General features: G+C 37.6%; 1 protein-coding gene and 2 long non-coding RNA genes across 3 annotated transcripts; 1 reads left to right on the top strand and 2 right to left on the bottom strand.

Moving 5' to 3' along the window:
* Positions 1-27,738: 27,738 nt before the first annotated feature.
* LOC139827370 (uncharacterized) lies at positions 27,739-67,757 on the bottom strand. The gene is made up of 3 exons (XR_011737899.1): positions 67,603-67,757; positions 28,829-28,871; positions 27,739-27,856 (listed from the first exon to the last, which is right to left on the bottom strand). It is a non-coding gene; the product is annotated as an uncharacterized lncRNA (long non-coding RNA).
* An 18,733-nt stretch (positions 67,758-86,490) lies between these two features.
* LOC139827167 (uncharacterized) lies at positions 86,491-95,034 on the bottom strand. Its single transcript, XR_011737447.1, has 4 exons — positions 94,934-95,034; positions 93,934-94,108; positions 88,514-88,590; positions 86,491-86,957 (listed from the first exon to the last, which is right to left on the bottom strand). It is a non-coding gene; the product is annotated as an uncharacterized lncRNA (long non-coding RNA).
* Positions 89,009-113,711, top strand: LOC136098484 (desmoglein-4-like). Its single transcript, XM_065831949.2, has 16 exons — positions 89,009-89,189; positions 95,878-95,913; positions 96,289-96,417; positions 97,091-97,246; positions 97,390-97,537; positions 98,432-98,595; positions 98,843-98,977; positions 99,512-99,697; positions 99,879-100,138; positions 101,019-101,161; positions 101,305-101,523; positions 103,350-103,916; positions 105,795-105,943; positions 106,460-106,520; positions 108,166-108,374; positions 109,387-113,711. Exons 1-16 carry the CDS (start codon positions 89,142-89,144, stop codon positions 110,356-110,358), a joined length of 3,582 nt encoding a protein of 1,193 aa, XP_065688021.1. The 5' UTR covers positions 89,009-89,141; the 3' UTR covers positions 110,359-113,711.
* The last annotated feature ends 11,871 nt before the right edge of the window (positions 113,712-125,582 follow it).

Genomic DNA, 125,582 nt, shown 5'->3' with positions numbered 1-125,582 from the left:
CTTTAATTTAGAGAATAAGTATTATCAGTGCTCTGAAGCTTTATACATTACTCATTCCCGCACGAGGGTTGGATTGAATAAGGCTCTGGAGCCTGTAGCCTCATGCTTTTGCACTGCTTTTTTTCTCAGCATAAAAGGCAAGCGTATTCTGAAATTTAAGATGAAATCTCAGATTTTTAAATTGCTTTAAATTAAATGTTTGTCTAAATTTTAAGTTCTATCATTTTTGCATCACAGAATCATAAAATGCACCTTCTATACTTAAGCCAGCTTTTCTTGCTTGCTTTGCCTTTTGCCTAGCAACAAGGTGCACTTTTCACGATCCAAGTGTACCTGTTGTCACAGCAGATATTGATTTTCATGAGCTTTTTTGGAACCAGGAAATAATCAGCTATTTCATGTGCTATTTCAGACAAATGCTAGATAATTTCTTTCTTTGCCATTTAAAAATATATACCTCCAGATATTTATATAAAAATATCTTTTTAGAAATTGATACGTTTTATTAAATATTTTTTTATTAAATAAAATAAATTTTAATACTGATGATTAATGTTTAAATTAAATGGAAATCATTTATTTAATATTGTATGGGCACATTTAATACTTGGATTTTAAAAAAGTATCTTTAGATGAAATGCCAGGAAAATAGTGGCTCCTGTGTCAGTTTATTTGGTTTGTTTACTTGTAAATGAGGAAGTAGAATATTCTACCTCTAAGAAGTGGCAATGAAGGAAACATTAGGGTTTTTCCTGCCATGTTCAGGCCAAACCCAAAAACAAAAGGAAACAAAGATCTCACATTAAAAGTGGCTTCTTCAAAAATAGAACAAAAACTTGGTCCAAAACAAAAGAATTTAGAAGGACGTGGCTGGTGATGAAGTATCATAAACTAACCTAATGCAGAAAATACAGTGGTAGGAGTTAAAATATGTCTTGTCAATAAGAAATTCAGTGCAGGTTTTTTGTGTGTTTAACAAGTTCCTCTAAATGCTGCTTTGTCCTCTTTTCTTTTGATATGAGAAATGACAAAGCTCTACCATAGGTGATATGATCTAGATAGTCAAATGGTAGCTATGATAAGAGCTAATGGTATTTATAAGCAACTAGTCTTCACTATTACCCAAGTGTAAGTATTTGCTTTCTAGACTACACACACTTGGTCTTGAATTACAGGAAAAAGCATAAATAGCTTGCAGTGCAGAAACCCCTCACAGTAAAGGTCAATGTTGTTTCTCAGAAAATCTAAAGTCATTACTCAGGGGCATTCGAAAAGCAAGAGGATTCTTAAAAATTATTAGGAGAGGAAGAGAGGATGCAAAATTGAAAACGTAATCATGCCACGGTGTAAATCCACAGACTTATACTTTAAATACTGCGTGCTGGTCCAGTCATCTCAGAAAACACCTATGGGAAGCAGAGAAGCTATCAAGAATGGAAATTAAAATGAGTGGGTTTTGTATAATGAAACTAAATGTAGTATCGGCAATGGAAGACAGTAGGTGGAAGGACAAAAGTGTGAGGAAAAGGACCACGACAGGGATTTGCAATGTGACAAGTGACATATAGAGAAAAATTGGGAATATTCAGTCAGTTTCTTGCAAGCTGAGAACTTAGAATGTATCAAAGGAAATGGTCTGGTGGTAGAGATGAAACAAATAAAAGCAGGCACTTGTATTTGTACAGTAAATCAAATGGTACCACTCAGTTCTGTCACGTTATGAAGGGTAAAAGCATAAATATGTCAGAAAAAGGACAAGAGAAAAATAAGACAGGATGTTTTTATCATTGGTTGCTAGAGACGCAGGTCTGAACCCTTGACTTTGGGAGTCCCTAAATACTGATTGGTAGAGTTGGACTGTATACAGGAAAAAGGCCACACTACACATGCTTTACTTCTTATACTTTCTCTCTAAACATCAGTTACTATTTGCTGCGAGAGATGGGATTAATTTAACAGACCTTCAATAAGATGTGGTAAAGCAGTTGCATTTTTTTCTCCTCTCATAAAGTCTGTCTATTGAATTTTCCTAGAGATCTGACAAAGGTGAGGGTGTTAAGCGATATGAGACAAATGTGATTTCCTGCTTTTTAAAAAGCTCATAAGGCACATTTAAAGTCTGAATTTAGTTCTGCATCATGCTTTTTTCTTTATTTTCCTAGTTACATTTAAAGAAAATTATTTAAGAAAGTAATGTATCTAAATGGAAAAAAATTAACTGAATGAAAATGACTTGTTGAATATCTTTAAACAGGAAGTATTTGTTCTGCACAGCTTTATTTTTCTTACATCAAAGACAGGTAATAAAATTGCATAAGAGAGGCTGATATGGGAGTTGCTCGAGTATTATTCATCAAACATCTTTTTCATGTACTATCTTTACTAATCCTATGACTCCTTTTTCCTCATGTGAAGTATCAAAACTGAAACTTTTTACATCCATATTCCTGGTGTTAAAGAGAACAATAGGTAGAGATCATTCAAAGAAGAGGTTATTTTAAAAGAACAAGAGCACTCCTCTACGCATTGGAGGGTTTTTATAGTCTGCAAAACAGAGTTGGGTATGGGCTAGAAAACTCTTTGAAACTGTGAGAAAAACACATACTAGTCAGAGTTACAGAAAACTTTATATTTTCTAGACACGGTTTCGACAAGAAATGCTTACAGGTTACAGCAGTAATCAATACCATGATAGCGGCTCAAGTATTCTTGGAGACTGTACCAGATAGATTTCATTACTAAGGTATCACTGAACTATAAATAACTCCCATGTTATATTTACTTCAAAAACAATGAATCTTAATTTAAGAGTGGGGACTGAGCAGTGAGAAAAGTTGTTTGAGAAAGTAATCTTGGAATGAGTGAGCACAGATAGATTTAAAACTGCCACGTTAGGTTCAAGTGCAGGGTAGACAAACAGGTTGGTAATAATCAAAGCTTTCAGTTTCTGGAGACCAAATGTTGAGGCTATAAAGCAACCAGGAGGCACTCATGGACTGAAATGTGAAAGATACATGGAATCACATGAAGATAAAATTCCAACAGTCTGCGCTTGAGTTTTGAGCAGGAGAAATGCGTAGAGAGGAAGAATTATGGACCTGTGTGGACCACTAAACAGCTAACATGGGACATTGTAAGTAATCAGGGAATTTACTGAAATGAGAAGCTTATCGATTTATAGGTCAGGAAGTGCAAAAATATAGTGAGAATAGCAAAATATGCATCTGAGCTGGATCCTTCAAAGAAACTAAGGGAAATTATAAGAAGGTTTCTACCTACAGTACCATAGAGATAATATAAAGGGGACAAGTAGGACCATGTCCTGAGGACCAGGTGCTGAATAAGAAACATCAAATGTCAAAAATCTTGATACTTTGCCCCAATATTAATAGAAGAAATTATGTATGCAATTAAGGAAAGATTATCAAACTAGGATAAGAAATGGAAATGATCACATCCATCGTGGATACAAAAATAAGCATGTATCATGTGAAATCTGAACAGGCTGGATAATGTCCAGTAACACTGATTTTAAAAGAACCTGCAGTTTTGGGAGTGGTACGTTATTTATTACCATGTGTGATAGATGTGATAGATAATAAGTCTGATAGATGTATCTGAAAAGGCAAAGTAGGTTATCCAAAAGAATTTTGCATTTATCCATAATACAATATGCTATTACACATTTTGAAACAAAGAGTAACCAAGAATGTGGAATTTAAATAAGATAAATTCAAAATGATCTTGTTAAAGTTAGATTCTGTCATGTTATAGTATAACTTTCTTTGATATTGCTATAGATGGGATCAGTACAGTCAATTTAATAATCTAGATTTAAGTAAAGCATTGATTCAAATGAATTAAAATTAATATCAAAGGAAATTAACTGAAAGTGTGAATTAAAACCAGGACTATGGAATTATTAATGTGCTACTTGAAGGGAAGACTACATTGATAAGAGAGTTGTCCAGATGGATAGAAGCTAGAAATCATGTTTTCCACAAACCAGTCTTGGAACAAGTTCTGCTTAATATCATTATTCATGATACTGCTTAAAAAAATAGATTAAAGTTTATATTAATAATCCATGAAAAATCTTGCCAGTGTTGGTAGGAACAGGTGGGTCAGACATTGTGAACTGTAATTACAGGAGTAGGATAAAATAGCATAGTAGAAAGGAATGGGACTAAGTCCAGAAATTTTACTCTGAATTGAAAGCTTATCAACTGGACTTGGCACTTCAAGAGAAGGAGTTAGATTTACTGGCAAATCGCATGAGGACTGTCCAGAGTGATGGAGAATCATTTCAAGAACACACAAAATAAAGTCAGTAAAATCTAAGGAATTTTAGTGTTACAGCACATAATGTTAGCAAGGTGTTCTTTAAAATGTCACTTCAAGTTTTTATCATGCTTATAAAATTATATAAATTTGAACAGAGATAGAGAAAGGCTAGTATAAAAATAGGAAAAGGTATTTTAGAAAGTTAAAAGTTCTATTTAAGCTCCCAAAGTTCAAGTTTTAGAGGAGGTATGATTATTCTTTAAAATTCATCTGGATAAACATCAGTGCTGGAGAGATTTTCAGGCAAAATAGTCTTAGAAAAGGCATTGGATCTATACAGTCTGTGACTATTAACCACCTACCTCTGTAGGTGGTTTTCAAATGAAACAAAATAGGCAGGAGTATCTCATTGTTTAAATATGATGCTTGTTAAATTTATGAAGTGTTTTACAGACTCATACATGCTTTTAATACACTGGTAATATTTGTTACAGAGTCTTTTATTGGATTCAGTTTATCCCATGGATCACAGATTCACTTAACTTGTACATGAGATGGTAAAGAATTTTTACAAGTTTTGGTGCACAGCTTAGACTCCAGGGGAATCTTTATTCCCTTACTTTAAAGTCTAGAAGATATCAGAGACTGGCAAAAGTCAGGGATGAGATGCCATCAGTCATTAGACTTAGAAACAGAAAGCAATTTTTCCTCAGTTTCCAGTATCGGAAGCCCTTCTTTTAGAAGTCATGCTTTATTTTTACATCACTTTTCTAGAAAGCTTGATACTTTATTTCTTTGGATCAGATCAGTTACGAATATTTCATGCTCCAAATCTTTCTTGTATAAGAGGCCAAAGCAACATTTCTTCTCTCTTCTGGTAGAGAGAACATGTCCCAAGACATAGATTTTACTAAAAACCTAAACATCTTATAACAAATATCAGGAAGTCTCTGTGATGTCCTTCAGTGGATGTGCAAGGAAGGGTAAGTGAACTACAGTTTTTGGTAGATTCTTTTGGAATTAACATTGATTACAGACTGTAATACCATTCTCCAGTGTGGTACTGGAGAGCTAGGTAGAGTTTACAACACAAATGAGTCTCTGCAATGCTATACTGCAACCTTCTAATGAATACTGTTTTCAAAAGTCCTCTTAACTTGAACAGAAGTAATTTTGGGATGCCCAGACACTTGCTAAGGAATTTTTACTGTGGTGCTGTGGCAGTGTCTAAGAACATGTAGTTACATTTCATTCATAATAATTAAAAAAAAAAAAAAAATCCTCTTAGGTAACTGAACAAAGATCAAAACAAATGTGCTGCAACTTTCAAACAAAGTCAAGCAAGAAATAAACCAGCACACGTGAGCACAGAAAAAAAATAAAAAAACAAGAAAAAAAAAAAAAGCAAATGCTGACCTTGCTGGTTTCCGATACTGAAATTTTTTGGCATGTGAGAACAGTGACAGCAAGGAAAGCCACCTTGCTATTAAAATAAAGGACTTCATTGACACCAACTGCTTCCTTCAGTTGTGAAGAGGCGAACCACATCTGAAGGTTTACACACAGAGAATAAAACAACTTTGAAGAATACACTGCTTTACTTTGGACACCAAAGAGAGATTTTGGGTAATTTTGATTACTTTCATATTGAGTTGGCCAAGTACGTGTGATGTAGATCAGATAACTGTAACTATGTTTTATCCATATAACATCTGATACTGACATTTTTCCAGTTTAATGTGTAGGCACCTATTTCTATTTATTGTTGAAGTTTCAGGTTCTTGGAAATGTTGTCATCCACATGGAGGAGTGGATGATATGTCAGAGGGCCATTCTGCCATCCAGAGAGATCTTGACAGGCTAGAGAAATGAGCCAAAAGGAACCTCATGAAGTTCAACAAGGAGGAGTGCAAAGTCCTACTATGTCCAGTCCTGAGCTCCCCAGTACAAGAGAGACATGGACACACTGGAGAGAGCTCAACAAAGGTTTGCAAGGGTAGCACTTCACATATAAGGAAAAGCTGAGAGACCTGGAACTGTTCGGCCTGGAGAAGAGAGGGTTTGGGGGAGCCTCGTCAATGTGTATAAATATTTAGAGGGAAGGTGCAAGGAGGACAGAGCCAGGCTCCTTTCAGTGGTGCCCAGTGACACAAGTCAAAGGGATGGCTCCCTAAGGTCTCTGCACTCTGAAGCCTGGCTGTGGAAGTCTCAATAGTTAGGACTCTGCATGGCTTGAGGTATGAAAACCCGTCCCTGCTGAAGTCATTGGCAAAAATCCCATGATTTCACTCACAGACTTTAACTGTAGCATTTGTTTGGTAAAACACAGTAATATGGTGGAGCAACCCTGAGAGTTTCCTTAGCTCCCAACACCACAGAAAGTCAAGCTCTAGCAGGATGGATTTAGAAGGCAACTGAAACGGGACTGGAACGGTGTGAATGTAATACTACTGCTGTGATAGAAGTAATACTATACTATTCTGTGAAATTATACTGCTGATTGTCCTTAAGCAAATATTCTATAATGACTAAGTCTTACTCTTGCCTTCTTTCTTTCTCTCTGACTCTTTCCCCTTCCATTTTGCCTTCATATTCTTGCTGATTTACTATATGCACACCTGCATATGAATATTAACAATTTCTTTTATGCTTGGCAAATATTGGGCAACTATTTAGACAGAGATTATATAATTAACAGTGTGTTATTAAGGATGCTTTTAGAATGTGTATTACTGTAGCATAATTTCCAATTGAAGCGTGACAGAAAATATTAGGACATCATTTTTAAAAGGAAATATTGATCAACCAAGAAACTTTTTCTTATAATGCTTTTGCTTTGATTATACTCTGTGTAGCAACGTAGTAACTGGTGCAGTGGTGATGAAAGGAAGATAATAGAATAGCAAGATTGTGATGTGGACAAGGTAGAACAAAGGGTAAGAAGATTTAATACCAAGAACCTAAATCTAAACATCCATTTTAATGATACAGAGTTCTGATCATAATATAAAATCACAGAATCATAGAATCATACAATAATTTGATTTGGAAAGGACTTTCAAAGGTCATCTAGCCCAACCCCCCCTGCAATAAGCAGGGACATCTTCAACTAGATCAGGTTGCTCAGGGCCCCATTCAGCCTGGCCTGGAATGTCTCCAGGGATGGGGCATCTACCACCTCTCTGGGAAACCTCTTCCAGTATTTTGTGACCCTCATTGTAAAAAATTTCTTCCTCATTTCTAGTCTGAATCTCCTCTCCTTTAGCTTAAAACCATTACCCCTTTTCCTGTCTTAACAGGCCCTTCTAAAAATGCTGTCCCCATCTTTCTTATAGGCCCATTTTAAGTACTGAAGGGCCACAATATGGTCTCCCCAGAACCTTGGAGCCTTCTCTAGGCTGAACAACCCCAGCTCTGCCAGCCTGTCCTCATAGGAGGGGTGTTCCAGTCCTCTGATCATCTTGGTGGCCTCCTCTGGACCCTCTCCAACAGGTTCATGTCTTTCTTGTGCTGAGAACTCCAGAGCTGGATGCAGAACTCCAGGTGGGGTCTCAGCAGAGCAGAGGGGCAGAATCACCTCCTTTGACCTGCTGGCCATGCTCCTTTTGGTGCAACCCAAGACATGATTTGCCTTCTGGGCTGCAAGCGCACATTGCTGGCTCATGTCCAGTTTTTCATCCACCAGTACCCCCAAGTCCTTCTCCGCAGGCTGCTCCAAATCCCTTCATCTCCCAGCCTGTATTGATACCTGGGGTTGCCCTGGCCCAGGTGCAGGACCTTGTACTTGTCCTTGTTGAACCTCATGAGGTTCAACAGTAATAGTTGTGATACAACTACTATAAAAGTAATGAAAGAACCTTGCTGCAACACAGCAAAAGGCAGAAGTGGCAGTTTGAGATTGAAAGCTTGCCAGAACAACTATTGTTTACATCCACTTAAAGAATCAAACACAATTTGTTCAGGCAAATGAGGGACTCTAGTTCGAAGTAGCATGTTATTATTTTTCTGGTAAAAGATTTGGCTAAGTTCCTAATATGTTAGTCCATCATCCAGACTGGTTTCTGTTGAAGACAGGACTATAATCTTTGTGCATATCATTGAACTGTAGACATGTTCCCCTGTTCTCTTTCCTACAGCATCAGATGAAAACTTTTTCTAGACGATAAACTTTCCTGGAAGGGGAACAGTCTAAGAGAAATTTCAGTATTTATATATATATATAAGTAATATCACGAAAAACTCAGAAATTGCCAAGGAGAACAAAAGCCAGAAAGAAAGTGAGGCACAACCATTTGGGATTTTATGTGCAAATGCAGAATTACCCTAGAATGTTTTTCTGTCTTTTCTTGTTCTGTGTAAATTGGTTATTCAGGTCATCTGATACTTTGAACAAAATCACAGTTTATTTACCAAATGGAAGTATGAATTTAACAAAACCAAGTATGTCTTCAAACCTTAATTTTCTTATAATCAAGAAGAAAAACTGTTAACACTGTCGAGAAATAGTCATTTTGTGGCATTTATATACCATGGCATGTCAGAAAAATAAAACAATATTACAGGCACAACAAAGAAACTAGAATGGCTAAACAGGTTTTGAAAATATTACTACATCTGGTGCTAGTTTTGTAGCTGTATTGTTTTGTAATTCTATTACTACATCTTGTACTGCTACATCTAGTCTATTTCCTTGTCTTGCTGGATACAAGTGTCCTAGGAAAGGGTATCTATAGGTGTGTTAGAGAGAGTTATGCAAATAGTGTGAAGAAAATGAAAAATATGCTACAGAAATGTGATGCTTCAGCTAATGAACTACATGCATTAAGCTAGCCTTCAGAGTCTAAAAATAGTCATTTACATTGGTAACAAAAAGAAAAAGGCCTTTCCTTTGGCAGCTGTGCATAGACGTTTTAATTCTATCTTCATGCTATTTTATTAATTGGTGAGTTTTGCTTTGTCATCTATAGGTGAAGGTATCAAATGGCGATGTTGGCAGCGAAATGTTTTACAGCATTTCCGAGTATATTAAAAGAAAATAAGCAAGTCCCAAGGTTTCTGTGGCTTCTCTTGACTGGTGCTTGGAAATCTGTACAAATCTAACATACTTCTTCATTTTTCTCTCACATAAATATTTAAAACAGTTTCCGAGGACATGTTTCCTGAGTATCCTTGAATATGCACTCCTGTTGGAACAACATAGACCCCAAGGGCTTACTTTTTTTTTTGTCTTTTTCCCCTGAAGATTAGTAAAATACGCAGATACAAAGAATTTCTGAGATGTACAACCTTAGGAAAGGTCTCTGTGCAAGGGATTGGGAAAGGCCAGCAGTATTTCTTGTGACTGAGGAAACAGAAAACTGTTGAGCTCAAGGAGAAGAAGAAGGAGGGAACAGAAAATTTTTAAACCCAAATTCCAATGTTGCTATACTGAAACCCAAAATAAAGCTTCTGTGAGTACAACTAAATGACAGAATGGCACCAATGCAGGCAGCACCTTGAAATACTGCCAGTATTTTGGCTGTCTTACTGTTACTATTCTGTATGTATGTAGAATTGCTACGAAAAAAATATGGAAAAAGTTTGCAAAAGAGACACTGTTTCAGTGAATATGGGATGAAATGATTCGGGCTTTCCTAGAATGTTAATTAGATGGTGACTGAGATGAGCACTCTCTTTATCTCTGTTCAAAAGTGTACACTAGTGATCAAACAAACTTATGTATCAGTGTGACAAGTTTTAGAGGAAAGTGTTTCAGAAAGTTCTAGATTTAATTCCATGAAATTAAAAGCAAACAAACAAACAAAAAAACCCTTTATTTAATCTGTACTATGTATACGTACTCTGTTTCATTCTGTGCTGTGAAATTAGCATTTTAAGAGAAAGTCTGTTCTCTGTGATATCGTTAGGGCTAGTACATTATCCACAACATACACAGAAATTGTATACCTGATCAGCCCATGTTTCTAAATGAAAACTTCCTACTTAGATTGTTTACATTTGGATTCCTCTCAGTTTTCTGTGGCCAGTACAAAATATGTGGAATTAAAATATTTAGAGAGATTACTTCATTTCAAAATAAACTGTTTCCATTGTTGATTTAGAAAAGCCAGTAGATAACATATCCTTTTGGAAGTCTTAATTTTGACTGAATGCTTGGCTGTTGGGTATAACCAGTAAAATCTGTGCTTTTAGATCTAGTACAAGTCTTTAAGATTATTTCTTTGTATGTTTACCTGACTCTTTAGTTGGCTTCAGCACTACAAAATAGGGTTTGCCTGAATTGAACCTAGTCATATATATGTGATCAACACTAGTCCAAAAAGGGGTGCAGTCTGAAAACATAAGATGGAATCCTTCTATATACCATCCATTCTTCAAGGCCAGATATGACCATTAAAGTATCATCCAACAGGAACACAGGGGAGATGAAAGCTGCTTAGTTGAATTGTATTGAAATCTGAAATTCTTTATTCTCATACATATCTCTGAAACATTATTCAAGGAAATGTAGAAATAATTCAGAAGCTAAGCCAGTGTTGGCATAGATATTCAGAGTCAATCAAATGGAGTCTTGAGACATGCATACCTTCTTAGAGAAGTATGTAAAGATGTATTATGTTGTGTAGCTTACATTGAAAGCCATGTAATATCCTAACTGGCATACATGTAACTGTATGGATGACTTCGCTGGTGTTTAGGGCATATTGATCTACCAAATTTTGCTACATAGAGGAATAGATGTAGGATATTTCTTATTCAACTGATTTTCTTTTTAAATTGCACCTATTCCTAAGTTTTCAAAATGCTCATTGCACATCTAGCCTTTGGAAAGAGCAAAGTAAGTACATATATAGGGTGACAAACCACTGGGACAGTATAAAACAGCCTTTGTAAGAGGCAGAGGAAACAAATGACTCTACAACCCTGTGTACTCACAGTGAACTTGGTGGCTGCATGGTTGCCTCCAAAGAACCAGTCCAAATCACTGGTCAGCAGCTGGCTTTGGTTCCTTCTTGTAAGAGCATCTTGCTCTGCTTATCTCAGGCTTTGCCCGAAGGTCAGCAGCCCAGTTCTGTCCCTGACCTGCCAACCCAGCCTCACCCTTTCTTCTTTCCCATGGCAGGAACAGCCCCATACTGCGCACACCACAGCACCCAGTATGGGAAGATAATTCATATAACCCTCCCACAAAACTCCATATGGGAGGTTGAGTTGACTACTCTATGAGAGGCAGGTGCTCCAGATTTTTAAATCCAATCAGCTGGTATGTAAGTGAAAGAGTTTTCAAGGGCAGAAGTTGACACACAGAAGACACACAGTTGTCTCTTGAATCCCTCTGAGTCTTCTTACCTCACCAGATCTCCAGTGTCTGACCAAACTCCCAGGTTCCCCCATCCTAACCCACTCACATGTTAAATGCCCTTTGCCACCACCTAGTTTTGCCTACGTTGTTAAGGTGCCTCAAGCCAGTTTTGAGATTAATTTTCAGATATACACGCCCTGAAACATGTTAATGCCCAATCTTTATCGTACCATAGTTTAGATAAATCGTTGTCTCAAAACAGCATTCACAGAACTATGAACCATCCATTTTGTTCCCAGTCACCTGAACTTACTAGAAGCTTTTAACTCTGGTGCATGTCAGTTTGAAAGGCTGCCCAAGAGTCTTTCTTCTGCACTTTAGATACTAAAGTCACATTAAGTTGTGTTAAGTTCCCTCACTACTTTGTAGGGTGAGGTGGGCCCCCTGCAAAAACGTTTTATGGTGAGGGGATTTACCCATGGGAGATGCTCTTCTTTGCTCTCAGTCGCTACTGGCCTTACCTAGGGATTACAGCTTATTGTCCTCTATTAGATGGTATAAAACCAGGCAATTCTATCTTTGCTTACTTGGGGGAAAACGGTACATAAAATGATATTTTGACTTCTATTTTTGATTTTTAGTAACTTATCACTCTTACTTTCCCTGTCATTTTGCATAGAAGCGTCTTGTACCCAGCTTTAAAGCTTTTTCAAACTTCTACTTCTGTCTTTATTGCTGTCCTACCATTTGTTCTGGCCCTAATATGACCTTTTTCCACTGTTCCATGCATGTCTATAACAATTTCTTCCAGGGCTGGAATACTATTGTAATATTAGTTGTGATATCTGAAAAGAATTGACAATTAATAAAGGCTAGGGAAATTACCCCTGGAGACTTTTAAAGTTTTTGTCAACTTGTACCATATTTTGATTATAAGAAAATAAATTACATTAAAATAAAAGATGCCTATTTGTTGAAAAACCATGCATAAGCTGTAGCTAATAGTGTGATACTGTATCCTGTCATGTGATGATTTACAGATTCACAAAATCACACGATGACTGAGGTTGGAAGAAATCTCTGGAGATTGTTTTATCCAACCCCTCTATTCAGAGTAGGATCAGCTTGAACAGGTTGCTCAGGACTGTGTCAAGCTGGATTTTGACTGTATCCAAAGATGGAGACCCCACAAACTCTCTGGGCAACCTGTGCCAGTGCTTGACCACTCTCATAACAAAAAAGTTTTTTCTTTTGTTTTAGTAAAATTTCCTGTGTTTCAGTTTCTCATTGCCTGTTGTCATATTGCTGAGAACAGCCTGGTTCCACTTCCTTTCTTCCTGCCATCAAGTATTTATAAACATTGAAAAGATCCCACCTGAAACTTCTCCAGGCTCAATAGTCACAGCTCACTCACTCTCTGATTGCATGTCAGATACTGCAGCCATTAATCATCTTTTTGTCTCTTGTGCCTGTCATGGTCCCTCTGGATGGTGGAATGACCCTCCTATGTATCAGCTACTCCTCCCAGTTTTGTGTCATCTGCAAACTTTCTGAGGGTACACACTCAGTCCCACCATCCAGGTCAGTAATGAAGATGCTTAGCAGCATCAGACTTAGTGTTGACCCCTGAGGTACTCCAGCAGTGCCTGGCCTTCAGCTGGACTTGGTGCATCTGGCTGCAGCCTTTTAAGCCCAGCAGTTAAGCCAGTTTTCAGTCTACCTCATTGTCTACTTATCTAGCCAATACTTCAATATTTTGTCTGAGGATGTTATGGGAAACAGTGTCAAAAGCCTTACTAAACTCAATGCAAACAACATCCATGGTCATTTTTTCCTTGTCCAGAGAACTACTCACTTCATCAGGTTGGTCAGACAGAATGTCTCTCATAAATCCACGCTGACTACTCCCAGTCACCTTATCCTTAGTATATTTGTAAATGGCTTCCACGATTACATGGTCCATCACCTTCCATGCGACTGAGTCTAAACAGCCTGTAGTTCCCTGGATCCTCCTTCTTGGCTTTCTTGAAGATAGGAGTAACATTTGCTTGCTTCCAAGCCTCAGGAACCTCCCACAATAGCCACAACTTTTCAAAGATAATCAACAGTGGCTTTGCAGTGTCATCAGCTAGCTCCCTCAACACTCGGTCCCATGGATCAGTGTATGTTCAGTGTGTTTAAATGCTCCCTGATCTGATCCTCCTCCACTGTCTTTCCTTCTGGTCTCAGGGATGTGGGATCACTGAAAGCAGGTCTTACCAATAAAGACAATGGCAAAGAAGATATTGAGTACCTTGGCCTTTTTCATGTCCCAGTATAGGAATTATACCAAAAGTAGCACTTAAACACTTGTTTCCAATGCAAGTAGTTAACAAACCAAGGTTAATGTGATCCTCTAATATGCAGAGACTGGGGGAAAAAAAAATAAAAATAATTCATATCCAGTACTGATGAGAACAGTACTAGAAGAAAGTACCTGATTCTTATGCTAAAGAATTTAAAGGCAACAGATAAAAAGCCACAATTATTATTTGAAAAGTGGTAGATACTCTACACTGTGAGACATTTTAAAATCTCAGCAATTTAGAAAAAGGGATGAGGAGTTGGAGACTCATGCTTCAGAAGATCTTAAATCAAGACCAGAGACTTTTCAGAATAATTACTTCTTAAAACCAAAAGGATGTTTAAGCATTAATCAAGCACAGATTACTGGCCTACTGGTAGAGGAGCTGACCTATGATGTACAAAAAGGTCAAAAGATCAGATACTGTAGCAGTGCTTTCTGTTTAAGTTCTTGGAATATTGAATGGAGATTGACCGTTACTTTCTGTATACAAAACGACGCAGAAGAAACTAACCTCAACCAAAACTTTTAATGGCAACTGAAGAAAGAAGAAACAGCTTTATGCATTGCATAATTTTAGTAATATACATAAGACAGCACATTCTCCATGTTGTTGAATAAAACACCTCATGCAAGTCCATAGGCATCAATAACACAGCTGCATTTAACTGATGAGCTTGAATATTCCCAGCGCTTCCTGCTGCCTTGGCCATGTGCTTGCCCAAATAGAGTAATATATAGCAGCATAATGACATACAAAGGGTTGTCAGCGTGCACAAGTTCCCATCCAGTGGAAATCAGGACACAGAAATGATAGGAAGGTGGAATGATTTTGATTTCCATAAGGATGTGGTCGGGGTTCTCTGATGTTGGTGCATTCTCAAGTCTCACTGTATGTGCTGGAATATCTGCAGAATTGTTATACTACTGAAAGGTGTTTTCAAATTACAAAATAAATATTTACTTATTGACAGAGAGTGAAGGATATTTTAAATAATCTCACATATTTAAATTTGCATATTACTTCCAGATTGCTTACATTTGCTCATTTTTTTCCCATTTACTTTATCATGCTCATGAAAAAAATCTGCAAATATGTCCCCAACCTGTAAAAAAAATAGCCTTGTTTTACTAGGGGAAAACTTTGAATTTGGAATTAGGTGTCTCTGTTCCGAGTCGATGTTTTCACACTGGTGAAGATGCACTGTTCCTGCTGAGATCAGTTTCAAATTCTGTAGAATTTTGTTACGATGGTCTGGTTTGGTGGCTAGAGAAACTATAGAGGAAGACCCTTTGTGATTTCTACAATGTGTACAGTACATTTCGGATAAAATCATAATCCCAGAAATATTAATTTAAAATGTCTTCATCCTGACAGCACCCCACATTAAAATATTTAAATTTTAGTAGTTTAATGCCATGAGGATTTTTCCTGTAAAATCTCTGTGTTATGGCTTGTGTTCACAAGAAATGTTAAAACTCTGACAATAATAGAGAAATTAACAGATGAAACGCTTATTTAATTATTGTGTTAGTCAGATCTTATTCTGTCATGGGAAGAGGAAGCTGACCAGGTCCACCTCATCCACTTTGCGTTAGTGATACATTCATTTAATATCACCACCTTAAGTAGTGTATACACATGCACATACAATTTTCTTTCACTCACTCGTGCTCTTTCATGTTATTCAGTTTTACATGCTTTACAAGGATAGGTGTGGTTGTTTCTTTATTTTTCTAATACCTATGCCATGTTCTGTTTAAATTATTCCATTTGTAAGCATAGACAAGTTGATACACGTACGTTAGTTTCGGCACACGTTTAACATTCATTAGTTTAGATGTTTTTTTGAGATTATAAAGGAAGATAGCTGCAAAACCAAAATACTTTCCAGTCTAATTAATTTATACCCTTTCTTGTAATCAGTTTGTTTTATGTATCTTTTCTTTTCTGTCTTTCATTTGATCTGTATTTTTGTCTGATAGGCAGAAGAATGAAAAACTTATTTAAAAAATAAAGTAAAACAGTTCTAATTTCCATCTTCATTGTGTTGCTATGAGCAAATGACATTAAGAAGTTTTTATCTTTGATATATTATTGCATTGTTGAGTACCACAGAAAAAAACACAGCTTTAGCTAATTATATGTAGATTAAGCAGACTTCAGTTCACATTATATCAGAAGATTGTATGCTATCCATAATATTACCAGCATATATACCTATCATTGGCATACACAGATTCAGCAGACAGAGACCTGCATTATGAGGATGCACAACTGTAAAGGCGGCTTCACAGAACAAAACTTCCTGGGTTTTCCTCCACCTTGAAATTTGTTCTTGTGCGAAGAATTAAACTAGACATTAAAACAAAGAGTTATTCCTTTAGATTTCAAACTGTATCATAAACCACCATTCTTGGTGCAACTCAGACCAGAAATATGGTCATGACAGTCCTGCTTATGGGCCTGACTCTGCTTCTTGGAGCTTTTTGTAGAAATTTAAATTTTTGCAAAGTAAATGGAAATTAGACTTTGATCTTGTTTTATGACTTTGTGCTCACTTTTTAGCAGAATAAATAATAATAATAATTAAAAAAAAAAAAATATATAGACAGTTGCAGAAGAATACAATCCTGTCACACATGTTCTTTCTAATGAGAAAATGAGAAAATGGCTTCCAGGGAGACACATTTTCATAATTTTCCATTACAGAGAGCTGAAATGAAAATATGCCAATCAGAATGCATAGAGGAAGAACAGAAAGAAAATATGGGTGAGTAATCAATAATATGCAGCTGTTTTATTAAACCACTGAAAGAATCGGTATTAGAAAACAGAAAAAGAAAGAAAAATGTCAAATACAGAAGTCAGACATTATTGGCATAGATGGTGATGTACAAACACTCAAGTAGAGATGTCTGAAGCAAGTTACCAATTTTACTAAGGTATTTTATACAGTATTTAGAAAATACATGTAATCACTTATCCACCTGTAAAAACTAAGCCTGTATCTGCAGTAAAGTTTATAACACAGATATTTAAGAATAAAAAAGTCCTTTTTCCAGTTAAATTTACATGAACTGTGTTTTTAGTATACACGTTTGAACTGGCTATTGTATAATGATTTATATGTTCTGTATGAAAATAGCCTCCATAAAATGTGCTGAAGCACCTGTACTGACATCAAAATTGAAACTGTATTGCCAGTACCTTTAAAAAGAGTAGTAATTCTTTCTAACCTCTGAATTAAATTAATTTATGAATCATTTAAAATGTCGTTAAATACTTTGAAACTGGCACCTATTCATAGCATTGGACTTATTCAGACTCACTGAAGCACAACAATGGACTCCACCAGCTTCACCAGCTGATGGTCAGTGGAGGCCAAATGTCAACGTATTCAGTTGTTGATATTCATGGTGCTTGAATTCCTCATCTTTATCTGTCATGATCTTTACTCTCCAGCCCTCCAGTCTTTCCACATCCTTTGTGCTCCACCCAATGGCTTTGGGGAAGTCCTCTTTCATGTTTTCATTCTTCAGGGAACCACCATCCCTCCAAGGCTCTCATTATCCTTGAAAATGAGGTTGCTACTCAGTATGGTGTAGAGTGAGTCAGTCAAACTGTGTTTATGGACTTTGCAAAGATAGCATTTTTTTTCCTGTAGGACAACTATGTGTTCAAGTCAGCCTCCTTCTTCATTTTCTCTCCTCCCAGTCCTCTCCATTCCCACCACCAGGACTTGAAAGGCTGAGCAAGCCATAAAGAACACTGCCTGAAAATTATGAAAAAATAACTGTTGAGGAATTAGAGAAGGGAAAACAAGAGTAAAGAGGAAGGTGAGGGAAGAACTGAATGGACAGATGGGAAAGAAAATCAGAGGAGAGAAAATGAATGAATGACTAGAGGAAAAGAAAAGTAACAAGATTGGGCAAGAAGTAAAATAAAATAATGAAATAAAAAAATACAGCAAAGAATATGGAAATATGAAAATAATTAGGAAGCACAAAAAATGAACCAAAGAAAACTAAAGCTACATCGAAAAGGCATCTTTTAAAAAAATTCTTCTCAAAGCTGAAGAAGAAATAAATACTACTTTATGAAAGGTCACAGCATAAGTTAAGGGCAAGATTCACAAAAGCAGTGATATGAAAACAAGGAGGAAAGTTGTAAAGCGTATGGGAAAAAAAAAAAAAAAGGCAAAATGGAAGGTAAAGGAGGAGTAGCTTAGGCCTTTTAAATGTTTGTTCTTGCCTCCTTTCCTTACAATGAGCTGTCGGTCCCTGAGCAGGGAGTGTTTGGCTGATGGAGTCTCAGCCGCGGGGCAGACAGGAGTGCCTCACCTCACCCAGCAGCCAGCACCTCTCCCCGTTTCGGGAGTGGTATTCACAGGCTGGAAGGAGGCTCTAGGAGAACCCCAGTGTGTGTCCAGCAAAGAAAAGGGGTGGAAAACTCCATACCAAAACTCACGCCCCTTTTCCAAACAAGGAAAAAAAATGTGGCTTAGTGCTGGTGGTACAGCTCAAAAAGCTCTCAGCACTTCTGTGTGTGTTTAATATAAGCTCCTCAAGCTTTGTTATAGCTGGCATGAAGAGGCCAAGTTTTCTTAATCAGCTGTGCTGTTTCAGCTGGTGTAAAACTCATGGCCTTGTGGCAGTAGCTGTTTGAAAATTACAAGTGAATTGAATTCCTCTTTTGGCTAACGGGGCACCATGAAATTATATTGGTTGTACATTATTCAGCCAACCGACTGATTTAGACTTATGTAGTTTCCAGTCTGTAAGCACAGACCCTGAGGAAAACAAAGTTCGGGTTAGACTTGTTGGGTTGTCTACAGAAGGCAAATTCAAGGGTCTGTACCCTGAAGCGCACACACATACACACACAAAAGACACAATGACACAATGTTAGATGGGTTTTCTTGTGTTTTCTGCTTGATCTTATGTGAACATGTTTAGTCACATGACAGCACCAAAGTCCTTGTGTACCTCAGGCATATGGATGCAAGTGAAACTGTTGTCTCACACTACAACCGAGCAAATATATATTGGTGATTCCTATAAGCTTACCTTCTTTTTGAATGTGCTATACCACATCTGAGTAGTCCGCTTTATAACAGCAGGACACCATTACAAAATTGTGTAAGTGTACAGTATCATTTGTTGAAATGAATTACAAAATATGCAATTTTAAAAGTCCAGGATATATTGTGTAGAAATACATTTAATTGGTGAAGAGATGTTGTGAACCAGCTTAAGAAAGTTGCAGTGAGTGATATCATTTCTGATGAGTTCAGCAAGGCGAGCTCAGTCATGCCAGTTTGGTGAGAAAGCTGAACCTCACCCAGCTGTGAGATTTTTCACTGGAACCTCAAAGCACCATGAGCAATTACGGTTGAATGTGTGCAATGATTATAGCTAAAACAGCAAAATACTTGGTATGGGTGAAGAATAATCTACATAAAGTTAGCTCAAGTGTCGTTGTTTGTTTTTATTTTTTTTGCCAAGTAATTTCTGTGTATGTGAAACATGCCCACCTGTGCAGGGGTGTACAAGAGGGGATGGGTTTGCTCTCCCACTTGAGAGCTATCCTGGCCTTCCCCGCCTGGGAGGCAGCGGAGGACCAGCACAGCTTGCGGCAATGGAGGCAAATGCAACGGTGGTGCAAGAACAGCACGGACTGCTTTCAGGAGATCCTGCTTTCATGTAAACACAGCCTGCACCACTAACAGGTTTAAGAGCTGGCCTTCTACAAAAGCATTAACAAGGCGGAGCCACCAAGTTTTCCTGTTTTCAGGGCTGATTCTGACGTGATATGGCGGTAAAGTATTCCTCCAGCAAAATATGAAACTTCCAGTTATGGTGTTTACAGCACTTAGAAGTAACATTTAGAAGAAAGTTCCAGCAAATGCAGAGCAATGTGACAAAAGCACATCTTTGAGGCCTGCCACATTTCCAGTGATTAATGATTTCAATTGAGGGATTACCTACCACGACCAGTTAAGTCCTTCCTTCAAGGTGCAGCTAGAATATTTGTGGGAAATTCCCAAACACCCATAATGGACTTGCCTCTCTGCTAGGGCAATCATGTAGGTACATAAGAGAAGTGTTTACAGGTCAGTATCACCAACGTAATCAAAGAATAGTAATACGGGAAAAAAAATATCAAAGTAGTTATGATTTTGACCCCCACAGGTAGGAAGAGTGGACAGAAATAGAAAAGCTGGCTCAACGTCTACTTCATTTACAAAACTCTCCTAACTTTCACTTTTTTGTGTCATCTTTCGCATCTTTGGGTCATGACATTTTCTTTTTTGTTTTCTGTGTCAAAACCAAATATTCAGGTATATTTGTCTGAAAATAAGCTCCATATATTTTTGTAACAAAAACATTCATTGAGACAAAGTAAATTGTATTCCTATGAAATATGGAACTGGTCAGTTTAGGTTCATTTCAATGCCTTACTAACGTGAGTAGTATCAACTATCGTAGTATTCTCACAAGCCTGAGGTAAAAACACAACTGGTAGACTCCAGTTATACATAAAAATCTCAAATGTTGGTTCAAAATAATGTATCATGTCCATAGTTTTTGTTGTAGGAAGAAGGCGAACACAAATGCTTGAATATCAAAAAGCCCCATTTTAAAACAATTCCGTTTTTATTGCAGTATTTACTTTTTTTTTTTCCACTAGTGCCATTATTTTAAAGTGCTGCTGTTACGCAATATTACTTGACAGTAATAAGCTTCAGTGCACAAGCCAGACTTCATAGTACAGATTTTTGGATGAAGTCTTCTATGTTTAGTATGTATATGTGTCCCATTAGGTATCATGTGGGGGACTATGGTGGGTCCGTGGATTCCCTGACACAGGGCATGGGAACAGAAATTAGCCTTGAAGATATTAAGGCCTACCTGTGAGAAAGATGGGAGTAAAGGAGTATTCGGAGATGTTAAGGATGTACCCGTAAGAGAGGAGGGAGTAAAAGAGTAAAATTGATGATAGCAAAAATAGCCAATGAGATGTTATTGCTGTAACTTATAACCAATAGTGAAGAGACACATGAACTGGTAACTGTATAAAAACGCACTTGTGGCAATAAATGGCATCTACTACTTTCATTCTGGAAGAACTTGGTCTATGTCGTTTGTCCGTCTCAACCACGACAGTATCATTATAGTATTCAAACATCTTTTCACACTTTTTCTTAAATATGGATAGTTTCTTCTTCAGTGAAAGGAAAAATCACATATCCATTTTAGCATATGTATAGAAAGAGAAGAGTGTAAAATCTGACATTGAATAGAAAATATACTGATTCATATTCTTATCAGATATACCACAACCACTTGCCTTACAACCACGATCTCTTCATCATCTTCTTTCCTGTCTACTCTTCATCACTGAGTAGCCTTCCATTGCAACAAAAGTTTAAAAAAGATTTATCCTAACTGACAAAATAAATAAACTTTACATTCCCCCAAAAATAACTCTGCAGTCTTCACATGTATGAGAAAAATGTAGTCATTTGGAAGTGTTCAATATTAAAAGAGTGTATTTATACTGTAGATAGAGTAATAAAGCAGAAAAGCAGATTAAATACATTTGGTAAGTCTTTTCACAAAATATAAAGGTCAATATTATTATTCTTGCTATTGTCTATTATGATATCTGCATACTTTTGATGTTTTTAATGCTGTAATTGTGGTAGTAAGGACTATACCAACACAGAAATCTGTGTGCTATAAGACTAAGATAAGACTATAAGACTATAAGAATATAAGATTAAGGGGGTAGTGAGAAAAAGTAAATGAGTTTCTCTATATTATTTGAACACATAATGCAAACTTCTGATTTATTTTTATTTTTTATTATAATAATAGGTAATTCGGTATCGACTTTCTGCAAATATCTTTTGTTTGCTCCTGTGAATTAAGCAACTTAACTCTAATATTCTGAAAATGTTAGTGTCTTGAAAACAATGTATATGGTACTCAGTTATTTTTGCCTGCCCTTAAGAGACATTTCTATTTACACAGAACAAAAGAAATCCAACCAAACCTATTTCTTATATTCATTTTTTTCTGAGAACAAAATTATGAATAATTATTATTATTATTATTATTATTATTATTATTATTATTATTATTATTAGACACTCAAGCACCAGTTTAAAACATTTGTAACAAGCCATAGCTAAAGTTGCTGATTATGTAATAAATTTCAAGAAATCTGCACATTCTGAAGTTACACTTTGGCTTTCAAACACGATTTACAACTTCAATTTGCACAAGGCAATGTTTGTCTATCTCCTATCAAAGATATTAAAAGAATTTGCCACAGAGTGTTTGAAGCATTAATATTGAGTTATAACATATCTAAAGACGAATATCTTGGAAAATACCAATCTTTGCTAGTTTCTAACAAGTCTGAATTTGGTAGATGAACATTGAGCTTGTTCTTTTCCAGAGTGGCCCAAGCCCACCACCAGGCTGAACTTTGGAGCTGGCACATCATTAACTGCTCCATGGAAGACACAAGCACAGTGCCCACAGCAGAAGACGAAGGCAAGCAAGCATGTGGTTAACTAAAATAGTAACAGGGAATTCTAGATCAATACCTTGCCTGGCCTCGCTGCCATTTTTATTATTAATATTCTTATTTCCTCTGCAACTGCTCTAAATATCAGGTTAATTGGGGTCAAGTCACCTTTCCTTTTGAGGCTGCGCCTACTTATGCAGGAATAGGCAATGTAAGAAAGCACGGAGATTAGAGGTTAAAGCACTCAGAGTGCCCTAATCCTAATAACCAGAACCTTCTGTTCTTTTAATTTAAGGCTATTCAATACTCACATATTTCCAATAGTAGTTAAGGTCTTGATGCAGATTACAGAGCTTGACCTTTGTGAGATAACTGTCCCTTCTGACCCTAAAATCTGTGATAGGTTGATGCCTTTGAATGAAAGTCATACTCCTAAATTTGTAAAACTTTTTTTTAGTTATTATTTAATAAGCAAAATGAAACTGTAGTGTAGTAATTTATGTTTTAATCTAACAACCCATGTTGCTGGGTTATGGTTATACTTTTAATGTAATACTAGGAAGAGTATTTGATCCATAATCTGCATGCCTTATTGGATAGGCAAGAGATTTATTTTTAGAAAACTAGTATCACATCATCTGAGTTTTGTAAATTAAGCAGATAGTTTTGCTGTTAATGTAAACCAGGTCAATGGAGACATTTTCACAGCACAAAACTCAGAACTTCCTTCTAACTAAGGATAAATGGGAAAATTTGTAATGGGAAAATTATCTCTTCCTACCCTACTAACCCGCACTTGCATTGTATTTAGTTGAAAGACTGGAATTCAGAATCTGAACTCAGATTACAGTTATATTCTTGCTCTTTATAACATTTATCTGCTTATATCCTTGGTTGTAAGTAAGCAGGTTTTAGTGTACTTAATGTGTACCTTTTTCCAAAGAAGACATGTATCCTTATACAAAAGTAGTCACATACACTCACTGGTGTCTGCATGATGGGAAGTAAAAATGGCCTTTACGTTCTCCACTCACCAAGGGAAGGGAAGAAATGCATGTATCCAGTACTGAAATAAGGGGACTATACATCATACATTAAAAGTACATCATACATTAAAAGTTTTGAGGATAACGATTTTTGGGACATGGTTATTCCAGCATGAGATAAAGCCACACAGGAATATCTACCCTGTTCCCCAGGAAAAATGTCAATTACATGCTGTCTTTGAAACAATGTTGAAGAAGTAATTTCTTATGAATCAATGCTACATATTAAACATTTAAATATATGTCATCATATGGTATAGCTCTATTTCAGAGTCAGATTATTGTCCATCTCAGCAGGTAAACGGAAATTGGCTATGTTTAAAAAGAACACCTTTGAGAACAGTGTCCTGTACTTGAAAAGGACAGCCTTCCAGATGACAGAAATCTCCACCTATGACCCTCATGAAAATAAGTATTTTTATTATATGTTACCAATACAACTGTTTATTTTGACAAGTAAAAAAGTATTGCAACAGTAGTCTACACTAGTCCATTTATACTAAAACTCACACATGCACATCAACATACCCATGCACACTGAACTGACTTGCACATGTGCAACAGAGTGGTTAGATATTGGTATGTGAATGTATGCTTATTATACATCAACATGTATATTAGGACTTTGCAAAATACAGGTGTATTTTGTGGCATATTCACCAGGATTTCTAAATGTCCATTTTATCCAAAGTGTTACAAAACCTTATGAGAAGCGCACCATAGTTTTAAATACGTTTGGGGTAGTAATTAACCCAGGTTGCCAGAAGAATGATTTTTTGAATTTTGAATCTTAAGGATAATAAATATAGATTTTTCTTTCACTTTTCTTCTATGGGCCAAGTCTGACAAATATTCAATAATAATTTTTACTATGAAAGGGATAAAAGTAACTTTTTTTATTTGCCTTGTTTCTTGACTTTGTGGTAAGTGGTTGGTTTTCATGTAAGTTTCCCTAGTCATACATTAAACTGTAGTTAAATGTGAAAATCTTCTCTTTCATCTGAAACCATGATTTTTCAGAATAAATAGGATTGTGACATGAAATTCAGATAGTGCAGTCCATTCTTTCAGTCATACTAAAATTGACTGTTACAGTTTTAGATCATCTCACCTACTTGAAAGTGTAAAATTTTGTCTCCTTTCTCTCACTTGTCTCTCATTCCCCATTTCCACACTGATTTTGTTACACTTTTTACTTCAGGTGAGTTCTAGTATGCTTGGTGCTTGGTGCTTTTGGAGGTATAAGTATGTAAGCAGTAGACTTGTAGCCATTCTCTCTTGTAATAAATTTAACATGGCACCAATGGAAAGAAGATAAAAGACCAAGACAATTTAAAGGATAAACTATTCTAGCAAACACTTTATGCCTCTAAATTGGTGAGGAACAGTTGCTTTTGATGGTGCTCAGTCTGTCAGCAGACTTGTGCTTTGTCCAGGAGATGCTCTATGCAGGTCTCTTGGAGGCTTTCAGAGAGCCAGTCCTCTCTTCCTTGACATTTATTGGTGTTCTCTTTGAAGTCAGAAAGAGTTTGGCCATCTTTGTCAGGAGAATTAGTATTCGAGTGCTCTTTCTGTGTAATAGCAGGTGTGAAAAACTGGGATGCCACTTCTGCAGCTGTTCTGTCCCCAGCTGCCTCCCCTAGTGCAGGACCAGAGCTGTGCACCAGCTCAGAGTAATCATGTCACATATTTCAGTAAAACTAATTATAACTCAAATAAGCTGTTGGGAAACGTTCTTGTGGTATCTCAGAATACAATTCTGTACCATTCCCCAAAGGGAATTTTGTACCAGAGATCTGATCTAGTTCTAAGCAAGCTCATTAATTAAATCAGACCACATCAATAATTTTATTTAGTGAAAAAATGAAGGCAGCAGCCACACCTTCCTCTGGGTAGCAGTGCATCTCCTAAAGCCTCCATCCCAGGGAACAGGCAGTCAGGTGAAATCTTAACATGACTCATGTGTTCTTGCAATTGGATTATTCATTGTAGGAGTAGTCACTGTACAGAAGCTTACCTTGCCTCTCACTTCTGCAAGACCAGATTTTGAAATGGTAACAGTAGTATGTACATCCCAGAAATATTTTATCAGATATTTCAGATTTGTGAGGAAATATCATCTTGTAGTATTTCCTAATTCTGCTTAATACTTTAAAGCTTGTGATCTTTTTATTTCATATAAAGGTTCAGAAAAATAATTAATAAACTCCTGTATGATTTCAAATATTAGATCTGCAAACTCTCACATATCTCTCCTAAAAGGGACAACAGACAAAGCAGGATCAGTGACTCATGTATTACACGGATCCAATTGTATTCACACATCGGTAGGGTCTACCTAGACCTACTTACATAGAACTACCAATATATGTTTTCCTGTTAATTATGACCAACAATTTTGGACCTATTGCAAACCTTTTACAATATATGCATCAGATCAAGATAGATACATGCTTTGAAATAGATACCATGAAATTCCCATTTAAATAGCAATCTTATTTCCCAGTTGCTAACTAAGTCACTACTCACTAATAAGTAGAAGTGAACAGCCTGGTAAGCAGTCTGTATAAGCAAGTTCTTTGCAAGAATACGTAACTTTTGGCAACAGCATCTTCAAGATAATTTTTGAAAATCTTGATTATACGTTTTCTTACTAAAGTAAGGCTTTTAAGGCATCTTTAAGTCTTGCACAGTGAAGTACAATAGTTTGAAAATAGCAGGTGAGTTTTCTTCCAAGTCATATGGTTGTAGCCGTTTTCAAGGGAAGGTGAAGGAGTATTTTCTAAGTAGTAAAATATTAACTTTTAAGATGTTTACTAGCTTCTATCTCCCATTGTCATATTACTTTTGACATCAGATCTTACACTCTTAATCCCACATCTATCAGGCATAGAGGCATGCCTTTATTGCTTTGGCTTTGTGAAGACGCCTCAAGAGATGGAAGTTAAATGCATTTCATAGGTATCCTTAAGAAGACATCGGACAATTTTCCTTTAAAAGGCTTCTAATATATGTTATGTTGTTGCCATATTATTCTAGGCATAGATTGCTTTTCAAATTTTTCATTCACAGACACACACACATCTTCCCAGCTTTCCCACGTTGTTACAAAATCACACAGAGAAAAGATCAGTAACAGAAATCTCAGAGTTTCTTCATGTAACACTGGCAACATTCCACTGTCTCTCTGTCCTTCACCTTCCTCCCAGCTTGCACGGTTTTGTGTTCACCTGCTGCTTCAGCCCCCTGTGCCCCCAGCTCCCCTGGAAGTCCACCTTGAGATCCATGTTTTGGCTGGAATCAGACTCCCCTCTAGTGAACCAGAAAAGAGGTGAAAAAAAGTGATGCCATCTCCTGGCTTTCTCCTACAGCAATTATCCCTGTTCGCTGGGTCACTGTGATGGAAATTGTGCATCTCTCTCCCTGCTTATTGAATGTGTTAAAATAAAAGGGCTCAGTGTGGGAAAAACAAAGAGAGCAATATAGGTATAAGGGAAAGTCCTGGTAATGTGGGGAATCACCATGTTCAGCTTTTTGGTTTACCAGAGGGAGCCCAGCCTTGCAGGATTTATTCAGGCCTGCAGGGATGAACCCCGACCATAGCAACTGTTGTCAGAGAAACAGACCCATTTCCAGCCTTGCATAATTACAGAAGAGTCTTTGCAGGATTACATGGAGCACATTATTTAAACATAAGTGTAAAATCAGAGTTCAGGCTGGGTTGGAAATTCACTGGAAGAAACTGAACATGCAGGCAAGTGTTTCTTGGTACAGGAGCTTAGCTCAGTGTAGAAGGTGATGCTTCCATCGGTGGTTTTTATTTTTATTAATTACATAAATGGGAAATAGGTTTGAGCACATTTACCATTGTTTTAAAAACAGTGTGATTCAACTAAATATAGATAATGCTTGATTATCTGCCTTTATGGCTACTTTGTCAATGAGAGAGTGATTTATTAGTGCATTTGGTCTTGCTTTTCTACTACAAACTTGCAGAAACAAGTTCTCCCTTCAGTTCTGAAGGGAGAGACCCAGGCTGGGTCAGAGTGCAGTAAGGATGTTTAAGGCCACCTGTCAGAACTGGGGTGTGTGCTGCAGCTGTGCTTGCTCCTCCTTAGCCCTGTGTTTGAAGCACCGTCTCTGCCAAGTCCATAGCTTTGTAGGATTATGCTCTAGGGCTGTCTTGGCTTGTTTCGTTTTGCTCAGGGGAAGAGACTGTACTTGTTATTTGGCAATGTGGGTATTGTTTGTCTTCATTTCCAGAGCCATTAATGGAATCCTGTATTTTTTTAATAATTTCTTCTTTACTTTTCATCCTCTTTTGATGGTTTTCTAACCTGATTTGAAACACAAACACAGTTACTTTGAAAAACTCAAAAAAAAAAGAAATTCTACTCCACAATTCATTCATATATATGGGATATGCAAATGTTTACTAGCTTAAATTCCCTTCCTTTCACTGGCTGCAGTGTGAAATAAACACATTTCATATGTGTCTTTGTGTATCCTCTGAAGTACATAGACTGAGTGATGTGCTGTTGGCCATTCTAAATTATTTCTTTGTTGTTATGTTTTTCAGATGAATGTCAAACTATAACAAAGAATAAATCTCTATAATTATTAGCTGAAATATCAGCTTTCCAACCATGGTCTGAGTGGCACCAGAGAAGTGCAATTTATAAAGCATCTTTGTAGTTTTTTCTCTGTTTTTTTCTTCTGTTTTCACAGTTTACTTTTTGTATCCTTTACATCCGTGTCCTTTTGAAGACAACTGTGTTAAAATGCAGGTTCATACTTGCTTTTATGATACTAACTGTATTTCAGTCATGACAGCTTTTTGTAAGGGTTAAGCTTTATATTGATGTGCGGCTATGATTTACAGTTATGCTATTTCATAATGTATTTCTTTCAAAGTACTCAAAGAAAGAAATAAAATACTGAAAATCAAAAGTAAGGACTGTAAGTGCATCTTGTAATCTAGTATACTGTACAGCATTGCACACCCTTCACCCAACTTGTAAATGTAACACGTTAACAAGACAGGTACATGCTTCTGCATGCATTTGTTCCATTTCTCATGTTCCCAACAAAATACACTTCAGGAGATTGATTATTATAGTTCAGTATCTCTCTTAACTAGATTTCCTTTCTTAGTATCTCTGTATACCTTTAAAATTAACCTAAATGTCTCAATTCATAATGTAAAATTAGTTTGCTAATAAAAAACTTTAAAGTGAAATGATACTGTCAAGCTAACAACTTATGTATTTTCTTTCTGAGGTTACACAACCCTTTTGGCACTGACTTACCTGACGTGTTCATTGCTGCTACTGCACATATCTTGCAGAATATCTAAAGAAAAAAAAAATCAATTGCTAATGCTGAGAAAGTAACCAGAAAACAAACAAACAAAAAACCCACAGTTTGCTATTTCTTAAAATGGATTCCTTATATGGGCTTATAAAGTAAAGCTCTAAAACAATTCATTAAATTAAATTAAATTGTTAAGATGCAAAAAATCAAGAATTGTGATCAGCATTATGTTTTGAGGTGAAAAAGCAATTTATAGATGTATAAACTAGCAGTGCTTTAAATGTTCTAGCTGCCACAGCAGACAACACATGGCTGTGCATATCCCACTTGCATCTGGGTGGTCTTAGGAGCACGTGCAGGTTTGCAGAGCCCCATGTCTGAGCTGTTCAGCAGATCCTCTCTGATGAAACACATCAAGGCTTGAAGGATCACCTGGCCCTTGGGAAGAGGATGTATTCAGTGTGCCCTCCTGGCACTAGACACAGCTGCCCCTACTAAGTAGGGATGGAGAATGAACTCATTAAGAGAGCTAAGACAAAGGCTGGGGAGTGTGCAAGCCCCATTACACACTTGTTGAGGAAAGAGCTGGTTTGGGACTGCCCTGCAATTTTAGTCTTTCATTTCTGAGAGAAAGGGGTAGAAAAGTGTGGTTTCTCTGCAATTACCCCAATTTGGCCTTCAGGCTGTAAATGAAAATGGTTAGATTAGAGCAAATTAAAACTTTAATCATGCAATCCTTATTAGTTTGTAGCATGGCAAAAGCTATAAACTCAGGAACTAATTTGCCAGCCTAGTTGTGAGCAAAAAGGAAAGACATTTAGGTCACAGGAAATAATTTGGTTTAGATATGAACTTCTCACTTGCACATCAATCCTAATCTCTCATGTTTTGTGAAGGTCAATGGGTTTGGACTCCCCAAACCTCCTAAACATTCAGAATTTAAAGTTCTTTCAGAATAAGATTTTGAAGAAATTTTACATGACAGTATTTTTTCTTGGAACAAGTTCGTTCTACCTGTGAAACAAGTGAGCTTTAAATCTCCTACTAAATCCCACCTCCTTCAGCTAACCTTTTTGACCTCTGTCTCTTTGCATCTATTCCTGTGCCTAATCCTTAAATTGTTAGTGTTGTGGTTGTTCAAAATAGTCTGCAAATATTTCAGGGCGGGAACCTTGTCTAAATTTGTATTTGCAAAGCACCATCCACACACTCTGCACCTGGGGCACTATATGGACAGTAAATTATCATGAAACTTCTTAGTGAATAACATGTGTCTAAAACTCTTTTTCTAAAAGTTATGATTGGAACATAAACATTACTGACACTGAAGATATTTAAATGTTATTTCTTTTATCAATAATAAAAGGAACTTGAATTTAATAACGGCAAAGAGACTGCACTATAATTACCATTTATCTCTGAAAAGTATTTATTTTTCTAATTGTGTTACTACTATCATAAAGTAAGGAGGTACTGTAATCAAAATGCCATTTTTTAAATATAATTTGAACTTCACAAGGACAAAAAAAATATTTAAATCAAGTGTTTTGTCTGGGTCTACAAGAAAAAAAAAATGCACCTACTACTGTTCGTTTTATACCCTTATAACTCCACAAAATTTCAATGCAATTACTCTTGATTTGCACTCTGCTGTAAGAAACAAGCATGTCACGTTTCTCCTCAGGAAATCACTGCACCAAAGTTTGCTGTAGGCTGAATGAGCTCGCTAGGAACATGCCATCAGATACCTGCCTTGTTCATATAAGCTTTCCTGGAATCTATTATTGGCCGCTATCAAAGAGAATGAACTGGGCCAGCTCTGGTTTGATTTGATATGTTTGCTTTTACAGCCTTAGATACATGTGGAGAACTTAAGCTCATCCTATAAGATGCAGACCAAACAAGTAAAATGAAGGCAATTGTTGTTTACTAATCATTTCTGACACTTTTGCAAGAACCAACATGATTTAGAAGACTCGTTTCCATAGACAAAAGCCTGGAGATATGCTTTCAGTCTTATCTGACCTTCTGCAGGAAACCTCATGGGATTTGATTCTAATCTCACTTTGCAAATGAGAAGCAAACTTCAGGGAAATGAATGGAATGTCATAAAACTGGATTTTAAATTAGGATTGGGCCAATAATGCTGTTTTAGAGGATTGTAACACAATTGACTTCAAAGAGCTCCCTGTGTCCTAAATGTGAAGATAAGGGTAACTTGGTTTACTGACTTCAATATTTTAGCTTGAAATTACTATAAAGAGTACTTATTTCTAATGTAGACTTTAATGCAACCTGACTATAGTGCTATAAAGATGTGCAAAATATGATGAAAAGCACAAAGGTGAGTTGAACATGCAAACACAGAGGGAAAGTCAAGTTTCTCCAGCACTGTTAAAAGGCTCAGATCTCATATTTTATGGGATTTACCAGATTGTACAGAATTTGGCAAAGATTAGGTAGTTTTGGTGACCACCTGCTGTGAGCTGTAGTCTGAGGACAATGTGACCGTCAGAGCTCTATTTCCAACTTGTCCTGAGGCCTTTTTGTGCTTATATATGCCCCACCTACAAATGTGCTTAACTAAAGGGCTAGTACTTATGAGTGACATTCAGTCAGCATTTTCACACGATTAACTTGCCAATTAAAAATGGGCTTGGTACTGAGTTTAGAAGTTAACTTAGATACTCCTAGCTTGGGCGAAGAGTTGCTTTCAGGCAGGGTGAGGCCAAGTCTGATTTTGCAGGAGATGTCACGCCTACTTGGAGGAGAGAAGCTGTGACTCGCTGGGGAGCTGGTGTGGCCTCGACCTGCGCACTGGCTCCCGTCATTGGCCCTTTTCCCTGGATCACAGCCAGAGGCAAAAGCACCTCTGTGAGATGGGAGCATGGCTTCCATCCAGCAAGAGGCTGTAACTTTGCCCAGTGCCTCTTCTTTGTTTGCTGTGGTTTCTTTCACATCCTCGGCACTGCTCTAGTTGAAGGTGTCCCTGCTCTTTGCAGGGTGGTTGAACTAGATGACCTTCCAACCCAAACTATTCTATGATTGTATGATTACTGCCATAATTTGGCATACTCTACTCCATACAACGGCTTCAGAAAAAAAAAAAAATAATAAAAAAAAAAAAATAATAAAAAAAAAACTTCTGTCATCAGTTTAAATTCTTTGCAGTAATTACCTTGGGCATAGCCTAATTATGCGTTGCTTCCACTCTAAGAGGAAAACCATATGTTTCTGGAACTTGATGACTGCAGACTTCAAGAAAGGAGATTTACAGTGTTTTAAGTATAATCATTATATATATTTTATACCAAGAGAGAAGACAGAAGATACCACAAATATGCCTTTCCCCTAAGTGATGTACAAACAGAACATAACAACAGCTGTTTGTCTTTGGAAATGTACTTCTGGGGGTTTTTTAGAGGAAAATGCTTATCTTGGAGATCAAAACCATGAAAGTATCTGGAAAATAATAAGTTGTTCAGATGTGGTGTTGCACCTGGAAACTGCACACTGGAAACAAATTGATTATTGGATGTATCTAGTTATACATATGTATGTGACATTATTCAATTTGTGCAAATAATTGTGATCACTGTGAATACAAATTAGATGTCTGTCATTTGCACATATTGTGTTTGATATTGGGCTTATGTATTTACACATTAACATGTGAGATGTTGCAACATAAGGGGTTACCTTCTTCTTGGCTTCCTCATGTCATAAACATGAAAATGTTTGGATAATCAGAAAACAGAGCTTGATTATTTTAAACAATTGCAACAATTACTTTTGGTCTGCACTAATATTCTGAATTAGTCTGAATAATAATGAAGAAAATTATAGTTCCCTATCACTGTACAAATCAAATAGCAATACAAGTTCTCCCAGTGGCACTCATGTAGATATTGCTTGTCAACACCTCCTACTCTTTGTGATCACTTCAAGGGCCTTATCTTTTGTACAAGATGAAACTTGATTCATTTACATTTTTTCTTTTCAAAACAACAAGTAGTAAAAGCCAGAAACTCCCTCAGACCTACATTTTTCACATCTTCCCTGTCACTGTCATTCATGCCCTCTTACTTAAGTAAGACATAAGTTAGACTTAAGAAGCATGTTTTCCAAAGGAAATAAATAACATTCTAAAGAAAATCCTTGGAAATTTCTCTCTGACCATCTCACCTTTGCTTTGTTTGGTAACATGAGCTATTCAGTGGAGGTATTAAGTTTTTTATGGTGTTACAGCATTTTCTGCATTATTGGTGCTTCTATAGGACAAAAATCCAATAATGTTAACGAGATTCAAATGTCAGCAGATATATTCCAGTAGCCATTCCAAATGGCAATTCTATTACTCTCATCAGCTTCTTTATTTTTCTCCAAAGATTACATGTTGTTTTTCTTACTCAAACTGTGGAAAAGGTTCATACCATTGAGGCTTAAAGTATCTCTTTGGCTCCTGGGGGAAATTATTGATTTTTTTTTCTTTTTTAACAGCATTTTCATCTTGCATATCCTGCCTGAAAGTTTTGCTGTATTTGCCATTTTGAAATAATGCAGGTAATTCATAGAGACAGAAAGCTAATCACAGCAAATAGCATTCAGTGCTAATTCATTCGAATTAGCTCGCATAGACAGAGACAAAAATGTAAAAGTATACATGAACCTGCTATGGTGATGCAGGCTCCCTGCATACCAGACTTCTCAGATCTGAAGTTCATATGATGGTTTAAGGAAAGTCAAGGTCCTGTAGATTTTTCTTCATTGACAATGAAATTTGGGAGCTAAATTCTGTCTATTCATTACATTGTCTGTTCACCAGTGAACTACAGAAGGCAAACGCACCCCATAAGTTCTTCAACTGGCATCTATTGGCAGGTGTCTCTGAACTGAGTGGTGCTGTGCCTGGGGTGTCACTCAGCATAAACACTTTACCAGCCTTCTTCAGCACAACAGGGTTTTTAAATTAATCATAGAAGGCTGCATTAACCAGCCCTTCTTGCAGCACCTTTCTCCTTCTGTCAATATTTGTGATGCTATTATATCTTTCTTCAGTCAGTCTCACTCCGCCAAAACACAGTCACTGGCCAATGTAAATCACAGAAGTCTGATTTGTGTATCCGATGATGTATCCAAATCTGTGCTATGCTGAATATTTTATGGGTTTGCAGGACTATGTAATGGTGTCTCAGAGACATAGCCTGATTAGTAATGATGCTTAAATTGCCTCAAACATCAATGTTTTTAGTTTTAAAACACTTAAAATAGGAACCTTAGTCTCGTAAACCATCCTACACTAGATACAGACCATTGATTCACTCCAAAGGAGCACCAGTTTTACTCCTTCCATGTATAACAAATGTGGGTTTAAAATCATACAAACTTGACTACTAACTTTTGTTTTGAAAATGGATTAATAGACCTGGAAATGAACAATAACAGCTGATGAGCAGATGACAATGAATTTAAGGTAATACAGGATAACAGTGATATATTTTCAGCTATTAAATAGCCAGATAAAACTATTGAATTCTTTTTGCAAGAGCCAAAGAGTGCCAGGGATTTAATAAGCACTTAGGATCCATTGGACATTCAAAAGGCTGACACATTCAAGCAAATCTTTGTCCTCATTGTTTCAAGTCTGACTAAATGGTGATAAAATGATCAGTCCAGAGTTGACTTTCATAATATAAGGCTATAAAGGACCTTCACAGTGTCAAAGAGTCCACCTACTTGTTGTTGTAAGCAAAACGTCAGAGATGTCCTTTTCCCAAAGTTATCAAGTAGCCATCTCCTAATAATTAGATGTGCTGTTCTCCGTCCTTCAATTATAACCTCAGTGACACTGCAGAAAACTGATCCCTTCTTTGTTTATACCGCTTTAATTCATTGAAAAGTAGTACACCTTTGGGTGGAACACACACAGGTTCCTCTCCTTCAGTTACTGTAATAAATGTCTCCTATTATTTAATATAAGATGTAGTTAAAGTGTCTAACACAAGACCAGAGGATTTCTGCTATAATTTGTGGGAATGGTGTACGTTCAGCAATTAGAATATTTTTGTAATATAGCTTTGCAAAGAAATACAAACAAGAAAATAAAAGAATTATTTTTTATTCTAAATAATAAATGTTTTCTTCACAAATCACTAAAGCTTTTTAAAAGACAATGCCAGAAAAATGTCCTTCACCCCAGATATAAAATAGTCCTCTTTCAAGAGAGACTGTCTTTCCAGGTGAGAGGAAGGTGTTGCTCCAAGGCTCTCTGTCACACAGATAGGCATGACAGTTCTCAAAGAACTTCAGTCCTACTGGGCTAATGTTAGGAAAAAAGCAAGATTTAGGGCATATGACCAGTTTTTGTTTGTCTATATGATTTTCCTCTAAAACTGTGGTTTCCGACTGCGAGGGCAAATAGAAGTTTGAATGTAAGAAAACGGAAATTCGTAAGAAAACAAATGTTTTTTATTTCAATGAGGCTGGTTTGGTAAGACTGTTATATCCTGAGGACATGTCTGGCCTGGCGTAGCAAACTTGCAGACAGAAATGACATAAAGCTTGGATAACTGTGTGGTGCCTCGAAGTGACCAGAAGGGGACAGAGGCAAAAAACTACTTCTAAATTAAAAATTCAATTATTTGGCTTGTCCTTCAATCACTAGCACTTTGGTTTGAATTTCCCTCTTTCTTTTCTCTTTACTTAATCTTAGCTGAATCTGAGAGTGAGAAGTTTAAACCGCAGTATTAGCTTTTTATACAATCAACCACATTTATTACTTATTTCAAACTTTCAGGCAGGTTTGGTCACCTATTTCCCTACTTTCCAAAGTCTTCATCTGAATCATTCTTGTTGTTTTCCTTTCCCTCAACATTATTCTATGACTCCCTTTTCCATAGCATGGTAAACTCAGACTCCTTGAGTGCTAATATGACTTACCCATCCACTTGAAAATTCAGTTCCCTTCACCGCACTTACGTACATGTCCTCTCTTTCACTTAGTCATCTGTCTCCTAGTTGATCACTTCATCTCTTCATGCAAACTGTTACTGGAAAGATCTCTTACTTTTTTCCATCAAACTTATGCAGAAAGCAGGGCACTTCTTTGACTTCAGGTGATTCTTTCACCTTCACTTTTCCCCCTATCCCAAAACTCAATAATTTCTCATAATGTAGTGCTTTCACTGGTCACTGTCTTGTGACTTTTTTAGAACAATATAACATCCTTCTTGATTGAAAAAAAGAGCCTTTGTTGTTATGACTATTGGCAGGAGATTTCTTTTATGAGCAACATATTTACAAAAAATAAGAGTTCACTTCGTTGCTGGAGTTTATTTTGACGACAGCAATTTTTTCTCCTTGACATTTTGAGGCACTGTGCTGTATTACAGCTAGTACATTGCTTCACTTCCTTCATTTTTGACATGATGAAAGACCACAGAAAACACTGAGTTCATATAGAAAAAAATATTTTATTAGAAAATAGTATTTATTAGATTTTTTTGTGTTTAGACATTCCTTTTTCCCAGAGAGCAGAATATCACCATCAGGGAGAACTGTGCACTAATCAATCACACTGTGCTGATTATAAAGTATCACTGGCGAGACTAAAACAAAGGTTATTTTCTGAGCTGCACAGACAGTCTGGGATTAAAATCATAAAGTAAAACTATTGTTGGATACATGTATTAATAGTAAAGCAAGCGACCTATATCTCAGAGATTCTTTAATGCATTTTTGGTTTTTTATGCCATCATGGGAGTTGCTGGTGCACAAGTGCATGTAAGCTGAAGTAGGTTACAACCTTCAAAATAAAGATACTCAGAAGCTAGCTTTTTACTTTCTGATTCTCTTTCCCATTAATTTATGTAATTCTATTGCAAATGGGTTTTTTTATGATTTATGCTTTATGTTTTCTTTAGAGTTGAACAGTATGGGCAAACTACTAGAAAAGAAAAGTTGCATTAGGGGAGTGACTCTGTAACAAAGTGTGGTTTCTTTGGGCATTGAACAGTCCTTTACCTCCAGCACCTCCCCAAGGGCTTGATACACGGTCTTATCCCACTTATTGCCCTCTGGAGCAGTCAGGAGTCTCTAATTAGTCCAGTCAGATTTCTTTTATATTTCCTAGTGGGTCATTCTGGATCCCGTGCTATGTGGCCCAACAACAAAAGCACCAGGAAAGGAACTGCTGTTGGTTGTGCAGCAAAATGTTGGAAAGCCCAACCAACACCTAGTTTCATGTACTCCGCTACTGTTGAACAGATGTTCTTGTCTGTTTGCTACTCTTGATTTTTAGTCACTGTAACTGACAGAAATATTTCTTCCTCAAAGAAAGTAAGAAGCAAAGGAGTCATCAGCCCTTTGCTTTTGTTTATGCACAAACGTCATTACTTTCCCATTGACACCTATGTATTTTGCTAGTTGGATTCACACGTCCTTTACAAACCTGCTCAGTGTGGCAGTGACCCCACACCAAAAACCCACTAACATTGCTCAGAAAATGTCCACATTGTCTGTCCCCTTTTCCATCCCAAACCTCCTGAAAAAAAAAAATAGGAAATCATCAGATCATAAAGATGACATCAACTATGAGTTTAAAACTACTATTGATTTTGAAGCCTGTCTGAGCACTCCGGTTTTCAGTTTACAAGTGAAGGGTTTTTTCACCTGCCAGATAAGCAAAGGAGATCCCCCCGAACCAAATACATATTTCTTCATAGAGTGTTTCATTGAGGTCTGTCAATGGTATACCCAAATTTTGAATTTTTTATCATAAAATTGTCAAGTAAAACACACATTTAACTATCATATTTTATGATCCAGACCCTACTCAATTACAGAGCATATTTCACTACATTTTCAAGCAGCCTTAAAATGTAAAAGAGCTCCACACAAAAATTAACAATGCTACCTGTAATACAGGTCAAAATCTTCAACCTGTAATTGTCTGCCTTCCCAAACCTTATTACATACTTTATACATTCCCTTTCACTTTTAAATAAATAAGTGTGTGATTATAAGCAGATAATGGTTTTTAAAATTATATTTTAGCACTTAATTTTATTGATAGGGAAAGATAATCCTGTAATGTATTCTCATAGCAATGTTAAAATCTCTTAAATGCTTTATACCATAATGGAAGACTTGGTAAAAATATAAGTGTGCATTTAGACTACAAATATTTGGACTAGTATTTTATGTTTTCTTTCATTTTTAAATGTAGACTATACTGTATTAATTCATATTATATTTATACTGTGACAGATCTCCTGCAATGTTTTTTCAGTACTAATCTTGAGACACAAGCTTACAGTTACTGGATATGTACGCAAAAAGTACAGATGCACTAAATAAATATTCAGGATAGTCAGTTAAAATAGACAAAGAACATGAGAATAACAGTGCTAGATCAGACCAAGATAATGGATAACACATGATAACAAATTAAAAATTATAAAAACAAGGTAAGTGAGTACTGGTACTTCTCCCAAGCATTGCAACAGACTGGTTATTTGCAAGTTGGGGAGTTCATGAACACTGGGTATTCTGTGTATTCTATAGATTTTTCTTCCATTAACTTCTCCAGTTTGTCCTTCAACCTGTGCAAACTTTAACTTTCACAAAACCCTTTAGCAAGCAGTGCTTGGATGTTATATATGCTGCATGAAAACAAAACAAAACAAAAACCAAACAACACAACCTTTTGTTTGTTTTGAACCAACCACCTATAGGTTCACTTGATGTCACTACTTCTGCTATTAGGAGACACAATGAAGAAGTGATGCCTATTCACCCTTCCCACACCACTCCCCATTTTCTATGACTTTTTCACATATACCCTCAACTGTCTCTTATCCAAGTTGAAGTCTTCTAGCCTGTGTAATTGCTCCTCCCATGGAAGTCATTCATACCTTTGATCATCTTTATTGTTCTTCTCTAGATCTGCCACAGCTCTTCCATATCTTTTTCTAGAAGTGGGAAAATCGGGACTGCAAAGAACTTTCATTATGTAGGGACAAAGCAGCACCCTGATAATCAGAATAAATATTTCTTGAATAATTATAGTGTTTACATTTATTAAAACATTTAATTCTCTCAATTTCCTATTACAAGTCAGGATTTGAAATTCAAAATTGACTAATGAATACTACTTTTGACATAGCAAATTCAAGTTTGTTTTTATGTGATACAGCTCCAGGCAAGCATATGTTTGCAAGCTGAGTTTGACTATGCTGAAACCAGACAACATAGATCCAGTTCTACCTTTGAATGTTTAGATAATAATGAGTCATGCTAATAGAGACTGTCTAGAAAAATTCAACTCCAGCTCACTGAAGAATTTATTATAAAATATATTAAACAGAGGCATAGTCACAAGTGAGTCATGGATGTTAATAGACCAGACTAGTCCAATGTACTAACAAGCAATGGAAACTAAATGTATCTTCCTAAAAGTGTCCATGCTCTGGTGATAGCCCAGATAGGACCACTTGTCATATGGTATAAAAGAGCAAGGCAAAATAGCTCACCCTGGAGTAGGACACTAGCCCTGTTCCTTTCCCATATTCAAAAAATGATTCAGTGGAATTTCATCCCAGACATCTAACAGGTAATTTATGAATGTAGACAGGAGATAAACTAGCCCACAGCAGCTCTTTCTGTATTTTTTATTGCATTTGCTATAATTATATTAGAGTTGCAACTTACAGGCATAATTTATCCCTTTTTTTGTCTTGTTTTGTTGTGTTGTTTGTTTGTTTGTTTTTATTTAAGGAATAGAGGTTTCTCCTGTAAGTTTCAATATTCTTTTAAAATCAAATATTTCATCAGGTTATTTTAAATATGATATTTTAATCAATTTAATCAATTCATTCCTGATCATAGCATTACCTATTCAGCAGTACAGAGAAGTTTCAACAGATAGACATGTCTTTCTTCAATAAAACAAATTTCTGCTTATATTTTACTTCAGGTATTATCGTGTTTCTTTGGTGTCTTACTGGATTGTTTTGCAAAAGAAAAGCTATGCAAGTATTATTTTACTATTTTCCCTTAATTATACATAAATTGTATTTCCATAACAAGCTTAAAAATTATTTCAGGGAGTCCAAAGGGAATACATATTTTAATAAGCATTCATTTATTTCTATGCATTACTTAGAAAGTGAAAGCAATGAGAAAAAATGTTGTCAATCCAACTTTATGTCTGAAAATTTGAATAACACAATGTAAAGATGCTTGAGGTTCACATTTCCCATCATATGAATGATCTGGAGTATTTGTGTCTTATTACATTGCTGTGACAGCTAAAATATTTCTCTCAGTCTTTGCATTCATCAAGGAATAAATTAATCAAACAATACAACAAAAGCTTGAATTTTCTTATTTTGGACCTTTGAAATAACCAGACACAACATTCTCACTAAAAGAGACCATATCCTGTGCCTAAGAAAATGTTACCAGAATGGCACATTTATTCGAAAATATCTAACATCAACTAACAAGTTTTCTCTGAATAGAAGTTTAATGAAAAATTACCAAGACTCTTGAAATCACGTTGAAACTCCAGAATACATTGTCACTTGCAATTTTTAAATGTGTAATGGAGATTTATACATCTCCTCTGAAGTAGTTTCTTTCTTGCTGAACAGGTTTGAGTTGCCATGAGTACTCCACCCATGCATGTATGAAAGATTAGCACTGAAAAGAATAGTTGGAAAATGTCAGCTAGGAATGAATTAGTAAGTGTATGTCATACAAGTCTATTTTGCTTTGGAAGAAAACAATGGAAAATACTCTGTGTTGAATCCGCAAAAAACTACTGAATTTTTCCCATGCACTTTGAGGATGGGATTGATGGTGTAGAAGGTTCAGTAGTCACATTATACTCCTCTCAGGCATGTCTGGCCTTCCAAGACAGACATAAATTCAAGTAAATGGACTCAGGGTTACATTTACTTCCCAAGTCGCATAGAAGTTGCATCTGTTTAGAGGAATGTAAATAACACGGCAGCAAGAGGAGCTGCTGAATGTGTTGCAAGCAGATTTTACATGATGCAGGAATCATGTTGGACAAGCTTGTGATAAGACAGGACCTATACAGAGGGTTGTTCCTGGGGAAGAGCTGATAACAGTTGCCAGCTGCATGTGACACATAAGGTCAAAAAAGAGAGATGTTGCCTTGACATGTGGCTAAACCTGAGACATCACCATGAGGGGACAGGCCAAGAGGGGAGCAAAAGGGTGAGCAAGCCTTTACTCAGCACATGTAACTTGACAGGTCTGGACAGGCTATAGATGAAACCTTCAAAACTGTAACTTCCTTGTTAATGAATGAACAAGTGATAATGAATGTATGGGAGGTAACATGTTGAAATCACCTATCTTTTCCTTGCAATCAATTTGCTGCAGTCTGACCCAGGAAAGGGCTAACCACAGTCCAGTTTTATCTAGTGAATGACTAGACATCATCTCTTGAATTTACCCAGCTGTGTAGAGTGTGACAGCCATGAGGATATTTGCAATTAAATATGCAGCACAGAAGCACAGTGATAATTATATTTATACTGATATTGCACATAGAGCCCAATGCCAAAGTTATGTTTCACACAGTCCAGCTATGATCATCCAATAGCAGGAATATGAGTGGTGCCAACAACTTAACAGAATAATAGAATAGATGAGCTGTAGTGGGGTAACAAAAAAGCTTCTTTAAAGGCCTGTAGCCTGCAGTACAGCCCTCCCCTCTCCACCCCCCCCTCTTCCCCCCCGTTTACATATCCCTGTTCTGTGTCACAACTGAGGTGACAGCACTGTGATGTCTACTGGAAGTAAACAAGAGCTGATTAGGCGTTTGAACTGTTACACTCCATGAAGCTGGCTTGCGGGAAACTGATATTTTTATCAAGAGGTAATGATTTAATGATGCCTTTTAATTATGAAATTTAAATGCTGCTCCATAAAATATTTAACTTTATTGTGCCATTTTTGTTTTCCTGTAGCTATTACACTAGATTGATGACCACCCATCTTACTCTGCTATTACTTCCTCAAGAAGGGATCATTTTAGGTAACAGCAAAGATTCCTATAGTCAGCAATCACAGCAATTCATATGAAACTAAATAGAAGACCTTTTCTGCCTTCTGACTGATACAGCTAGTGCACAATCTGTAATAAAGCTTTTAGTCAAATGAGGCTCAACTAGACCTCTCATCAGAAAGGAGCACTTGATGAGTGAAGTGCATTTGCTCTTTCTTTACTTTGTGATCTGCATTGTTTAAACCCTTGATAATCCATGGGCCCTGAGCCCTCTGTTCCGTTCTTCTACTCATAATCTCCATGAAAGTACTTCCCACCTCAGGACATGCTCCATCATTGAAGAGCTCTGGCCAACATGACACTGGGACTTGACTCTGGAGCACTGCAGCCAGTGTGGCTTCAGCTACTGATTTCATCAGGGTTAGAAACAGTTCCTAACTACCAGAAGTACGTTCATGTAACATAGGTTGTGCAACAGGTGCTAATGTCAATTTTAAGCTGTTTCACCAGCAATAGACCACACAGTCCTTAAGTTCAATGGTGAATTTTCCTGTAGCATGTAGGGACAAAGCTTAAAAATCTTGTGTGAGGATCCTGAAGAACCATGGAGCAACCTAAGCTGACTACTCAGCGGTATTCGGGAGTGATCTTAGCAGTTAATCCATGACTGTAAAGAGGATTAAGAAGTCATCTATTTGTTCTTTGCATCTCCTGATCAAGTCAGATGTTTAAATCAGTCCTTTTTCATAAAGGATAGGAAGATAGAGTTTAATCCAGGCATCTGTAGTACTCAGGCTGTAGTACTTAGTCCATTTATGAGGCATATGTATTTAAATTCATCTTTGGCCTCATTTCTGCACTGTTTGTGGGAGTGCCCAAGGTTATTAGGTATTGACAGTCTGCAGAGAGATGGTTCCAGGAGACTGTTGGTTTTCCCACTAGGGTGGGAGTTGGGAGGCTTAGCTTTGAATCCTCGTTCCAAAGTACACAAGGTAACATATTTAATGTTTACTGGTAAATTGAGACTACCCAGTCCTCCTCCAAACATGTGTTTTGTATGCAAAGAACTCTTATATAGGGACCTCAGATAGGACCTCAGAGAGCTGACTAAGGGTTTCTCAGGGCTGGATCTTGTCCTAATAACTTGCTTTTCCATATCTAGCCTCACTTTCCTCAAATCCCAGTGACAATTGTGGGGGTTTAAACAGCTTTTCATCACATATATTGTTAGATTTGAAAGGCTGTAGACTGAATACTTTAAAAATATTGACTTATACATGATCATTTGTTTTTACTAAGTGATCTCCAGCACCCTGTGGCTATCAAGGCTCTTGTGCTCTTGCTGCTCCTTCACAAATTGCTGGATAAACACAGACATCAGCAGGAGTGCTGAACTATGGTGTGGTAAACAATCTGGAGAAACGAAAGCAATAGTACAGCTATGCTGTTTCTGCTGTTCAGGTTAGTGCATTGGGCCTGGTGGAAGGCAATGAACAAGACAAGAGAAAGGGAAGGACAATGACAACAATAAAAATGTGCTCTTATTGTCGTTTTGCTAACTATCACACAGCTCAGCATGGCCCAACGTTCTGTAGATATTTGAAATATCTGAATCTTCTCTTGTTTTCTATTCCATCATGTCTTTACAGGCACGTAGATCTGTCCCTAGAGGAAAGACTGCACTGATTACAGCCTATATGTCAGCTGAGACATCATCCAGGACTTCTGAAATTACTGTCTAAACCCTAGGGAGCTTTCATTGGAGAGAAGATTCTTCCATTTTGTCCTTCCCATACCTCCAGGAGAACTCAGACCTGACTTTAGCAATTCATATAAACAGGACACATGGAAATGCATGCCTTTTTAACCTTTTGCCCTGCAGTGCATGATGTAATGAATGCTGTGAGAAGAATGGATTTGTCTACATTGAAACTGGGAACTGACCCCGAAGGGCAGGTTTCACTTGGGCCAAGCCACATGAACTACCTTTCCCTGTCTCTATCTTATTGAAAAAACAGTCTTATCTCCTCTTCTCAACTTTTCTCCTTATGGAAAATAGAAATAGAATGTGTAGAAGGGAAGGGAGTGAAGAAGTCTGGGAGAGAAAGTGATGGATTGCTGAGGGTGGATTTCCTGTGATTTAGGTGTGTCCTTGCAGTGATTTCTATGAGCCCTGCAGGATACAGCTGAGCAAGGACAACAGACACTAAAATTCATTGGTGCTTCTAAGCTTAGACTGTATGGTTATCAGAGTGAGAGGGAGGAAAACAAGCTAATGCTTTTTAGCAATACAGATATATATAACAAGTCTCTACTTGGGAATTTATCAGAAGGGTCAGTAACACTTTTTTTTTTGGTCATATAAAAGGTGGGATTTCATATTCCTTAGGAAGAACTTATTTTCTGTTGTCTTTCTGTCTATTGATCAATTATTTATCAATTATTTTCAAACATCTACAAACGTTCAGTACTATTTAGTATGTTTTCATGGTCAGTTTTCATTCAGCTGAATCTGGAATCAGTATGCTCAGTATTAATGCTTTTAGATAAAGAAAGCTTCATCCTAGATACACTAGCAACTTACTTTGAGCTACAGCCAGAAAAGGATGTAGGGAAATAATTGACACTGTAGGTATATACGCAGGATCTCCAAAGCCTCCGTCACTTGCTGTCTCCTCTGGCAGCAGCTGCATTCCTCCATCATTACATTACCACCAGTAAAGACCCATCGGCACCTAGAAGTCTGACGCGAGGACTGTCTGTAATGCCACTGAGCTTTTGTAATACCTGTGCCTCCTCATTTGCTGAACTGGGAATGTGGATCCAAGGGTGGCTTTAGGCTTAGGCAAAACAGGAAACCGTCTGGGTCATTTGGCTGGCAAGTAATCACAGCTCTGGTGGAGGCACTACTGCCAACAGCTGCTTTGTGTGGGCATCAGGGAAGGGCATCAGCTTTTCCAGCAGTTGGTATGGCTCGATAGGGAATATTTCGTATTGCTGTTCCAGCTGACAGGATGAGAGCTCAAAAGGAGAGCAATCACTTCTCTTTTTCCCCCAGGAGCCATTAAGCTTTAACTCTTGAATTCCAGGATCCTTTTCCAGCTTTTCTGTGGGAAAGAGAGAGAAGACTCCAATAACATACATTAATCACGGGTATATCAGAAACATCAAGAAGTCAAAAAACTCAGTCTTTATAGGGAAGTATCAGATAGCAATTAACAGCCAGTTAAAAAATCATGTGGCATTAATGGAGAGTGTCGTCAATGAGCAAAAGGCCTGTAAAGGAATGGTAAGAAGAACTGCAGAAGAGACTTTGCAACTAACTCAGTGGATGAAGAATATAGCAGAAAACTGTTTTCATTGTGTGGTAGGATCTTTTTACCTTTAGAGTACTTTGTATATTGTTAATCAAACAGGAGGCCAAGAATCTGGTAATGTCCACCATGACTTGGTAGAGAAGATGGAACAGATAGAAATATGCATTGATATATGAGACAACAAACAGTGCCCTAAGCATGCAACTGAGATGACAAAAGAAAGAGACCAGATAAATTATTTCAGTGGATTTCAAGCTCATTGCCACATGGAAAGAAGACTGGGGGTAATATTGAGATCAAAGGCCTTTTTGATTATTACTAGTGTTGAATAAAATTTGTCCTCCACAGAAAGAGGTCTGGGGGGAGGTAAGGTGGAAAGCAACCAATGTCTGATATTTGCAGACCAAGGAATATACTGCCAGAAATAACCTTTGTTTTTAATTTCTCACAAATCTTAACAGTAGGAAAGTCAGACTCTATGTATTTAGTACCAAATTATTTACCTTATATCATAGAGACTATATTGTACATTTTTTACTTGCAATATTCTACATCTAATGAAACAAAAAGTTTTCACATGTTCTAAATGTCTAGTGTTAAATATGTTTGTTCTCCAGACCCTTTTCTTCTTTGTACTTCAAATAAATATAACTCTGAACAAATAGCATTGCTATAGAATAAGCAACAGTGTGGTCATTTAAAAAAAAATAAATAATACTGCTATTTTTTAGCAAAAAATACTTATTCTAGAATTACTGAGCTATTTAATTTTGAATAATAGAACATTTGTCTTTTTTTTCACCCCTTTTATGGCCAATACATATATCTGAATGCATGTACATGTACAAAGGTTTAGAAGGACATATTACAAAACTAACTGAAGGTAAAAAAATCACACTGCAAGCAAAAAAAAAAAAAGTGGAAAAAGCAAGAAGAATTTTGATATTAATATGGAGACATAAGTTTAATAAAGGTTCTTCTAACAGAGAATGAACTTTTATTTTTTCTTACATGGAAATGTGGTAGTAGGATGGATTAAAGCAACACTTAAAATGCGAAGTGAGAACTCACTAAACTTATTAAAAAATTGAAATAAAATATTAAAATAAGTTAAATTAAAATGAATAGTTGAGGTTGTTATGTTAAATAAATTATGTCACTGACTTAGAGATAATAGTCAAATTTGCAATTAACTCTCCTTGGGCCAGTCTGCTTGATAGTCAAAACCACATATACCTATGAATGTATTTATGCGAAAACAATGTGTTCGTCCCAATATTATCTTTAAATGAAGCAAGCGCAATTACTTTCATTGCACATAGCTGATTTTTACACTTTTTTGGTTCCCTTCACTGCTGCTGCTTTCAATGCGAGATCAGTTTTGAAGATTGCTGTGTGCCCATCAGTGAAATGTTTACTTCAAGTGTTTCTCTGGGCAGAGCATACTTTTTAGTATTTTTCTGGTGTCTTTATGGTTACTAATACACCCTCTAAAATGTCTCTTCCAATTTAATGTTTTGCATTTGTTTAACAGGCTAAGTTTTCTAATTTTTCCCAGCAACTGTATTTCTTAAAAGGCTTTGAAGCATATGGAACAGTTTTCTAGCTCGTTTGAAGGGACATAAACACGCAAAACTGTCAGTGCTTTTGCATGGTCAAGGTTATACATCTTTATGAGATGACCTTGTTATTTCTGTTCTTTCCATGGCTTATTTGAGTTTCCTGGTGATTTATAGGCAAATTGAAAGACTAGTGCCATGTCTCTTGTTTTGGACCCTATCTGCCCAGCTTCGGTGATCACAGTGGCATCATCACTGCCATAGGAGTAGCTATAGGATCATGGGAATATATGAGTTTTTCCACCACATTAAGGTCAAACACTCTCTAAATATTTGTGTTTTCTTCTTTTGGGAGAGTTTTGTTGTTGCTTCAAATATTAGTAAGTTACTTTGGAACTTGAACAGCTTACTATTAAAGCTCATGGGTAGATCACAGAAAAGTCACTAAGTCATAGGTATTTATACAACAAATGTGTATGTAGGAGGGGCGGATAGGCACAGAATAGCATAAGCAAATGAAACGGTGTGCAGACACAGTGAGATGCGTGCATAACACAGTGGATTTTATTGGAAAAGAGGCAGAGGGCCCAGTGGGGATAAACATCAAGCAACATTGTATGTTTTCTCACTTGTGTGTTCCTGGGCCACAAATGAGTCATCACTAGATCAGGTTCATTTGTTTGTTTCATTTTTATGGTCAAGCAGACAAAATAAAGAGGAAAAACATTTTGAACAACAACAAAAAAAAAAGTATGGTTAAAAATGCCATGTTAATGTGTTGTTCATGAAACTAGAGTGAAAACAGTCCTGAAGACAGACACTACTGGGTCTACTGCACATAGTCACACAGATAATTGTGATACTGATTGATGGACAGCCATTAAACTCGATATGAGGTTACTTACTGTTTTGTGGCTGTTTATTCATGAATAGCATCCTTCTCCTGGAACTTCCTTGACACATTTCACAGGGCAGGAATGTCTGCAGTCAGTTCTACAGGGAGGGAAACTAAAGTGCAGAGCTTTGAAGTGGCTTGTCCAAGGATGTGGACTCTGCTGGAAGGGCTCAGAAAAAGATTCAGATGAGCTGAGTCCCAGTACAACCCTCAATCTTTGGCTGATTTGTTTTTCTTAAAATATTGGATCAAGATTAACTCAAGCCAAATAATTTGACAGTGTTTTTATGTTGCAGTCATCATGAAAGATTATTTTTTTGAGAGTGCCACAGAGAGAAGCCCCACCGTGGAGTTTACCGAGGAACTGGAGCATTAGTTGGGTTACTGAGGAAAGTATTTTAAAAAGTAGCATCAAGGAAATAGTGATGTGGTTTTATAGTCAGCATCCCTTTCATGTCTTACTTCTCCGGGGACAGCCAGGCATGTCCCTTTTGTGGTTGTATTGCAGTTCAGTTGTTGGGGTTGCTCTACCAAAAGACTGACAGCAAAGTCATGTTCTGTGGCAGTTGCTGCGTGCCCAAAGCCCTGGTAAGGGAAAAAAGCAAAGGAGTTGCTGCTGGGGCAGCTTGCCCTTGGGCCCAGTTGCACATTGGGACCTGCCTTGTCTGATGATGGGGTAAAGTGGCTCGCAGGAAAACACCATGCTCTCCATCAAGAGCTAGTCAGAGCAGCCTGATCCTTCACTTCCATCACGTGTGTGTTCAAGGCAGTGTGGGTTTGGCACGGTTTGCAGGGCCAGGAAAACTGTCTAATAGAGCTTCAGTCCCTTCTGAGTATTGAAGTAACCTCTGGTGAGGGAGCCAAATGGGAAAGAAAAGCTTGATGTTTAGGACCCTGCTTCAGGGTGCAACAACTGCACTCAAACCATGGACAGTAACAGGGAAAGTACTTTCTTTTATTCCTTCTATCTCCCAGTCCAACCTCAATGAGGGAGGAAGGAAAGGGTAAAAAATTTTAATTATCTGGGGTTATGACACCAATCCTAAAACTTAGTGTCGGCAAGCAACCTTGCGTAGTCCAAGGAACAAATCTTGAATTAACCGATTTATTTTACACAAAGCCTATTTTTTACATTTATTAAACATGAATCTGCTTGAGATATATGAAATTGTATACACAACCAGGAAACTTGTATCTAAATAATGTAACATGAATAACATTACAGGGAAGTCTGTATCGTGCAAAGGAGAATTCCCTGGACTAGTACTGAGCTAGCACTGTTAACTGCATCAGTGGCACTTTGCATTCGAATTAATAAATTGAAAAGCTGCTATGGCTTTTTAAAACCCTATCTTGTATTTCTTCATGGTGCTATTGTGTGCCTAAGAACACACATACTAGCTCAGGTATCAATACATACACTGTAAGATGGAGTCTGTAATGTAATGGCTATGCGGTTTCACAGTCTGACCCACAAATACAAAGACCGAATCCATAAAATATATAAATAACAGTTATCTTAGTCTTCTAGCTAAGTGTGAATAATAAGGCTATGTGTGCATACATTATTCTCTTCCTCTGTTGAAATGTGACCTTTGATCATTGGTAACTACTCCCACATGAACAGCACAATGCAAATATATCATGGAGGATGGCATCAAGTTCTTCCCTCCTATTGCTTTGATGCCTCTAAAGCCCCTTATTTGCCTGCACAAATGTTTTTTTTCATGTTTCATGTATTTGTTCTGGCATGTGGTCTGCATATTTTCGATAGCAATTTGGCTTCTTGTCCTTATGCTTTAGCAAGGATATCCAGAGCTTATTTAGGGCATACAAACAGGTGTAAAACAACTAATCTCACAACATTTTATACCAAATCACTGTGCATAGTCCTAGGGGGTCCACTGGGCTCCTCAGCATCTGATCAGCTGAGCAGACCTCAGGACCTTACTGTGTTCACCTGCTCAGCACAAAATCCTGCCTGCTGCAGACTTAAGGATATGAGTTTGCCCCAATCCACCAGATTAAGCTGCACCCAGTTCCTGAATTCTTGTTCTTTCTCACAGCCTCAGTCTCAAAAGCTTTCAAGCTGTATAGCTCATCTTTCCAAGGACAAACTTGATCTGAGTCACACAGGTATATTTTTGGCAAGGGTTCAAAACCTCATCAATCTTTTCCAAATGCAAGAAAGAGCTACATATCCAGACAAAAGAACAGCCAGCTGCATGTGCTTTCCTGCCTTAGCTGATTGCTGGGTAGTCACTTAGGTCCAAGAACCCCAGAGATATAAAAACACTGCCCTCTCTCTCTGTTACAAATTTTTTCCCAAAACACAGAGTCCACTGTCATGCCAGCAGCAGACATGATGCTCTCTCTTACTCTCAGCTACCCATAAGACACCATCAATATAATAACTGTCGGTTCCCTTTACAAGCACACTCTAGCATCAGTCTTGTTAGAAACCTCCCCCAGGTAAATGCATTAGTTTCCTCCCATTCGATAAGGTTCAAACTAGAGAAATGTATGTATTCCACACAGAAGTCAAATCATTAAAGGCAATTGTCTTTGGCTTCTTACAAACAAAAACATTAGTAGAATATAAAGAAGAAAAACATCATTTCCCCTGAGGAGAAATATAGACAAAGGAGTCACACATGAACATGGTAGTCAAGTTACTTAATGTAACTTTTGGAAAACAATTAGAAATATACAACACTCAAATATGAGACGAATGGGATCATTTTTTTTTTAATTGTCAAATACATGAAATGCAAAAGATGTTTTAATTTTCATCTAATTAACTTTTCTGGAGGTGCTGTATCGGAAGCACAGATTTACTTTAGTTCCAGTGAAAAAAAGCATTATGTCAGTTTTGCTTAGAAAGACACTCCCTAATTTATCATGCCATAACCAAATTAAACTTGAGAACTACTAATCGGTAGGTGCCTATTATACAGCAAAGCATTAGCCTTAGCATGTACAACGCCTTCGGCATTCAATAGGGTATATGCTGGAAATAAGAATTCCTTTGTCATTTGGCCAGGGAAGCAATTATCTTCCTAGTTCATGATTTGTATAATAATCAGTTAAAATAAGGCGTGTCATCTGCAGAAGCTTATGAAAAAATTATCGTTCTCGTTCTTATTTAGCAGCTTTAACTTCTTAAAAAACTTGCAAAGCTCCTGAAAACACAGAGTGCATATTTGTATAAGCCAGTTGCTGCAGAGGTTCTTTTCCCTTCTCTCCTTTCCAAAATACACAACCTAAAAACTTGCAATTTCCAGTCGCCTTTAGTCTTCAAAATTCATCACATTCTGATTTTTTGTCTCCAATTTCATGTATGCACAGTTGAGCTACACATGTTCACATGTTTATACCTGACATCAGCTGCTTGCTGCTATTTCCATACTAGTGTGACAAACTTTTCAGGTCAGTTCTCCGAGCCAGGCATGGCCAGTGAGCTCTAGCTCCCCTTCGGGTACCCTCAGGAGGCACTGTGTCCCCAAGAGAGCTCTCTGCTGCCTCTTCTTCTCCCTCCTTTCCCTTTTCCCAGAGAAAGAAGTGATACATGTGCTGTGGGCAACGCCAATAACAAAATGTGTCATCTTATTATGCCATTTTATGCACTGTTTATTTAGAGTTATTTACACTAAATAATGTATAAGATATTATAAACACTACTTATTTAGTGTTTACTTAATTCCCCACCCATCTGAGCAGATTTACCAGGCATGCAATCTATCATGGTCTGCATGTATTTGAGCCCAAAGTCACATAGCTTATACCTAACTTCCTTGTGCTACAAGTGCTACAAATTAGAACAGCTTTTTCTATTAGGTAATTGCAAAAAAATGCTTCACTAATGGTATGACATCAAGTGACAGAGACTACTCCAGTCCAAGTCACTACTCTAGTGACTTGGTTTTACCAAAGGGAAAAGTACTGATATTTAATATGGAATAACTAATAGCCTGTGAGCAGGTTTCAGATCACCATTAATCTGTTTTCTTCACAAGACTTTGCATTTTAACCATTGGGGATTGCAGATGGTCATCAAGATCCATATTAACAGCCCGCGTTACAACTAGGAGACCTCCTGATTGCTCTGATTAAAACCATCTTAAACAGTACATCACTCACAAGTCACACATCTCACACAAGACCCAAATTCAAGAATTTAAAGTATTTAAAGTTCTTATTTACTTCAAATAACATTATTTCTCTATCTATGCCAAGACTGTGGATAAACCCCTGGCGTGATAGATCAAGCCAGTCTCATCTACCTGTTCTTAAGATGCCACGTAATTTTTACTTCCTCCTCCAAGCTGCTGTGACTTACAAAAGTTATTCTGATGACATAATGAAGAACCTTTTTGAACTTACTGTTTTCTGTAGGACTTCACGCAAAGTGTACTCTTGCCAAAAACCCAGCCGTAACATAGTGAGGAGAGCATGTACATAAAGACATCTGTAAAAATGGCAGGAAGATTAAGCTACTCACACTATTATTATTTGAATTCTTCTACATCATATTGTGGAACTGCAAATAAATAAATAAATAAATAAGCCTTAAAGATACATTAGTCTTCTCTGAAAGTGACAGAAAAGGCCATCCAAATTGTAGTAATACGATCTTTTTCTAACACAGCTTATAGATGGGAACTGAGGAAGAAATGAGTTCATCAGTGCAAAGGAATGGATCTCTGTGGTCTTCTAACCTGATACCAATAGCCAAGATCAGACACAAACTGAACAAAGGGGAGAATCACACCTGGAATCAGAATTATCTGAAAAAGTGTTATTTCATTTATTGTATCTTTATTTTTGCTCTGTTAAGAAGTCATAAAAGCTTTGTCATTGGTATCAAAAGTATTAAATGCATCAAAATTTCAATACAGATACCATCTTCCTGAAAGGCTGAATCCTGTGAAGCCACAAAACACAGAAATGGTTCCGTTTACCTATTCATGGGAGTTCTAACCACCTAATAAAGTTAATTGACTAAAATATTGGTTTTAGAGAGGGAAAGAGGATATTTGCCTACCTACCTTAAAGAGGAAGTCAGTCTTTGGTGGCCTGTGGCCATACCAGAGTGTCCTGTCCAGTGACACAGTCAGCCTCTCTCTATGCAGGGATGGCACTTAATTAGTGGATGCAATATTTTATGGCAGGTGTAGTACAGTGGACTAAACACAGCATTAAAGACTCAACCTTCCTGATCTCGGTAAGAGCTCACATAATCACTCAGATATTTCTCTTTCCTCTAATAAAGTATCTGCATCTCGAATCATGCATAATGACACCTTCCTTACAGAAGTATTTTATTGATTTGTTGATGTTTGTCATACTATTGGACGATGAAAACTTCTTCAGATGTCCTGTTGTGTGAAATTGTTACTCATTCCTGAGTCAGATGGAAATTGTATTGTCTTCCAGGGTAATTTTTACTGACTAAGAATCTCATGTTTTATTGTTAAATTCAAATATTCATGCAAATTGACTGTTTAGCTTACTCACCTCTTGAAAACTCTCTAAGTGACAGACGCTGTTACTTTTCAGTACTATCAAGACATTTCTTACAGGTAGATATAGAAATACCAGGGCAGAGAGGAGAAAAAAAAAAAAAAATTTCAGATGAGGGTAGAGGCAGGCAGAACCAATAAACCCACAATTTCAATTGCTAGGAAAAAATAATTTGTTTAAACAAAATATTAGAAATTGTTTTAATAAATGGGCTGCTGCTACCAAGAAATAAGGTACTCTAAAGAGTTCTTGCTCAAATAATTGAGTGAGGCTTCTGAGTAGTTCAACTCTACCTTTAAAAAGAAATCTGGAAGAAAACGCTGAACAGAGCACTGCAGCAAGAAACAGGATTGTCTCTGCTTCTTTAGCTGTAACTTGATGCCCAGGACAGAGTTATTGTCTCTATAAAGTGCTGTTGTTTTTCTTTGCTAATCCTCCTTGTAGCTATGACAAGGACAGTTGATTGCAATAAATCTTTTGCCCTTTTTTTTGGAGATGTACTGGAGCAGTCCTGATTCCAGCTCATGACTCATAAACAAATAAAGGTAGAGGTTGTCCTTAAAAAAGGTCTCTAAAAGTGATTTTTTTAAATGATGATCATAATTGATGCATTCTTAGATGAGTTGTTTTGTTGCATGCAGTGCAATTTTTGACTTTTTTGGGTCATTTTCAGAATAAATGTTTTCAGTAGGTTTGCTTTTTATGAAGTTAGAAGTTTCAGCAGTCTTTACAGTATTGTTCTTTCGTCTGTTTGCTGAAATTGGTTTTAATTAGAGCTCAAGCATGAGCTCAAGGTTTTGGAAACTCCTGTCTGCTTCTGGGAGAGAAAAACTACATTCACGTGTAATCTCCAGTTGGTCAAATATCTCATAAAATCTGTGCAATTGTTTTGGATGGTGTAGTGTGTCATACAAAATAGCTGAGCTTAGGTAGTGTCTTCTCTAAAATGTCTACCAGCCAAAAGATAAACCTGCCAGACAACTCTCTAGGGTGGGGACTTTTTGTGAATAATTAGCCTTGAGCAATGAAACTCCAGAGACACACCTGGGTTGAATCTTTGATCTGTCTTTATACAGCTAGAACTCCATTATAGAGTTTATACATTATCCTGATGTTGCAGGCGATAAAATCTTTAGTCTTGCATACATACTGCAACAAATATATGTGTGTATGTATGTGAACAGGTATACATCTCTCTCATATATATATATATATATATATAAAGGGTAAAAATGAATGTTATGGCTCACCATTCAATTATGTTGCTCCATTGTTCATTTTGGTGTGGTTTAATCACTTTTAGGATTTGTTATTTTTTCTGTCTTCCTTTCATGTAAAAGATGAAACTCAATGACACATTCTTTCTTGATGACATCAGAACAATACGTACAACAATCAGTGTGCTGACACGGCAGAATCTTTACCTGACCTATTTAGTGAGAAAACTTGCTAAATACTGTAGAATGGAATACATTTATTTTTCACAATGTCTATGTTTCTTTTTTTTTTACACATAATACTGATTTTTTTAGACAGGTTTTATTAAATAAGAGCAAGGGTCAAATAGTCTCACTTATCTGATTTAGCTGCATACAGTCTTTACTGGACAATCTACAAGAAGTGTGAACTGAATGATAATAATTTTGTCCTCCATTTTAATCCTTGATGCATTTCCAGCTCTACCTGTGGCCTTGCACAAACCCCTGAACTTCTCTATCTCATACATGCAGTGAGAATTATAATAACATAGCATTAATTGGTTATTTGTTTGCCATTTTGAATATTGTTAGCCACATTTTTCCCTTGTTTATATCAATGTAATATCCCAAATGAGTGAATTTGTGACTGTGTAATTTAGAAAAATTCAAACACACTTTCTACCCTCATTCTTAATATTGTAGATCCCTTCTATCATTAAGTTCTGGACATACACTTGGGAAATGCCCATGTTGCTATGAAAACTGTCAAGAATAAGAGACTTCGCTTCTTTCACCCTGTGCAGCAGTAACTGCTTCTGATTTAAAAGAAAAAAAAAAAAAAAAGGTATTTCAACTGTGCAACTATGTATTAAAGTGCTAGGATGATTAGAATAATTATTCTCATTTAAAATTGTTTGAAACTTAGTCTCCTTACCCACTGACCTAAGAAGTTCACCACACCATTGTGTATTTTGTTAATAAAACAGGCCCAACACAGTGTTGTAACTGCTAACTTGGCGGGGCTGTTGAACTTGCTTCAGTCACAGTCCTTACATGAATATTCACATTTACTGAACTAATGCTATTGATACCACTAAAAAGTAACCATCCGATTAGTGGATAGATCATCAGGAAAGTATCTGTGAACTATAATTCTTTCATAACTTTTACAAGTCGGGCTAATTTACACAACCAAAGAGAAATTCAAGATGAAGGCACTTTAATTTAATTTTGGTTTTAATATTGACATATTAAAGATCAACATTTTTTACACATTCTGACATTTTGCTTAATTAAACTATTTTTAAAATAGAATGTTTATGAGCTGGGTTAATTTAGAATAATAAATATCCCTCCCTTTCTATATTATACAGGAGTTTTAATGAAATAAGTGCTTTATAAGTACGTAGAAACAGCCTTTTAGAGACACTTGCGGAACATTTTGTAATGACCAGATTATAATGTATGTGATAAAAATACAAAAATATGTTTCCTCATATACAAATAAAAAGTGGTATATTCTTCTATTTCCAGATATAATTCATGAATATGTATTTCATTTTCTCCACTTAAGCTTTTACCCAGCTGTAACAGAAACAGAACATGGTTTATTTACTAATGTAAATTCTAGGGAATTCTGTAGTCAGCTTGGACTAAATGTCTAAAAGGAACTAAAAAAAAAAGCTGCTTTTACACATCAAATTTCACCTTGATTTAACAGATAATTAATTTTAAAATTAATTCAATTATTTCATCCATTTGTATCACAAAAAAAAAAGAAGATAAGCAACACATTTCTAAGGAAAAAAAAATAAAATAAAGTGATTTTCTGATCCTATGGATGCCACGAGGCTCTGAAATACAATTTTCTTGTTTTCAAACTAAAAAAAAAAAAAAAAAAGCTTTGAATCCTTCTTCTTGCACCCTCTGCTCAGCAATGGTGGCTCCACCACACAGAGTCCCAGACATGGGACTTGCCCAGGAGAAGTGAAATGCAGCCAGGGCAACACCTTTGGTGGGGGACACTCCACACCTCCCTCTGCAAGGGAAAAGCCTGCCCAGCTTTTCTGCCCCAGCGGCATGATACTTGCGCTCTGTCATCACCCGGGCTTGTTTTTGTGCTCAGACTCACGGCTGAGTCTCTGAGAAAGTCCCACGAATCTTGCATCTGAGTGAGGTTTCAGTCAAAACCTCAAATAGCGTTTGTTAACAATGTTTACAGTGCTGTGGTTTCAACTTCAGGCTGAGAAAACGAATACTTAATGGGCAATAAAATTTTTGAGAGACTTGAAAAGTAGGAGACTGTGGTTTTGCTTGGCTACACGCTGTCTCTCATGCTGAGATACCAAGCAACGTGTTCAGTGTGTGGTTTCTTTTTAAGACCCACACAAAATGCTTTTGGGAATATGTTACAGGCTAAAATCCACTTAAGTTTGTGTTTTAGTTCAGGATTCATGTATTCTGGCACTCTAAAACTTGCTAATAGGGTTGGTGGCAGCAGAACTGGAGGACCAAGTGACTTGTCCAGCATATAGCTCAGAGGCAGCATGCTACCCATCTCCTCATTAGCCTTATTTCCACTCACACTGCACAGCTCCTTTTTTCATCTCCTGTCCCTGCTGTGGGTGCAGTGTGATTCCCTGTTTCTCAAGTATGCTTTTTAAAAGCAGTGACTCCAGCATGAACTTTTCACTTGCATGCTCAAACAACCATTATTTATTTTTTGTTCTTTCTCCCTCATTTGCACTGTTTTATTATACCCAGCCTATAAAATTCTGTGTTAGTATGACACACATTCCAGCACAAGCCCTGGACAAAACACAATTCCTGCTTAGTTACAGGTTTGAGAATGATGGTGCCCATCAGCAAAAAATGAAAGGGGGAAAAGATGAGAAACCAATGTAATCTGTAAGGAATGACATAACAGAAAGTGTAAGAATTTCTTCCCCCCTCTGATTTCTCACAGAGTCAGCAGGATGGGACCAGCATTCAGCTGCTGTAATTCATGGTCAAGCGCATTGACCAATATCCACTTTGACTGACATTAATGCTCCAGGCTGTGAACTGCCGTGCTTGAGGAACTGGTTAACATCCACCTCTGTGACAAGCTGTGGGACGGCAACCAGGAGCAGAAGCATGGGCCAGACAACTCCAGTGTTATCCTTGTAGAATATCCCAGCACTTATTTTAGAATCAGGTGCTTGTAATTATAGAACTGGTGGAAAACTAGAGAGCATAACAGGAGTGAGAAAATACAGGAAAAGAAAATTAAACTTTCAAGCTTCAGTGCAGACTTTAAATAAAACAGAACTAGCTATACAAGTTAAACTGTTACTTTGTCCCAGCTAGTTTGTTTGTTAAGAGTCTGAAATAGGATTCACTTCAGAAAGGCGAGATCGTACCTGACTTGCTGTGGTTAGCTAGGCCACGCTTGGTGGCTCTGCTTTACATAGTCTCTTTTGCTTAATGCTGTGATCACCTCTTTAAAGAAGCCAGCAGAGCTCATTTCCAGGCTGTGCTGATGGTTGCAGCACTCACAGGAGGATGTCGTTTCACCTCTGTGGTGCTAAAAACAATTCAAGCTTGACAGGTAAAATATTTTAGGATCTTGCAATGTTTTGTTTTGATATGTGGTTATCACCTTCAGACAGTAAATACAGTGCATTGGTCACCTTAGTTAAAATAAGGAATAGGTTTTTTATTTGTTTGAAAATGTGTCTTTTCCGTATGGATTTTGTATGCGTATGTACAACACATATGCAACATACATGCAATACATGTATGAATAAATATAAAAATCCCAAATATTATTATAAGTTAAAGGCTTTCTGTATTGGTAATTACATGCCCATTTGAAACAAAAAAAAAAACAAACAAAAAACAACAGCAACAACAATAAAAAATACATTAAAAAAACCCAACAAGAAACAAAACCTGCTTTGATTAGTGGGCAACAATTATTTATTCCAGAAGTATTTCTAAGCTTTTTTTTTTTTTCATGAAGAGGAATAATTTCTTCTGAAAGTACTTCTATGAAGTCAGACAAACAAAGGTCTTTGTCCTTAATCACATTTTATTGGGCTATTTAGGACTGATAAGCTGAGTAGAATATTTACTGACACCCCTCCCACCCCATTCCTTCAGCATAGACTCAATCCCCACGTTTTCTCTAGGGAAGCACATGGATCTGTGGCCAGCTGCTGGCAATGCTGGGCTTGTCCCAGCCCACCTGAGGTGCCTGAGCAGGGCTCAGGTCACGTTAGCTACTCTGCCACCTAAGCTGTTGCTTAGTCCCAGGAGGACTAGAGCTCTACATCAGATGTGCACAGGGTACTCTCACGCTGGAGTGAGAGCTGAGAAAAAACAGAGCACTCAGCAAAACACTCTGAGGTGGCAGGGTGCTTCCCTTGTCAGTGTGACACCGGCTCCAGTAAAAACTGAAGTTCACAGAAATAATAAGCAAAGCATGTAGTTATTTTTGAAAGAATAAGTAATACAAATAACAAAATGATCATATTCCTTCAACCAGCAAATGAAAACTCAGTGTTTCTACAAGTGCAAAATTTATATTATAGTAACTTTTTTACAGCATTTTGGATTGTGTGTATTTTTCGTAAGTGTGTTTTTTTTCTCAATATATCTGATATGGAAGTCTATAAAATTCTCTGTGCTTTTCTTCCTTCAAAGCAAATGGTATGTAACTTAAATTTATTGTCAGTAATGAAAACACCTGATGAAATAATTTTGTCTCATTCAGTTGCTAAATAGGTAATGAATATAAAAACAAGCTCACAGTTATAGCCCTTCTTGCAGCTTTTTCACTGCTTTATACACTGTTTTATGGTACAGTTAATACTCACATTTGATCATTTAGAGTAGACATTTCAGAATTATAGTACCATTTCAAAACAATTTTTCCTTGCATGAGAGATTAGCGGACAAAGTTTTTGTACACAAACTTGAAAATAATGAATTGAGCCAGCACTTACTGCAGGAAATCCATCAGTTTGTTTTATTTTTTAATAATTCTTCCCTCCAGGTATTGAAAAGATAAACAAGTTTGTGAAAGATTGATTATAGTGTTTGTCCAGTTATCACCCAAAGGTATTCCAGTCCTTATCTGTTGTTTGATTACTTTTTGTCAGTTCTTAAGCACAGTTGTTTCTGAGCCTCCTGGGGCAGTTCTGAGGCTCAAGGTGCTCTCTCTTTCAGTTCCAGTCATATTAATAAATAAAAGATTTTTCTCCAAGTGTGACAGCACATTATCTGTAAATGAAGCCAAAAAAGCATGATGACACAAACATGATTAAAGAAGAAGCTTCTCAAGGGATGACTTATAGAATAAAATAGGATAGCATAATAGACTATTTAATTTGGAAGGGAGCTACAGTGATCATTTAGTCCAACCGTCCGACCACTCCAGGGCTGACCAAAATTTAAAACATGTTGTTAAGGACATCCAAATCCCTCTTAAACACTGATAGTCTTGGGGTACCGACCACCTCTCTGGGAAGCCTGTTTAATGTCTGACCACCCATTCAGTAAAGAAATGCTTCCTAAGGTCGGATCTAAACCTCCTGTAGTGCAGCTTTGAACATTGTTTTAGCAGATAACAAACTGTTAAAATGTTAAAGTGTATAATAAATTCAAAATTTCATTTAACTACAGACAACAAAGACAGTTTCTTTCCATCCAATAAGTTACTCTTAGTAAAGAGTTAATTACATCTAGTAGCACATTTTATATGAGAAGTATTAGCTATTTTTGTCCTTACTTTTAGTATCGTTAGTCAGCGTAGTGCATTACGAACAATTTTGAGCCAACCAGGCACATTGTCATTCACACCTACTTTATAAACATGATCATGTTGTATGTCATTGGCCACAGGAGTCTTTCAGACAGGAAATGCTTTGAAGAACAAAAAGGAAGTTGTCTCCAGAACAATTTAACTCCCTTTGGAGTCATCCAAAATATTTTGATTGACACTCAAATGTTATAGTCCTTACTCAGTCAAAATAACCTTCAGAGTCAAGCATTCTAGCCTAGGTAATTATTTTTCCCTGTGGAAAGTGTGCAGAAAATAATTACAGTTATAAACACTTGTAACATGAAATATATAATTGCTACTTCTCACTTTATAAATGACTGTACAAGGAAAGATGTAGTAGAGAGTAATAGAGAATAACTACTTAATGGCACTTCTGTGAACAACAGAAAGCACAGTGGACTGTTTCCTAATCGATTTTTCCTTTTTCTATTTGTATAATACTGTTGATTTTTGGTTTTTGAAACAGCTCTTGAAAGCATTTATTGTAACAAAGTAAACTGAGAAACAAGCCTACTCACTATTCTTCAAAAATATTAGTATGCATGATGAAACTTATTGAATTTCATGCCAATTAAGTAGAGAGTAACTTGTCAAGACTATTTTTCTTGTGTTTACTTGGACTGTGTTATCCAGACAAAGCTAAGCAACAGGTGGTTTCTTGTTCTTTGTCTAAAGCCTGTGTGCTGTAAGGTTCTGCACAATCTCTGAAGTTCTGCAGAGCTCACTGATATATTTCTTAACTATTTACCATATTTACACCATATCAAACTGCATAAAACCTGAAGAAGACAACTTGTCCTTTTTACTGTTTGTGTTTTCCTAGTGTTTTTATCACTTTCATGGTAACTGTTCCCTCAAAGATCATACAAAATCAGACTCAGATCTGAAACACCCAGTTGTCCTTTGTGCAGTTAAATGAAATGGAGGAGGAATCATCTAGCAAACAAAATCTACCTCCAGCCAGTTTTGCCCACCCTAACTTATCTCTCTTTTTGCAAAAAGCAAGATGAAAACAATATTCTGTAAATCAATGTTAAACAACAAATGTATTCCACCTTCAGAAAACCATAAAATCTAAAAGGGTTCTTCCCAGCTTAGGTTTTCTTTTCCTTTTATTTTTTTCCATATATATGCAGACGTCTTCTACTCCTTAACAAAACTGATCGGTACTGAAAAGACCAAGGAATGCTCTGATCTGTGTTAGTGGAATGCTATGAAAACCCAGCTGCAACATGCATGTTGATGTACAAATGCTTGTAGTGACTTATCAACATGATTTCCACATACTCAAATGCTCAATTCAAATCACATCTACGCATGCAAACACAAAATACACATTCAATTTTATCACTCAAAATCTTGTATCCATGGGAACAAATTCTATTCAGTGTAACACCAGTAAGTTTGGCTTTAATGTTACTCAGCGATACTTGCAGGTTTTTTTTAATTTCCAAGGAAGAAATAATTCCACGTGTGAGTTATGTCAAAAATATACTGCTTCTGCCTAAAAATATTTAGCTTCACAAATATGAGATGGAGAATGGCTAAGTAAGAAACAAGTATGCAAAATTGACTCTAACTTTTTTGAGGATCACAAGCTGAACTGGATCTAAGGTTTTCAACTACTGCAGAAAAACAACCCACAGGAACAATAAAATTATTATTGTCCTGCTAACCTTGATATATAAACAGAAGCACTGTTTGTAAGGCATACAACCCAACTTGCTGACCTCCTAATAAGGGGGCTTATTTCATTTGGGTCATTTGTAAAATGCGTACAAGAGAGCTACAAGGTTGATCAAAGGCCTGAGAAACTTGGCCTGGTAACAGCTTGAAAGAACTTGTATTGCTTACTCCAAAGAAGAGTAGATCCAGAGGAGGCATCATAACTTCTTCAAAGCTGCTGCAGGAAGAAGAAAGTAGAAGAGGAGGGAGATAGTTTTAAGAAAAGTGAAACTGTGGGAGCATCTGTGAGAGGATCTCTATGCAGAGGTAAGGTGGTCTGAGGCAAAACAGAGGAAGACCGTTTTCTGTGCTATTTATGAGCATCTCCCAGCCCCTCAACATGGGCAATGTGCCTGTCTAGCTTTTTTTTCCTTACCTTTACCCTCCTGGACCATCTCTCCCATCCCTCCCTAACTCCTGGAGCAGTATAACTCTGTGAGAGCACCACTGGCCCCTCTTGACACAGGAACAGACTCCTACTGCTACTCTCTTTCCCCACCTTTGTGCATTGCTCAGCCACTCCCACTCCATAAATCAAGCATATATTTCTAAACAGCCTTGAACAGGATCTATGTGAAGGCCCTCAAGGATTTCATAACTGCCAAATAGTGAAGTTCTCTACTACTTATAAGATACTGTAACTTTCAAGTCTCTTTTTGGGGAAGCCTAAAGCACTGCAGAACCATTGACTACTTGAGCACTCACAGTGGCATTTTAAATGCTGTTGTATGGCTCATTTGGTTTTCAGGGGGAAACACAGATCCTGGCAAATGGTGTGTCTTGCCATACTTCTCTGATTGCAGAATTAATCACTGTCAAGGGAGAGATTAAAAGACAGGAACTGTTGGGCCCTGGACTTCAGCATCTAAACTCATAACAGTACATTCATCTCTCCAGAAAAAAAGATGCATTTTACTATTTGGTAGATTTACACTCAGTTCATACCTTTATATATCTGAAAACTGATCTGAAATGCACATGAAAAAGAGATTTTAAGTTCCTCTGTATTTGGACTGGCTGATTTCAGTATTAACTGCCTGTCTCATTTCTGCCTATCTTCAGATTGCCTGTTCATAATAACTTGTTTTCTCCCTACTAGAAAGAGAAAGGCTCATTTGTTATTTTGTGAACTCATCACTCACCTTTTTAAAGGCTCAAAACCAGGCCTCACATTCCTCTGTTATCAGATGCTTGTTAAACTGCAGCTCATCCACAAGCTTTCTGAGGTCCATAAACTTAAAGTACCGTTTCACTTACCTGTGATATCACTTTGTAAATGTTGGGTTGTTTTAACTAACCAAACATACTTGCTGATTTATATAGATTCTGATTGCATTTTGTTAGCTTTCTGAGAGACGGATTGTAGCCAGAAAACAAAAATGTGAGAAACACAACTGGGGTTAGTCTGGTTATGTTTGTGTTTAGTGGATTCAAGAATTAATATTACTCCACATTTCAAATAAAGCAAACATTTCAGTTATGACTGCAACTATCTGTACTCTAAACTGGAATTGATGTACAAAATGAAATTTCCCCTGACAGAATCCTTCGTTCTGCATTCCAATGTTTTTATTTACAAAGAAAATTATTACTCCTTTTCTTGCAAAGGGAAAAGCAAAGAACTTAAAGAAAATAAATATTTTTATCCTGAATATGATAGACTGTAGATGGCATTACACCAAACCTTTGTTATATTAGTTATTGCATACAGTAATGATATTGGGATGATGTAGTTTTGTTATTGAGCTAATCCACTATATTGGAAAGCATCTTGCAGGGCTCTTTTATTTTCTATTAGACATAGAAATCAGACATTTCCATAGTAAAATTATTATTATTGCATGTAATTGTGAAACCAAAGGGCTACATTCCATGAGCGAATGCACATCCAAGCTATTTAGCACAACTTTCAGTTTCCTAACAGAAAAACAAATGTGTTTATAAAAATGCACATAACTTTTGTCATTGAAGTTTTTCTGAATTGCCTCATCATCTATCTTTTTTTAAATTTATTTCTCTCTCCATAAATTCTTGTATAAAATATAGTGACTTAGAAAACTCAGTCAACCAAAATTATCTCTTGGTTTTGAAGAAGACAAAAACATTGCCCTGTAACTACAAAATATTTCTTCCTATTAGAAAGTACTATCGAAACTTCTTGTTATTCTATGGGGTTTACAGCTGATCAGAGTCCTTTTTCTTAAATTCACACATCAGAAGGAAAAACAATGCTGTTAAACCTAAGGTGTAATCCTGCCACAACAGAAGTTGTGGTCAAATGACAAAGGAAAGGGCAATATTTGAAAACTTATACTGTGACCTGTTTGTTTCAGATTAGGGAGGGGAGGTATTTGAGGGTGAGGCTGCAGCCATATATTCACAATATCAAGGCTCTTCCTTTACTGTTGAAAGTAACTCTCCAAAAACATACCTGTCTCAGGTTCCTATCAAGACAAATCAGTGGATGCCTGATAGCATCCTCTCTTTCTTTTCTGGATCCAAGGCAACTCCTGTTGAAGTCACCAGAAAGAATCCCTCTGGCTTGAACAAGAAGTTAAATTGGACTTTCTTGGGTTTGTGGTGTAGCCTTGGGCAAGACACAAAACCTCTGCCCCATAATTAATTTATCTGCCTGCTAACTTCCAACATTATAGCAAGACAAGTTAATACTGTATTTGGAGTGTGTAGTTCTTTTATGTTCCATTTCAAGCAGTTCAAAGCACAGTCTTATTTTAGGTACCTATATATAATTATAAAACTGAGATCATCAGATGCTAGAAGCAGATATAATCTGTAGGGTATACAAGGATATTACAGAGTTGTTGTTTTTTCTTCCTATAATTAGCTTTCTGTTTACTATGTTATCTGAAAAGATGGACAGCATAAGATAGGGACTGGCTAACAAAAAATGCCAATAATTTTCATTATATTTATATTTTCCTCTTATGACAACTTTAAAATGATGATATATGAATGCCATGATACTGCACTACATGAAATTTTTAAAAAGTGGAAGTAAGGAAGTATGAATTCTACTTCTGACATGAGAAAAAAGCCTTTCATAAGCTGAAAGCCTTTTCTTATGTTGTACGCTCCGTTTTAGGAAGGAAAGTTTCAAATTCTGAGCAAATTTATACGAAAATTAAGTAAGAAAATGTATATCTGTGATTTTTTTATTTCAGCTGAAACACAGTTTAAAGGACAGAGAAAGAATTCATACAATACTTCCTTACAAACCCAAGTTGAATCTACATCCTACAAAAGGCACATGAATCATAGAACCAGGCTCGCTGACTAAAAAGTATCTAATTGTTTTTGGAGCATAGACCAGGTCTGATAGGTTAGGAGGATGTAAGAAAATTAGTAAAGGAAACATTTAACTTTTGTTCCTAAACACCCAGGGTAAGCATCATAACCAATACCTGGAATTTAGTCGGGAATTGTGTGAGACTCATGACTAAATCAGTGTTTACTACATCAACACAAACATCTGACCTTAGGTTTTTTTATAGTCAGCAGAGATCTGACCAATAGTTGATGGATATGTCTCATCCTAAACTAAATGCCTACATTTGGTCAAATAAATTTTGCCCTATGTGGCATTGATTGTATTTACCTCCACTGACTACAGATGGTGACTAGGTGACTCGAGGTTACCTGTGTGACTAGCTCAGATGTAGACATCTACACTGCAGACACCAAAAAGTGAGATAAATGAGTATTGACCATTGTGATATTATGAAGAGTGTTTTCGTAAGATTCATTTGTATGTTGAACAGATCTAATAAAAAGAGCCTGAGAAAGGCATAGTTTAAAATAGCCAACGGATTAGCTTACATTCTTAGAAGATATCTTCTTAATTGTCCAAAACAAGGACTGAAATCAGTATATTTTACATCCTATCAAAGTCTACTAAATACAGGTCTACCATAGTTACTGTTCTCATGTGAATGGCATTTAAAACTTTGGAAGATCCCCTTTTCATTCCAGTGCTGTACAGGATTCATTTGAAAATCTCTAACAGTTCAAAGGGATGGAAAAAATATCTTTGTTCATTTTAGTTCCACACCTTTTTTTTCTACAATCTGTGCCTCTAAGGCATATTTGAACATCTAACCCTTCTCATCCACCTAGTGGAACATAGCCACAGAGTGGGAGTAATTTAAAAGGGGGGTTGATTTACTTTCATTTACACATTCATATAGCTTTTTATTATCTGCTTAACATGACACATCCTTTCCCCTGTACCCTTGGCACCCTAATTAAACCAGCCTTGGATTGCCTAAGAATTTCTTAGCCTTAGACGATGAAGGCTAAGGTCAGAGATGATCCATCAGATGAACACGGAATCCAGTGTGGATCTAAGGTTGTTTACATGTCTGGTAAATCAGTTAAACTTAGGTTACCGCTAGAGTTATTTCATCTCACAACTACACTTACCTTAAATTTACATAAAGCTTAATTCCTGAAGGTGGCAGCATCATGGCCAAATTATATACAGCCTTCAATGCATGCAAAAACCCAGGACATGACCATGCAGTTATAAGTGTTAATTTAACAGTAGAGCCACATATGACATTTTAACATGTATAACTGAGAGTAAGTTCTGTGCTAGCATTTGGTCCAAGGTTTGCACTATTTCCCATATTTTTCTCTTAAGCTGTAAAACTTAAAAAGAACGTCCTTTTCCTTAGATGTCTTTTAGCATTTCATGTTACTGGTCTTCATGAATTATTGCAAGCATTATATATCAGAAATGGTTAATTTTGAACATTTTTGGCCAGGTTCTTTGTTTCCCAAAGGTCCTTTTACATAACACAGGCACCGTAAAAGGAATCACATCATAGATGTATTTTCTGTCTTTTCTGTCCACTTTAAAGCCCTCTTCATAATGTGAAATGAAGACCGTAGGAAGTCCCTGTTTGTTTACAAGTTGTTTTTTCTTTTTTTTTTCTTTGTTTTTTGCAGTTACTAGCCACTTGAGATCATACTGAAATCAGGAGAGGAAAAGTTTAATTATGCTTAAAGATGATGGGATAAACTTTTTACTTAACTAGACTCAACTCAGAAAAAGCAGAGAAGAGGTACAAGTCATTTTGCAAAGTCCTTGGGACAGCCAGAGGGAATCTCATTCTACTCCCAGAAGAACACAAGCGTTACTTCATCTCCATCTCCTCAGAAAAACAGGCTTTTCAGAGAGAGCGAGTCCAGCCTTTCACACTTGGGTTAGCAGGGTGAACCACCCCCTACAGCGTGGCAGAGCTACAGAAGGGTAAAGCAACATGTGGGCACATTACCCAGTGCTTCCTCCTGGAAGAAAGAATTTGCATCATTCCTTAATAATGGCTACACCTAAATGTTGCAAACTAGCCCTTAGTTCTTCCTAGCCGTTTTCTAGTATGCAGAGTGCATTTTCCAGTCCCACAGGACTCTCTCCCCACTGTACTGGAGGCCTTTGTTTGTCAGGTTCCTGAAGCAGAAAGCTCCAGACTAAGGTTTTGTGTTTGGGTCTCATTCAGCTGTGAGTGGGCTGGCTTCCCTGCACCTCTCCCAGCGTGCTGTTCTATCAGAGGCACCCAGGAACCAGCCAGCTCCACAAAGCACATACAATTTAATTAGAAAAACATTTAGGAGAAAACATGCCTTAAAAATGTTGAAATAGCATGAAGAATACTTAGCTTACCTGCTTGCCACATGTTTTTTTCCACATTCAAAATTCTTTAGAGGGTTTGCCTCTGTCTTGCTCAGTCTTACATCTCTCAGTGATGAGATGGGTAAAATGCCTTTTCTCTCATGTCAGAACTGTAATTCTCTGCATTTTCAGATCCTGTCTTCTAATGCTTCTCAAACCTGACCAAACTAGTCTAACCTAGCCCCACAGGGCAACACTTCAAAAGGCTTTTTTCCTGCTTTGTTTTAGTATTGCAATTTACCCTCTTTATTTTCAGTTTCTACAGCAAGCATTCCCTGTGTTAAGAGATAAGCCAGGAAACCTTTCACTAACAGCTCTGTATAATGTATATATAACCTCAGTAAAGTCACGATAGTTGCTACTGAATATTCTATGCTCCTCTGCAATATTAGCACAGATGAAATGACACTGGTGCTGACAGCCTGTTATTTGTGTTGGGGAGTTCCTGATGCAACTTCTTTAAATTTCACTCCAAAAAAAATTTTATCAGTTCTCTCTGGCAAAAATGCAGCTGTCAGAGATCCACTGCATTGCCTCTGGCCCCAGCTCTGCCAAAGCAGAATTAGCTCATCTCTGGTGTGACTGCATGATTGTCAGTGTTACAGCTGTGGTTTTGTTTACGCCTGGGCCACTTTTGTACTCCAGATGTGCTGGTAGACTAAGACGTGAAGACAACATGTTGGAGTGTATTGCAAAGAAAACTGGAATGGCTGACTAGTATTAGCTCAGCTAATGGCAAGTGTTACTGATCTGCTATTCTGAATAATCTGCAGAATAAAAAATTATTATCACAAGGAGAAAGAAAGTGCACAAGGTAAACTGAGTGGGAATGAGAACTTCCTTCTCTTTCTGAAATAAACTTGTAGAACAGCCCTGAGCATAAAAGGGTGTATAAACTGGGCTGTGCCCAGACACAGCAGAGTCCATGTCTAGAACACAGACCTTCCTGTGCACCCTTCCTCCAGTTTGTCTGTGTCTTGCCTCTGTATCTACTCACCTCTGGTCACTGTCAAACAAAGTAGGTGACAATCTCAGTTCCCTATTCCTTCTTCCACTTCTTTTTCTCTGTTTTCCAGATTTCTAACCTGAGCTTACACCCAGGCTATGACTAGGTAAGCCATAAATACTTTACAGACCATTCAGTTATATAATAGCTGAACGGTAGGAAAGGTCATCTAATTAACTGCTGCTTAAAAGCTTTGAAATGATTTATTTAAATCATTGCATTTTTAAATTAATGTAAAATTTTTCCTGGTTTACATTCTAGATGAAAGTATATCACATATTTTGATGAGTGGAAATGAATCCGTATTTGGGGAAACAGAAGTCAGTGCAATTGCACAGGGAGAACCTTGGAGCCTTTCCAGCATTCACAGGTTAAAGATAACAAAGATTGTTTATAAAAAGGTAAACAGAAACATACATGATCTCTTAGTCACAAGTATAAAGTCTTACCATTGCATCTGCTGAGCTTCCAAAAAATATTCACAATATTTTAATGAAAATGTGGAAGTGGTTGGAATTCATCGCTGACATTTTCTCCAATCATAATTATGAACAACACCAAGTGTGCAAAAATATTAGAAGTACAATGTAACCTTCACATAAAAAGAACTTTTTTAATGCACATACCTATGCTTGATGATCTAATACCTAAAACCAGATAATTTCAATTTGTAAATATTTATTTTTATGAACATAGAAGGACCAAGTTGTGCTGCATAGGGATTTGTATGTTCCAGAACACATTTCTGCTTCTGCTTTTTTGGACTTTACTCAGAGAAAGCCTCCAAATGAAGTGTTTCAATTGGATCTGAATCTCTGGATATTAAATAGATATCAGGCTTTCATGGGAACCAAGAGCTTCAGAAAATCGTTTTTAAATCAGGGTGACTTTGCTTGGGAGTTTACATTGGCTTCTGTCCAAGCAGAAAGATCCAAAAGAGCATATTACACCTCCACACCCAGTTAGAAAGTCTGCAGGTATTAAGCTGTTTGTTAAGTAAGTCATTGCGTTAGTAATTTTAGCTGTGTTTGTTCTTTGTGGAAGGCAACAGGCTCTTCCAGATAGTTTCAAAACACGGCAGGGCAAAACTTGATCTTATTAAAACTAAGTTTCTACATGAACTGTTGTTTCTCGCTTCACAGGTTTCCTCTGCTCTTCTCAGCCAAAATTATTGCTAATGTATCTTCCTCTGTGATTTTTTTTTTTACAAACATTTATTTCAGAAATTACACTAAAATCCTTTGCTTTAGGGAAAACAAGCAAAATCAGAATTTTCACAGACTCCTTTGCCTCGCAGGCCTGTCTTCTTGTTTTTTTCTTTGTTTTTTTTTAATTTGTCCGATTAGAAGAAAAGCGGTACCACTTTCTTGCAGAAAAGTTCTGCTGTCTTTTTTACAAAAATTAAAATAAGACATGCTTGCACAAGGTCAGTAAATCAGATAAATGCTTTGCAAGCTTCCCTAGAATTCTGAATAGAACATTTCAGGGTTACTTGAAGATGTAGCTCAGTTCTGAACAACGAATGCCTTATTATAGAAACATGGTCAGAAATATTTATTTTTCTGAAGAGATTTGACTTCAGAAAGCAAGGATGAGTAAATGATCACAGTAATAACGATTTGTTTCTCTTGGCCCTTTGCTGTTGTACTAGGAAATTGCTCTTGGAACTCTGAAATGAGTGAAAAGGTCTAAAGCTGTTCATCTTTCCTCTGTAGCAGCAATTAAGCATCTCAGCAAGTTTCAGTGAATTGCAAGTCTTACTCCAAGTGTAACTGAAGGTAGAGTTTAGCTCAAAGGCTGATATACATGTAACCAACAAGCTCAGCTTGTTCCTCTGGCTTCGTGGGACTCCTCATACAAGGAGGCAAAGCAGGATCGCATTTCACAGAGGGAAACATTGCTTTAACTCTTACCATATTAAACCACAACACAACCCAGAAGAAGTCTGCTATGCAAGTGTGTACAGTCCCTTAGCCAAGATAACCTCCCTAGCAGAGGACTCCAGTGCAATGCAGTGCCCTCAGTCACCCGCTTATCTTTAGGGTGTGTGCAGACTACTGGCATAACTGTATGAGAGATGTAGTTGTGGCAACCAGACATGCAGGAATTGCAGGCGCAACTCTCTCAAACTTGCTTTGCCTTGCATACCGCTGCAAAATTGCTGTACAGGCTCCTGTCCCCTCACTTGAGATGCTTAGCTGTCCCTCAGGCTCAGTGAGTACTGCTGACACTGGTTGGAGCAGTCTGAATTATGCCAGCTCTCAGAGGTGATTCATCCTTCCCATGGCCATGTTTCCAAGCATGCTGAAAATCAGTATATTTCAACTGACATAAGGTTTCTACACCAAAAAAAAAAAAAGGTTCAGCTGTCATTGCTGTGGGTTGTACAGTTAATTTCCAAGTTTAAGAGGCATGAATTCCTCCTTGTTGGCTGAATTTGTCATCTGCAGATAATAGGATAGATTTTCTTTTGCCTTCTCTAATAAATTCAGCTGCAACATAGACACTGGAGCTTGTTTGGCAAGCCATGCAGAAGTGGACTGGTAACACATCTAAACAGAGCATAAGCCTCGAGGCTTCTTTTCCAGCCAGCTGCCAAAGCTTTGAGACTACCATGTGTTTAAGGCACTGCTAGGACTGTGAACCATGAGCCTTATGGAATGTGGAGTATTCATTTATCTCAGGAAGTTTGTGTGTCCTGCTTGATGAATTAGAGCTACAAAGTGACAAAGTAAAAGATAAAAGACGCTACAAAGGAGTAAGAGCCCCTGCAGTTGTACAAGCTGCTTGAAAGTATGAGTTCACCAAGAAAAATCTTGGTCCTTCATTGAAAATACTTTCAGGGGTGAACAATCAATCTTGCACCTGGATAAACTGCACCCTGATGGTGCTTGAGTCCAGTATGATTTATAACAACCACCCTAGAAAAGGACAGTATTTTCCATTTAATGGATAGTTTCAGCACTGAAGCCAAAATGTGAGTAGATGCCTGACCCAGTGTCACAGAGGAAAAGTAACAGGAGAGGGAATGAGCCACACATACCCCTTAACCACAGAATCATCCCTCTCTCCTCTTAGGAGTCAGCTTTAGCTTTGTGCTGTGCATCCACAAAGATCCACAGATGACTGTGTGACCAATTTGCAGCTAATTCTATATGTAAACAGTCTATATTGCAAAAATTACTTAAGAGTTAAAAGCAGTTTATTAATTTACATATTTACTTTGAATGTAGCTAAAATGGCAGTATGATGCTGCAAGGTCACTGCAAAGGCTGCTGGAGAATTCACTGAATCATCCAAAGACAAAGTTTAGAGTTGGGCCTGCTATGCAGCTCACTTAAGTCACACAGCATTGTTTCTGTAGTCACACTGTGCAGAATAATTTCTGTAAGTGACTAAGTATCTGTATCTTCAGAGGAATGGAAAAAATGGAAAGCAAACCCACTGTAGCCCTCTTAGATGCCTTGCTAAATGTCATCATCCTGTGTTCCCTGTAGTCACTTGGGAGGAGATAAGCGTCTCCAGTGAGTAATTGAGATCTTGGACACTGATTCATCTTCTACAAGTGACTTCCTCTCCATTGACTGCACAAGGAGATTGTGCTCCTATTTGGTTTACTCAAGTTGGGTGCATAAAGTCAAATGAACTAAAGATTCCTTCAGACTAGAAAGGGAAATTCCAGTGTAGTCTTCTCTCTTTGTTTCCTTTTTTGTCCTGGAAAGCAAATTACACAGAATTTGTATTTAAAATATGTGTATTCCCTTCTGCGTATCAAAAAGGTATATATAGGCTGGGCATGATATTTTTTCTCACAGAAATTATATGGTTGGGGGGGGTATTATTATTATTATCCTCAACTGCACTAAAATTTTACACTACAAATTTTGGGAGTGGTTTGGGACCTTTCTACTCCTTTCCTCTTTACCCATATATCTTATGCTCCTACTGCTGGAGTTTCCAGCCTTCCTGATGAACCCAGTTTAGGGGGTGGAAGCAAACAAAAAACCTCCTCTTCCTCAGATATGCTTGTTGCCATTTTGTGTACTCCCTTCTGGGAGAAGTAAACTCTCTGAGGGATTGTTTTTCCAATTAATGATTGCATGAGGAGGGAGGGACAAGGGAGAGCAAAGCAGATTGTGGCCTGGTATACAGAGGAGCTATGCCAGGTAGAAAGGAAATGGCACAGGACAGGTTGGATACAGAGTCTATAATCTCTTCATCAATCACTCTTACAATGACAACCAGTAACTAGGAGTTTTTGAATGGTTGTTGCCCACCTCTCTCGGTTCTGTCCTCTCAAAGTCTCCTGTTGATAGTGTGTAATCAGCCATCTATGTATGTAAAAGTTATTGCATAGTTCAAATGCAAAAAGAAGGAAAGCAGAGAGCTCTTGATTAAGAGATGGAGAGTGCTTTTGTAAACAGAGACTGAGGAAAAGGTCTTGCAGCTCACACTATCTTCTTCTGGGAGAAAATGAGAGTTGTGACTATTGCTGATATTATGAGTTATGACTCGAAGTAGAGAAGCCCATAAGTATTTTTGTTTGCCATAATTACATCCATGAGTGGAAGATTTTGGCAGTAGAGTACTCTTCAACTTCAGTAAACTAAGTCATACTCAGAATCTGTAATATATATGCTAGAGAAACACAACATGTAAATAGTGTCAATTTTTCAGGTACAAGTATAATAAATATTAAACAAATAACCAGAGGAAGTGAAGAAATCTCCAATACTCAAAGGCTTCAAGTCAAGATGAGGTATATTTCTGAATTATGCATTCTATTTCTAATGGTTGGCAAGTAAAATTATTGTAATGGTCCCCTCTAGCCTTAAAACATATGAACTGTTTCCTCTGGTGTAGTAGCACAACAGAGCGGGCCAAGGGGAGAAGGAGTTTATTACAACAGCCGCTGCTGCTGTTCCTAAAACCACTCCCCCGAGGAAGAGTGCTTGAGAGGAAATTGGTACAGTAGGTTAATGAAAGGCAACAGCAACCAACACAAATAGCGGATTCATCCGTGCTGCTCTCTGTACAAGTATCATTTGCACCAGCAGCAGTGGACCAGGAGGAGCACCTGGGAAAATGCAACTGAAGGTGAAAACCAGGATTTAGGAATGTTCTTTCATTGGTGCTGGTGGTCCAGCTCTTTTGTTTTGCTTGTTATGTCTGTGCAGAGATAGTAGCCAAGTACTATCTTTCTTGAAGACCCAGGAAAATATATTCAACTGAAAAAGGTTACAGGCATGAACGCAGATCACCACAGCCATCACAAATTACTTATTTGTAGATTCCTCAAACTTTTCCAGATGGCATCCTCCTATTAAAAAACTGGATGAAACTGCACTATATATATTTTTGAGGTAAAGAATCAAATCTGACATGATTCAGAAAAATGTGAAGGCTTTAACGACCTTTCCTCAAATCATTTCAACTTTATGGTAAAATCAGACTTTAAAACGTTTGGTTTGTTTCTCTTGGTTTTTTGTTGGGGTTTTGTTTTGGGTGGGGTTTTTTTTCAGAAAATCACAGACTTCAAAATTGTGCCAAATGGTATAAATCCATCAGACAATATCTTCCAGACATTTCTAGTGGTAAACAGCAAAGAAAAGCAGAAGTAGTGTCTATAGTGGGAGCTGGTTTTGGTAGGGTTTTTTTAAGTATTGGCTTTTATTCATGATAAATCATGATTGAATTTTAACAGGATTCTTAGAAAAATTGCTTCCATCCCTAATCTATGGATTTGGTGTGAGCTGAAAGGCCTACGTTCACTGAAGAGAATGACATCTTCCTTTTTGCTTTCTTAGCAATTTCCATACTAAACTACTGGCTGTGTCACTCTCTTCCTCAGCAGTTTTCTAAATCCGGTTGTGCCAGTAGAGTGAGGTTGATTTATTACCCTTCTTTTAGCTTTTTTGACAACTGTTAAGGAAAAGATTATAAGGTTATTTTAGAAACTTGTGTATTTTACACAACCAATAGCACTTATAATATAAAAAGTTCTCCTATGAGATTATTATATGCATCTAGCCCATTATCCAAAATATTCATCATTCCTTTATTTTAACAGATGTTTTTGGGTTTGGGTTTGGTTTGGTTTGGTTTTTAATTTCTTACAGACTCTTTACATTTCTGGATTTGTCTGCTGTTTATTTCAAGTCTGAAATATTTGAGCAATGGCTTAGAGGGGAAAAAACAAGTATTTATTTTCAATAAAGATTCTGTTTCACACCACAAGAAAGTTTTCTTGCTTCCCCACTTTTATGACCATTATTACTACCATTACTAATAATACTAATAATATAAAATGTTTATACCACACTGTATTTTTTCTAAACACGACTAAAACCAAATTCTCTTTCCCAAAGAGGCTTGCCATTAGTCAACAAAAATGATAGACACAGTTACAGTGTGATCATAGACCAAAGGTGGGAGGGCAAAAAGAAACTATATATACATATATATATATAAAAAAAAAAAAAAAAATATATATATATATATATATAGTGAGCAGGGTGGTATATCTTTGCACAATATGCAGCATCCTGGGCACTGATTCCTGGAGCTGCGCTCTCACAGTCAACCCGAAGTCAGTGCTTTGCTGAAGGATACTTAGGGTTCATGCTCCTTTCTACAGCTGGTTTGGAAGACCTCCACTTCCCAGGTACACGGTTGAAACAGTGGACAAAGCATTCGCCTTGCCAGAGTATGGCTTATTTCCTCAGATGTGAGGTAAAGAAACTGTTTATCAGTCTCCCAAGTGACTGGCTGTTTTCCTAGGTGTGTACCTGTACTCAGGCCACTATGAAGCCACACCTCTCCATTTTCACCACTCTCATTCCCTTACTAATTACACACGCGCTGTCATAGTCTTGAGAAACTAAACGGATAACTTGCTAATATCATGACAACACTTTTTTTTTTTTTTTTGGTTGGTGTTGAGGCATCAATTTTATATCTAACAATGACTAAGACATTTTAGTGTTTAATCTTTGCTTCTTCTGACAACATCCTCTATTCCTCTATGCATCACAGTCATAAAAACATAAACTGCCGGTAATCATTTACTTTTTTCAGAACAAAACACTACTGTGAAATCCAGTATTTGAAAACTTATCCTGTTCTTAACACCAGGTTTTCCATTGTTGGCTTCACTTTCTCACCCTTTGTCTTTGCATATGATTAAACCTATGTGGTTTAAACATCTCTTGCAAGCTCAAAGATAGCAATCTGGAGGTTAGTGGCATGTGAGGTGTTTTTTAAATTTGCTACAGGAGGCAGCTTTTCTCTCAAGGTCAAAGTTTAGTGCATCCCCAGATGAGGGATGGATGTGGGAATGTGGGATGTCGGGGGTAGGGGAGGAGGGGTTGCCTATGAATTCAGCCAGATAGCAGACAATTTAATATTGTCTGAAGGTACACAGGTATCTCACCATCTTTTGACAGATGCAAGATGTTTATAAATTTCCATTATATTCATTAATTTGTGAATGTATGTTCAAGTGCACTGTCATATTTAATGCATGCACCAGATGCACCACAATATCAGAAATAGCGCCTGGAATAACTTGTGTATCTTCCATAGCAGCAAGGGAGCTCTCCTCAGAGAGGAGACCAGAAGAGAAAGCTTAGGGGGCTGTAAAGGTCTGGAGGGTGAAGAACCTCCACTACATGCACCAGAGAAGGACCTACCACAGTGACAATGTCTGCCCTCCTGAGGGACACCTCTGAGATACCACTCAAAAAGCCATGGGGCTCAGCATCAATCTCAGCAAGTACATACTGCCACTGGGGGTGTGGGACAGGCCCTAATGAAAAATGATCACTTTTAGATTTGTATGGCTTAGGTCTGAATCATTTTATCCAAAATGCCATGCAAACCAACTTAGAAAAATATACGTCTGCTGGTTTAAAAGAGTTTTCTAGAGGCATTTTCCCCATGTAAACCACCAGAAGTGGGCAAGTAACTGAAAAATAAAATATTCAACATGGAGAATACATATTTCTCTAGATTTTCTAGTATACCTAGATTTTCTAGTATACTTAGATTTTCCAGTATACCTAAGTTCAAGTGACTTCAAGTAAGCACAACTTAAAAATGTAATGTGTCCTTTAAACAACATGCAGATGGTGAGTGATCATCCAGCATCAGTTTTTGCAGCCACATTGGGTAGAGACAGCCCTGCCAACACTGTGAGTCTTGGGAGCCATGGCTGCAGTGGTGGGCAGTATGAGAGTAGAAAAAAAAAGAGCAAGGAGTTTTAAGAGGTATAATAAACGATGAGTTAATTAAACTGGAGAGCAACAGGAACTGAAATTTTGCAGAGGGGCAATGTCTTTCCTCCATGTTATGTTGACCAAATTAGAAAATTTGTCACTTGAGATTCTGGAAGAAATGTAAACAGGTTGATTTTGTGACAAAGACCTGGATAAAATGCAGAACTTTATAACAAACCTAAATCTCTGCTGTGTATACGTAATTAATGGAAATTAATAGACAAATATTTTTGTAAGAAGTATTTTAAAACAGAAGCTTCAATTAATGCCAAAATGGATATTTGCTTGCGCAGAATCTCAATTGTACATGTAATCCCAGTAATTGTTTCCTTCTAATTAGACTTGTAATAGGTACCCAACCCAGTCTAGATGTTCTTCAACAACTTGTCTGAGAAGACTGTGGGCCAGATTGCAACAGAAGTTGACACAGGAATGATGGAGCAACACACAGCAAGCCTGTCCATCATTAAGTGACCGGTGCAGGGGTCAGACACATCTTCAGTTTACGCACAATTTGGAACTCAGGCCCAGATAAATCCCACCTGCCTGACTAAGCACCTACCCATCAAATATGTCATGTCAGAAGCACAGTCACTTTGATTTTCAAAACAGTCAGAAAGAAACACCTCTGGAGGCTCATCTTTGAGTTCGTTTGAGTAGGTGGCACTCTATTGACTTTTTATGTATTTGTGATGCTTACGTTAGGCAGGCGATATGAGTCTAGGCTTTGTAGGGATATAAAGGAAAGCTGGTCAGCAGAGCAGATGTGATAGGCTATGGGAAACAGGCTGCATTGCATCAATAGCAGACACAAAACTTAAAAAATGCTGGTCAGCCTCTGGTGATCCACCGTAGGCCCTATGAGGACTTCTTGGATTTAGGGATGTAAAAAATCTCAACCATCTGTTCTTCAACAGAGCATTTGCACAGCCTAGCAAGGTGGCTGTTTCACGTCTTCTGGTACAGTGTTCACATCCAGCTGTGTCAGGAGAATAAATTAAAAACATGATTCACTTAATTTAGGACTCTGACTTCACGGATTTGTATTCAAGCCTCCTGTAGATGCATTTCTTGCTCTCCTTGATTACATAAATTAGGGACACCCATTTCACCTACAGAAGCAGATTTCCCCTAATGGGACCTGTTCCAAAGTTCAGCAAACTCAAAGACGTCCATCTCCATGAATTCAATAGTCTCTGGGTCAGTCACTTCCCAGAGATGAAAGACAGAATCCAGAACAACTGGAGAGATAAAACAAGCTGATCTTTATTCCCAGCAATGCACCATGTTCATCCTTAATGGTGCATAATGACTGTTATTTACAGGGGAGGCTGACTCTTGATTAAAAGAGAAGTTTAGTAGTCATTCTTAGAAGGTATGCACTTTATTTTGTTGTGTAAGTCCCCATTGTTCAGTGGGATGCCAGTGAATGACCTGTAGAGGGTGACTAATGAAAGACTACTTGCTGCTTCTCATAACAGAGCATATGCAGTGAAATAATCAGTCCTTATGTTTAAAACAACAGAAGGAAGAACTTTTTCACATTGCATATGACTAAATCTGAGGAACTCGTTGCCAGAGGATGTTTTGGTGGTATAAAAGCATTCAAACAAGTTAATGGAAGAAAGGTACATCAAGTACTATTAGGTAGAGACAGATGGATGCAATTTCCAGCTCATGAAGTTCCTAACCACCAATGACCCTTGGCTGTTACACTAAGCAACTGCTGTTGGACGCTCTCAAAAGCAACCTGTTAGGCTTAGAGGGAACTTCAGTCTGATGTCTATACCTAGTGATGTGATACATTCTTATGTCATTATCTCCACTTAATATTTTTGTTAGGATATCTTCTCACAAATTCGGTATACAAACGTACGATATGCAAAGATCCTTGGCCAAATATAATGCTTTATAGGCTTTGTCTGAAACAGAAAGAGTTCAGATGCCTACATTACTAGTGCCTATATAAAATGAGAAAATCACAATGCCATTGCATTAAAGAAGATGATGTTTTGTATGTTATATAAATAAAATGTAAACCAGAAGTATTACATTATGGAAAACACTAAAATACATATTCCAGGCTCAAACCTGCACATTGCCTATTTCCTAAAAAAAAAAAAAAATCTGACACATTAAAATATTTTTTGTGGGTGATGTGTATATTTGTGTCGATTTCACAAAAGCTAATTGTTGAAATGGAAAGGACTGGAGGCACTACTTAGGAATTTGGTATTTTCTATCAGTCACAGAACATTGAAGCACCACGGTTCTCCCTCTTCAAAAAAAAAAAAAAAAAGGAAAATAACCTTTTACTCAGTTATTTCCCTGTCTAATTAACAATTTTTAAGAAAGCACTGCATTAGAGAGATGGTTTTGACTTTACAAGTTACTGTTGCCAGCAATGATACTTTGATAATGATTGTTGAACCATATGACTTCCACTTTCTCCTTGCTTCAACACTCAGATGCGGATTACACCACAAAGATCTCCTCTGAAAAAAATAAAAAAAGACATGGGTATGTATGCACCAAAATAATTTGGAGAGGTAGGGCCACGCTTGAACTTATTATCAATGTAGCGATGATTAAGACAGCAAAAGCACCCAAGCAAATGGCTGCTTCAGGGCCCAGTTCATACTTTGTCTCAAGGTTGGATTCACGATGTCTTTGTGCTATTAGTCATGCAATTCACACAGCAACCACTGCCTGAGCAGTCAGATTAGACAAGAAACTGCACGCTTTGCTTGTGGCTTACATACCTACTCTGTGCAGTTGGTTGAAAATAAATGATCTCAGTCCCAGTAGTGTCCTGACAGCTGGTTTGTTAGTGTTATGCAAGTGTAAATGCTCCCTGAGCCTCAGCAAACACAGCAGATGAAGACCGCTGACCATGCCCTGCAGCAGTGGATACAAATATTGGTCATTGCTATCCAAAGCTTGTGTTGGTATTTCCATAATCACCTTCAAGTATACTATGTTAATTAGAGTACAGGCTCTAAGGGCTAGAAGGAGAGTCACTGATTTCCTTTCTTTCATCCATCCTTTCATTCTTCCTGGGAAGAAAGGGCAGTTAAGGGATCAGGTCTCCTCCTACCACATGTGTAGGCATTGTGACAAGCATCTGGTCAGCAAAACTCTTGCTACCTCTCCTCTAGGTCCACTGCAGTGAGAGTTGGAGGCAGAGCGTGCCTGTCTGTCTGTCTGTTTCTTATGTGACTTTCAGGTGGAAAGAGACGGCTAAAGCCATACACAGGCTGGGAGGAAGAGATATTCTCAAATTATGCTACAAATAGTGGTGGGATAGGGCACCATACCAGATAGCATAATCTGGTATTTCATTGTTAATTAAAACCAGAAATGAGTGTGTATGTATGAAGCACTAAGACTGACCAGGAGTCTGTTCTGAGATATGTCTGATGCTAGCCAATGGAGATTAGGATAGGAAAAGCTCATTAAAATGCCCTGCCTTCTAAAACAGCAGGCAAAAAAAAAAAAAAAACAAACAAACAAACAAACAAAAAAAAAACCAACCTTAAAATGTCTCCTCTAAGCTGCTATCCAGTGTTAGGCAAAGTATACTAGTGCCACTGCAGGAGCTTGGCTCTAGTGCCACTCCAAACACACATCCCACTTCAGACAAAATGTCTTAGAATCATAGAATACTTTGCTTGGAAGGGACCTTCAATGGTCATCTAGTCCAATCCCCTGCAACAAGCAGGGACATCTTCAACTAGACCAGGTTACTCAGAGCCCCATCCAACCTGGCCTGGAATGTTTCCAGGGATGGGGCATCTACCACCTCTCTGGGCAACCTGTGCCAGTGTTTCACCACCCTCACTGCAAAAAATCTCTTCCTCATGTCTGTTCTGAATCTCCCCTCTTTTAGTTTAAAAACATTACTCGTTTTCCTGTCATAACACGCTCTGTTAAAAAGCCTGTCCCCATCTTTCTTGTAGGCCCCTTTTGAGTACCGAAAGGCCACAATAAGGTCTTCCCAGAGCCTCTTCTTCTCCAGACTGAACAACCCCAACTCTCTCAGTTGTCGTCAGTTCTTGCCTTCAGCACCCTCTTGTCTGCCCATCCTGCTCAGCAGCTTTCAGAGGGAAGGATCCATGTGCAGAACTTGTTCAGACTCTGAGATAACACAGTGATCCAAACAACCAAGAATATGCTTGAGCTAAGATGTGAATGACTGTTTCAGTCACATTCTCTTGGCAAGCATGGAAAAAAAAATGGAAGTAAAACTAGGATGACAGCACTATGCTTCAGGGTTTTACTTGCCTTTGGATACTGAAAGCAGTAAGACTGGATAACACTGTAACACTGCTCAGGTTCTAGAAACCATGGATGCTTTAAATACAATATATTTGAATTGAGATGGTGAGGTTGCTTGTGTGAATTTAGACACACATTCCTGGCTCATTTGAGGCTGATCATGGGCTTGGAATAAATGTGTATATATGTGAATAAAAATCTAAAAAATCCAAACGGTCCTGTCATGAATGTTCAACTTTTCAAGTTTATACACAGATATTATCCTCAGTATCTACTTCTCCATTTCCTAAATGGTGGGTGTCCTTGCATGCCCTCCACCTGTGAAGACAAAACTGCAGCATGTGAGAGGTAGCATCACCATTTAGAAAATAGCTTATTTTGAGATAAGATTGGAATTTTTGGCTACAACTGTTTTGAAAAGTCCAAACGCACTTATCTTTGGGTCTTACTAACATCCACATTATAAAAATGTGAAATGTTATTATAAATTTTTCACTTGAGAAAACAAAGTCTAAAATTGAACAAACTACATCACATTTTAACACTGAAAGTCAGTGAAATTGTTCCTAAAGCCCAGAAAAAATTCACCTTACCACGTGCAAAAGGTTAGTAAGTCAGTTGAGAGAGGTACAGTGGAAGAGTGAAGAAGTACTCTGGACACAGTTAATGCCCAGGCATGTTTCTGCTATTCCACTTGCTTATCTGAAGTAAAAACCGTTGGAAGTGATACCTAATTTTGCACTATCTAAGGCAAATTCACCTTTAAATCCTGTAAGCGTTTGTTGTGCTTTAGGTTGCCAAGCCAAGATTTTCTTATTTTTTTTTTTTAGTGGCTGCTGATGTTAGACTCTTAAAATCATCTCCTTTTGAAGTGACGCTGTGATGCTGTTACCCAACTTGGTTTTCTAATTAGCAGGCCTGATTTTAGTAGCAGTAATCTGGTGATGCTTGACATGTTTGAAAGGCATGCCACTTAGGTGTCTGAACATGACTTTACAACCCTTTTAGAAATGTTGCTTGAAATTAAGCCTCTGCTTGTCACCAGATTGGTCCTGGGTAGCTTCAGATTGCTCCTATAGCTCCCAGAGTTTCTTTCTTTTCCTGCATCTTTCGCTTTTTTCACTCTTGGATATAGGTTTATAGTTGTTCTTTGTCCCAGCACAGAGGTTCCCTTCTTTATCAATAAGCAGAATAGCTCCTGAGATATCAAATGCATTAAATGCATTTTCAGTTAAACAAAATATATGGTAAAAGTATATTTTTCAAATGAATTTTAGTATTTTACTCTTTAGCCACTGAAAATCCTGATCTAAACAGCAAGATACAGAATACATTTTAAACATTAGGACTAAGTTTTATTTATCCACATTGGTTTAGTCACCCTTCTATTCCCAAACCCTAGCTTCAGCTTCCCTCACACACACATCCCTCCATTTTTTGGGGGGTTGGATTTTTTTTGTTTGTTTGGGGATTTTTGGCTTCTATGGCAGTTATATAAGTCTTTGGTATCATTTAAATTCCAGAAATGAAACCAGATACCACTAAGTATCTTTCATGTAACGCTGATGATTTCAAAAAAATGAAATAAATAATTGGAGAATAATGTTAAAATATTTGAATTTAATATAAATAGTAGATTATTTGTTGTTGTTGCTTAATAAACTATAATGGCTTGAGATGTCTGGAACAAATGTGTATAGATGTTTTATTTTAGAGAAAAATACTTTAGAAAGTACTACACACTCTCTGAGTGAAGCAGAAGGATTATGTTCCTGAGATGCCATTCTTTCTCTGCTCTGCCTCTTTGTATATATGTATGTATGTATATAGATACATAAGACATAATATCACCTGAATAATTATAGACTTGGTTTACAGCATCCATGTAGTGAATATATGATTTATTCAGAAACTGTGGTATTACTGTGACCTACAAAAATAATTTAAAGTGCATCCTCAACTCAGAGAACAGAAAGGAAAGCAAGATTACATTTGAAGAAGTGAAGTTCTGACTGGTTTAAAATATTGACTTGAGATTGAAAGCTCTCTTCTAAAATTGTTAATCCTTTTTCTGCATTGTGAGCTCCTCAGAAGGGAGACTCTGTTAGTTCGAGTGTTTTAGCGACAAACACAACAGAGCTTGATGCTGAGGGCAGCCTCTGGGCAATTTCTGTGCACTACTGCAACACACAGGTTCAATCATATGAGTTATGACGTGACTTCAGTTTCATTTTACTGCTCAGTATAATACCAAATACAGCATTGGCCTTTAATACGATAAATATTTCTTGGCTTCTGATGGATGTTTCCACTAACATTACAGTCTCTTCAAATCTAATAATCCTTTATTTTTTATCTAGCTGCCTATACTTACATCACATATACTGCAAAGACTAACTTTCCAATAACTTTTAATGAAGTAAAATGTTTTATGAAATAATTTCAGAAACATGCTGATTTTTCTTCACACATTTAAAAAAAAAAATCTGCTTTTTACTTTTTCATGCATTTTAAGGTGTCCTGTCACTGGATACCAGCTTATCCTCTTTTCCTCTAAGATGCACAGGCAGGAAGCGAGGAAACTCACAGTGGTTCAGTGGTGCATCTAAACAAATACCCACAGACATACTAGCTCTTCACAGGTCTTCCATCTGTGCCCATATTGACCAACCAGCTTTTTCTGAGGCTCTGAGGGCAAGATTAATTCTGCCTCCCGAACTAACTCTTCCTCAAAAGATAATGGATAAGAGTATAACTTTGGGGTTTGAGAGAGATGGGGTGGGATATGTGCCTCTAAGGCTTTCTTGACTTTCCATCATGATATTTGAAATCCTCTGAAAAAAAACTTCATTGGTCAGCACTTGACATGTTCTCGGATATCACCTCCCAGCTACTGTCACCATGGGAACGTGACAGTGAATTTTCTATTTTACAGCAGAAGTCTGTGCTTTGCGGCTGCAGACCTGCCTTGCACAGAAAACTCAAGGGAATGGCATAGTTTGCACACAGGTCTTGGAGAGTTCCTGGGCCATGCAGCTGGGCCCAGGAGCTGGGAAATACTTGTCATAGTAGAGAATCATAGAATGTCCTGAATTGGAAGGGACCCACAAGTATCATCGAGTCCAACTCCTGTCCCTGTATTTGACAATCCCACAGTTCACACCATGTGTCTGAGGGTGTTGTCCAGTCTCTTCTTGAACACTGGAACAGGCTTGGGGCCGTGACTATCTCTGGGGACCCTGTTCCAGTGCTCCACCACAGAGAGATGGCAAGAGCCTTAATACTGATGTTCAGTGGTGGACTCATCATTCAGAGGGAGTCATGGCAGTAACTCATACAGGCAACATTAACCTGCAGATAAGCCTAGACTTTACTGCAAATCCTAGAATCAGTGAATTTGGCTTCACTGGAAGATAAAACTCACTGGCAGTTAATTACAAATAAAGGGAAAATAGTTCTCCAGATTGGGAGAATACAAAGGCAGCTAGAAGATTCTGACTGCTTGAAAAAGTAGCAGATGAATGTTACCCAAGGCACTTAGGAATTTGAAGTTTTTTCGGTTGCTGTTGACTCCAAAGGTTTGACAGAGCAGACAGGCATCATCTCAGAGTGAGCAATTTCATGATTACGTAGCCCTAATCATTCTCATTTCTGCAGACATTATTTTTCTTCCTTGCCTTCTACTCCCTGCACCATGTTTATTTTTTCTAGTTTTTTGCAACACTGTCTTTCTGATTATGTTCCTAGGTTTTCCCCGCACATCTTCAGCAACTCAGAAATGACAGTGCTGTTATCACTATTATTATTAACAACAGTTACTAACAATAAGTAAGTTGAAACGAATAGGCTGCAAAAATCATCTATTCTGAGGAAGGTGAAAAATTACCTTTGAGGTGATCTTGTCTAAATCAAATTTTAACATTCAATTTCATATCCAGACAGATGGGTTGATAATATAATGCAGGGTGTTGTTAATAAAGCTGACAACAGGAGATACTACCCATCCTATTTTTAGAGAGAGAACTTCTTTTGAACTGAAATGTATGCTTAGCAGTCTGAAATAGTCTTGACAGAAGCCCGTACTCCATAAAAATTTTATCAGCAACAAAGTGGTCCTGCTGATACTCATGTGAGATTCACAAAATATATCAAAACCTAAAGTATTTGACAAAACATAGATCTGTATATCACTGGCATTGCAAAGCGTGTCTCTGTGCCTTACCTGTCAAATAATTCCCAGGAGCTCCAGCTCCGTGAATGTAAAATAAGATATATCAGAGGTGAGTGCATTGCCATATGCCACTTGTAAGTTATCTTAGAGTGCAGAAGGTGAGATAGAGTTGTGTCTCTGCTTTCCTGAGGTATTTCAAACAAGTCGCTTCATCTTTCTGTGTCTTGGGTTCCTCATATTAAAATCGACTGAATGGTGCTGATTTCCTCATCCACTGCTTTATTAGAGCTAACGGCATTTACCATTTGCCTTCTCTTGCTGTTGCAGAAACTCTTCTTTTGCCTTCCATGTAGGTCTGAATATAGCATTGATAAAATAATTTAAATCTACATTCCTGGGTTCTTGGCAGGAAGCAGATAGTTCAGGAAAGACTGTCGTCCTCTTCCAGAATGATGGTGTGTATTGACTTAGGAATGACAGATCCTCCAGGTAAGTGCGGAGGAAACATGATTCCTTTAATCAAGATGGTAAGGCTACAGCAGAAAAGCTTAATTATTTAAGTTGTTGGGGTTTTTCACATCCCACACAGGAGACTTTCACTCAAGGCAAAGTCTGAGACTGTAGTATTAGGGGGTGTGTCCATGGTTATCTCAGGTAGATCCAAGCCCTTGCTACAGCCCAACTGGGCTGTCCTGCCCATCCTCTGCCCCAGCTCAGCACTCATAGTTCTTCCCCCCACCATTATCTGCTCTGGATATTTAGTACCTTTTAAAAATGCAGGGTTTAAGTCATTTAGGAAATCTGAAAATCATATGCAGCCTCTCACACAAGCGAGTATATGCATGTTCTTTACAGTCATGGATAATATAAAATTGTTTAAATATGTATGCTTAGTAAAGAAAGAAAAACTGGAAGAATATTTAACATAAACTACTAGGAAAAAAACCCAACAGACTGAAGTGAAGCAAAGCAAAAAAAAAAAAAAAACAAAAACAAAACCAAAAGAGTTAAACTGAAAAATAAATATTAATAAAAATTAAAAATTATAAGATGTGATTGATACTATGAAAATGAAGAATGAAAGCAAATAAATTAAAAGTGATAAATCTTTTAATTTAAAAATTCAGTTCGGATATTCACATTGGCCTGCTCTGCAACAGTCTGATACAATCATGATGAATTTATACACAATTCAGTTCTGGGTTTTTCATCCTGGTCTGTAGTATGCTTACATTTAAAGGCACATTTAATTTCTTTCATGTGTTTTCCCCTTACATAATAGTACAACTCTTGAGTTGAAGTTGTGAGCTTTAGCCTACAGAAACATTTATATTATCCATGTGTGAAAACACCTACAACATACACCATACACCTGACTGAGATACTTGGTGTGACACCTCATTTCCCTGTGTCCTTTAGCATTCCCACCTGATAGCCTCATCACTTGTCCTGAAGGGAGGGGGTCATGGAAGCCGGTGATCAGCTCTCCTTGAGCAAGGTTTTTGGCTGGACCCCACACTGAAGCAAGTGCTGGAGATGGATTTATGCCAGCTGGAATTTCCTCTCTGCCATTCAGTTATCTCTTCATCATTGGTGACTACTTTCTACTTCACCTCTGACAAAAACAAGCAAAAAAATATCATATAACCTTTCCTTTTGTACTCACGCCGTGGGATTCAACCTGTCTGTAGTGACAACGGGCTCATGGGTGACTTCAGATCCTATTGATTCCGTTCTCATTCATTTTGCAAATGACATATTTCTGAGATATTTTGGTCTGCAAAAGCATATGCATATTTTACAATTGCAAGAAATAACTTCTTCTATCCAGTGGTCAAAATAGAAATTCAGAACAGCCATGAGCAGTTTTGAGTGATACACACCTTCAGCCTCTCTTGGTTTCTTATCAAGGCTCCTATATATTATAGCTTTCACATGCAGTGGTTTCTTAATAATTTAAATAAGTTTTATTTATCTTCTTTCAAGGATATTCCAAAAAATAGTCTACTGATCCAACTCTCTGAAGGTTTGTAGAGAAGTTTGAGAACTATTCATTCTGAAGGTGTGTTTGCTCTTAATTCTGTTTATTTCCCTTACACAGAAAGAACAGAAACAACTCTGAAATGCCAGAATAATGGCCCACTTCAACCACTGATTATTGCATTAGTAATACACATATTTTACATGTTACTGCAATAATGATGATATCAGTATGGTATGAAACATTAAAAAAAACATACCAACTTGATGTTAAAAATTCTGCAAAATAAAAAAATAAACCCTCCAAACCAAACATTTGAAAAATTTAGAAGGAAACATGTTTTTAAATTGTCATATTTTGGAATATTTGATTAAGCAAAAGTTCTGGAATAAGACACTTTAATTCATTAAAAAATATGCACATCTTATATGCACAACAAATAACTTTTTACTTTTATTTAATCCAAAAGCAAATTTCAAATTGATCTCAGTACCAGAAGCTGAGTGACAGCAAGGACATGCATGACTGGCTTCGGCAGCCCCAGCCAGCTGCAAGGGAGTAAAGCACTCGTGCTAAGAGGTGTATAGGCACAGCATGCTGCAAAGCTGCTTACCCAGCAGGAGCATGGGGCCTCATCCTGGGAGGTGCTGAGTAACCTCAGATGTGCTGAGCCCTCTTTTCCCAGCTTGAGTTCAGCTCTGGGAGATGCCCAGCGCTGTGGTGGGCTTGGCAGGCTCAGGAGTGCAACAGTCATATTGCACTTTCAAGCATGAAGCGTGCACCCTCCTCCCAGGTTCAGTGTCAGAACAGAAGCTCACTCTGTATTCCTTGCACGTTGCAAGGTGATTCAGGTGTCCCAAGGATGCAAGGTGGGACTTACAATGCCTCTGTTACAGAATGGAGGGACCTATTGCACAGTGAAGTGGGGAATCCTCTCTGATCTCTCCATTCCTCACATACTTGTGTTCATGTCTGTGCAGCAGATTATTCCTTTTCTCCACTACATGTTGATTGGAGCAGCACATGTGTACATCTCCCTCTCCACTATAAGCACAACCCATAGGAAGGGAAAGGTATGGCATGAGGAAGCTTTGCAGTTGGTGAAAGCAGAAAGTCTTCTTCCTCTGCTTCAGATGTTCTTGTGGTCTAATGAATAAAACACTGCTTTTTTCCCCAAATGAATATGTTACCTCTTTAATGACAAGCCCGTTCTGGTCTGAGTGCTTCACGTCTGTTAACAATGAGCATGGAACTGAGTTCTTTGCACCTGGAAGTAAACAAGTAGACTTATATTTTAATTCAAACTAATCAGTTCTGAAAGTCCATATTCTTTACAGTAATATTCATTAAGCTCTTCTATTATAGTTGGTGCAAGGAGAAAACTGGTAATTGCATTCAAAGCAATGATAAGTTACCATTTTAATGCTTCCTTACATTGTGAGTAATTTATAAATCACTCGGTGTCTTCTCAGCGAAGCTTGCCTTCTGTTTTTAAAACGTACCTTTTCGTATCCAACAAAGGGTTTCAGTGCAATAAGAATTAAGGTGTGTCTCACAGCTTTTACCTCCAAGCAATAATGATGTTGTCAAGCGTTTCAGGTGAGACCAGCCCAGGATTTTGGGGTGGGGAAAGACACTCTGTTATACAGCATCTTCAGTGCTTTCCTCAGAGGGAGGCAGAGACACCTTGAAGGGCTGAGTATAAGGACATCTACCGAGTGTCTTTTTAAATAGACAGCAGAGTTGGGGGGGGAGGGGAAAAAGGAACAGGTTTGTAACCATAACTCAGTTGGACTTGTATCCAAGCAGTCAGATGCCATGGATTGGCTGCCTCACCGAACGGCTGCTTTTCTTTTCCTTTTGTTGGTAAGTCAGATTTTAAAACAATATTTGTAAACTCTGTAATTGTGTTAGTTGAATGTTCCTCAGAAGACCATTAAATTTTACAGTGTAAACTACCTCCCAAAAAAATCTTGTGAAATTTAGCATAAAAACAAAGCTGTGCTTATTTTAAACTGCACTTCTGAAGATTTTATACAAATAATTTAGGTTTTCATTAAATATTGCCAAATGTTTCTCTTGATTTTGACTTTCTGCATGCTGTTGATGTTGAATATGTGACTTTCTATGTTTAATGCATGACTTTTTGGGTTACTTTTGTCTGTGGCTACTAATTAAGGAGTCACTGTTATTAATAGAAGTCTTATCATTATAAAAATCCTAATAACTTGACTGGCTATCATTTGGTTCTATGGCTTTCTTTTTTGTATCAGTTGAGAGAATATGAAGAGCGAATCTCTCTTCCTAAACTGATTATTAAGAGTGCTTCAGAGCTGACCAAATCCTACAGCTATATTCAAGAGAAAAATATTAAATTTAGTGAAGAGCTTAGCTGAGTAAAAATCAAGACTCAACCTATTATTTCACATTACCAAGAATTCCTGTCTTGTAGTGCATTAGTGTCTGAGCTGCCATGTGCTAAATAAGTGAATGCATGATGAAAGTGTTGCTCTTCGGATTTGTTTTTCCCACTGTAAAAGGAAAGTTGTGGCTCTGGTCAAGTGGCATAGTTGTACGATGTGTTCATCAAGGCATGGAAACTACGCAGAAAGGACTTAAAAGAATTATGGAGGCCTTCTACTCTTGCAATTTGATTTTTGTGTGGATTATTTTTACTTGTCTGTGCTGCTTTGGTGAAATTACGTAGAGGCTTAAGCCCTGAAGATTGAAAAAAAGTAGGATTTCTTTTATCGTTATGTCCTTCTGTGGTTTTCACATAATTTTACTTTTTACACAATGTATTAGTAAGTGTAAATGTTAGTTAACTTCTTGTTAGTGACCCCTCTAGAAATGTTATAGTCAGGGAAAAAGTGTTTGTTGTTATAGAACATGAAATCTTAAAACTTACTTTGAAAATATAGTTCATTAATTTTAGGTGACAGCTCTGCAGTCAGTAAAGTAGAACCAGCCAACATAGGGCAGCTTCAAAGCAAACAGTAACAAAACTTGGCAAAAGCAAGTTATGGTTCGGATGAGTTTCTGCATGTTCAATGCAGCACAGAGAGATTGGCATGTAGCACATCACACTGACACTTCTGAATTTTCATGTAGCATTAGTGGCTCCTCGTTTTACTCAGCTACCTGGTGATGCATACTGCTGATGTGCTGAAGTTCAAAAAAATGTTGACTATACTGTATCTAAGCTGTCCATTCAAAAGAGATTTTACTGCTTTATCTTCTCTCGGTAACTCTGGAACCATTTTAATTCTTCCAGTATATTATTGTTACAGTTGTAAGTGATTGCAGGATATGTGCTGGGCCAGGAAAAAGGAGTGATTGTGAAAATTGCCATTATGTTTTTATGTCTATGAAATATTTGAACTTTTACTACACAGCGGAAGTAATTGTTGTCATCTGGCAGTGTTCATGGTGGTCTGTAAGGCTTAATATCTTCTTTCGGCACTTTATAGAAAGCTGATGGACAAACTATAGAGACTAAATACATTACAAATTATGTATCCAATTTTAGTGTATGCTGAGAAACAGTCTTGGCTTTCAGTTTGATTAACCCTTCATGAAAATCACCTGTCTGAATGGTGTGTCTGGTTAAAAATTGCTGTGGAATGATAAATACTTCAGTACTCTACTACGCTTTCAAAAAAAAAAAAGAAAATTTACCAGGCCTGAAACTAATAATTTTCTATGTGCATTTCACCATTGGTGGGACTGATTCTGCAACACTTGCTCACGTGACTTCAAAGGCGTTATTCTCATGAGTAAGGGAGTTCTGTTTGTGACACTTGCACAGACACGTTTTATGGAAATAACCTGTTTGATCAGGTATGACTCTTCTCCTGCCAGCTATCATGTGACAGTTAATAATTGTAAATTCACCACATCTCTTCTATGCACTTTTGTCTGGCTACATTTTCCCATGTGTTATCTACACTTCTCTGTTTTGTTTTTTTGTGTTTTTTTTTTTCACAATTAGTCTACGGTTACACCTCTTACTCATAACTTGGTTGCACATAAAAATACTAAGGAGCCAAATCCTCTCCTTGCATATGCATATGAAACTTCTGCCAGGATATAGTTAGCAGCCTGCGGGCTCTTCTGCCAAAGAATTTTGTCGTAGAAATAGAAGTTAAGGCAATTCCACATCCAGGAATTATCACCTAAGTTTGGGTTCTTAAATCTGCAGTTTAACGTTCCTAAGTAAAAATGGACCATAAACAAACATGCATTTGCAGATAGAGCACTCTAAGCTATTAGAATCCAAATTTATTGAGGAGATTTATTGAGAATTAGCATAACTAATTTGAAAAACTAGAATTTGAATCATAATGACACACACACTGTATTGAAATTACTTTTCTGTTCATTTTTCCAATACTTAAGCTCAGTTACTGTATGGAAATTCATTATTTCTGTATAACTCATGAGAATATAAACAATTTCAAGTGGTCGCTTCTTTGAATAAACATATTTTAAAATAAATAAAGCTTTGGAGTATCTTCTTATGACTGACATGAGCATTGTCATACTCCTGCTGAAATAGCAACAGATTCTCCATCCAGGGTGTAATATCAAATCTTTATGTCAGTTGCTAATAGAGAAAACAATAGAAACACCTGACTTCTGCAGAATTAGAATACAAAATTCCAGAAAAATTACCCTGGAAAACTTCCGCTTAAAGTTGGAAGAAACTCATTCATTAGTGACCTACAGAAACAAAAATTACAGACAAAGCCACATTCATGTTTCAATTTTAAAATGATCAAATGGCTTCTTTTTAAAATATGAGAGTTTGTCTTATGTTTTGACTCTGCTTCTCATTATTTAATATGCACTGATTTGTCCTTTTTTTTTAAGACATACAGAATGAATAAAGGGAAGGGTTCGTTATTTCAACCCTTTACTAGTCAGAGCTTTGACTGAGTGAGAAAGATACAAAAGTCCCAAAATGCTGACACAATCAGAGCTACTGTGGCACCATAATGACTAATATAATATGTGTGAGTTCTCAGCACTCCTCCCATCCAGGCCAATAACAATACCGCTGTTAACTTCAAAGGAGGAGAAGCAGATCCAATATGAATAATGCCAGGAAGATGTTAAAGGCGTGTTCAGTCATTTAGATTTGAGTAGGTGGAGGAGGGAGGATTCCATAATTGCGTATAATATTGCTTGGAAGTCAATTAATGATTAGTTAATTCTTGTTTGTAAATTGCTTTGAAGGTGCAAAGAACGTAATACATCCTATGGGCCTAATTCTGTTCCCAGTTACATCAGAATAAATCCAGAATAACTCCAGTGTGACTCTAAGGCGTCATTTTGGACAAAAGGTTCAGGCTCTGTATCATTATAATAACAGACAAGCTTCCAGACAGGCCACTATGTGAATGACAGTCACTGTACAGATAATTCCTGCCCACACCTCTCCCAGCCCAAACCAAAAGCAGCTTGTGCAACAAGCGTCTAGCTTCTCGTCAAAGTTTCCATTTTGTCGCAGTCTCTCAGACTAACAGGACAGCATATCTTGATACCACTCTGATCAGCTTGCCTACCCCAAGGACCTGAGGATGCATCCCACACATTTCTGTGGCTCCTCTTACTTTAATTATTGTTAATCACTGAATCTACGGAAAGTACTTCATGTAGTTATTCAGATACTAGATTAGAAGGGAAATTTGTTGACTACCTAGAAGCATGCCAGCGTTAGCTGCTAGAAGATAGTACTTCTCTTCTGGAAATAGCACTGGAAAAAAGGGTTTGCATTGCAGAGACATATTAGAAATAGACAGCTGGGGTGAGGGGAGCCTTCTAACCGCTGATGATAGTGGAAAACTGGAAACCATTAGTTGAGGAGGCAGAGGAACCTCCACCTGTGGATCAAGTTGGATATGTATCACTCCAGAAATGCTGAGGTTTAACTTGACAGTTTTGCCTGGTGTCTGCCCATCCTCCTTCCTACAACAGAGCAGTAACTGAGAGAGACATGCCAATTGCAGACATCAAGTTAATCAGATCAGCCTTTTCAAACACCATCACATTCTGTGCTAAGGACTTTCGATTCAAAACCATCAGGACCTGTTTCAAGTTCTTCCATAAGGAACAGGTAGTAGAATGGGTTTTTCCTTAGTCAGCACAACTGTAGAAATATGAGGCCTAAATTTACAATCCCCAATATTACTGATGAACAAATTCCTGACATTCCCATTATTAGTGCTCAAGAACAACAGATGAAACTCCAGTGTAAAATGTATATTCTTCACTGATTGACAACAAAATTCCCTAAAAGCTGAAAGCAAGCATTTTATGAACTTTAATGTCCTTAAAGAACAGAATTTTTTACAGGGGTAATTCTTATTTCAGAGATACTCAACACAGTTTTTCAGTCAGGCCTTCTGAGTATGAGAGTAATGTGGCTGGATGTGAGATATCAGTTCCAATGTTGAATAGCAGAATACGCCACAGGATACAGACAGCACACAAGATTCACTAACGTTTCACTGGGAGGTGTATACTCATACTTTTCTGGGTCAAGACAATTGCTTGCATGCCAGAAGGGATTTCAGCCTGAGGGTGGAGAGGATTTCACTGTACTCACCAAAAGAGGGTCTGCTCTCCCTGCAGGATCAACTGATAGGAGATGTTGGATCAGTGCTCCTTCTGGCAGACTTTATCACTCCACTTCTTTGGTGAGGGCATGATGTGCCCCTTCCATTCTTCCATGTTTCTCCAGGCTCCACAGGGGCTTATAAAAGGACAGGCCTGAGCTCCCACTGAGGTGAAAAAAACCCTCAGTTTAAACAGAGCCTGATACTGTCCCTTTCTGAGATGAGTAATGGCTGCGCATAAATTTGAACCCCATTCTGCATCTGAAGATTTAAACAGCCGTTAAGATATAAACTCAGATTCAAATATGGGGATTGTAAATTTAGCAAAATATGTACATAACATAATGATTTTCCTACAGAGTACTTTTCTTAACCATTTATGTCAATAGCTTTCTCAAAGAAACAAGAACAAAAATTCTTACTCTATGAATACTCCGATAAATTTCAAGGTACTATGCCCAGCAAATGGGGAAATCCACAGTCTCGATTCCCCCATTCAGAAGCAGATTAGGGCAGCCGTTATGTGCTGAGGTCTCAGGGAATGTTCTGGGCAAGACCAGATCATTGGAGACATTCCTTTGTAAATGATAGATGGTGGACCCCTTATAGAACATAGGTAAATGGGGAAAAGAGGGGGAGAGGCAGGAAAGTGAAGCTGCTGTTCATTGATCAGTTGCTTTTAAGGGGTTATTTTACCATGAAGTAAGTGGGAAAAAGTCTGTGGCCGTCTTCCAGCATTGACAGAACATGCAATACATTTGAAATTAAGAAAGTCCCATGAAGTAAAGCTACCATAGAGTAAAAGATTGTCATAGATTTCATCAAAGTATAACTGACATGAAACCCACCAGATAAAACACATCAGAAAAAAAAAAAAAAAGTGCTATTGAAAAGCACCAGGAAATTATAAGGAAAGTGGAAAATGGATAACTATAGTTGTTAACCACATTTGGTTAGAAAAGAGAAACTCTGCAACACTTTTTGAGTTACCTGGATATTCTGTTTCTCCCGATGATGAATGAAGCAAGCATCCAATCCTGCAAATCCAATATTCTTCACTCTTTATCATCTGAAGTGAGTAGAAACAGGTCCTAAAACCAAAAGAAATGCTCTGAAGAGATACATTCACAAAGTGAACTTCATTATCACAACTTATTTACGAATAAAGTTAATTAAACAGTGCTTTCTTCTAAATTGTACTAATCAAGAAACTGAGGATTCTCTATTATTTTAATTTTAAAGCAATTACATATTCCATCCAATCCTGCCACCTCTATTTGCTCAAGACTTTGGTTGCATAGTTAGACTTCAAGTCAAAGCTAACTGCACTCCAGGGATATCTGCCTGATGACTGCAGCTGTCTTTCCATCTTATGTTGAATCTCTTGTACCTCATTGGGAACTTTGTAGAAAACATTATCATTCTTTTTTGGTTAAACTACGTACTGAAGTACTCCAGGTCTACCATGGACTTTCTAAATAAGAAAAAATTAAAAAAAAAATAAATAAAAATAGTAAATTATTTTAAATAAATAATACTCCTTTTCTAGTTTCCTAGACATACTTTTTAATGACAACTCTTGCATTCACTTCTCTCTTCAGCTGATGCATTCCAAGCTAAAAATCAGTGTGAAAGTTGTCTTTTGATGTAGGTATAACTTGAAATATGCTATGGCACCTTCATTCAAAGTTCTACCTTGAAAGACAGAATTAATTATGAAGGTGTTAACTCTCAAGGAATTCAAGTAATGGATATAGAAAATAATTAATTGGACAAAGTCATTTATGGAAATCTTGTGCCTACTACCTAGATAGGTTATTGCAATAGACTTGAGAAAAAGTACTTCTCCAGTCCTGCAATATATGTCAGCTGGGGTTTGCTTACTGTGTTTTGTCCTACATTTTTATATGCCTATCTTGTTATTGTTCTTGCAGGCACTCTTGGATTTCAGCACAGGATTTCATGTAGAGGTAATATATATTTCTTTAGAAACTTATTTTCTGATCAAATGAAATGTAACCAATGCAAAAATGAAATGGAAAATACTGAAATAAGACATTTCTGAACTTGAAGATTGAAAACATATTTAAATATTAACTAGCTACAGGTAATAACCTGCTCAGCCTCTCAAGAGAAGTTCTCCTGAACCTAAATAAGTATCTCAAACACAGGAATAATTTTAAAGTAAACATTTACAGTCTTTGAGTTTGGAACTCACAGACACTAAAAGGCACATGATCTATAAAAATTCATTTTCTCCTTGGTGTTGGAAATTCTAAATGTCTGTATTAATTTAAAGTGTATCATTGTTACTCTTCATATGAAACTGTAACTGTCTCTCAAAGGTAAAAGAATGGGCTGGAAATGGAACAGCAAAATGGAAAACCTTCAGAAGACAAAAACGTGAATGGATCAAATTTGCTGCAGCTTGTAGAGAGGGTGAAGATAATTCTAAGAGGAATCCAATTGCCAGAGTAAGTAGAAAGAAAAGTAAAAGTGTTCACTGACAAGGAAGATTTTCTAAAGGCAGGATGATACAAGCAGAGAGATTTGAAAGTATATTTGCTTCGAGTAGTCAAAGCAGGGAATGTAAAATAAAAGAAAGATGATGCAATATTTCCAGCTCTGCTGAGACAACCTCATAAGGTCAACCCAGGCAGCTCCTGAAGAGTGATCAAAGGCTTCCCAGAACATTGCCATCAGTCTGCTTCCAAGACAGCTCCAGCCACAGTCTCTTCATGTGCAGCATCTGTGTACTAAATTGTGATATTTTTCTGTTCTCTCTCATTCTGAGAAACCCCTGAGCAGAAGCTCAAGGACAGCACATGACCTGTGGGCAAATGTCTTTCTGTCCTCTCATCATGACCATACCCTTACTGAGGTCCAGCCAAAGTGTGATAGTCTTGGAATTTTCTCTTTCCACTTCCCTGCCAGAATATTTAAGGGAAATAGAAAACCTGTACAGCACTTAAGAGAAGATGGATCTCTAGGCTAGCTGTTTTGTAGAAGAGCCGTCAATTGATTCTGAACCATGTGATATGTGCTTGAGAGACAAACTGAAATTATATAGATGTTTCTACAGGAACTGATACTAGCAAAAAAAAAGGCCTGTAAACTTGCACAAATTATAATTATCTGTTATTGTAGATCCGATCAGACTGTGAAGAAAACAATCCAATCACATACAGCATCTCTGGAGTTGGAATAGATCGTGCCCCCTATGGAATATTTGTTGTTAACCCAAGAACAGGAGAAATTAATATAACATCAATAGTGGATAGAGAAGTAACCCCAGTATTTGTTGTAAGTACTCCCCTTTTTCTTTTACCTTTATAATGGTGGATCCAGGGTGGGGCAGGGAGAGCAGAAGGAGACAAATTCATTTGTTTCAGATTGTTTGTCCTACTTCACTTTTGGTTTTAAAATGAGTGAATCTCTTTATCTAGATACGTTGCTTTGCTAAACACTCAGTGACTGGTGTAGATTTGGAACCACCTCTTGAACTTCGAGTCAGAGTTCTGGATATAAATGATAACCCTCCTGTATTTGCACAAACTGTATTTACAGGATCTATTGAAGAAAGCAGTATGGACAGTAAGTAACTATGTTACGCCTATTATAGTATAGTTAGTGAAGCTCCCAGAATAGAGTTAATATAAACCTGGGGTGCTCATTCTACTTTTTTCTTGGGCAATGACATACATTTGCTAGGCCTACTGCAGAGGAAGGAGTGAGAGATGCTTCTCCAAGCGCTAGTGGAGCTGGGGCCCAAGCTCACTGACTAAAATTAAGCACTGATGTTCCCTTCCTCCTTTCCTCCCAGACATGAATGTGAATGTCCCAGTTTCTAACCATACCATAATCCAAATTATTTCAAATGCGAAAATTCAAAGTAAATCATTAAAAAAAAAAAATCAATATTACATTTACACTTATTTCCTTTGAGGGTACATAAAATACATTTTTTTCTATATTTAAGGTTTCAAATATTTGTATTTGTAGCCTGAGTATTGCAATTGCATTACAATATCACTAAATACACCCTTACTTAAAACACTAATATGATTCTTTTTACCAAAAGTAAAGCGATCAACATTAGACATGCAAGTAGCACTGAGGCAATGTTGCCTAATGCTCATTTTATACTTTCTAGAAATTTTCATTTAAAACTGTGGAGATTTCTTATGTGAATATCTACAAGCAGAGTACTTACTGGTTTTACACAGTCCCTATGATGACTTAAAGAAGTTCAGTGAAAATCTGCATTACTCCATCTGACCTTAATTTTTAATGCATTTTAAAGTCATAAACATTTAGTCAGAACCAGTGCTACAAAATTAAACTTTTGTTTTTCTCTGCAAATGTCAATGAATAGACAGCATTCTATCATCTTCATACACCAAGTTTGAGCAATGTCTTGATGAGTTGTTTGCAGAAAAAAAGAAGTTTTCTGATTTGCTTTTTTCGTCATTATTTTTTATTTTTTAGATACACTGGTGATGAAAATAATTGCAACAGATGCAGATGAACCTAATCACTTGAATTCTAAAATTGCCTTCAAGATAGAGAGTCAAGAACCTTCAGGTCCACCCATGTTCATCATGAACAAATATACTGGAGAACTCCATCTTGCAAATTATCTTGATAGAGAGGTAATATTTCCCTTTCCAAAGTTAAATAACATGATCTTGTGCTGTACATGTGTGGCAGGGAGGGGGGGAAAAAAAAAGGTTGTATGTTTTACAAACCTTAAGGGAGGAATGCTTTTCCTCTATATGTTACGACAGAACATCTAAGGCAAATTCTTGCATTGGGAAATAGCAGGAAGACATGAGTATTTGTAACATGTAAGATGTACAGATGGTCCCTCTAACACACTCATTTCTCTTTCTCTGACAGCAACATAGCAGCTACACTCTTGTTGTGAAAGCTTCCGACCGGGATGGAGCTGCTGATGGAATATCATCCCTTTGTAGCTGTAATGTTAAAGTTATTGATGTCAATGACAACTTCCCAACTCTCGCTCAAAGCTCGGTATGTTTTGAATACCAAAAGCAACATTACTGCTTTGAAATCCTGTTCAAAAGCCCAGCTGATAACAGAGCCCTTACTACCCCACACACTGCTTTCACGTTTGAATGCCCTGATGGATTATGAAACATGTTTCCCTGAAAAAAATCCAACTGGTCACTTGCACACCAATTCTCATAACATACGCCTAGATTATTTTTGTATTCAAAGAAGTCAGTCCTGACACTGACTTCTCTGTATTCAGAGAAACCCAGTCATTGAGGCATCCAGACCCATGCAATACGACCAGATTACACAGATTAACCTAATCTTTGTATAGTCTATTTTTTATAGAAAGCACAAATCCACTGCCTCTGCAAACACTTGAGGTGAGACAGCTCTTCAGATTTGCAAGCAGAATCACAATTTACCTTGAACACATAATTTTTATTAAATTTGTATGAGTTATGGGCAAGACATCCTTCAAAAGAATCAGATGTGTTTTCCTCACAGTACATATTTTAGTGTTTGCTAATAGGTATTTATCTGTCATTTCAGTTCTCAGCAAGCATTTCAGAAAATTCACTCAGTTCAGAACTGATACGAATACAAGCTCTGGATGCTGATGAAGAGTTTACAGACAATTGGCTAGCAGAGTTTTTCTTTATATCTGGTAATGAAGATAATTCGTTTGAAATTATTACAGATCGAGCTACAAATGAAGGAATCCTTAGAGTAATTAAGGTATGGATAAATACTGTGATTCAACTGACGAAATAATAATCTTATAATAGTTTTAATTAATTGTTATAAAATAACACAAGTAGTAAAAATGTTGTCAGTCAACTATTTAGAATATAAAATATTTAAATAAAAATAATGGAATTTTTATTTATTATTTAGTTCTCTGTGGTTTCTCTTGTAGGAATTGAATTATGAACATCTCCAAACTCACTCACTGGTTATTGGTGTCAGGAATGTAGCTGCCTTCCACCACTCTGTTGCGCATGACTTCCAAGTGACTGGAACACCCCTTACCATAGAAGTAGTGAATGTGAAGGAACCGCCAAGATTTCATCCATCTTCACTTGTGTTTTCTGTACCAGAAAATGCAAGAGTGAATTATGTTGTGGGAACATACACAGCCATTGATGAGGACACTGGAGCTATTGCATCTAACGTTGTGTAAGCTCTCCCTGCTTAACTCCCTGGGTGGAATAATTACTTTAATTGAGATTTCAGTGGGATGAGGAATAAGTATTTGAAAGGGTGCTTAAAAAAATAAATTAAAAAAAAAAAAGTTAATAGATTAGTAATAGAATAATACCAAGAGAATAATATTTTCTTCAGCCCATTTTTATGCTATGATTGCTTTTGTTTCCTGACCTACTGTCCTTAGCCTTGGGCACAAGATAAAGAAAATATAATTTTTCTGACAGGCTGTAACTTAAATAAATCAGAAGAGTTTGTTGTTTTTTTTTCTTAGCCCAACATAAGAATTTTTTTTCCTTGTAACATTTGAAACATTTGCTACAAATAGGGAATTTTTTCTCTCCTCTAAAAAGGTAAGTAGAAAACCCCAATAATGGGCAATATTATACAATAGTTCACTGCCAGCTCATTCTATAGTAAAAAAAAAAAAAAAAAAAAAAAGTGTTTATTTCTACATAAATTAATGATAATTAATAGGACCATAATTTGCTTTTTAATGTATGTAGAAGTAAATACATCCGATTTCCAAAGATTTGAAAAAAATTCTTTAAACAGAGAAATATGTAAGCAAATGCAACTGCATAAAGTTATAGGAAGAGTTGTGAAGATTTTACTTTCAGACTACAATACCACTTTCAAAATATAATGGATTTCTATGTAATTATTTTATTCCAAATTATTTTTCTGATCTACATCTTATGAAGTGTGCAGGAAATTTTCTTGAACAGTGTGAAATGCAATATGACCTAGTGCTGCCTAAAAAAAAAATCCAGAGTGACAAATATTATTTGTAAAATGAATACGTAATGCAGATGTTCATAACATAATGCTATTTTCACTTCATCAAATACAGATATAGCATAGGACGTGATCCAGGTGCCTGGTTCAGAATCAATCAAAACACTGGTGAAATCACACTGAACAGAGTTATTGACTGGGAGTCAATCTATGTAGTCAATGGGCAGTACAGAGCAGAGGTTCTGGCTATCACTAGAGGTAAGAAAATAGAGTAATTTTTCTGAAACCAAACTCTATTTTTTCCAGATTTCTCTCAGTGTCTTTTCCTAGATTTCCCACCTGAACTGCATTATTTACATTGTCAAAATTCCCTCTTGACCACTAATATCTTCTTTTTACAGGAGTTCCTCAATATACTGCTACTGGCACCATTGTGCTTTCAATACAAGACTTCAATAAGAATTGCCCAACTATTAATACTGAACTAAGGAAAGTATGTATGCACTCCCCCTCAGTGATTATCTCAGCAAAGAATGCGGATAGTGGTCTATATGGTACTCCTTTTACATTCAGCATACATGGTGAACCTCAAACTACATGGATTATCAGATCAATAAATGGTAAATTAACTCACATTTTATTACAGAATAAACCATATTAATAAGGTCTTATCTAAGCAGATTAGGATAACCTTTAATAACAAACAAAATAGTTATTAGAGTCAATTGTAATTTCAAATGTGATTTTATGCACATATGAATCCAAGAAGTTCCTCTGAATTTGCATATATTTATATATGTATTTTAAAAAGCATATTAGAACTAGAATCAGAATCATTATATGTGTTTTACCTAGTTATCATCTTTTAAAGGAAACAAAATACACTGAGAAAAATAGAGCAGCAAAACTGTACTTTACTTGAGTGTAGCTATGATAAGCACCTCTATTAGTCTCAACCTATGGGGTAATTCAAAGGGAGTAATTTGATACCTTTTCTTTTTTTGATATTATCAAAAGAATTCTAGACACATGATAAAACTCTCAAATTTATTTATTAGACTATAAATTATAAGTTGACAAAGCTTTACTTTTATGAGAGGCATATGAAAATGGCAAATAAAGATTAAAGCTTTTGCAATCTATTGTACAAATGTTGATCAACAGCCAGTTGAACAAGAGCCAGCAGTGAGCCCAGGTGGCCAAAAAGCCTACCAGTATCCTGGCTTGTATCAGGAATAGTGTGACCACCAGGGCTAGTGAAGTGATCATCGCCCTGTACTCAGTACTGTTGAGGCTCCACCTTGAATCCTGTGTTCAGTTTTGGGCCCCTCGCAACAGGAAAGACATTGAGGTGCTGGAGAGAGTTCAGAGAAGGGCAACAAAGCTGGTGAGGGGTCTGGAGCACAAGTCTGATGAGGAGCAGCTGAGGAAACTGGGGCTGTTTAGCCTGGAGAAAAGGAGGCTGAGGGGAGACCTTATCACTGTCTACAACTGCCTGAAAGGAGGTTGTAGCATGGAGGGGGTTGGTCTCTTTTGCCGGATAACAAGAGATAGGATGAGAGAGAATGGCCTCAAGTTGTGCCAGGGGAGGTTTAGATTGGATATTAGGGAAAATTTCTTCACAGAAAGCATTGTTAAGCAGTGGAACAGGCTGCCCAGGGAAGTGGTTGAGTCACTATCCCTGGAGGTGTTTAAAAGACATGTAGATGGGGTGCTTACGGACATGATTCAGTGCCAGACCTAGGTTATGGTTGGACTCGATGATCTCGAGGGTCTCTTCCAACCAAAAGGATTCTATGATTCTAAGAAAAATATTTTAGTCAGTGCCCAGTGAAGCTTTTCCTTCCAGTTTCCTCCAACAGGACATGACAAACTAATGGATTAATCAAATCTCATACATTACTAAATGACAGCATTTGCATAGTTTACTGTACGCATAGAAGATTATATTACATGGTAAATAGCACAGTTACAACTACTCTTGTGTCTCCTATTTGTCCTAAACAGATGCAAATGTGTAACTTCAAGTATTTTAAAAGTATTGAAAAATCTTTTGAAAAACACATGTAAATTCCATGTGAGAGAAAAAAAAATCTATGAAATTTGCAATGTTTATATTCACTGTTGTGTGAGTAAAAATCAGGAAAAGCAGAAGTAGATATAAAAACATACATTTGCCCCTTTTATATTTCTCAGGTTAAAAAATTATGACTACACTGATCGAGCTTAGCTTTTCCAAAAGGAAAAACTAGCACAGATGAATATAAGTTTCAGCTTTGAATAAATACTGTAGACATATAAGTAACTGAATATCTAAGAACGGGAACACTGAGTCTTCATTCTGTTCTATGAACATTACTCACTAAAATTAAAGATTTGTACAGTACTTACAGTCAATATTTTAATCTGAATATTTTTCTCTTTCCACCCCTCCCCCCTCCCATAGCTTCATCTGCAGAACTAGTGAATCAGAACATGGATTTTTACTATTACAGGATCTATGTCACCGTAAGAGATAGCCAAGGCCGACGCTGCCCTAAGCCACATATAATTCCTGTGCAAGCTTGTCAGTGTGATAGTCGTAATTACTGCACCAGTGGGGCGACAAAAATCATTATCATTGGTGGGGGTGGCAGTGCCGGTGGTGGTGGCAGTGCTGGTGGCGGTGGTGGTAGCAGTGCTGGTGGCGGTGGCAGTGCCGGTGGTGGTGGCAGCGCCGGTGGTGGTGCCGGTGGTGGTGGCAGTGCCGGTGGTGGTGGTGATAGTGGTGGAGGATACCAGGGAGGTGGAGGAGGAACAGGACAAGAAGGTGGTGGTACTGGAGGAAAAGACTATGATAACTACCCAGAAACGCCAGGCGATTACACTAATATATACGGTGGAACTGATGAATATACTGAAGCCACTGATACTTATTATGGAAGTGGAACTTATGGCAGAGACTTGGAATCTTCTACTACACTTAGCGGTTCTGCCATTGGCCTGATGTTTCTTGGTGGATTAATATTCGTTTGTAAGTATAAAATTAAGAAAACAGTTTTATTAATTTTCTAAAAAATGTATTTTTTTAATTCTTCTAAAATCAGATGACTTTTCCAGTTGGTTGTTAACCTGTTGGCTCCCATGGGCCATTTGCCAGAGAAAAAATTGTCTTTTCAATTACAAGAATTTATCTATGTTTTATATTCTACGTATTTATATATTTCATTCAGAAATAACTATTTCCTTCTTAAGACTTAGGATTGTTTTTTTTTTTTCCTAAGGTCTTATCCAGTTCTCAGACCATCAGACAGGGTAAAAATGTTTAGTAGAACATTTAGAAGGATTTTTGGCAAAAGCTGTCCCTGTCACTTACAATTTACATTTTGCAACTCCTACTTCCATGGTATTACTAAAAGAAATAGACAAGTATCAGTTCCAAGTTGGGTATGAAAAGAGGAAAAGAACAAGCTTCCTCTGTACTCAAAGCCAGATTTCAGTAGTAGAAAAATAAATATAATCATCCTAAATTTTGAACATTTTTGTCTATGACTGCCAAACATTACATCTATTAAAAACCAGTAGCATTTGTGATAACACAATCAAAACAGATCATTCATTCAATGTCCTAGTATTTTTAAAGAAATACAAGTTTCAAGGGTAGGAATTACTCAAGTTAGACTTCATAAAAGCAATTACTTTCAGACTACCACAATCAGATGTGATCACCCTTTTCTCATGGCCCAGGCATTGAACAATCAACATCTGAAATTTCCCAATGGAAAAATGCTGACTGTAAAACCAGAGGAAAATTATTTTTATCTGTATTTTTTGAAGAGTGGGTTTTCATTTTGGTTTTGATCTTTGATTACTAGAAATCAAGAAACACAAAATTTTGAAGCTGTACAAGGCTGTTTTGTTTGTAGTTCCCAGGTGGTTAACATTACAGGACAGACTGTCTTTCCACCTTTGGAAAACTCCTCTCCTACTTGGTAGTCTGGAGTAAATATGTCCTTAGTCATGTAGTGTCAGGTAGCACTTTGTACACTGTTTAGTTCTTTCTCCTTTTCAGTTCACTTTGATGTTAAACTGAGCATTTTAGAGACAGCTTCGTCTGGTGTAGGCAACAGTCTCTCTCCACTCCCTCTGCAGTAATACCAGCTTATTAACTTATGGACCTAAAGACAGTCAGAATTAATATTGCAGTGCCTTCTAAAATGTGCAATGTTTTCGATGTTGGTCTTTAAAGCATTCAGTAATTTCCAACACTGAGTTCTTGAAATAACTTAGCATAATACAGCACACTGAGAAACCTCACTCACTCTGTATAAACATTTGTTAAAACTGGAGTTTGGAGTTTTCTTCTATTGTTTTTTTCAAATCAACCACCATGTATGTGTGATGAAAATTGCAACTGGAGCCTTAGCCAAAGATCGTTGTAGCCAGAATCTCTCCACTGATTCTCATACGTCTGTTATTACTGATGCGTATTTCTATTCAATTACAATATCTGAAGAGACAAATGTATGCTTATATATAAAAATGAATAACACTGAATGACTTACGTAGCAAGACTGGTTCTGTTTGTTTAATTTTCATATGCAACTTATATTAATTCAGCTGAGATAAATCACAGTCTGTTCCCAGGTGTACAGTCTTAAATTTGGAGTAACAACCGTACTCCACCCCTGCTTTGCTCTCCTGTAACTAAAGGTACAAATTATTCTGAATTTCCAAATACATAATTTTCCAAAAGCAGCTAATTTTTCTGAAAGCCAGACTTCCAGGCTTTTGAAGCATTTTAAAAGACATATTTACAAAATTTGTTGAGCACCTGCCCTCTGGAAAAAGCAACTATTCCTGTGAGTAAGAGATGTTCTAAATCCATGTTTCCTGTTTGCTTCCTGTTAAGTGATTCCAATTTTGATGTCAATGAGCGACTGTTGTGGCTGTGGACCTGGTGCTGCAGCTGGAGTTGGAACTGGATTTGAACCTGTACCTGAATGCACGGAAGGGGCAATTCATCCATGGGGAATAGAAGGTGCACAGCCTGAAGACAGGGTGAGTACATCCCATGTTTCTAAAACTCTGAGTAACTCATATTTGCAGAAAAGACTACATCTTATCAGAAGCATGGAAGTGATTGTAGCATTGTGTCATCTTCTAAAAGAAGCCTGGCATTGTCAACAATTCCCAGGCAGATATAAAAAGTGATTCGTAACTAACACTTGCAGATGGAGTTTGTGTGTTTTAAGTTATGTTCAGTTAGCTCAGCCCAGCACTTTGGTGTTACTATTTTCTCAGCTGAAACACAACAACTAGTAAGCTTTTTCAGTGCGAAGTAGGACAAAAAGACAGAAACCATCTTCACTGATCACTTTTCACCTTGACAATGAAAAAAACTTGGATGAAATCTTTTTGTTGGTGGTGGTGGTTGGTTTTGTTTTCTGGAGATGGTAATTAATAGCTACCATTAACAGTTTAGACTGCTAATTCCTTAACATGATTCACAAAGTCTTGGTCTTCATGTGAGAATTTCAAAGTCATAATTCAAGGAACCAAAATGTTGTTTTCCAGGATGTCTCACACATTCTTGCTCCAACAACAGCTGCAGGAGGTGATTTTTGTGAACCCTCTGGTAAGGCAATCGTAACATTTTGTATGTGTGCTGTCATAAAGCTATCTTTCAAAACTTCATATCTTTTGATTCAAGGAACACTTTGGTGTCTCAGCTACAACCCAACTCTTCCAATCCTCCATCTACAGATAGTCAAACTGATGCTAGTAGGACTTCCAGTATGAATAAAGGATCTGAGATTTAAGCCTTTGAGCAGATTCATTTCTGCAAACTACATTTATTTTGAAATATCTGCCAAGGCCTTCAAATCTCAGGCAATTTTTTTTTTAATTATTCCAGCTAGTGAATGGAGGGTCTTTTTAAGACGTCAGTTTTAATAAAAATCAATCTTCAAGACAGAATAAGCAAATTTTCTTTCAAAACTCAGTGGTGAAAGGTTCATTTCTTCCCAATTTCCAGGGTCTGCTTCCCACAAGGGAGAATAGGGCCTGTCAAGTAGCCAGTTAATTACTGTCCATTTATGCCCTAGCCTAGACGGAAAGCTGGTACATACCACCATAAATTTATGCTTTTGAGATAAGGTTTCCCCAGTAATTTGATTGCCATAGAGAACAAGTCAAGGTCTGCAGGGCCACTTTCTCTTTTTCCCCTTTCCTTACTCCACAACAGGAAGGAGGAATGCTGGCACAGATGCATTTTCACTAGCTTCTGACAGGAAGAAATGTCACTCTGCAGGACAGCTTCTCTGTTGACTACTGATTATTCAAAAATGTTCTCATCCTTAAGGTAAAATCAGAAGAGAACATTTTGGGGCATAAGCATGAAGTTGAGAGTCTTTGTTCTCAGGGAAGTTCTGCTGTCATGACAATGGAAAAGTTTAAGACTTACACGTGTTATACTTTATTTCTATTGTTCAGTAGCATTGTGGTGAAAGCCCCTGGTTCCAAGTCTATAAACTCAGACTAATGAGACTGAACAGAAAAAAAAAAAAAAAAGCCTACGTTTCTTAATGTAATAATAGTCAAGACTATTGTATGCAATTGGTTTATTATATTACATGTCAATATTTAAGACCACTCATTGCTTCTTATCATATATGAAAAATTCTGGAGAAGATAAAATCCTCTAAGCATGACTTCATAATTTATTGTAAAGGTCATTTTCATTCTGCATTGTGAACACTGGTGGTTATGATCAATTGTTGTTCTCCCAAATACTCATTACAATCTAACAACTAGAAAATGTGAAAGGAGTTACAAAGCTATTTCTTTTAGAAAAGAGTTTAAGGCAAAACAATTTTAACCCTGAAGAGATCATAAATATATATTTATATATTTGCGTAAATATCCATAAGCATTATCTGATTTTCTAATGCAAATGCCATGACAGCATGTATATACACCAGACAGAGGAATCTCTCCAGCCAATTACACAAGTAAATCATTGATTTTCTAAAGTACATATGTACATGCATCCCAGCCTCAGGAATAAAACCAAGATCTTAGATGTCTGCTAAGATGTGCTTCATTTTTATTGCAGTTTCAATGTTTGTCACATGTGCATGGATCTATGACTAGAATTAGCCTAAAATACCTTTAGAAACTCCGTAGTGTCACTGTATCCTTTTTAAAAACAACTTTCAAAATCAGTGTAAATTTTCACAGACCTTTTGCAGAAAGGATAAATTTTCTTTTCCTGTTTTCAGACATATATACAAACACATATGGAGGAGGAGGAGTAGTAGCTTCTGGCGTTGAAGAAACTACAGGGGTTGGCTATGGCACTGGTACTGGTTACGGAACAGCTGGAGGAGTTTCTGGAACAGGGGAAGTAAAAGGATCAGTTGGAGGAACAATAAAAGAGTACCGAGAAGGAGGAGTGAACATGGCCTTCCTAGACAACTACTTCTCTGAGGTAATTACCTGATCCTCTTTGCATTAAGTCTGTGACACTACTGTTAGATTCTCCTCCCTGAGTTACATGGTGGAAATCCAAAATAACTTCACTCAAATTGAAACTTCCATGACATAAGACTGGTGTAAGAGCAAAGCTGACCATACTAGTAGGAAAAACAATGACACTAGTCGTACTGCTTTTGAGCAGCTGGGATAGTAGATTTGGTTGCTCAATACCCTTTTTGTAAAACTGATGGGACAGAGTTATGGGTAGTAAGCAATTAAATTATTTCAACTTCATAAGTGACCACCGAATGCATATATATTTGCCACTTTTTCCAGAGTATAAGTAGATAAGAACTTTGTGAAATTGTTCACACGTACTTTCTGTACAGCTTGTTTTAATGAAGTGACCTTAACTCTCAAAGAACTATGAATACCAGTTCACTTTCTCCTTATTTTAATTACCATTTCTGTTCCCTAAATGGAATTGAACTGCAAGCAAAACAAATATGCAGTTTTGTAATTGGCACCATATTTAATAGCCTTTACATATACAATGAAAAAATGCTATGGAGTTTACATGATTAATGGATTAATGGGATATATTTTCATTATTAGCATGAACTGTGAGGTATAAATACTATAATTGCATATGTCACCAAAATATCAATTAATATATAAGGATTGCTGTATTTCAAAGTCTAAACAAGACTCAGTGGAGGACAGAGCAGCCCTGAAACACTGAACGTAGACTTCTCCCAGACTACAATCTCCTGACAGCAGACCAAATTTGAGATGCTAAGTGTTTGCAGAAACAATAATAAAATATCAGTAGCATTCAAATAAAACCTATTTCAAGGTGAGAAAAATGTTGATGATATAACATGCCCGGTTGATATCCTGTTCTTCAAGGCAGTTGGGCCTTACTGCAGTTAGGGATCCCTTACTATGGTTTGAGTCCTCCTAGTTAAAAACATGATGAAAAGTCAGTCTGTTCTACTTATTTTTTCTGCTTTTGCACAATACAGAAAGCATTTGTGTATGCAGATGAAGATGAAGGTCGGCCAGCAAATGACTGCCTATTAATATACGATCATGAAGGAGTCGGTACTCCTGTTGGCTCCGTGGGTTGCTGCAGCTTTATTGGAGAAGATATAGACGAAACATATTTGGAGACATTAGGACCAAAATTTAAGACCCTTGCAGAGATCTGTCTGGGCAAAGAGATTGAACCATTCCCTGATGTCAACCCACCCTGGCCATCTGTTAACATCAGCTTTCCCAACCCTGAAAGTGATTTGAACCTCCCGCCACCTGGAACCACCATCATTGTCAATGGAAGTGCACCTATGCCTCCCCCAGCTGGCACTACAACGGTCATTACAGAAAACACCTACACATCTGGGTCAACCATACAGCCCCCAAGGCCAATGCCAGATCCTTTGCTCCACGGCAACATGACGGTGACTGAGACCTACACCTCCGGTTCCCCCTCTCTTTCTGTCGACCCTCTGCGTGCATCCAACGTTGTTGTAACAGAAAGGGTCGTTGGTCCTGCATCTGCCTCTGATTTGCGTGGCATGCTAGATATCCCTGACCTCACAGATGGGTCCAACGTTATCGTCACAGAAAGAGTAATTGCACCCAACTCCCGGCTCCCGACCTCTCTGAGCATTCCCGATTTGGTAGATGGGTCAAATGTGGTGGTGACAGAAAGGGTGTTCAGGCCTGCCTCTGGCATGCCAGGCAGCTTAATAAATATTCCCGCAGAGTTATCCAATGCCCACAATGTGGTGGTCACTGAAAGGGTAGTGTCAGGGGCTGGGGTGAGTAGCCTGGGGGCAACAAGCCTAGGAGGAGCAAACCTGGGGGGCCTGAGCAGCACGGGTCAGATGCTCAGCGCTGACTGTCACCTTGGCCAGGCAATAGGCACAGCATCCCCCGGCACTTCACGGAGAAGAGTGACAAAGTACAGCACTGTGCAGTACTCCAGCCAGTAAGGCCTCTGCTGGTGCCCCTTCCTGCCAAAATCGCCAATTTGCACCAATACTCATTAGCTGCCACTCACCAAGAATATCATTATTAAGTGTAACTAGGAAATAGTGCTAAGGTTTCTGGGATTCCTACTTGTGTGAGGATCTCTAAAGAGTGCCCCACTTCAAGGTCAAATGCAGGACTTTGTCAGTGATGGGAAAGTTGAAGTTAGCTTTACATTTCTCTCCACCTAGCACTACAAGTGTACAAACACATACTAATGCTTTTGGAGAGAGATCTGATTACAAAACAGAGCACTGAGATGGGATCCTTGTGTGCATACCGTATCAGCATGAATTAATGTATTATAAAAAAGTATTAAAATACTGAGTGATCTTCCCCAATAAGTAGATTTGGGTTAATAGCCCCTCACTGAAAAGACAGGAAAAGAATGTAATTAATAATTAGTCAACTCAAGACTAAATAAGCACTTTCAAATGCATCACTTTACTTTGTATGTTAGTCAAGGAATGCTACAAAATGGCACTTTCAATCATTTCTCCCATCACCAGCAATAGTTATAAATAATAATCATACAAACACAATACATTTTCATCACTTTCTGAATCTCTCAGTAAAAAAAAAACACTTTGCCATGGCCTACCATGTTGCTACTCTCATGGCAAGGAGCACGACCAGCAATGCGTCGCAGCCAGTGCTGGCACTTTGTCACCTGGGAAGATGTTGGTTTCACCTTTTCTCCATTACCATTACAGCTTTACTTAAATCTAAAAGGACTTCGGTGACAACCAGGAGCTCTTAGTCAGATTTTTGTGCCAAACTATGACTACTATCTAAGCCTTCAATGTCAGTTTATACTAAGAGAGCTATAATATACTATACCAGTTCTCTTTTCTAATACTGACAAGAAAATAAAGTCTTAGAAACTTTGTGATGTGGGGAGGCAATAGCAAGTATTGTTTCACTGGCACTGGTAGCTGAAGTTCTTCATGAAAAGCAAAAAAATACTTGGAAGCAATATAAATTTGCTAATAACCAATGTGGAGAATTTTTATTTCATATGTCAGTGTATTTTACATTGATCTCTTTAAAGTCTATTTGAATGTGTTAATTGAAAAAGTCTTTATGATTCTATAATTGTAATTAAATCTGGCTTTTATTTTCCCACAAAAACAGCTCTACCGGACTCTGTTATTCTAATAAAACCTTAAGGTGGCTTAGAATATGACCTGAAGGAGCAAAATACTGAGATATAGTACCTATCTCAATTTAATTTTGTATCATATGTATAGTAACCATAGTGTCTGCAACATTGGTTTATGTACAACAGTTATAGAGACGGACTAGCTTTCTTTGCTAGACCACCAGATCGGTAGTTTTCCCTCAAATATTGCTTCTTCAGCTTTATGGATAGGTTAGTGAAAAGTTTGAGAGTTGTCTGTGAACCTCCCACTCTATAAAATGGAGAAGAAACTTTCAGTTGTGTAACCAGATTAACTCATCTCAGAAGAGCTGGATGACAAGTTTCTGAGTCTGATATCAGGAAAAGGCTTTTTAAAAGATGCTTTCAGAAATGCAACTAGATCTACTGTCAAAGACAACCTGCAGTGGCATATACGTCAATGCAACTTTTATGAACACTGGTAATCCCCATGAATCATGACCAAAACCAAGGCTACTTTAAGAAAGGGTCCCTTCCACGGCTTCAAGTTTTATTCTGAAGCAACTGAGCATGCTAGATGCTTTCCCCATAATATCTGAAGTATTGCAATTTTTACTTCATCCTGTAGCCTTTATTATCTTAAGTATCATTAAAACTGCATTGACTTCACTGGGATTAGTCTCTCCAATAAGTTATGTACCAACTGTAAGTATGGTCTATGGATCCATTTTTTAAAGAAGGAAAATAGGTAGTAGTATATAAAGCTATATCCTTTAATATCTGGAGAATGTGTGCTGAAATTCACTAAAATCCTGACAAGCTCCCTTTCATTTTGCTAACCTATTTACATAAAAAGCAAATATTTGAACTATGTATGACTCTCTGGATATTTAGAAATCCTATAGCCAAAGCCCATTAGATATATTTTTCAATGTAAAAAAATGAAGTCTTGTGTAAATAATTCCATAATCATCTTATGTTCATCAGAAATATTTTTCCTAATTGTCCTTCAAAGTAATATCTGGTCTTCAGAAGCACATGCTGAATTCCTGAACAGGAATGCTGTGTGAAGTATGAGTGTCTGAACTACGGTGTCTTGCATGTCTAGAAATAGAAAGGGGAAGAATTAATAGAGAAAACTGTATTTTGGTTATGCAGTGGTTGCCTACTTCTAGTACTATCTTTTACCAGCTTTTTAAAGATAAATAGCTTATTATTTAATACAATTTATTGCAAGATATCTTTAATATATGTCTCACATCAAACAGTCCCTCAGCACGTTTCCAGTGTATTTCTGAATATTAATTTCTATTGCTGTGTAATTTGTACAAACTTTCTTAAAATTGTTTTCTTACTGAGATGTGGCCAATTTTAGGTTACTACAAATCATGGAAGAAAAATGTATGTGAAGATACAAACAAACACCCAGTTCATTAAAAATTCTGTGCAAATTCTTTTTCTAGCTTTTTTCTTTAAAAAATAGCATATAGTTTAATCCTGGCTAACAGACACTAGTTTGTTGGGTTTTTTCCTTCAGTTGTAATTTAGAAGCCCACTTACTGTCTACCTTTAATCCTGTTGTTTAATAATGAAGAATTAATAATTTTCAGGAAAGAAAGACAACTTTGAGTAGTGATATTAATCCTGCTCTAAATTATTCAAGAAAAAAACTCTTATTAAAGTGTTAGCAGTGTGTAACACTGGGACTAGGGTTTTGTTTTTTATGTGGGTTTTGTAGAGCAGGATCCTACAATTTTACATAGGCTCACTGAGATCTGGGCAGAACGAAAAGTATACTGCCATGGAAGAAAACAGAGCCACAAGCTGAGGTTCTTATTAGATTTCTATCTTGGAAACACTGTCTGAATTTGAGCTGCAGGTTTCTATTATTTTTACTCAGTCCCAATTTTGTGGTAATAAATTAGACATTTAAACTATTGTAAGCAGCATCTAGTATTTGTATTATGAAAAGATCACACAACTTAAGGAAAACAAAGTCTACTGTTTTGCTGCATAATTCATATGCTCCTCACAACTGAGTAACCAAATGCATCATTTTCATTTTATTTAAAATATAATTAATACTACAGTGTTACTGTGTTTTCATAAATAAAAATACTAGAAATTTGTTTGTAATAATTTCTGAATGGCACGGAAAAATACAATAAATGATCATTTGGGACATCATGTTTTAAACAGAGTGGCTCAGGAGATATTTTTTTTTCCATTTATCAGTGGGAAATGTAGTTTCCTTAAAACTGCTGGTTTGTGCTGGAAAATTATAGTTTTAATTTTCTTAAAAAAAAAAAGTTGTTGATTTAGGAAGTCAGACCATCTCAGGGCTAAACCATTTCATGTGTCAAATTGACTGAAACACTTTGGTTTATGTTGTCAAGCAGAAACTTGTGTCAGGTTTCACAAGAACTGCAGCACAATTTCCTTAAGCCATCATTCTCTGCGTTGTTCTCTCTCTTTAGACGGCCTTTCCTGTGACACCCTTCTGTCCTGGAAGTCTGAAACAGTGCTTCAGAGAAGCTATACATTAACACTGGAGTACAAGCCAGAAAGAAGAAAGAGAGCAAAAGACATTTGAATCACAATATTTGTGCAGCACAGGCATTGCAGGTACAGCGCATACAGGTCAAGATGAGTTGAACCAAGCAAAAGCACTTTGGTTCTAAGAGTGAAAACTGAACATTTTGACTTTTCTGAGTCAAATTTCTTTCCCGTGTTCCAAGCCAGGCCATTCTTATTAATGATAAGATTTTTTTTTTTTCAAAAAGGTTTATCTGAGCTCAGTAGAACATTGTTTTTACTAAGAGAATCATGTAGTCTAATGTACTGTTTTATTTTGCTTTAACATTTTGACATATTTTTTCTCAGTATGTCATGCAGAATGATTTTTGGCACTCACACAAACTTCATATAATTATTTAAGTATCTTTTCATGAAGTTAAGTTAAAAAAAAACATTGTCCATGTTCAGATTTATAGCAAGGACATTGCTATCAGTCTGATGACACTGCTAATTCTAGGGCAACAAAGACAATTTATCATTTATCTTATGTGTATTTAGAACCTGCTTAAGTGGAAATAAAGCAAAATTCTGTCAAATAAAATCATCTGTTATGCTCAGGTAACTTTAGTTGAAATCCATGAGAGTGCATGTGCAAGTCAAGAATGCATCAATAGACAAAGTTATTTCATATTGCAAATGCACTAAAACTTTACAAAAGGAGAATGATGACAAAATTACAGTTGGTGACAGTTTTGGATACACTTTTGTATAATGATAAATCTCTCCTATTTTATCGCCTGACAGTAGTTAAACAGCATCTTGTAATTCAGAATACAACACAATTATGTATGAAATAGAACAGTCATGGAAAGACATTTAGGAAACAAAAGCATTTAACTGACATCTACCAAATACTCTGAACTTTGATATTCATCCTACACTTTTGGGTCTACCTGCAAATTTAGTTAGCTACCTGTTTAGCCCATTTATTTTTCCTATTTTTTAGGAAAGTTTTTAAAAATAAAACAAAAAATATATATCACTTACAGACTTTTTCCAGCTCATTCATTAAAGATTTGATTCAAGGCTGTCAAAATCTAGGTAAAATAAATAGTAATTTGGTACCTGCAGGCTTTGTTCTTACAGTGATTCAGTACCAAAGCTCTGAGTGAGGGTCTGTCCATGTGCCAGCCAATGCAGGCTCAGGTTGTAAGGGAGATGAATTGTGTTGTGACATCAGACTGGGACTCAAGAGACAAAGAGGACTTCGTACTAAAACAAAGGTTTTATATTTTAGAAAAGCAAACTTTATCTTACTCAGAGCTCAACTGGGAGCAATTCCATGGGAAGATTACATGGTGAATAAAGGCAGTAGCAAGTGCTGAGAGGTTTCAAGAACACTCTCCTGGAAGCACAGAAACAGCTCATCCACTTTAAAGCTAAGGGAAGTAGTCAGAGCAAGAGACTCCCTTGGATTAACTGCAAGCTGCTAAGTCTGCTTAAAACCAGAAGAGAAGCACACCAGAGATGGAAAAGCAGATGAATACCCATTTAGAACTACAACAGCACTGTCAGTGCAGGCAAAGATGCAGTTACATAAGCAAAAGCTCAGTTAAAACTGAAATTGCCCAGAGATGTCAAAAACTATAAGAAAGGGTTCTTCGGGTATGAGAACAAGAAGAAACAGAAGGAAAACACTGACCAACTGTTAAACAGTAGCATTGAATTAGTCACCAACACTGAAAAGGCAGAGGTTCTCAACATTTTCTTCACCTCTGTCTTTAACAGCACTGTTGGGCCCCAGGTTTTGGGAACAAAAATCCATATTGATGCAAACACAGAGCAATCATCAGTGAAGGAAAAGTTGGTATGTGTAGTACTACAGGAGTTCGACACCTACAAATCGATGGTCCATGACAATACCTACCCAAGGGCGTTAAGAGAGCTGGCTGACATTTCTGTGAGGCCACTCTCCATAATCTTTGAGAAGTTGTGGAGATCAAGGAATGCCCCAGAAGACTGGAAGAAATCTAATGTCACCCAATTTACAAAAAGGGCTTAAAGGAGGATCCAGGAAATTATAGGTCCATCAGTCTTACTTCAGCCTCTGGGAAAGTTATGGAACAAATTCCGCTGGGAGCTATCACAAGTCAGATGAAGCACATGATTGGGAAAAGCCAGCATGGACTCACCAGGGGCAAATCGTGCTTGACAAACCTGCTACAACAAAGTAACCTGTATGGTTGATGTGGGGTGAGTTGTCGTCATTGTTCACCTGGATTTCTCCAAGGCTTTCAATATGGTTTCCCACAGCCTCCTCTATCTGACAGGTCATACCCTCAGGGTGGTGGTAAATGTCTCCTTTTCAAATTGGCAGCCTGTCATGAGTGGGGTCCTTCAAGGACCAATATTGGGCCCAACACTGTTTAGTATCTTCATAACTGATTTGGGCAATGGGATCAAGTGTACCCTGATGAAGTTTGTCAAAGATATCAAACTGATTTGAGAAGTGGACACTGCGGAAGGGACAGCAGGAAGACATGGATAGGCTTGAAGAGTGGGCTAACAAGAACTTTACAAAGTTCAACAAGGACAAGTGTATGGTCTTGAACCTGGCCAAACATAATCCAGGAGTACAGTACAGGCTGGGATCTACATGTCTGGAGAGCAGCTCTGTGAAAAGGGACCTGGGCGTCCTGGTTTACAACAAGCTCAGCACGAGTGACCAGTGTCCTGCCGTAGGAAAGAAAGCAAGCCAGTGGAATGCTGGGCTGCATCAACAAGGGCATCACCAGCAGAGACAATGAAGTCATTATCCCACTTGGTACTTGTCAGGTCACACCTGCAATGCTGTGTTCAGGTTTGATTCCCACTATACAAAAAAGAGGTGGACAGACTGGCGAGGGTCCAGAGAAGGGCCACAAAGATGATCAAAAGACTGGGAAGCTGTCATAGGGGGAAAGGCTGAGAGAACTGGGTCTATCCAGCCTTGAGAAAAGAAGGTTTAGGGGAGGCCTTATCACCTTATCACCACGTTCCGGTATTTAATGGGTGACTACAAAGAAGATGGAGACTCCCTTTTTACATGGAGTCACATGGAAAAGACAAGGGGAAATGGGCACAAGTTATTCCTGAGGAGATTCTGACTGGACACGAGGAAAATTTTTCACAATGAGAACAATCAGCCATGAAATAATCTCCCCAGGGAAGTAGTGGATTCCTCAACATTGGACACTTAAAAGATTTGGGTAGACAGGGTGCTGGGCCATCTTGTCTAGACTGTGCTTTTGCCAAGAAAGGTTGGATAAGATGATTCTTGGAGTCCCATCCAACCTGGTATTCTGTGATTCAATGATTCCTTATAGAACCTCAGTAAGTTGTTTAATTTTCTGAATTTTCATTAAATTGTCTTTGAAAGCAGAATGGCAACTTAATCTCTTCCTCTTAGGAGTATGATAAATTCATCAGTATTTGTAAGATGCTCAGGTGATAAGTTGTTTCGGTAATATGTTTAAATACATCACCAGCAATGCATCTGTTGCATGGATACAGAGGACACTTCAGAGTCTCTTTTGCTGTATTCATTAAAATGAATACCATTTGACTGTAAAATCCACTCTAGATCAATTGTTTGTATACAAATGTCAAAATATCAGCTATTGGGCATGCAAAAATGATTTATAATAGCAGGAAAGTAATGCTTTTCTTGTGTTGTTTGTGGGTACATAAGTCTGACTTTTATTTCCTTGATTTCCTTAGTTAACATATTACTGAATCAAAATTACCATGGAAGACTGTAGGTGCAGCATCAATAGACATAAAAAGGGCCTAGAGAAATTTGTGTGTAACAGGTCTAGAAATACTAACTAAATAGACTTGTCTGGTGAGTACTAGGAGACAGACTACAAACGAGGGTCTGGATTGCACGTGTTTTCTAAATGAAATCTGCCGTTGTGACTGTCAAAGACAGAATGAAGAGAAATGCACCCATTTTTCTTGTCTTATCAGTTACGCTCCAGTGTCATGCGGGGGATACTTTCAATTCTGTCACACCTAAGTTCAGATTCTAATCTGAAAATTCAGCAGGAGTATTGCCACTGATTGAAAATAGCTTTTTTAATCATCTTTGGAAAGTTGCCTTGTGTCAGTTTTGGGAGATTGCCTGGGATTTGCACTTTTTATACAGGAATGACATATCAAAAACAACTGAAATAAACAAGTCTTAAGGGAAAGTTGCCAGTCTTAACACTGATGTTGCCCAATAAGTTTTGCATTTTCTCACATTCATAGCTGCGTAATCATTAGGAAAAAAATGAATACAGCCCTTGAGTCATTTGGGATTTTTCTGCCTTTTGCCATCAAAATCAAAATGTATTTTGATTCAACAGAATATCAGTGATCCTATACCCATCCTGCATAGAAATGTACAAGTCCATGGCCCACAGAAATCTCATCAGAGCCAGCTCTTATTCTGTTCTTTAACCACTTGTGATTCACAGAGTAATTCTGTAATTGTTTTTATCAACATAATTTTATGCTTAAAAAATAAAATACTATTACAGTAAGCACATGAAAATTGCTTTAGCATTATCCTTAATATGTCATTTGTCTAAGAAAAGCCTGTGTAGAATGGCTTCATTTCTAATAGTTTCGTAAGCCCACTGAGGAATAAAAATGACAGGTCCAATATGTGACAGACTTGCAGCTCTTTACAGTACTTCATATGTGTGTATTTCAGCATAATAGATCACAAGCTTTGCCACACCACACACCATAAATGTCACAGACAAAATCATCAGCAAAAGTTTCATCTCAAAATTTCTAGTGCCTTTATTATACACATGATAAATTAAGGTCTTGCAGGACAAATTTACCATCTATAATGAAATATCTGACCAAATATGCCTTGATTACCCTCACACTGTGGTACCAAAAATGTTAACCACGTAGACAGCAGATCTTTTTCCCTTCAAAATCCAACTGTTGCTGATTTTTTAACTTTACATTCAATTGAACTCTGCATTGAAATGAGCTGTGACTAGATTGACTCACTTGATATTTTAAGCTCCCGAAACCATAGCTTACGTTACTTCCTCATGTAAACTTAAAATAATTTCCTTGATTAAATTTAGCCAAGATTAAAGTATTTTCATCTGTGACAGACCTTGGCACTAATATCTGATGACGGGCATGAGTTTTCTTCACAGTATTACTTCTGTCCTCTTTTGTCATCAGTAAGTATTTCATCAGTAAGGAAGACCAAGGCGTGGCTGGAACCAAACTTGGCAAGAGATGCAAAGGACTTCTACAGGTATGTCAGCTAGAAAAGAAAGGTCAAAGAAAGCATAACCCTCCCATGATGAACATTATTGGTAAACTGGCAACAATGGACAAGTAGAAGACTGAGGTTACTCAACAACTTTTTTGCAACAGTCTTCACGGGTAAGTTCTCTTCCCACATCTCTCAAATGAGTGGACAAGACAGGGACTGAGGCTGCAAAGTCCCTCACACTGTAAGAGAAGATCAAATTTGTGACAACCTGAGGAAACTGAACATAAATCAATGGGACCTGACGATATCCCAGAGTCCTGAGGGAACTGGCGAACATGGTTGCCAAGCCACTCTCCATGGTATTTGAGAAGCCATAGCAGTCAGGTGAAGTCCTGGGTGACTGGAAGAAGGGGAACAACATACCCATTTTTAAAGAGGGTAGAAAGGAGGACCCCTGGAATAATCGACCTGCCAGCCTCACCTCTGTGTCTGGGAAGATCATGGAAGCTATGCTAATGCACACAGAGGACAGGGAGATGATTTGAAACAGACAGCATGACTCCACCAAGGGCAAGTCTTGCCTAATCAATATAGTGGCCTTCTATGACAGAGTGACTACATCAATGGACAAGTGAAGAGCTACAGATGTCATGTATTTGGACATCCATAAGGCCTTTGACAAGGTCCCCCACAACATCCTTCTGTTTAAATTGGAGAGGTATGGACTTGATTGATGAGGAATTGGTTAGATGGTCACATCCAGAGGGTAGTGGTCAATGCCTCAATATCCAGATGGAGATGGGTGACAAGTAATATCCCTCAGGGGTCCATATTAGGACCAGTACTGTTTGATAACTTCATCAATAACTTAGACACTGGGACTGAGTGCATCCTCAACAAGTTTGCAGATGACACCAAGCTGAGTGGTGCAGCTGACATGCCTGAGGGATGGGATGCCATCCAGAGGGACCTGGACAAGCTCGAGAAGTGGGCCCATGTGAATTTCATGAGGCTCAACAAGGCCAAGTGCAAGGTTCTGCACCTGGGGGAGGGCAACCCCCAATATCAATACAGAATGGGGGATGAAGGGATTGAGAGCAGCCCTGCTGAGAAGAACTTCGGGATATTGGTGGACTAAAACCTGGACATGGCCCAGCAATGTCCACTTGCATCCCAGAAAGCCAACCATACCCTGGGCTGCACCAAAAGTAGAGGGGCCAGCAGGTTGAGGGAGATGATTCTGCCCCTCTGCTCTGCTCTGGTGAGACCCCACCTGGAGTTTTGCATCCAGTTCTGCAGCCCTCAGTGCAGGAAAGACATGGACGTGTTGGAGAGGGTCCACAGGAGAGCCACCAAGATGATAAGAGGGCTGGAACACCTCTCCTATGAAGACAGGCTGAGAGCGTTGGGGTTGTTTAGCCTGGAGAAGAGAAGGCTCCAGGGAGACTTTATTGTGGCCTTTCAGTACTTAAAGGGGAACATAAAAGAGATGGGAACAGACTTTTCCGTAGGGCTTGTTGCAATAGGACGAGGGGTAATGGTTTTAAACTAAAAGAGTGGAGATTTAGACTAGATATAAGGAAGAATTTTTTTACAATGAGGGTGGTGAAACACTGGCACAGTTTGCCCAGAAGCAGCAGATGTGCCATCCCTGGAGACATTCAGGGCCAGGCTGGATGGGGCTCTGAGCAACTGGATCTAGTTGAGGATGTCCCTGCTCATTGCAGGGGGGTTGGACTAGATGACCTTTGAAGGTCCCTTACAACCCAAACTATTCTATAATTCTATATTAAAGAGGATCAGCCATGTGAAGCCCCTACAGTACAAACATAAAGAAGAGTGAATCTAGGATTCACAGTAAAGCCCACAATATTCAAGAGAACAAGGGGTGAAGTGCAAATTTCATGTAAAATTATGCAACGTGGCAAATTTTTGGCTATGTATTTTCTTCTTTTGATTTGTAGGTGAAAAGAGAAAGGGAAGGTGAAGGAGCATCCAGACCATTTCCTTGGGGTTGGGAGGAGGGGATTTTTGAGGGGATGAAAAGAAAAAAGAGAGGGAACAAGGAAACCAAAAGTCTAATTCTGAGAAGTACTTTACACACCAGCACCATCCATTCAAGTTATTATAAGAAAAATCAAGAGCACACAAAGTCACAGAGTCAGATTCTACGACCCCTGTCACAAATATACAGCACTTGACTGCATCAGCAGTGCCTCTCAGATCACTAGGAGATGCTGAATAGAAAAACCTAGTGGTTTAAATTACTGGACCTCACAGTCCCATCTAACTTGTCTATGTTTTATTCAGTCAAATTGCCTTCTGTTAATGAAAATGCGAACAGAAGGGATTCGACACAGGGTCAACTCTATTGCTATCTTTCCTGACAAATGGCTATCCTAACCCTAAAATATTCCAGTAATGAGGATTCAACAGCCTCCCAGCTGATAGAAGTCCTTTAATTACTACTGGAAACTTTGACCGGTAACTTCCTTAAACTTTGCTTTCTACAATGTCTCATCCTCTGTAAAGACTGAGAGAATATAAGCCCTTTTTTAATATACCTTTTAAATATCATGGAATCATGGAATGGTTTGGGTTGGAAAGCCCCTTCAAAGATCATATAGTTCAAATCCCTGAGCTGGTGATTCATCCTGACTTGCTAAAGTTTCTTGGAGTCTGTGAGGACATGGAAACCAAGATTTCCTTTTATCTTCAGATTGACTGGTTTATCTTTATTAGCGTGAATGATGTGACTCCTCATGACTGTCCTTCTCACTTTATAAGTCAAACACTTAGAAAATGTAATAATATGTATATATGTATATATATATGTATATATATATGTGTACATAAATTGTGTCCTGATGGGTTTTTTTTGCCTTTCCAGCTAACTTAGAATTATTTCTATGATGAAACACTGGAACAGGTTGCCCAGAGAGGTGGGAGATGCCCTATCCCTGGAGACATTCAAGGCCAGGCTGGACAGGGCTCTGACCAACCTGATCTAGTTGAAGATGTCCCTGCTCATTGCAGGGGGTTTGGACTAGATGACCTTTAAAAATCCCTTCCAACTCATATCATTGTGATTCTATGAAAATCTGACAGAACTTTCTCTGCTATCACATCTAGCCCATTGATAACTGGCAACAATGTTACAGAATCTCTTTTATGAGCTGAAATCTACCCAAAAAAAACAGTTGAGTTCTTATCCCTGCATTTCCAACTGGAAGTCAACCCAAACTCTACCAGTCTGAGGGTTCACTGTTCTAATTTCCAGCCTAAACTTAAGAACAGTTGATGTGTGGTTTTGTGCCTATATTGTTCTTCACTTTTAAAATGGAGACCTGGTTTTTTTGTTAAGTCAATCCCTTCTAAGGTTACCTGCTGCCTTACATAGAGGCAGACACAATAATTTTAAGTAGATAACCTCATGTACTCAGTTGTGACAGAAAAAAATAACAGAATATACTCTTTTTCTCCTGAGACAGGGAATGCCACATTCCTGTATCTATAGTCCTTGAAAACTTACACTCTACTATTCTACTACTAATGAAGCTGATATTGGACTTGACACATTACAGTAAGAACAGCAGATATTGTTTCCATAGTCCAAGATGTAACTTTTAAAAATAACCTTCCTGCTGCATACAGCTCAGTTGTCCAGCACTGATGAAGATTCACGGACCAAAAAAAGGCTAATATTTCTACTTAATTTGAATACAAGTATAAACTAGGAGAGCAGTGGCTGAAGAGCAGCCCTGCAGAAAGGGATCTGGGGGTGCTGGGTGACAGCAGCTCAACACAAGTCAGCAGTGAGTGCTCTGTCAGTCAAGAGGGCAAACCCCATCCTGGGGTGCATCAAACACAGCATGACCAGCTGGTCAAAAGAGATTATTGTCTCCCTGTATTCAGCATTGGTACAGCCTCACCTTGAGTGCTGTGTGCAGTTCTGGGCCGCACAATTTAAGAAGGACTTTAGAGCACTCAAATGCATCCAGAGGAGGGTAACAAAGCTAGTGAAAGGGCTGGAAGGAATGTCCTGTGAGGAGCAGCTGAAGACTTTGGGTTTGCCTAGTCTGAAGAAAAGGAGGCTGAGGGACAACCTTCTTGCTCTCTGCAGCTTCCTGAGGGATTGGGGAGGAAGGAACTGAGCTCTTCTTTCTGGGATCCAGTGACAGGACACATGAGAATGGCCCAAAGCTGTGCCACGGGAGGTTCAGACTGGACCTTAGGAAGCATTTCTTTACCAAGAGGGAGGTCAAACACTGGAACAGGGTTCCTGGAGAGGTGGTCGATGCCCCGAATCTGTGACAGTTTACAAGGCATTTGGGAAAAGCCCTTAATAATATGCTTTAACTTTTGGTCAGTCCTGGAGTGGTCAGGCAGTTGGACTAGAAGATCATTGTCTGTCCCAGCTGAATTGTTCTGGTCTAGTCTAGTCTAGTCTGCTCAACCAGCTGTATGGCCAAATCTGAGCAATCACTTGTATTTACCTAAATGCTGTCAAGTAAGTTTTCCCATAAAGAGTCACACTATCCTGAAAAAACAGTCTACAGGCAACTTCAGAGCAGCCTTGGTTGCTATGCAGAGGGAAAACAACAAAAGAGTTGCTCTGCCACTCCTTGTTTCATACACATAAAAGACAGTATTTCATGCTGTCAAACAGTAAAAAAAAAAAACACTTGTGTTCAGGGCAAGGTTCTGGTCTGGCTTTTTTACAGCTCTACCAATCCCACAGCTCGTGGCTCAGCAGGCGTATTCATTTCCACAGCTGCAGCTGGCACCTGGAAAGTTAAACAACCTGGCCGCTCCGGGAAAGAAAAATCAGGCAGGCAACAAACTGGAGAGTGAATATAGGGGGAAGAGTTAAAGAGAGAAAGTTAAGGAGAAAGCAGCTGAGGGAGAGGAGGTAAAGCAATAGAAAGGCAGGGATTATTCCTGGTGGTTATAAGGGACTAAACAGCTTGAATTTGTTTAAGGAGTGTGACAGGAGGCATGGAGAATCAAAAACAGAGTTAACATACACAGGAAAAAAACAATGGCTCTGTTCTGAGCCTGCCAGCTGTTTACTCAGAGTACCAAACCCTGTCACTAATGTACTTCTCAATCTGTTCATTTTTCCCCCTGAGGACCCTGGTCCTGCAAGCACTTTGAAACTGGTAACTGGTCCTAATGCAACTGCTCTGGTCCCAAGAGCTGGCTGGGGGTTAGGAACTCTGTCTGTGATGTGCTTATTTTTTCATAGAATATAAATAAACTATTATATGTTTTGAATAACTAAATGCAATTTTGATATATTCATGGGCAGCCTTAATACGCTGCTTTCTACTGGGATCTTTTTCCAAAAGCCGAGTGGCAGGTGGGGCCACAGTGCAGTAAAGAATCTTTAAACAATGCAGAAAAGAGTAATGACATAATTTCAAACAACATTAAATATTTGCATAATAGCTCCATATGAATCATAAATGAATTTCAACACCTCATTACTAAGAATATACACTGGATTTTCTACCTTAACACCATTTGCTAAATACTGCACTTGTCTCACTGGATTGAATTGCTTGTATAAAAGAAGAAACTGTACTTATCAAAAAAAAAAAAAAAAAAAAAAAAAAAAATATATATATATATATATACAGCTGCAGTAAAGTTAACTTCGCTTTTGTAAGAAGCCAAAGTGGACTCCGCTGGTCTGATCTAAAGCATGTCCTTGTCCTCCACCCCAGGGCAGACAGCAGCTGCCTGGCACTGCTGTAAAGCATTACTCAGCATGAGGAGGGAGTGGTGGGCAGAGCTGGGTACAACGCACGGTTTCAGGGAAATCACCAAGGGCCAGCCATTGCCCCTTATGGTCAGCACAGTCATAACTCACTAGAATACTTGTGCTGTCAACTATTATCCCTGAAAGCAAACACTGCCTTGAGAAAAGTAAGGTTGTTTTAGGTGATAATTTCTTTGCTGTTAAAAGCTTATCAAGAGAATTTAGACAGATGTTTGCACTTTGAGAAAAGAGCAACCCAGTGTGTGCCTCACACCTCAGGAAGCCTCTTTCCTCAACAGGCACTGAGGGGTTCAGATGCTTTTATGGTTTCAAAAGCAAAGATGAACTTCCTCTTTGTTCTGTGGTGTCAATGAACTCTGAACTGCTGCTGTCTCCAGAGGGAAAACAAAGATCTAATGCTCCATGGATCCTCTCGTGCAAACTGATTGTAGGGGCAGAACTGTGGCTTGGTTGTGGGAGGAGGAGTGTTTAGTCAGGTTAAAGTGGAGGAAAG

The sequence above is a fragment of the Patagioenas fasciata genome, chromosome 2 (assembly GCF_037038585.1).
Source record: "Patagioenas fasciata isolate bPatFas1 chromosome 2, bPatFas1.hap1, whole genome shotgun sequence".
NCBI lineage: Eukaryota > Metazoa > Chordata > Aves > Columbiformes > Columbidae > Patagioenas > Patagioenas fasciata.
Note: the sequence above shows the minus strand (reverse complement) of the source record. Positions and strands in the feature narration are given on the sequence as shown.

Excerpts from the sequence above, each read along its gene's own strand:
- LOC136098484 (XM_065831949.2), top strand. The coding sequence starts at position 89,142 with ATGGATTGGCTGCCTCACCGAACGGCTGCTTTTCTTTTCCTTTTGTTG. Across the intron at positions 97,247-97,389 it reads AAGTAACCCCAGTATTTGTT|ATACGTTGCTTTGCTAAACA; the intron begins GTAAGTACTCCC and ends CTCTTTATCTAG. Across the intron at positions 99,698-99,878 it reads GAATCCTTAGAGTAATTAAG|GAATTGAATTATGAACATCT; the intron begins GTATGGATAAAT and ends TTTCTCTTGTAG.